This window comes from Podarcis erhardii (assembly GCF_964252035.2).
Source record: "Podarcis erhardii genome assembly, chromosome: 15".
Classification (NCBI taxonomy): domain Eukaryota; kingdom Metazoa; phylum Chordata; class Lepidosauria; order Squamata; family Lacertidae; genus Podarcis; species Podarcis erhardii.
Genome location: NC_138505.1, coordinates 14,873,931 through 14,975,579, shown reverse-complemented (window position 1 = coordinate 14,975,579; position 101,649 = coordinate 14,873,931). Strand labels below are relative to the sequence as shown.

Here is a 101,649-nt window from a genome sequence, read left to right as displayed (position 1 = left end):
CAGACGCAAAGCCACCAGCATGTGGAAGATCCCAAGATGAATCACTGGCATCTTTTGATAGGGCTGGGGAAGACACTCACTCTGTAAACTTGTAAAGTCTCTACGCTACCGGTCAGTGTAGACCATGGGTAGGCAAACTAAGGCCTGGGGGCCAGATCCGGCCCAATCACCTTCTCAATCTGGCTCGTGGACGGTCTGGGAATCAGTGTGTTTTTACATGAGTAGAATGTGCCCTTTTATTTAAGATGCATCTCTGGGTTATTTGTAGGGCATAAGAATTTGTTCATCCCCCCCCCCAATATAGTCAGCCCCCAACAAGGTCTGAGGGACAGTGGACTGGCCCCTTGCTGAAAAAGTTTGCTGACCCCTGGTGTAGACAGCACTGAGCCAAATGGACCAATGGTTGGACTCAGGGCTCGTGCATGCTTCCGCTTGTCCAGCTGCTTTCACCCACAAAAACCTGCTCTTTACAGCTGAATCGGAGCAAACATCAGACAGGTGTTTCTATGAGTTGACATTGCACATATAAGTGAAGATAATGTACAAAAACGTATCATATTGGGATAAAATGCTTTGCAGAAATGAGTGCATTACGCAACACTGCATACAAAAAATGTGTATATCAGGAGAAATTTGAACCCAGCTGCTGAGGAATTTTATGAGAACTTGAAAAATATATACTGTATATGTTGTGAACTGATGTGGAATTGTGGAGTATCGAACTTAAGAGTGGAAGCAGAAACCAAAACTGATGTATTTGCCCATCCCGACTCAAAGAGCAGAGGTTTAAAGTGCGTTGTCCAAAATGCCAGTATTTTATTATGCTAGCTCATGCTGCTAAGCTATTTCAGCCAGCTTCCATCCAGGTTGCTTAAGTTTCCTCTTCAGGTAGTTTGGGCAGAGGCACCAATATAATTTTTCTCTTTTCCCTTGGGGGGAAAAGATACAGAGAAAGGGAGAAGCTCATTATCTGGATCAGTCAGAAGAATTATGCAGAGACAGAAATTAATTTAAGCAGTGGCTTCAATTAATATACACATGAGTGTAGGCTCCATTTAAGACAAGGAGACGTTCTGAGTAAGCATGCAAAGGATTGCATTGCAAATTGATATTTCCTCCTTCCCCGTAGGTATTGAATTAAAACTTAAATAGTATCATATTGTTTGGTGACTTTTCATTATATTCTCTCTGTTTTCGTCTGTTATTGTTAGCTGGTCTGGGCTCCCTTTTGGAAGGATAAGCTTGAGTGCAAACATTGAAATGAAATGGAATTTGATTGTGCGCTGGGTCTTTCAGTGACCATGATAGATAGTGTTCATACTCCTGCCCTTGGGGATTAATATTCAAAGATGGACAATTCAGAACTGCAACAAAATGTTGCAGAGTGGAGTCCCCTTGTTCAGAGTTCCAGCCAGCCAGTTTCCCATGCCTCTTTACATGCTACTTCATTCCATTCCCCCTCTTCCCTTGTATTCTATCCACACACATCCCCAAAATATGCTCTCACTGAGCATGCTTAGTCATCATTTGGGGTCCCCTGCACCACTTTAGGATGGTTTCCCCTCCCCTCCTTTAACAAAAAATGTACCACAACTGTGGGATTCCCCCTAGCCTGCTGTTACCTTCCTCTTATGAATGGGAACTTCCATTTTGGCTACATTAAAAGGGTGTTGCTGGATCATGCCAAAGGCCAATCTGCTCCAGCATCCTGTTCTCATAGTGGCCAATTAGATGCCCCATAGAGGAAGCCCACAAGCGGCACATAATGCAGCGGCACTCTTCCCACTTATGACCCCCACTCTTACAGTGGAGGGAAAACATAACCATTGTGGCTAATAGCCACTGATTGCCTAATATCCACTGTGAATTTGTCTAATCATCTTTTAAAGCCACTCAATTGATGGTCATCACTGCCTCTGGTGGGAGCAGATTCCCAAGTTCCATCATAAATAGAAGGAAAAATACAAACGAAGATTAGCAAACCACACCTCCCTGTTAGACAGTCTCTCTTTAACCGTGGGAGCAAATTCCACAGTTGTGTGAAGAATAACTTTCTTTTGTCTGTCCTGATTCTGCAGAAGGACCTATGCTTAGAGGACTGAGTTCACACAGTTAGTCAATAGGATATTGCCATCCTGCCCTGCTACGTCTCATCCAGTGTGTGTAGTTGCTGAGCTAGACAGAGCGTGAGCCTGACCCAACAGGGTCATTTTAGGTAGTTTAGGAAATTGTAATGAGGAAGGGAAATTTTGAAATGCAATTAAACATTGACCCTCCCTGCTGAAAAGGAAGACAGCAGGTGAAACCACAGAGAGCAGGCAAGCTAGTGGAAATCCACCTATTGCTCATGGCCAGGCCTGTTTGTCAACATTCACATTGACTCCCTCTATTGTACTGACACACCAAGAAGAGGAGATGGCAGCGAACCAGCAGCAGGTCAATGCATTAACCACAGGTTTAAAACGTGCGGCATTTTAATTAGAACTCTCTCACTTTCTCCTTTACTCCCTGTGAATATGTGCATTAACAGCCTCTTAATCGGTTTCAGGCGGCTGATTAAGCAGGCAAAAAGCAATTTTAATTCCACCTTCCCTCCTCCCGCCATCTGGGTAAACAGTGTGGGAAATATGCAAAGATTAGGGGCCCAATCCACTGAGCAGTTGCCCCCTTGAAATGAATGAGGAGCTCAGGGATTTGCACTGGGATGCTGAACATATACTGGGATGCTGACCATCTGAATGACAGTCATCTGAGAAATGGAGGAGGGTTACAAGGGTATATAACCTGCCAATTTTAAACTTTTAATTGGATTTTTAAATAAATTATACGACTAAACTCAAGCAAAAAGGCAAAAAAGAAAACTAAACTCTGCTCCCCTGGTTAACCAAAAACAAAACAAAACTAGACATTACCGCTTTACTATATCTGTGTACAAAAGCATACAGACAATGCAAGTAAATTGTCTGGAGGTGAAAAGTTGGAGCACAGTCAATTTAAGACTATGTACAGCTAACACACACACACACACACACACACACACACACACACAGTCTATTGGACCATTTCTATTTTTCTCCCTTTTCCATGCATAGAGATCTCATGCCTGGCCATTAGCCATGCTGGCTGGAGCTGATGAGAGCTGTAGCCCACAATATCTGGAAGAGACTATGTTGGCTACCCCTGGAGCAGGCAAAATTACAGCAGATGAACCAGCAATCTGACCTGAGATGAGGTAGCTTTCTGGTGGCTTGGAGGTTCAGAGGTTTAGTCTAGATGTCTCAGAGGTCCATGCGTGGCTACTAGCCATGACAGTAATGCTCTATCTCTACTGTCAGAGGCTTCTGAATGCCTGTTGTTGGGAATCGCAGGTGGGCAGAGTGCTGTTTCCCCATCTCCAGCTTGCAGGCTTCCCAGGGCATCTGGCTGGCATTTGGTGAGAACACGATGATGGACTAGATGGGCCTTTGGCCTCATCCAGCAGGGCTCTTGTGTTTTTGGGGTAAGGGAGGAAAAATAGGGTAGCATACGCTTTTGACAGCAAGCAACTGTGTTCCACTACATTACCAAAGTTAATATACAGAAACCAAACTGATTCAGAAGTGTCCTTTTCTGCCTACAAGCCACCCTCAACTTTGGCATTATCCCCCCCTCCCGAAAAAGCAGCTTTCCCTATTCTCTGATGCTATGGATTTTATGCCACCCCATGAAAATCCTTCCAGTGCTCCCTGTGAAGAGTGATGGAGCATATTTCCTGGACCACTCTCACCCCAAATGTTGGTACACAAGAGCATTCCCATCACATATGTAGTTGGCACCCCCTCCATAAAGGAAGAAAATGTTCTAAGACACATAAAGAACAGTTTCCTCAGGGTGGGGGTGTATCACTTGTGCAATAGTTTTAAAGTTAGCTCCCTGACATTGGCAGATACAGTTTTATGGGCATGCCTATTCCATATTTAGTTTCAAGCATCCTCCTGTGTAATTAACCCATTAGCTTTCCTTTTTGTTGTTAAGGATTTGTTTTTATTGTAAGACAGACATCTGGTTTCACGTTTATTAATGTGGTAATTAGTTATAACTGGGGTGGGGGAATCCAGTCCCCCAACAGCTGGGGCATGGGAGGTTGTTCAAATTATAAAGCTGACAAATTTAATCAGAGAAAAGGAAGACAACATGATAAAAACATTCAAAAATGGAATATCTTTATTATGTACTAGTGGAACAAAATACAAGACGTTGAACCATATAGTCTATTAGGAATTTTGTAGAAATAGTATTATAATAAGTTTGCAAATTAATTATTAATAATTACGCAATTTTTTTTGTTCATAAGCACTGATTGTGAATTAAAGCAATAGATTGTATTATTATTATATTCCTTCTTTATATATGTATGTACATATGTATATTATTAGAAGTTGTTAATAAAAATAATTTCAAAAATGAAAGTGGAGAGGTTTGGATTTTGAAAAATATTAAATGGTTTATAAATGCTTTTATCTGCATAAGAATAAATAGAGGTTGAAAAAGCACCACTGTTGTGTACTATGCATGTTTACTTAGACGTGAGTCCCGTGGCGTTCAATGAGATTTACTCCCATGTAAGTGTGTGTAGAATTGCAGGCCCGGACTCTTAGATTCCACTATGCAGTAATTTTCCACCCTGTCCATTCTTAACTTGAAAGATTATAAGTTACCAACTCTAGATCCACAAAGCTGCAACTTCAGACACACCCAAATATTATTTACGGAGACGATCTTTCCACACCCAATATCCTGAGGGCTTTAAAAACATATCCCTTAATTGCATTTTATCTTCACAACAGCCCTGTGAGGGTGGTCTAGCCCAGAAATGGACTTTCCCCCAAAGGCCACCCACTGAGTTGCATAACTATGAGGATCTGAATGTGAGTTTCCCACTTCTGAATCCAACACAGTTCTATAGCATCGGGGCTTAAACTGATAATAACACAGTACGGTACTGAATCCAGGAACTCCAGTTTAATTCCCCACTTCTGCAAAAGTTCAAGGTGCTTCTGTACCTGTGCCTCTGACAATGGAAGGAGGATATAGGTGGGCTGGGTGGCTTTGTGGTAACCCAGCTGCGGGGTTTTCACTGCAAAATGTGTGTGGGGGGGTTGCTGCAAAACGCTTGCAAAACTCTGGCACAGGTTTAGAGCAGATCCCAGATTTAGGGGTTCGTAGTTAATGGGGCCCCCAAGGCTGCCTCAAATGGGCTAGCGTGGGACTTCCTGGCCTCTATGTCAACCATGGGGCTCTCTCAGTACATCAACAGTCCAACAAACCTAGCTGGGCATGTACTTAACCCTTGAGTGGAATGGTAACACCTGTGAGTCTGTTGCCGTTCCCTGTTGAGGACGTTTGTGCTGAATGTAGCTACTCCTATTCTGCAAGGACAGAACCTTGATGGAACCTGATGGATTCCTGAATGCTCCAGGGGATTTTCCGGCAGACATAGCTGGCACTCCTGCCGAGGCACTTGTGTCACCGCCGAATGAATGGTGAGCTGTGAGCCATTGACACAGATCACCTTGGTGTTCCAGTAACCTGCCGTGTGATGAAACAGGGTCAGCGGCTAGAGCACAGGTTGCATGACTCAGGGCCCATTTACGCTTCCGTTTGTCATAGAATCATCAAATTGTAGAGTTGGAAGGGACCCTGAGGGTCATCTAGTTCAACCCTCTGCAACACAGGAATCTTTCACCCAATGTGGGGTTCAAACCCACAACTCTGAGATGAAGACTCTCAAGCTCTACCAACTGAGCTATCCTAGCGTGATTTCCAGTCATGGGTCCGAGAGGGTTGGTTTTTTTTGTCCCACCGCTTTCCCCAGGAAAACCGGCTGTTTACTGCCTAATTGGAACAAATGTCCATCGGGTTTTCTGCAGATTGACATTTGTTCCAATTCAGCAGTAAACAACGGGTTTTCCTGGCAAAAGCAGTGGGACAAAACAAACACCCCCCCCCAACCCTCTCGAACAGATCTGTAACTTGACATCACGTGAAATCATAGGAGAAGTGGAAGTGTGGAAGGGCCCCTGGTCTGAACCTGACTTAACATGGGTGAGGCTGCCTCATTGTACAGTGGTACCTCAGGTTAAGTACTTAATTCATTCCGGAGGTCCGTTCTTAACCTGAAACTGTTCTTAACCTGAAGCACCACTTTAGCTAATGGGGCCTCCTGCTGCCACTGCGCCGCCAGAGCACAATTTCTGTTCTCATCCGGAAGCAAAGTTCTTAACCTGAGGTACTATTTCTGGGTTAGTGGAGTCTTTAACCTGAAGCGTATGTAACCCGAGGTACCACTGTATCCGCTTTTGGGTTTTCAGAGCTCCCTTCCTTCCTGGACAGGCAGCAGGTGTCTGGTGCAGGGCACCTGTGTTAAGGGAACAATTAGAAAGAGCAGTATCAGGGATGTTGTCTACCCAGAATAGTGCATTCTGATTGGACTCCGAATTTCATGTTTGTGGGAGTTCATAGAATTGTAGAGTTGGAAGGGACCATGAGGGTTCAACCCCCTACAATGCAGGAATCTTTTGCCCAACATGGCGCTCAAACCAACAACCCAGGATGTGATTACTTGGGCGGGGGGGGGGGGGGTGCCACGCTTTTTCAAGGATATTGTTTTGGTTGTTACTGCTTAACATATCACAGCCCCTGAGCATGTGCAGAGGAACTTTGACTACAGCTGAAGAAGGCAACTTAAAACCCCATGAAAGCAGGAAAATAAATACCTCTTGAATTTCCAAGCTGCTGGTATTTCTACAGGACACACTGGAAGCTATATAGCTCAGGATTTTCCACTCTTTCTGGCTGCAGCTATCCAGGATCACAGAGACGGGTCTTTCCCATCACAGGCTGCTTGATAATTTTCTATTTTGAGATTCCTGAGCTTGAATTTGGGTTTTTCTGCAACCCAAAAAGCCCCTGCGGTCAGCGCTGAACTATCGTCCTTTCCTCTGGAGGAAAGTTTGGGATTGTAAGTACAGTGGTACCTCTAGTTACGTACTTAATTTGTTCTGGAGGTCTGTTCTGAACCTGAAACTGTTCTTAACCTGAAGCGCCACTTTAGCTAATGGGGCCTCTTGCTGCCGCTGCGCCGCCGCTGCATGACTTCTGTTCTCATCATGAAGCAAGGTTCTTAACCCGAGGTACTATTTCTGGGTTAGCGGAGTCTGTAACCTGAAGCGTATGTAACCCAAGGTACCACTGTACTGTAGCCTTCTTCGGCTGCAGTGAAAATCAAAGTTCCTTTGCACACGCTCAGGAGCTCTTGGGTCACAACAAGCCCAGGGGTTTCGCTTCCTTAAAAGACTGTTGCAATATGCAATTTAAAAAAGAAAAAAGCAGAAAAGCGACGAGGGGAGGAGTCTGAGAGAAGGGCGGGACTTGCGGCTCAGAGCAGCCGCCTTGGATTGGCTGGTGGTCTCGGGGAGGCGGGGCTTTGTGGTGGGTGGCAATTGCAGGCTAGTGGAGCTCGCTCCTTCTTTGCTCGTCAGTTGCCGCAGGAAAAGGAGCAGTCGGCGCCGCCCAGCTGCGAGCCCGGGGTGAGTAAACGGCTTCGCATTGGGAGCGGAGAATGAGGAAACTGCCTTTAAAAATACGGAGTGTTCAGGGGTGGGAGGGAGACCTGGTTAAAAGCTGCGTCCCTGAGCCGCAAGATCTTTAAGGGGGCTCTGCATTTGTTATGGGGATCCAGATCATTGTGGGCTCTTGGGTGGGGATCCATCCCATTGACAACGCCCAGAAGAGATGCGGGGGTTCAGGTTTTGCCCAACTTCTGCTGCTGGTGTTGTAGGGAGAGGAGGATTTGCAGTATTTGGGGAAGGCACTCTGCACATGTTCAGAGGTCCCAGGGTTGCAGTTCCTACCTGGTGAAAATCTAACCGGGGGATCTCTTCCTTCTACCCGACTCTGTTCACCCCCGACCCTTCTTCCGCCTTGATCGTTCCACATTCTACAGCACAGACCCAATCGCGAAGTATGAACACCGTTTTTTAAAAGAGATATACTGGGCGGGGTGGAAAGTTTTTGGGGGTGCTGTTTTGGGTTAGCTGCTCCTGAGTCGTTAGAGGTGCCTTCACTTCCTTGCTTCTTACCCCTTGGAGATGTCAAGAGTTGGCGGGTTTGAGATCATTCTAGATTAATTAGAACGGGATGTGTGTGTGTGTGTGGTTTTTTTGCGGCGGGCGCTGCGCGCAATGGTTAGGGAGCCACGCGGCGGGGCGGGCGCGGGGTGTCTAAGGAGGATACAGAGCTTGGCTCCGGGATCTCCCAGCTTCCCCTCCGGGGATCCAACATTCAGCGTGTGCCATAAGAACGAGAGTTTACTGGAAGGAGTGCGGAGAGCGGCTGGTGGGGTTTGCTTACTTCCTAGCCCCTCCCTGAGCAACCGGGGGGGGGGTGCGAAGCAGAGAACTTCACTTTGCATCCGGCAGCTTTTTGCCAACAACCTTTACCAGCCTCTGCTCCTGTGTCTATAGCAGCAGTAGCAGCAGCAGCAACTACAACAACTGGATCTAAGGAGGGTCGCAGAAAACTTGCAAAAAGGTCCACCAGTGATACTATCCTGTACATATCTATCCGGAAGGAAGACCCGTTGAGTCCAGTGGGCCTTATTTTTACATGAGGACGACCCCAGTCTTATTCCTGACAGATGCTGCTCAGATCTCCCTGGTAATCCTGATAACAGCATGCAAATTCAACAGCCCCTTCCCGCTTTATTTATTTTTTGCTATTTCTCTTTTAGCAGACGGGGAGCTTCTATTTGACAATCCTGACTCATAGCCTCTGATAACGCCCCCCCTCCAACCCGGAATTTATTGCCTCTTCCCCACACCCCAGCCATTTTGGGCAGTGGTCCCTGCCATTGCAACATCTTGTTTCTGCTAAGTTAAACATGCTGTGCAAAGAAGTGTCTCATTCTCAGTGTGCTGCCTGTCAAACTTTATTAGGTGACCCAAGATGTATCTCTCCTTCTTCCCTCTCCCTGTTGTCTCTTTCTAAACTACACAGCACTAAATTGAGGGTGGAGGCAGCCTGAGGGCCACATTTGGCCCTTGGTCTAATTTCATGCAGGTGGCAGTGGGGGAAAATTGGATGGGGTGGTAAAAGGGCGAGAGGAAAAGAGATGATGGCAAAAGAGAGAGAGGGGTATCCTTCCCATTTTTCTTGGTGCCAACTCCACCCTCATGTGCCCCTGGCAAGTTTTCTCCTTGCCCAGAATGTTGCCCTCATTAGAAAAAAAAAGTTTCTTCACCTCTGTCAAAAATGCTTTAGTCCAGCCTTTGTCAACTGTGTGCCCTCCAGATGTTTTTTACTGGTCCAAACCATATGGGTGGCATCAGGCTGGCAAAAGCTGCTTTAGCTATTCCTTGTATCCCTAGTGTGCTGACCCCATTTTATTCATTTCGTTCACCCTTACCTGCACTTAGATGCTCATCCAGCTCATGTGAACAATTTCCCCTCCTCATTTATTCCTATCCTTGACTGCCTTGCTTTCTTTTATTGCTTTTTTTTTACGATAGCATACTGTTTTTAATATTGGGTTGTGTTCAACTAAGTTCTTCCCAGAGAATCGAATGGGCCCAAGTTACTCATCCTCATTAACTTCAGTGGGTCTCCTCTGAGTAGGAATAGCATTGGATGCAGCCCATTGCCTTGTTTGCAAGTAGCCCAGGGGATATTTATTCTGGGATGGCCTTGGAAGCAAATGAAATAAGTAGAAGGCATAAGAACAGCTCAGGCTGGGCTTTGCTGGGTACGTTGGAAACCCTGGCACTTTGCATTTTAGAAAGGGACACTTGATCATGTAATGTCAGCTGTTTTGTTTTAACGGTGATAATTCTGGAATAATACAGGGGCAGAAGACAGATCTCTTAAAAAAAAAAAGTGAAAAACAACAACCAATCTCTCTCTCTCTCTCTTAAATATAAATTAAAAACTGGCCAGATGGCAAGCAGACATGTCTGTTCCCATCTGTCTTGGCCCAGCTTTCCTCACCTCTCTGTATTTAAGGAATGGAACCTGGCAGCTACATTTGTGTGTGTGTGTGTGTGTGTGTGTGAAATAAATCTTGGACCTTTCACAACAAGGGTGTGGTGGTCAGGAGGGTGTCTCTGAGCTTCCAGGCCTGGCAGAGTAACTATAAACTCTCGGGTTTAGAAGCTGGCGTCATTGTAGTGCTTTCTCTCTCTCTCTCCCCACCACCAGACCCCCCAGAGATTCATCTTCTGGGCTATATAAAGCCCTCTGCAAGTGTTCACCCTTCTTTCACCCCCCTCCCCAAGTTGCCCCCAATATATAGCCCTTTCCCTTGCTGCCCAGCTATTAAAGACCCATCCGAATTGAATGGCATTGATTTCACAGAACAGGTGAGCACACGTGAAACTTGCATCAGGATCTTAGATTGGACAATACCTTGGTGGAGGGCGGGGAGCTGCTTTGTAACTTTAGAAACCCGCTCCCCTCTGCTGGAGCTATCTTTGGATGCTACTTGGGCTGTGGGAAGTCTGAAATGGATACAGAGGGGTCGGTGGGTGGGCTAACTGGGCATGGCACATAAATGACATAGTGCCGGGGGAGGGGGGCAGAGGAAGCTGGATGGAAGCCTTCTCTTTGTAAGCGTTTTCAGTCGCTAGGCAAATATCCGGGAACAATTCTCGTTGGTTTTGTGAGGTGTTAACCCGCTCTCTTCAGTGTTTTGCTCTGCCTGCATCCTTGCCAGGGGAAAATTCCCGTGGGTTCCCATGCTTCTCTCCCTGTGCATATGTCTTTATGTACTCATATGGGAGTCCTCCTGTGCTTCGAATGGGGACAGTGGTAAAAGCAGGAAACATGGGTGGTTGGCATGTTTGGACCTGTGGACACATTTGGAGGGAGTGTGCCCTGCTCTCCCCATCTCCTTACCTGCTGACAGACAAACACCCCCCCCACCCCCGTCACTTTCCCTTGGTACCTGGATAAACATCAGGTGTGGTAAAATGAAAGTGGAGTCTCTAGAATTTTTACATGGGATCTCCTAAAAAAACAAAGTTTTTACTGCACAGGTTGGTTTAAGGTGCTGGTCCTCATGAAACTTCAGGGTTGTTTTTTTCATGGGGGGGGAGAAAAACAAATTGCAGGAGGACACACCTGTGTAAATGGGGGTGAGCGGTGATTTGATGGTGGTTTTTAACAGTTGTGTTCTGCTTGCAAGTGTTCAGACTGCTTTAGCCACCCCCTGTTGTTCACCTCCCTAACGCTTGGGTACTTTGAGATGGACTGCATCTGAGTATGGAGGTTCTCTTTGATAGTTCCTGTTGGAATAGGTCACCCAATTCTTTTAGATGTCCAGTATCCTGTTTCTAACCCCTGGTTGGCCAAATACCTCCAGGAAGTCCATCTAAGCAGAGCATGGAGACAGCAGCCTTCTGCCGTTCATGTGTCCCACGTCCTCTGTTGGTCAGCAGTATAAAGACCATGGGAGGGTTTATTTAGCTGTCATGACTGAAAGCAAGCAGAAAAGCGGCTTGGATCAGAAAGAAACAGTCTGCAGGGAAGGAGTTGAGCACATTTTGCTGCAGTTTCACAGCCTCCCAATTTTGCTTTTCACAGACAGCAGCATCCAAGTGAAGATACCTGGGTAGCAGGATGGCGCCTGATGTCTCCACCATCATGCCTGGGGATCCTTGGTTCTTGCCTGTTTTCACACACTAACAACACAACCTGTAAAATTCTATCCGTGATATTTTATCTGCGCAAACGGAGCAAATTTCAGAAATCAAAAAGTTGTAATAAAAAATATGACTTTCGAGCTGTCTGGTCCCCAAATGGCAACTAGACATTCCATTTTGGTGACTGTAGCCTTAAACCCTGGTTTAAGGAGCCATGTATCTGAGTTTCTAACACTGATTCACAGGACCCTAAAGTTGAAGGAGGCCACATACAGCCCATTCCCCTGCTTGGGGCAGGAAATCCAGGCGAAGGGCACCCCATGAGAGCTTGGTCAAGCCTCTGCTGGAAGACTTCCACTGACATAACACACAGAAAGTAGATATGGATTTCCTGGCAGATTTCTAGGCAGTTAGTGGTAAGACTAGGAAGCTACCATATTATATTATTATTATTATTATTATTATTATTATTATTATTAATTTATTTATTTGTCAGTGGCTTTTTACCTTCAAAAAAGCCTAATAATAATTTTATTATTTATACCCTGCCCATCTGACTGGGTTTCCCCAGCCACTCTAGGCAGTTTACAGCACATATAAAAACATAGTAAAGTGTCAAACATTAAAAACTTCCCGATACAGGGCTGCCTTTAGATGTCTTCTAAAAGCTGTGTAGTTCTTTATCTCCTTGACATCTGATGACATCTTGATACAACAAATGAAAAAACTAAAACCAGAATTTTTTAAAAAATGCTGTATAATAAAAAATATCTAAAATGCTAATCCAATAACATAGTAATAAAGGATCAGTAATAAAGAGTATTCTGACCGCCCTTTACAAGTGTATTGTGCAACATTTCATTGATGCAATGATAGTGGATTTATACAGGCCACATCATTCCACTGTTGTCTGCAAGGGCACACTTTGAGCTATAGTGCAACAAGGGGCTCATCCACACTGCCTCTTGTCCTGCTGCTTTCATCCTGGGGGAAAGTGCTCTTTAGCACTCAATCAGAGCAAACAGCAATTCAAGTTTGCTCTGGTTTAGCACTGAAGAGCAGGTTTTCCCTAAGGAGTGAGGGGAAAACCACTCAGACCTATGACTAGAAAGGGTGGGTAAAGCATGAAACAGCTTGGACTTGTGCTTTCTAATCATGGACTGAGCGGAAGTGTGGCCCAGCCCCAAAGTGGGACAATGGGGCCTCCTCCCCTCTGGTACATTTGCGGTACAAAAAGTTACAGAATTTCAGCAGGAAATTATGGGACATTCCCTGATTGGAAAGCTGCTCTGCAACTTTGGCGGGTGCAAATTGTCCTGAAAGTGGAATCGCGGGTAACTTCCACCATGAGCGCAAACGATCACTAATGCACAGTAAAAAGGAGAGCCCCGCCCCCAAAGTTCAACCCAAATCTCCTTTCTAACTTCAGCCCATTTTAAATCTAGTCCTGCTGCACCCTGGGGATGAAGTCTTTGCCTTCTTTTTATATGGCAGCCTTTCAGGTCTTTGAAGAACGTCAGGCCATCATTTCTCCAGGCTAAAACAACCCCATAGCAGGTGTCTGCCTATCTCATTCTTGTTCTCCCTCTGTGCAGCTGCTCTGACACCTCGAGGTGCATCTTCAAACTGCTCGAAAAGTGCTTTCATGATCACTTGCAAGCCTTTGTCGCTGCTGCTGTTGCCACCTGCGCTCGCTTCCTTTGTACTGCATTTATTCAGCACCATTAATTGGTGCACAGCTCACTGTAACATAAGCAGCAAAGGCCGGGTCCCTGCCCTGAGCTGTTTCCAATCCATAGGAGCTGACTCCTAGGGCTTGAGGTCTCTTCGCCCTCCCCATAAGTTGATGAGTGTTGCCATTAAAAAGGTGTCTGTGCACTGCGTCATGCGATTGATCATGTAGCGTGCAGTTTACCTCCTCCCCCCCCATATTTTACTCATTTTGGCACCCCGTTCCAATATTATTATTTTTTGTAATAAATTTTTATTAGTTTTCAATTACAGTCCAATAATTGCCTCATTATAACAATACCAATTTACACTACAATCATTAATACCAATCATTCAATTAGCGAATTATATAATTTAGTTAGAGTGAGGGCCCCCACATTCTAGATTTGATGGTTTTCTTTATTTCTGCGTTCCAAAATCTTATTAGATTTCATTACATTCCGGTCATAATAATAATCCCTTATTCAACCACTGCAATATTAATAACTTCTGTTCGTGTCGACACATGAAATGATTTATAAAACTTCAAGTGAGGAACTCAAACTATATCCTTGTTCTTCTTGTGGGTGGCAATTATATTGTCCTTGGTATTTCTTCCTGTCCTTGCAAGATGTTACCTCTTTCTTTCCCCTGATTGTTGCTGTTATCTGTTGTGCCTTGGCCGGAGGTGATACCCCATGGGCAATTTTAGATTGGCTGATATCACAATCTAAAATTCATTGATGGGGAGAGAACCAAAGGAGGGAAGGATGGGGGAGGCAAAAGATTACAAGGGATGAAAGTGCGTGTCCTTTTTGGTGAAAATGTGGAACGTTCATCCCAATCGGTTTGCAGGGAGGTTATATGGCGTGCGACCTGTTTCCTGAGCATTCGTTCAGATTTTTGGGGAGTTTAGATGACGTTTCATCAAGCAAGGGTTGATGCATTTTCTCTGCAAAAAGTTGGATTTCTGTGGCATGGGGATGGACAGTGTGTTGGTTGTGCAAGAGCTCCAAATCAACTTGTGCCACCTGAATTTGGCGGTATACGATTGAACACCACCTGGAAGCAGCACCCTTGGTGAGTGCAGTGCCCAAATAGCTTGGAATGGGAAGCCACGACTGCACCACTGTCTTAATAACGGCTCAGTGTCCCAATCTTGTGCATGTCTAATCAGAAGTTAGTCTTTGGTCAGAGAACTGCAACTTGAGAGGGATTCAGTTTGCACAGAGAATCTTAGGAAGCAGTGCCAGCTAAGCTGATTGCAAACCAGTGTGGCCTGGGGGTTAGAGTGTGTCTGAATAGGATTTGGAAGACCCAGGTTCAAATTGACCTGTCTCTTTCATCCTCACCTATGGTTGTTGCAAAGATAAGAGGCAGATAAGTTAGCCAGTACCCTGCCCTGATATCTTTGGAGACGAGGGTGGGATATAGGTGTACTCGGTGCTTGGGATGAATTAGTTTGGTCTAACGAAGTTTGCTGAATTAAAAAATAATAATCCGTGAAATACACCTGAAAGTTCCCACAATTGCCAGGTGAACTAAACATGAATTAAGTTCTTCTTTTTGCAGTAGAACTTGGGACAATTTCTAGTTCAAGTTCATTCTCTTATTGTGTTTTTTCAGGTTTTAGTCTCTTCAGCCTTTAAGGTGAAAGGGCATAACTGCTGGCAATAAATAAATAAATAAAATAAGTGAAACGATTCACATTTCCGCTACACGGACGTTTCCTTAGTCTTCAGTCCTTTTTACACTTTAGCTCAGCAACTTGTAGCATTATGAATGCCATGGAGAAAATTGCCGAGGATGATTGGGACGAACTTGAATTGAACTGTAAACCTGAAATGGTCCGTTTTCTAAAGGGACAAATGTGAACTGGAATTTGTTCCTTGTCTCATGGTCTATGTTCCCATCTGCCCTAGACAACATGGGCAAAGATCAAGGAAGTTGGAAGCCCAACAGCATCGGGAGAGCCACAGGTTCCTTATCTCTGGTTTAAAGAATTGGTTGGTGGTTTGTGGTTGCTCTTGAGAGGAGCCAGAGTTGCTCCTTTGAGAAATGTGACTTACCTGGACTTACACAGCCACCTAGTGGAATCTTGGAAGAACGTGGGGTCGGTTGCACAGGCAGGGAACCCCTTAGAAATGTCTTGCAAATTCCCCATACACTCTTTTTGTGGGTTTGCAAAATTTAAATCGGGTGGAGGGCGGGAGGGGGTGGGGGCAGGATAAATGGGAAACCTTGTTAGCCCCTGGATATTTTTGGCTTTTTAAAGGTGGATGTTCACATCCTCTGCCTGACCTAGGCCCCATCTGCACTATACATTTAAGGATGAATCATGGCGCCCCCCCCCCCAAAAAAAACCAGCCAGGACTTTCCCCTCAGAGAATCCTGGGAGTTGCAGTTTGTCAAGGGAGCTGCCATATGAGGCCCCCATTCCCCTCACAGAGCTACAATTCCTAGAGTGGTTTAACAATTAATCCCTCTTCACAGGGGACTCTGGGAATTATAGCTCTGTGAGGGGAGTCTCCTACCAACTCTCGGCATCTTCAAGAAACTACAGTTCCCAAGGTTCTTTGGCAGAAGCCATGGCTGTTTCAAGTGGTATCGTACACTTTAAATCTATGATGCAGATGAAGCCCTAGGTATGTAGAAAATCGCTTGATACCAAGCCCTGCACTGGCCTTTCCCAACCTGGTGCTCCTCAGATGCTGTTGGTCTACATCTCCCATCATTCTTGACAGTTGCTGATTGGGGCTGATAGGCCTTGTAGTCCAAAGCGCCCGGTGGGCATCTGGTTGGAGAAGCCTGGTCCACGCCAACTGCCAGCAGCTCTCCTGGATTTGAGTCGGGACTGCTCCTGCCAACCTAGCAGTTCGAAAGCACGTCAAAGTGCAATTAGATAAATAGGTACCGCTCTGGCGGGAAGGTAAATGGCGTTTCCGTGCGCTGCTCTGGTTCGCCAGAAGCGGCTTCGTCATGCTGGCCACATGACCCGGCTCCCTCTGTACGCCGGCTCCCTCGGCCAATAAAGCGAGATCAGCACCGCAACCCCAGAGTCGACCACGACTAGACCTAATAGTCAGGGGTCCCTTTACCTTTACCTTACCCGGAGATACCAGGAATTGAACCCGATACCTTCTGCCTGCAAAGCAGGTGCTCTAACCAATGAACTCTGATCCATCTAACCTCTTTGGAGGAAAACCTCAAATCTGCCGCTGCTGTTGCTTCAAGCTATGCTGCTTTTTCTGGGTTGGTGACCTGGGCGGAGGTGCTTTTGAGCCCAGAGGCATGGCTGTTTGTGTGTGGCATTTGGCGGGGCATGAGAACAAGTGGCGATTGTCCAAAGCAGCGCATCGGAGCTGTGGGCCCAGCTTCTTTCAGCCGCTGGCGTATTGTTCTCTGTTGTGTACCCTCCGCTTGCAAAGAGAGAGAGAGAGAGAGAGAGAGAGAGAGAGAGAGAGAGAGAGAAAGCTGCCTGGATTGCTTTTCTGCGGTTGTTGCAAATGAGGCCCGTTTCCCCTTTTAAATCCTTCCCTTCCTGGCTTGTCCGTTAAACAGTTGCTCGTGATAACCTGCTCTGTCAGCAGTGCGCCGAGCCAATGCTCTTGAGGCTTTGGTGTGCACCAGCGCCCTGCCAGGCGCTCAGACAAAAGGCCGCTTTATCCATCAGCCCACCCCTGACAGAGCAGCCACCTGTTTCGAGTCGGCCGCAGAACGCTCTCGCTTGTTCAGACCCGGCCAGGCCACATGGACTGGGGTGTCTTTGCTTTTTAATGCCTCAGGGAGCAGAGCCCCTGCCAAATGGCGCTGGGATCAGCCGTTTTAGTTGTTATTTATTTCAAAAACAGGTACAGTGGTACGTCAGGTTACATACGCTTCAGGTTACAGACTCCACTAACCCAGAAATAGTGCTTCAGGTTAAGAACTTTGCTTCAGGATGAGAACAGAAATCGTGCTTCAGCGGCGCGGCGGCAGCAGGAGGCACCATTTGTTAAAGTGGTGCTTCAGGTTAAGAACAGTTTCAGGTTAAGAACGGGCCTCCGGAATGAATTAAGTACTTAACCCGAGGTACCACTGTATGCTGCTTAATTGCCACCTCTGCCTCTAAGTGGTGCTCGAAAAACTGAACAAACACAGTGAAGAGAAAATCTGTTTTAAAATGAGCAGCAAAAGTATTGCTCTGAATATCAGTTACTGGGAATTCAAAACTGGGAGAACGCTGTTGGCCCTCAGGTCCTGTGTAGTGGGGCTCCCAATGGGCAATGGGCTGGCCACTGTAAGAATGGGATGATGGACCCCCTTCCACAAACATCTAAAAGGGGTATAATGTGTTAATCAGGCAAAGGCCTGGTGCCTAATGGTGTATATTGTTGTTGTTGTTGTTGTTGTTGGCCTTTGGTCTGATCCAGCAGCCAGGCTCTTCATGGGGACATTGCTGCTCCTTTTCCTCACTCTATGCCTGGGGAGGGGGTCAGATGAATAGGAAGTGCCTGCTGCCTGGTCACCCCAGCCCTTCCTGAAGGCATTCTGGGAAGGAGAGGGAGATGACTTGGACGGGCCCAAGGCAGCAAGAAGTGCTTCCAATCCCAAACAACACAGGTTTCAGATTTGGTCCTTATGAGGTGAGCAAAGAGAGCTCTTAGTTCAGGGATGAGGAACAACAGGCCTAGAGAATGGATGTGGCCCTCCAAGCCTCCCTATGTGGTCCTCAGGACTCTCCCCCGGCCATGCTCCTCACCAGCTGTGCTTTTTGCTTGGGCTGAGTGTAGTCTGATAATGCTTGCCTGGAGGGAGGATAGAGAGGGGTTGAGTGTAGAATCTGTGGGGGGAACCTTCAGCCCTACAGAAACTCCTAAACTACAACTCCCATCATCCTTGGCCATTGGCCATGCTTGCGATGGCTGATGGGAATAGTAGCTCAGCAATACCTGGAGGGCCAAAGATTCCCAACACCTGGTGTAGAAACTAGCCTGCTGCACAAAGGTAAAATGTGTGCTCATTGCTCCGCCCACTTTTGCTTCTGGCCCCGCCCACCACAGAAATAGGGTTTTCAGAAGGGAATGTGGTCCTCTGGGTGAATAGGATTCCCCATCAGGGATTGAACCTGGGACCTTCTGCATGCAAAGCAGATGCTCTACCATTGAGCTGTAGTCCTTCCCTCTATGGTTGGGCTTAAATTCCAATTGGACGATTGTTAAAACAGAATTCTTAACTTAATCACTCTTTTCTTCTTCCTTAGCAGAAGTGCAGACAGATTCTGGTTATGAAGGAAGGAATTTATCCAGCCTGAGGTGGCTCTGGGATTTCCCTCTTGTATTGACTTCTTGAAGTTCTGCTGGAATCTCCTGTGGTTCTGCGTTGGAGAACTTCTCAGGTGCACAGCTGCCGGGGAATCATTCGTAAGGTCACATCCTGCCAGCAGAATCAACTTACCTCTAGGTAATTTATTAGTGGCTCATGTCCAACTGAAAGCCGATCCCATTGTGGCTGATAACCTCCTGTCTTGCAAGGACTCTTCAGCTTTTAACCGGCCTGGTTTTGACTTGATGATGATTGTTTTGAATCTGAAGTGCCAGCACTGAACGGCCCTTCTTCTTCCCCCCTCCCCTCCTTTACAGCAGTCGACAAAGATGTCCACCACCAAAGTGCCCATCTACCTGAAAAGAGGAAGCAGGAGGGGCAAGAAGGAGAAACTGCGAGACATCCTCTCTTCAGACATGATCAGCCCACCGCTAGGGGACTTCCGGCACACGATTCATATTGGCAGCGGTGGGGAGAACGACATGTTTGGTGACATCTCATTTCTCCAAGGGAAGTTCCACCTCCTGCCTAGGACAGAGGGCAACGTGAGTCCAGGTGGCACCAGCCAGTACATGGTGCCCTTCGAGTTCTCGAGGACCGCTACCATCTCGGGTTATGAGCCGCCGCCTTCGGACATCCCCTCCCCTCTCCTCAAAAACGCCATCTCCCTGCCGGTCATCGGTGGCTTGCAGGCGCTGACCCTGCCTTCTGCTCAAGCCCCACCCAAACCGCCACGCCTGCACCTCGACGACAAAGCCCAAGCTGCTCCCCAGACCAATGACCTTGCGCTGAGTCCTCCCTGCGCTGTGTCTGCTAGGACTTTGGAACCCCTTGGCACCGCCAACGGCAAGTGCCCGGCCTCTGTGAATGGGTTCTCAGGGGAAGAAAACAAAGACAAGGCTTTCATGTCCCACGCGGGCTCCCTGCTCTCCCTTCACGTGGACTTGGGGCCGTCAATTTTGGACGACGTCCTGCAGGTGATGGAGAAGCACCAGACGGCAGATGTGGGTGCACCGTTGCAGGATTCCGGCAGACAGGAAATCCTGACGTAATGAGAAAGGCGGCCGGCGGAGGGGGACCTGTGACTTTGAAAGCACAGCCTTTTTGTACATAAGAGAGTGTTTTGCTGTTAAATTGGGTGGCTGGGGGTGCGTGTGGAGGCGTAGATGTGCGCACACACACCTGTGTGAGATCCTTTGGTGCAGCTTCACTAGTAATATAATTCCTCCCAGCTTTCAAAGAGCATCTTGCAGAATGCAGGCTTTCCTCCTTACAATGCAGCACTCCGTTTCGACAAAAGCTGAGATGGGTCCCTGTCTTGTGTGCTCTTGGCAGGCTCTACACACAAAAACACACCCTGCTACTGAAACTTGTATTGGAAGCAAAGCAATAAATTAATAAGCATCTGTTAAGTTACCCTCGTGAACAAATGTTATGGGTGTGGATTCTGAAAAGCTGATGGGTAATTGATGGGTTGGGGAAGGAAACCTCAACAGCGAAGAGGTGTGTGTAGTTGTACATTCTTTGCAGCGGGAGTGGCGGGGACGATGTTGCACTGCTCATTGAAGGGAAGGATGGCATGGTGCTCTGAGCAGTCATCAGAGATTGTCCTGTGCTGGAGGGAGGAGGAAGCTGTGTTTCGAGCGTTGGAATGTAAACAGGAGTCAGGATATCTCATTTAAGTTCTTAAACTGGTAATATGGCCATGTTAATGAATAGTTAAGGGAGACATTCCTGTGCTGGAATTTCATGGGAAAAGATTCTGAGTCATACAGGTTGGCTGTGGCTGGTGCAGTTTAGGGAGCTGCCTTATAACACATCACACTATCTAGATCAGGATCATCTGCTCTGATGGATGGCAGGGTCCTAGGCAGAGAAGGTGCCTTTCCTATCACTTGCTACCTGATCCTTTTAACTAGAAACGCCAAGATCTGAACCTTAGTCCATAGTTCATACTATTTCCATTTCCCTGGTGTGTGTTTCTCCTTCTCTGATGGAAGGAAGATGGGGTGTTAAATTGGTTTATTTACCAGGCAGCACTCCTCGGTGGTGACTCAGCAGCCAACAGCATAGAGCGGACTGTGGTTTAGCTGTGGAGCACCTGTTTAGCATGCAGAAGCCCCAGGTTCAACACCTGGCATCTCCAGGTAGGCATGGGAAGGACCTCTACTTGAAACTGCCAGAAGCCACTGCCCGTCGGTGGGCTAGTTAAACCCATGTTTTGATTCAGGAGAAGACAGCTCCCTGTGTCCCTATTGGAATCCACTCTTTATTCAGCACCATGAGGACTGGAATCTTACTTTCTTTTTAGCAGAAGGGCTGCAGGTCAGTGGCAGAGCACATGTTCTGCAAGCAAAAGATCCTTGGTTCAATCAATCCCTGGCATCTCCAGGTAGCACAGGAGAGAGACCATCGCCTGAACTTCAAGAAAGTTACTGCTTGTCCGTGTGGATAATAGTGAGTGAGATGGACCAATGGTATAAGGCAGCTTCCTGGATTCCTGTTACAGTATTTGGTTATATTGTTCAGAAGAGAGGGTTGCCTCGTGGCTGTGGCTCTCCTCTTTTGGCCCTTCCTGTGCTTGGTTTTTCCTGCACCATCCTGGCTGCTTCTGTAGTCGGCTGTCCAGCAAAGCAGACAAAGCCCCATTTCAGCATCTTCAGGGGAAGAATAAATAGAGGCTTGTTAAACTAACAAACTGTGGCCTGGCATTGTCCCCAGGCAACTGGCTGTTTGGCAGCCGTTTCTCATCCGGCCCATCTGTCGCTGCAAAGGCCGCTTCGCAAGGGGACCCCATCAGGATGCTAGGGTGCTGTCAGTCCCACGGCACATGACAAAAGGTGACACTCGAATAGGGGCAGGCTTCGCCAAGAAAGCCATTTTCAGCGTCCCAAGCGACTTTTGGGCAGAGATTGCTGCTGCAGCTTCTTTGGAGCATCTTTGGCCTTAAGCCAAGTTTAAAAATCTCTCCTTGATAGCATGGCTTCCTTGAGGACTGACTCCTCGCCAGATGCGTACTGGGTTTGTTCCAAGAATTGGATACTCCAATCTGTGGTGTTTCACTGTGGGCTCTCCAGAATTCACTAGAAAGCTGTGTTGTATTTAAACAAATTCAAAAGGGGCCCTGAATTCAAATATTGTGAATCTTTATTTTTATGTCCCCCAAAGCTATTTATGATACAGCACCAGAAACTTATATCAGGGAGGGGTGGGGAGCCTTGGGCCCAGGGGCCAAATGTGGCCCTCAGAGTTCTCTGTCTGGCCCTCAGGGCCTTCCCAGGACTGGTGCTGCTTTGCACATTTCCTCTGTTTTTGCTTGACTGAAGTGTGTCTTTGAACACTGATGATGCTTCCTGCTTGCCTAGCCAGAGAATGTGGTGTAGAAACTGCAAAGGTAACGTTTCGATTAGTTGCTCTGGCCACTTTTGCTTCTGGCCCTGCATACCTTGAGCACGTGGCCCCTGGAAGGCTGCCCAAAAGGGAATGTGGCCCTCAGGCTGAAATAAGGTTCCCCATCTGTGCTGTGTATGAACTGTTAAAAAGGAAGCAGATGGATGTTGTTGGTGGTGGGGAGACAAACAGCATGAAAGGAGGAGGGAATCCTAGAACTAGAGCTGGAAGGGACCACAAGGGTCATCCAGACCAACCCCTTGCAATGCAGGAATCTTTCACCCAATGTGGAGCTTGAACCCATTACCCTGATTTTACCCATGACAACTGAGCTATCCGCAGGGGAGAGGCAAGGCTGATGGGTAAAGCTAATAAGTACATGTGTGCTTAGTGGCTGCTTTCCAATGAATATTGGAGGATTCAGGACAGACAGAACTTTATGCAGTGCATAGTTAAACTATGGAACTCACTCCCACAGGAGACAGTGATGGCGACCATCGCAAGTAACTTAGGAGGACTGGACCAATTCATCATGAGATCAATGGCTTCTAGTCACAATGGCTGTGTTCCGCCTCCACTGTTAGAGGCAGTGTGCTTCTGAATATCTAGTAGTTGGGAATTGGGCAAAAGATTCTTGCATAGCAGGGGGTTGGACTAGATGACCTCTGTGGTCCCTTCCAACTCTACAGTTCTATGATTCTATGAATCACAGGTAGGGGGAGTGCTACTGCACTCGGGTCCTGCTTGGCAGCTTCCCACCAGTATCTGGCTGGCCACTGTGAGAGTAGGATGCTGGACTACATGGGCCTTTGGCCCGATCCAAAAGGCTGTTTTTATGCTTTAGGATGTGCTATGGAAGATCCAGGTTGGTTTGTTTTTTTGAGTTTTACAGTGCGAGGGAGAAACCCTTTGGAAGCACAATTCTGGGGTTTGGGGAGCTTCAGTTTCCCATTGCAAATGGCTCTCTTGAAGTAGCTCTTTGCAGCTTTAATGAAAAAGCATAGGTACCCATATGTGGGAGAAAATCGCCACAGGGATGAGAGTTAATGCCACCTCTGCCAGCACTGCAGTCCTGATCAGATTTGGGCTCCCCTGCAACTGATATTAAACTTATTTAAAAATAGCACGAAAGCCCATTGTGGATTATTTCTCTCTCTCTCTCTCTCTCTCTCTCTCTGTGTGTGTGTGTGTGTGTGTGTGTTGAGGGGGTGGGGTTCACAGAAAAATTGGGTTTTGAAGAAGTGAAGCAATGTGTGTGCCTTGGTGGTGATGGAAACACTGCAAACATGGCTTGTTTGCCAAATATAACCCAAGTGTAGTGTTTTGTTTTCTACCCTGAAAGCAGAACGTTCTCTAACTGGGGGAGACTGGAGACAGAAGCTCTTTGCAGCTTTGATTCTATTCATTATATCCACACCCCTCTCTCCAGCTCCCAGAGTGAAGCCCCCATCTTTTCTCTTTTTCTTTTTGCAAAATTACTGCCTCTCACGCTTTCCGATTCTCCTTTTGCAAGCTTTTTGTTTGTCCCCCCCCCCAACGGCCTGCAAGCCGATTGTTCGCGAGAACAAATGGGAGGTAAATTTCTGGAACCAGCAAGACTGCCTTGTGTGCAAAAGCCAGCCTGTTACAACCAGGCAGCATCTGTTGCTCTCTCCCTCTCTCCCTTTCCGTAACCCTCCTATGGTCTCTGTGGCCATGGAGATGGCAAAGCAGTCATGACGGACCAGTGCCTTCGTTGCCATGGGTTTCCCCCTCACCAAAGTCAAGCGCACAAATGGATTTGAACCCAAGGTGAACCCTGGACCTTCCATTCTCCTCGCCTCCTCCAGTTTCTCAGTATAGTCTCTGAATGCAGTAAATTGAGGGTTTTTGCAGTAGCGGGAGAGTGGGTACGGACAGGGGACTCTTTAACACTGATGCTGAAGGAACATGGCAGAGAAATTTGATTCATTTTGCTTTCGATGGTCGATCTACCTAACTTTCACCTTTTCACCCCTTGCTTTTTCCTGTAAGACCTATTGCAGTTGTTAAGAGTCGTCAACAGGCTCATCACAGCTATCTGCCAATCACCCATTCCCACCACCCTTTTGAGTAATACCCCTCCCCACCTTCTCACTATATAGAAGGGTCTGGAAACTTCTGTTTCAGTGTATCTGAAGAAGTGTGCATGCACACGAAAGCTCATACCAAGAACTGACTTAGTTGGTCTTTAAGGTGCTACTGGAAGGAATTTGTTTTGTTTTGACTATGGCAGACCAACACGGCTACCTATCTGTAACTACCTAACTTGGTCAGAAATGAAGCCATCCGTCAAAATTTGCACAGTTCTGAATTTTGCAATGCAATTCTCCCAGCCCCAGTAACGTGTGCACAAATGCATATCCTAAAGTGTGTACATAAATGCATATCTCAGTGAAAACGACATAATAATATATTGTGCGTGGGGAAAATTGCTTTGCAAAAATGTGTTTATTGCTCAAAATTGCAAACAAAAATTCATGTAAGCAGAAATTTGCGCAACAGTGCTGATGAAATTTCACGAGGACTTGCAGGGGAAATCACAAATGGATTTGGAGAAGGTTGGAAAAATGAGAAACAAAGAGAAACCGAAACGGTGAATGAAGTTTCTTGAAAGGCCCCTTTTGTCTCCAGTATCCTGGAGAGCAACTAGGGCAGCCAAACACTGGATTGCAATGAACCAATTGTTCAACCTAGTCTAAAACAACAGCTTGTGTTCATCTTCTACCACTTCCCTAGTAGATCAGTGGATCACTGTGGCAGAACACCTACCTTGCATGCAGAAGGCCCCAACTTCAATCCCAGGAAGAAGACCACTAGAAAAGCCCAGCTGGTCCAAGCCAATAGTCCATGTGGTCCAGCATCTTGCTCTCACAGCTGTCAGCCAGATGCTTGTTAAGCATCCTGAGTTAAGCAAGAATCAGGTGGTGGGGAAGACACATCTCTGCCTAAGGGCCACTGCCAGTCAGAGAAGGCAGTACAGTAGGTGGGAGTGTGGTCCTCCAGATATCTCTATCCAGACCTCAGGACTATCCAAGCCAACCACCCCTCACCAGCTCTGCTCTGTGATTTAGCCTGCCTGGGATAGAAACGTAGAGTTGGAAGGGACCCTGAGGATCTTCTAAGTCTAACCCCATGCAATGCAGGAATATGCAGCTGACCCATACGGGGGTCAAACCTAGAACCCTGGCGTTAACAGCACCACACTCTAACCAACTGAGCTATCCAGGCTGACATGTCTTTGAAGTGTTCTGATATCTCTTGCTTGCCTGCATGGGTTGGGGGCGGGGCATGTCAGGCCACACCCACCACTGGTACGTGAGCTGAAAAACATCTCTCCACCTCATGCAATACAGGGCTAGGTGGAAAAATCATTTGCCCTAATCTAAAACAGAGGCAAATGGGGGTGGAGCAACAAATGTATATTTTACCTTTTGTATGGTAGGCTAGCATTTACATTCCCCTCGCTATCTTCCATACAGACAGGGGTGCAAACTTGGAAAAGAACTGGGTGGCAGGTAAGCCCCGCCCCACACAATCGATCACTTGATGTGGTGCACACACACGATTTGAATGGCAATGCCCATTAATTTTGCACCCCCCGGCCCCCTGAAATACTTTACTTTGGGGGTGCAAAGGGACCTCATCCCCCTAGGAGTTTTCTCCTATGCATACAGGCAAGCCTGGGGGACCACATCCAGCTCCCAAGCCTGAGGTTCCCCACCCTTGCTCTTTAACACTGCGCCCAAGGGTGCCCCAGAGTTCTTTGCAATATGCAAAGTGTTTCCCTCCCCAGACACATATATATGTGTACAGTGGTACCTCGGGTTAAGTACTTAATTCGTTCCAGAGGTCCGTACTTAACCTGCAACAGTTCTTAACCTGAAGCACCACTTTAGCTAATGGGGCCTCCTGCTGTTGCTGCGCCGCCGGAGCACGATTTCTGTTCTCATCCTGAAGCAAAGTTCTTAACCTGAAGCATTATTTCTGGGTTAGCGGCGTCTGTAACCTGAAGCGTATGTAACCCGAGGTACCACTGTATATGGTCCCATCCAGGAAAGGGAAAGTCCTTGTCGAAAGAGTTCTGCTCCAAGATGGAAAGACTTGGGTTGAAGCCGTCCTCCTGAGCCTTTCAGTACCAGAAGAATCTTCTTTGGAATAAGTCCAGTTTGCAAGTGACTCTTCTTTCCTTTGCATCTTCTCACCCTCTTCCTTCCTCTTTCCCCACTGCCCAGGGGCAGGAGTGACTCATTGGCAGAGTTGTGGACCAGGCCTTTGTCCCGGGTTCAGATGTTCTCCAGCAGCTTGCTAGGGCTTCCTTTGTTTGGTTCTGACTCCTTGGCAACCCCGTGGCCCTGTCTCAGAGCCCCTCCCTTCCGGCCCTTACTCCTTTCTCTCTCTGCATTCCCTTGCAAAATCAGCAGTGCCTGCCTGTGGCGTCCTTAAACTTTCTCAAAATGCAAAAGCACGATTTCCAACCCTCCAAGCTGTTGCGAAAGAAGGAACTGTGTCCATACACACGCGATGGGGGTGGTGGCGAGAGATGTTGCTTCATGGGGTGGAGCAAGCAGCAACGGGTGAGTTGTGGGGGACGACAGAAAGTTGGAAGGGAGGTCATCCAGTCCAGGGCCGTGGAAACTTTTACAGCCCATGGGGTTAGAACAACTAATACGTTTTCTCCTGGGTCAGAATAGGTAGCAATCAGGGATGATGGGAGTTGGAGTCTGACCACATCTGGAGGAACAGAAATCAGGTTCCCCATTCCTATTCTAGTCCAGTATCCTGAGATGTCACTCCTTTTCCTTAAGACCCTAATGCTAAAATTCTGAAACTTCAGATTAAGCTGTGAGACCTGTCAAGCCTCTCTTGGGATCACTTGGGGGCGATGTGACTTTATCCAGTAAGCTCCAGAGCAGCATTCGCTAGCCTGGCTCCCTCCTGATGTTGTTGGACTACAACTCCCATCAGCTGGGGTCTAGTCCCTTTTGAATCTTCTCCCTCGCATTTTGGCCCGATAAAGTTTTGCAATAATTATTGCTGGAAAAGGGCAGTTACAAGGAGAGTTCCACAGCTGAGATGTCCCAGCTGCATCTGTTTCATCACTGGCAACTTCCTTCGTTTCTTCGCTCATCTCTAGATGTTTGTTTTTCTACAGCTTGATCCCAGATGTGTCTGCTCAAGACGAAAGTGCCAGACCACTGTGCCTATTAAGACCTTTTACTTGCTGGCAACTGGGCTCATGTGCATTAATTGAAAATGCATATTGGAAGCATATGGGGGAAGTTTTCTTTTTCAGTCTTGAGGGCTGCTTTCCGGGCAACTTTCTGGCAGCCACATGCTGGCAAAAGAGGCAAAAGAGGGCAGAGCAATGAATGTTAACATCCACCTTTGTGCAGTAGGCTAGTTTCTACTCTCACACACCCCTCTCTGTCCTCTATGCAGTCAAGCAAGAAGCATTATCAGAGTCCTAGGGCTCATTCCAGCCATCAAAAACAATAAATAAGGGTGTTGGGCATTAACACTGGGGAGAGTTTCGAGAATCAGATATAGAGACCAGGACGGTCACATTTGGCCCCCAGGCCTGAGGTTCCCCAGCCATATAGATAAATTAATAGTAGATCTGGCAGCAATGGCTGGTCCTAATAGCTGAATGGAACCTCCAGTTCAGAACCAGTCTACCTCCAAATTTGAACTGGAGACAAGGGGCTGGGACTAAATGAAGCTTTCCTAGCAGGGCTCTTAAGTTATTTGCAGTGACAACGGCTTGATTATGTCTAAAGGAAGTTTATAAGAAAAACAAAGCAGAATGTCAGAGGAGGGGGGAATGTTGATTTCTCATTCTTTTCCTATGAAATATGCCAAGAAAGTGTCTAGATGCAGCTGGCCAGCAGAAACCCCATGGCACGAAATATATCCCTACTGGAGGAATCCACTCGTACCAAAAGAATGTTGTTTTTACCCAACAGACATTTCTCAGGAAACATTAAGTGCTAGATTATGCACTTTGTTTCCTTTCTGAGTGCTTAGGCCTTTCCTTTAGTTAGCAGATAAACAATATTATTTATTTATTTATTATTATTATTAGTTGCTTGTTACATTAAAGAGATTGTATCCTTTTGAAATTAAGGGGCATGACTAACTGAAATCCCTTGATTGCCGTGGATCTACTCCAAGTATGACTAACATTGAATACAACCCAAGATCTCTCAGAGACTTGCAACATATTTAACAGCAGAAGTATACGTAAAAATGCATCATAATAAAATCACATTTACACAAAAACACATGCCGTTCATAAAAACTGCAACCCCCAATAACAGCAGCAAAAAGCGTCTGTTTTCATCCTAGTCATTTCAAAGCCTGGGAAAAGGGTAAAGATTCCAAAATATCAAGACAATTTTCAGCTATCTAAAATACATTCATTAAAATCAATGCAGTAAAACAGGAGTAGCCAACATGGTGCTCCCAAATATTGATGGACAACAGCTCCCACCATCCCTGACCACCATCCATGGTTGCTGGGGTTGCTGGGAGGTGTAGTCCAAAAATATATGGAGGGCACCATGTTGGCTATCCCTGAAGTAAACTAATAATGCAACTAAACATGCAACAGTAGGTACTAATGGGCCTCAAAGGCCTTCATGACTAAAAAAGTTTTCAGCAAGTAGAGGAAACACATCACCATTGGCACTTGCCTGTTTTCAGTGAGGTGATTCCATAGCATGGGTGCCATCACAAAAAAGACCCTTCCCTCTAGTTTCTGCAAAGAAGGCTTCTGCAAGCTGTGGTAGGATTGCTTACATATTGCATTGTTGCAGGCACATTCAAAGTTCCTAGTTTCCTCTAAAAAATATGGAAACCATTGTTTCCCCCTCATAGAACCACACTTCCCAGTCCCTTAGTAGCTTCAAGTTCCCTGGATCCTTTGTAATAAGCCCCGTATTGTGTGGAACAGAACTTGAGCTTCATCCAACCCATTATTTTTTTTTGCTGTTTTGTTATGTGTTTATGATGTTGTAGGGGACTGTTTTGCAGACTGAAATATTATTAATAAATACCTTATTAATAAAGGAATCCTGGTCAACATGTCTCTCTCTCTCTCGTTTAAAATATTATTAACAAGCGTTAACGCATCAACACATAATTTTAACAAATTGACCCTTACGCCAAGGTGGGGTTTATTGTTTTTGTTTGTTGCTATGTTATGTATTTATGAGTTTATATATTTTAAATTTATCACTCTGTATTCCTCTGATGAAAGGCAGTAAAGAAATTTGATAAATACGATATGAACAAAACATTAAATGTAATTGTACAGATTAATATCTGGCCCAAGACAGCTACTATCTTGCATTTTAGTTGAATTATTTATTTTAGTTCCCTCGTCAACTAACATGGTTTTCCCGCCAAATCTTTCCAGATTCACGCATGCGTCCTCGACTGCTGACTCTTTGACCGCGAAATTTATTTCCCCTACGAGGGAGGATTTTCCCGTTGCGCCTGCGCAATATAGATAAATAGTCACCGTTGGTGGCGTCACTAGCAAGTCTTTCTTGTCTTCTCTACGCGTGCGCCTTCATGATATTTGACAGCAGGGCCGGCGGGAAGAGCGTGGGAGGATTCAGGTTTTTTTTTTTAATTACGCATGCGCGGAAGATGGTGGCAGCGGGGCGCATGCGCCATGCCGTGGAACTGAGTGAGATGCTTATGGAAGTCGCCCTGGTGAGCTCGAACGGCCGGTGGTGCATGCGCACTTAAGTACTCCGCGGCCCCAGGCGGCAGAGGGGAAGATGGCGGCGGTGGTACAGAATGTGGTGAAGCTGTGAGTGCAACTCTCGTTCTTCCCCCCCCCTTCCCCTCCCCTGTTTGGTTCTAATGGTACAGCCCGAATCTCCGAGAAATGCTCGCAGGAGGGTCGTAGGAGAGACCATTCTGTTATCGGGGTGGACTTGGGGGCGGAATAGGAGGCGAGGGGGAAGCTGTTGGCTCTTTTTATTGTTCAGGACTGAAGTTTTTATAAATAAAAAATTAAACTCCCTTTCTGTGGGTGGAGGCTGGATGAGGAGAGGGGAGAGTGCCTTCGTCTCAGAGTTTTAAAAGTGGATGGAAAAGAGGACACTTCGCCTTGAAATATCCCAAATTTTGGGTGGGGGGATTGGAATGAGAAAAATAAAAGGCTGCTCAAAAAATAAAAAAACAGAGGGAGGCGAAGTAGAGCCCCCACGGGGGAGGAGAAAAGAGCAGGACGACCCCCCCCCACTTTCCATAAAGTCCCAAAAGAAAATGGGGAATGATGAGAAAAATGGCCCTTCTACCTCATGCCCCCCCGTGGAGCTCTGAAAGAGGCCGGGAGAAAGACAGCCTCCTTCCCTTGAAACAGTAATTGTGAAAGATAAACGGGGTGTGGGGAAAAGGGGGAAATACCCATTCAGGAAAACAGATACAATTTGTTTCTTCAGAGGGGGGAATACACCAGGTGGTCCCTCAAAAAAGTGTGTGTAGGGTGGAGGTGGAGTGGATTTTTAAGAGGAGTGTGTGTCAAGAGAGACTATCTTATACCCCTAAAAAAAGTCTTAAACGGAGTGTGGGGGGGGGGAGCAGGAAAAAAATCACTCTTGAAAAGTAGGATTCCAGTCATGGGGGTAAGAATGAGTTTCTCCCCACTTTCTATCGGAACCCAGAAGAAAATTGAGGCAGGGGAGTGAAATGGATTTAAGACGAGAACGTAATATATAGATCTACCACCCACTCAATTCAGATCTCCAGAAATAAAACGTGATGGGGGCACAATTAAAACACAACACAGCCACCTTCTCTTCCTCTTCTTTATATGGGAGATGAAGGGCGGCAAGAGATTCTGGCTAGCAAAGAGGTAGGGTGGCTAGAGAAGCTAGGGCTAGGGATGGGCAACCTGTGACCCTGCTGGACTACGACTCCCATCATCCCTGACCATGCTTGGCTGGGGCTGATGTGTCCGATAACATCTGGAGGGCAAAAGGTACCTCGTCCTTGTGCTAGAGAAAAACAGATTCCCCCCCATGCAATGTCAGGGGCAAGTTCCAGGGGGTGGAATAACAAGTGAAGAGATGAAAGTTGCTTGCCCAGTAGGAGGAGAGGCTGGAGTGAAGAGCACAAAGACCCACCTTCTTGCAAGAGTTTAAAAGAAGTTTTCAGGTAGGGGAGAGAATGATTTGAATTCCTGCCCCAAAGAGGCAGGATGGAAAGAGGAACTATGACCCATAATGGTCAGGACTCCTAATGGGAGGTGGGCAGAAGTGCAAATCGATGGATCATTGCTCCATTGCTCTCGAATGGAGAAAAAGTGATGGGCCTGCTTTCCACATAAGAAAAGCTAAGCTTCTGAGCTGGTGTAGAATTTTAAGATGGCAACTACAGTACGTGGCTGGTATTGGATATCAAGAAGTAATGGATGTAGGGTGGACCCAGGTTCCAGGTGTGGTGCCTTCTGGATGTTGCTCTGGACTCCAGCTCTCATCAGCCCCAGCCAGCATAGCCAATGGTCAGGGATGGTAGGAATTGTCCCCAGAGGGGCACCATGTTGGCAACCCCTGGCATACGGTATGTTGGTACCTGAAGATTCTATATGATACATCCTTGCAATTATGTTGTTGTTGGCATCCATCTATCTTGAGAGACAAAGGAGTGCGCCTCTGAGAATAAAGTCAGACTGCTGCATTGGCAGCACCAAAGTTACCTCTCTCAGCGCTAGCCTGGGCAGTGTGTATGGAGGTCCTGGGCTGCCCAGATGACAATCCTCCCCCCTCCTTGGCCTCACTGATGTGGTCCAAAGGAAAGCAGAGCAATTTTTTTGGCCCTAGCTTGGCTGCAGGAGCTGCTGAAATGAGGCATAGAAAGTGCCCTCCAACAGTCTTAGGGACTCCACTGTGGATTTGTGTAGGGTTTACTCCTTAGCTCTTTTCTTCTGAAGATATCCCGCAAGGCAGTGGAGGTTTTGGATCAGAGTTTTCCTTCTCCTAGGTGGGCTACCTTTCCAGGTTGATGAGCCACAACTGCTCCTCACTTACCTCTGCAGCTCCTGCAGAAACCACCTTCTTGACCATTGGGCCCACTATTGGTCTTCTTGACTCAATCTGCCAGAGCCTGTCTTCGCATGCAGGGGATGTTCCCATCGGCTACCCTCACATAGTTCAGCTGGTCAGTCGAAGCTGTTTCCCGGGTTGTGGCAATTTTCTGTCCTGATTTGCATCCTCTGAATTTCACATAGCTGCTTCAACTGATAATAGAGCACCAAGAGGATTATAAAACATTGTAAACAAGGTGGACTTGCAATTTAATTACCTAATTTTCTCTTTCATCCCTCCACTCCCCCCAACAAGCTTTTTTTCCTCCGGCAGCAAAGATATTAAATTCTTTTCCCCCAAAGCAAGCTGATGCCCACCAGTTTCTATTCCCTTCCCTCAGCTACTTTATGTGGCGAGATTGAAACACTAAAATTACTGTAATTATAGGCTGCTCAATTAAGGAAACTTCATTGCTGCCACACCACAGATTTTTAAAGAACAAGAATATAAATGCAAGCGATGTATTTTTTTCCTCCCTTTCCGCTTCACTCTGAGAACTCTCCATCTGAGTCTTCACTAATGGGATTATTGAATAGAATTGGGCATTTTCCTTCTTCTGTGATTGTAATAGATTGAAAATGAGATGTGGTAATATAAAAAGCTATCTCTACAGATGCCTCTCGTTTTTGTTCCAGGAAGGGAAGCTTAAAACCAGTTTTGTAATCAGAATTTTGATCCTGACACCTTAAAATTAAAGTACAGTGGTACCTCGGGTTACATACGCTTCAGGTTACAGACTCTGCTAACCCAGAAATAGTACCTTGGGTTAAGAACTTTGCTTCAGGATGAGAACAGAAATCGCACGGCGGTGGCGGGAGGCCTCATTAGCTAAAGTGGTGCTTCAGGTTAAGAACAGTTTCAGGTTAAGAACAGACCTCCGGAACGAATTAAGTTCTTAACCCGAGGTACCACTGTACTTTCTGCACCCCAGTTCAACATCGTTGCAATTATTAGCTGTGGGAAGGTCCAGCTTCCTAGATTTCTCTTTGTGTGATGTAGTCAATCAGTTGGTAGAGCATGAGACTCTTAATCTCAGGGTTGTGGGTCCGAGCCCCACCTTGGGTGAAAGATTCCTGCATTGCAAGGGGCTGGGCTAGATGACTCCTGGGGTCACTTCCAATTCTACAATTCTATAGTTCTGTGAACCTAGACTCTTGGTGAACTATCTAGTTGGGAAAGACTTCCTCTAATACAGGAGTAGGCAGAAGGTATAGTTGGATGCACTGGTAGATTTTGAGGTGATCTGCACTGGTAGATCTTGAGGCAAGTGTTTCTGACGCCCAAGGATTTAGCAATAGCAACGCAAAAAAAGTTTCCCCACAATTAGATTGAGGACATGAAGAAAGCTTGAGTGAAAACCATAACAACATAAAAATAGCTTGGATGCTGGATCACACTAAAGGCCCATCTAGTCCAGCATCGTGTTCTCACAGCGGCAAACCAGATGCATATGGGAAGCCTGCGAGCTGAGTATTCAGAGGTAGAACGCCTCTGACAGTGGAAGAAGAACATAGCCAACATGGTTAGTTACTGCTGATAGCCTTATATTCCATAAATTGGTCTAATTTTGTAAAGTCATCCATATTAGTGGCAGCAAATTCCATCGGTTAGCTAAGTGGTGTGCAAAGAAGTACTGTCTTGCATCCGTCTTGAGTCTTCCCACATTCAGCTTCATTGGGAAACAGTGTTTTTACTTACGTTCCTCTCATCAGTTTTATCCTCTTTTAAATTCGCCCAGGAGTGGATCAGTTCTGGTCCGGAAAGCAAATTTATGGGCTGAGCATATGTTCAAGAGGCACCTTGCTCCTTAATTGCAAATGGCTGGTTTGTGCATCCTGAGGTCCTTTAAGAACAAAGTGGATCTATCAAGCCTGAAGTTGGCACACCCATGTTCTAACGCATTCTTGCTTTTGTCTCCCACCAGCCTTGGCGAACAATATTATAAGGACGCGATGGAGCAGTGCCACAACTACAATGCCCGGCTGTGTGCTGAGAGAAGTGTCCGATTGCCATTTCTGGACTCGCAGACTGGAGTGGCGCAGAGTAATTGCTACATCTGGATGGAGAAGCGGCACAGGGGGCCAGGTGGGATACACATAGGAAGTTGTGAAAACTTGAAGTTTAGGGGCACTGAGTTTTTCTTATTTGGACTTCCTGTTTGCACTTTGCCGCTTTCAGGTCCAAATTTAAATTCAAGTTCAAAGTCCCGATCAAAGCGTCAAGTTCAAATTCCAAGTCCAATTTTAGTAGGTCTTATGCTTTGATCTTTTCCGAATTTTCAAATTCTTATTCACGGATAGCTGTTTTAATCCGTCGTTTCACAGGAAAAAGGCCAGTGCTCTCCGGTAACTGCTGCGCAGCTTCCCTCCGCAGAGGTAGCGATCGACTCCAGCACAGCGCTGCACCCCCGCTCCGCTCCGGAGCTCTTTTCAGAGCTCCTCTGACAGTTTGGGGGGGCGCAAAAACGTGCCCACTGAGTCCCACGGCCCCAGGCTTCTCCCGCCTGTGGGTTTTTTAAGGGTCCTCCGCTTCGCTGTAGCGGTGGACCCGGTTTCTGCGGAGTTTCTCCCTCTGTTTCAGAGGGAATCCGCCATTACCGATGGCGCCGCCTCCGGAAGTCTGCAGTTTGTAACACTTTGGGGTCCGGCAGCGATTTTGCTTGTTTTTGATAAGGCACTGCACCTGTTCTTTGACAGCTCACCTGAGAAGTGGGTGGGTGGGGAGAGGTAGGTCTCTTCTTTTTCCTTCATGGAAATATCTTTACTCATTTCAGGGGGCCTATCTGCATACACTGCATTTATTGTCCTTTATTTATTGGCCCATATCAACTGTGCGGATTAGTGGCAGACTAGGATGGACGTGGGTGACGCTGTGGTCTAAACCACAGAGCCTAGGACTTGTCGATCAGAAGGTCAGCGGTTTGAATCCCTGCAACGGGGTGAGCTCCTGTTGCTCGGTCCCTGCTCCTGCCAACCTAGCAGTTCGAAAGCACATCAAAGTACAAGTAGATAAATAGGTACTGCTCCGGCGGGAAGGTAAACGGCGTTTCCGTGTGCTGCTCTGGTTCGCCAGAAGTGGCTTCGTCATGCTGGCCACATGACCCAGAAGCTGTACACCGGCTCCCTCGACCAATAAAGCGAGATGAGCGCCACAACCCCAGAGTCGTCCACGACTGGACCTAATGGTCAGGGGTCCCTTTAGCTTTACCTAGGATGGATTGTAAGGAGTGGATATGTTCATTCCTGAAGTGAGGGTTGTTGGGGAAGTGCTCAAGGCTAGAGCTTTGAAAAGTCTGCATTGAACTGATAATCTTACTCTTTTTCTTCCTTTTCTGTCCTGGTTTGCTTTTTTTATCGGAAGGTTTGGCATCTGGCCAGCTCTATTCCTACCCGGCTCGGCGCTGGCGGAAAAAACGTCGCGCTCATCCTCCTGAGGATCCAAGGCTTTCCTTCCCTTCCATTAAACCAGGTACATATTTTCCTTTCTCTCTGAGCTGCTGCTGGGACTTCACTTGGGATCAAATTAGTTTTTCCTAGGGATTGGGGATGGGTTTGTACATCATAGCAAGTTGATTAGAGAGAACCTCTTCTGCCAGGGAGAGTTGCATCACCGACACAACTGTGCTTTCAGGAGCATCATTATCAGCATCTCTAACCTTCCAGGTAAATTCCTGTTTTGATTTTAGTAACCCTTGGAAGTCTTTGAGCCCTATATTATTCAAAGGCTACCCCTTTCCCCATTTATCCCATCACATCTCTAATGCAGGGGTGGCTAACGAGTGGCCCACCAGAGCTTGTGGAATTAAACCTTTCATCAGCCCCAGTCAGCATAGCCAATGGCCACAGATGATGGAAGCTGTAGTTCAGTGACATCTGGAGGACCACAGGGTACCCACTGCTGTTCTATTACCACATGAGAACTTATTAAAGTCTTGATATACTGTCTTGATGAGCTGTTTTGGCTTGCATTCTGTTGTTGGACTCCAACATTTCTCAGCTCCATTCAGCATAGCCAATGGTCAGGGGTGATGGGAATTATAGTTCGGGAACACCTGAAGGGCCACAAGTTCCACATCCCAAATCAAGGCAAACCTTAAAGTTATCTTAATGGGTCAGGAATAAGAATTGCAATTACACTCCTGACATGCTGACTTTTCACGAGATTCACACTTGGTAGCACATTTACATTGGATTTTAGATTTCTCCAGGAATGCTCACATTTTGGCAAAACACAGGGGAAGATGAAATTTGTCCTAAGCTGGTAGGCAGAGCAATGGAGCCTCTTCAGCTTGGGAATTTCTTCCCTTCCCTTTCTTTTGCTGTGGCTGGTTCCAAGATTCCACAGCTGGAGGGCCACCGGTGATAACAGTTGCTTGTATTGGCTGTTAAGGTTTCTGCTTGGGCCAAGTATCTTGTAGCCAGGGCCAGATGAAATAGGAGGGCCTTTACATGCATGAATCAAGGTTTTTGTCATGCATGAATCAAGGTTTTTGTCTGGCCTTGCTGGCCGAGCCAGAAATTGTAGTTGCTGCCACCCCACCAAAAGCTGGCCTGAGGTTGTTGGGGATGGGATGAGAGACTGAGCATTTGGCGGCCACTTTCCAAAAGTGCACAGAGTGCCTTTGAGCAGCAGAGCCCAATACTCCACACTCTGCCCCATCCTTTCCAATGCATATGTGCACAGTTCTGACTAGTCGGACCAATGGGATCACTTGGTAACAACCTTAATACTATACCCTTTGATCTTCATGAAAAAGACACACCAATCACATAGCCTGATTCTATGTGAGCCATCCACATAGTGAGTTGTGTCCTCTCATTTGCCTAAGGGGTGGTGGTAGCAATGGCATGCCTTCACTCAAATGTGTTCTTTCATCTCTCTGCCTTTTGCTTGTTATTCTTTCTCTTAGTTGCCTTAAAAAACCCCTCTGTATCCACTTTCTCCCTGCCATGCATAATTTTATATTTTTCTACCATGTTGCCTTTTATTCACCTTATTGGTCAACTAAAGAGCCCGAAATGTTGCAACCTTTCCTCACAGGGGAGGTGTTTAAAAGGCTTTGTTCCACAGTGGGCTCTGCTTCCTTAACTGTGGTTCACAATACCTCCTCCAGTGCGTTCTTTCCTTCCACCATGTATTGGAGCCTCCAGTCCTTCTCCTTTGGTGACGTGGGTGGCAGTTTTAGCAACGACCAGCAGAGGCCCTTGGTTGGCTCCTGGTTTGGAGAGTTCCCTACCTGGTGAGATCGAGAGTGTCTTGCTCCTTACTGACTTCCCGGAGAAATTTAAAGTCGTTCCTGTTTACCCAAGCATTTGATGGCTGACAGATACTGACCATGGCAACCTTGAAATTAGGTACTGTGAGCATATGTGATTGCATTAAAATGTCTTTAGATGTTTTAAAATTGTTTTAAACGTGTTCTTTTATTTTAAATAGTATAGTTTAAACATTTGGTGTTTATCACCCTGGGCTTCTCTGGGAGGAGGGGCAGGATACAAATTTAAGTACATAACCAAAAAATTACACAGCCAACCCTCTGGATGTTACTTCTGTAGACACTGAGCAGACCCTAAAGAAAGAGGGTTTGATCTCTCAGGATGGCAGCAGCCTGGAGGCCCTTTTGAGGACGGACTCTCTTGAGAAGCGCAGTCTGCCCGATCCCCGTACTGACGAAGACAGCCTCGGCGAGTTTCCTGTTGCCAATAGTCGCGCGCGGAAGGTAATGGCAGGCAGAGGGTAGCATTGACTCTGTTTCGAAAGGGGGCTCCATGGTAACATATGAATGGCTCCTCGCATCTTCTTCCTACCTCTCCTCTGCTGTCCTTGCCTTTAACTACAGAATGGATAGAAATCTTGCACCATGGAGACCTAGTTTTTGTACCCACAAAAACAGAAGTTTGCTACATGAATAAATTGTTCAGATTTTTTAAAAAAGTGCACAAACGGTTGCTGAGGTTTGAGCACTTAAATCCAGTTTACACCAGAACAAGGAGCTGTGTGGAGCTTTAGGCTTCTAGCCCATGACTTCTGGAAGTACTGCTGATCCCACCACCCCTTGCTGTTTCACCAGCTTCTCCCCTCAGAGTAAGGGCTCAAAACCTGCTTCAAATGCAGAAGAGGGAGAGAGCTGAGAGCCTCTTTTTTGCGTCTGTGTAGTAGCTGAGGAGTGCACAGCCGTACCCCTGCTGGTAGTGTCCTTTCAGCTTGTCAGACTGCTTCTGTCTCAAAGATCCTCATTGCCAGAAAAATCATTTCATGGACCAGTGTTTTGTTCCACTGTGGTGCTAGGCATGCTTCTCTCAGCCCAGCCCAAGGTCTCTTCTGTTGTTCCCCTGCTCCAGTTTCTTCAGCTTTATTTGTTCCCAATTCCACCCTTTTACTACAAACTATTGGTTTGGATTGCAAGAGCTTCCTTTAAATTTTTTTTTTAAAAAATGAACCAGAGTGGAATTTAGTGTGAAATGAAAGCCAGTCTATTTTGCAAAAACCATGCTGGGATGGGGGTGGGGGGTGAAGCGAACAGGGAGGAGGTGGTGGTGCAATGACACTTTCTGGTTTTCATCAAGTTTTTTTGGCTTGGTGAGATACTGAATGTCATAATACACACTGGCTGCTTCCCAGGATCAACTCTAATAGCCTAGTAAGGCAGCTGAAGACGGAATGCTGTAGCTTGTCTTCCAGCATCCAGGAAGACAGGATGTGTGTGTGAGAGAGCAATAGAGAAAAGAGAGAAAGAGCACTTACTGATTTTGAAATGTGGGCATGAAATGCACTTTTTTGAGCCCATGCGTTTTCATAGAATCAAAGAACTGTAGAATTGGAAGGGACCCCCAAGGATCATCTAGTACAACCCCATGCAATGCAGGAATCACTGCTAAAGAATCCCTGACAGAGAGGTAGAATATAAATGTAGTGACAAATAAAATTATATATGACATGAAGAAAGCAGATATAGAAGACTTTCTCTTGTTAACACCATGACCCAGGGTCATCTGATAAAGCTGAAAGGTAGAATTGCAGAGTTGGAAGGGACCCTGATGGATCATCTAGTCCAACCCCCTGCAGTGCAGGAGTATACAGCAGCTGCATACGGGGATCGAACCTACAACCTTGGTGTTAACAGCTCCATGCTCTAACCAACTGGAAGATTCAGGACAGAGAGCAGGAAGTATTTATTTACAGAAAGCCTATGAAATCTGCCTCTGCAAGATGAGTAGGTGGCCCTAAATGGATAGTTTAGGAGATTCAACAAATTACTAAAAGATGAGGCTGTCAGTAACTACTAGTCATGATGGCTGTATGTCTAGATGATGAAGGGAAGCCCTACAGCTGTTGTTGGACTACAGCTCCCATAATCTTCCTTGTTCGAGGCTCATCTGAGTTGTAGTCCAGTGACATTTGAAGGACCACAGGTTTTCAGTCACTGGTTAGGCTCAGAGGTACCATGCCTCTTGGGTATCGTGTGCTGGGGAACAACAGTAAGAGTCCATGCCCAGCTTCTCAGTTCCCCATAGGTATCTGGTTGAAACAATGTGCTGGACTACATAGGGCACAGGTGAACCTTTGGCCCTCCAGATGTTGCTGAAATATAACTCATGGGGATGATGAGAGTTGTAGTTCAGCAACATCTGGAGGGCCAGAGGTTCCCCACATCTGGGAATAGGCTTTTGCTCTGATCCAACAGGGCTTCTCTTATGTCCTTAAGACAGTTTTTAATGTTACCTGAAAGCTCTGAAGTGAAAATGAAACTATTAGGTGGTCATTGCCATTGGTCTAACTAGAATGCATTTGAGGGGATGCTTCTTAGCCAGACTTCCAAGTCTTCTGTCCGCCCCCTTGTCTTTTTGAATCTCTTTGTTTTCTCTACAGTAGTCTTGCTTCTCTGTTCTAGCGGATCCTGGAACCTGACGATTTCTTGGATGATCTAGATGATGAGGACTATGAAGAAGACACGCCAAAACGCCGAGGCAAAGGCAAGGCGAAGGTACAGCTCACATACTGGGGCTTAGTAATGCTTGCTCAGTCTTGACTCAGCGTGCGCTTTGAGTCTGCATGGAGTGGAAAGGAGCACTGGGGCTCTATGGCAGTGGCAGGCAAGGAAATTCTATGGATGTCCCAAAATATGTTGGGTGCTGGAAAGGAATGAACACTCTATGGTTGTAGAGACTAGTGAGAATGGGATGGGGAAAACATGTGGTCTTCCAGATGTCTTTGTACTACGGTATCCATCATCCCATCCTTTCTGTGGCTGATGGGAACTGAAGTCCAGCAACATCTGGGAGGCCACAGCTTCTCCATCCCTGTCCAAGTATTTCTCAGTCTGCCTTTCTGTAGTTTTAAAAACCTTGTTGTCCCTGGGAAAAACATGCATGAACACTCTTTCCTGCCTCCAAGCCCCAAGGCTAAAAAGTTTAAATTGATATAACACCATAAACACAAGGTAATTGTAAGTACTAAAGAAAGGGATGATTTATCCTTGCAGGGGAAGGGGGGATTCTGGGGCTATAATTGCTTGGCACAGTATTGGTTGTCATATGAATAATAATGAAATGGAAGAAGAAATTTGAAAAAAAATCATTCAAAGCATGTGCCACTGTGGGGCAGTAGTGGATTGTCTTTTAAAATATTGCCAGCTGAGCTCATCGACTCTGCAGCACTTCATTAGTATGACTCCCTCTGCTTGGCTTTTTGATTTACTGAACTAACTGTCCTACCCTATTCTAGTGGTGAAAACATACTGAAAGACAAACAAAACAGTTTTAAAAGTTAAGACTTCAGCCCTGAAAATGTCAATTGCAACTGTTCCCTTAAAGCATCTTGGTGATGGCTGTGTTACTTGAGAAAGAGAATATGTGTGATTTTTTTCTCCTCTGAAGGTCATTGTATGTAAATAATGGAGCATCACATAAATGCATGGTGCACACCATGGCTGCAGTCTAGAGAAAACATTTAGCCGTTGTGGTGGGAAAGACATAAGTTTTTCTTCATGACGGATCTAAAGTTGAGCTGTTGGGGGTGGGGGAAGAGTTCAGTGTGGCACCTGTGATTATCTCCTGTCTCATAGATCTAAATAATGGTGGGGTCACTGTCTTCAGATCATACTATAATACTGTTCTTAGCCATGGATAAATCAGTTAATTTAATAGTCTCATAAAGGGCTTGAAAGTGTTTTTGAATTCCCTGGACCCACAAGAACTCCTGTCTAGCAGGAGTACTAGTAGTTGTTATTATTCCTTGCTAGATTATATGTTCATTGGTCTTCCCGCAGCGTGGTGCCCTCCAGATATTCTGGACTATATTTTCTATCACACCCGGCATTCCCCCAATGTACACTCTCTAGATGTTGTAGACTACAACTCCCAACACCCATTGGGAGTTTCAGTCCAGGATATGTGGTCTGAAGGGTGCTAGGTTGGGGAAGGCTGGCATACACCACCTAGCCTGTATCATGTCTCCCAGTGTGGCCAGGCACCTCTCTCTCTCTCTCTTTCTCTCTCTCTCTCTCTTTCTCTCCTCCAACCCCCAGCAACTGGCATTACTCAGATCCTTTTATGAATAACAGCTCATTTGCCATGAATTTGTTTATTCCCCTTGCTTCACCCTGTGGCACTGAATCTGCTTAACTTTCCTGCAGGCCTCCTTAACAGCTACTTGATTTGTTTCAGCTCCACTTTATGTCACCTCAAGGTTTTTTCGGTGAGGGGTTGTTGGGTGAGGCATTTTTTCCCTTGCTCATGACATCCTCCTCTCTGGCTTCCTAGGGCAAAGGAGTTGGGAGTGCCCGGAAAAAGCTGGATGCAGCCATTTTGGAAGACCGAGACAAACCGTATGCCTGTGACAGTGAGTAAGAAGGCGAGCCGTGCTGTGGGACACAGCTGTCGTGAGCAGAACACCTTTGCTTTTCCTAGATAGGAGGACGGTGTGGTGGGGAGGGTGGGGGAACGGAGGATGGAGAGGTCAAAGCTTCTTTGAAAGAGGGGCTGCGGAAGCTACTTGTCCTTGGTCCCTTGCTTTTTAATTGAGCTTCTTGGAGGCTATAACATTACTTGTCTAGTTTGGGAGCATTGGAGGTCTGGCACTATCTGGAGTCTCCTGTGGGTATGGGCAGTTGCTTCGATGAGATCTTAGGCTGATAAAATGATGCCTTTTATTTGCCCGGTGTGCAAATTTTCCTGTTTCACAGAGCGCTTTATTCTGGCTTGTGAAGAGTTCTGTGAAAGTGCACAAAATTACATACTTCTGCACCAGCTCAAGTCGGTCCAATAGGAGATAACTTTACCAATGTTCTCATCTCCTTTGGGACAGACTTGGCAGACTAACCCAGTCTTGTCCATGCAGGGTCTTAGCCTTGCCACCATTGGTCCTCTAAAATGGAGACATTGGGGATTGAGCCAGGGCTTCATGGATGCAAAGCAGGTGCTCAGCCATGGTGCTCCAGCCCTGCCTTCCTCTGGCATATCCCAAGACGTGTATAGACCTTGGTATCGCTTTACCAGTCCATTGGGGGCTGTGTTTGTGTGCAGACACCCAAGCTATGTGACCAGCCCTGCTGCGTGTGGCTGCCTTTGCCAGTTCCATATTGCATGACTTTTCTGTTCTTTAGAGCTGCTCCCTGTGTGCCAATCTGGAAATGAACGCCCGTGCAAACCTGGTTATTAACGTAAAAGGTGGGGGGCAATTGGCCAGAATTTTCAAAATTGCAAACAATGAGTTTTTGAAATTACTTTTCTTTCTCTTCTCCTTTTACTGTCCTGTAAGAATTTTATACTCCCCCTTTTTACTTTAAAATAACACCAGTAAGCATTTTTCTTTTCTCCCTTTTAATCGTTGTATATAGCTTTACTGTGTGCATGTTATGTGTGTGACCTATAGAGTGTTTTCACCTTTTCTCTCATTATTCTCTTTCTGTATTTCAGATAGTTACAAACAAAAGCATACCTCGAAACCTCCTGACCGAGGTAGTCCATTCTCTCTGTCTTGCTATTTATTTCCTCCTGACTTTGTTCTTCTGAAATGTTAGTTTTAAAAACTCTTCTTTTTTAAAAAAGCAGGTCTTTTGATGCAGGGCACAAAAAACCCCTTCCCTCATATGATAATGCAGTTCAGGTTTTTATTTAGTGTGTGTGACCTAATAGGGTTAGCACCCAGCTTTTTGGCCCGATTCTCTCCAAGTTGCTGTGGGAAAGGTGATAAATTTTTGTCCAGAAATTTGGATAAATACATATCTCCCTCAGTGGCTCATAGCAATTAAAATTCAATAAGCATTGTTACTGTAAGGTGCTGTGCATTGAGTTGGGAAGAAAGTACATAAGGATGTTTTGCAGTAGATTGGCAAGGGATTCTGACTCCCTATTGTCTAGCAGTAACAAATGAAAAAGCTTTCCCCTCCCTTCCAGCCCCAAATTAGGTTGCTGAAAAAGAAATGGGGAGCAGATTTTTATATCAATGGACTTGTGAGCTTCACTGTGCTACTAACCACACATTCCTGGACTCATCATGTGCTCATAAGTGGCACCTTGTTCTTTAAATCTTGAGAGTGCGTCTGCCCAGCTACTGTGCAGGTGCTCTGATTGGTGGACCTAGTAAAACCACCACCACCATCACCAAGTATATTCCTCAAGCCTGACTGCTCACCCCTGGCATACATGAACAAAAATAAATCTGTCTTTGCACTCAGGCTTATTTAATAGCACAATCCTGTCTATGTCCACTTAGAAGCAAGACCAGTTGAATTCATTACGACTTCCTCTTAGAGAAGTAGGGTTAGGATTGTGCCTGAAAGGAGAAGAGACACAAGGGGAAATGGGTAGAAGGGAGATGGATTTGCCTGACCTAGAATGAAGTGGTGAGTTGCTACCAGGCATTTAAATTCTTGTGGGACTGGGATGATGTTCCCTGCCTGGTATTTTTACTGAAAAGGAAGTGATGCAGTTATCTTAGGCTGGTGATGGGCCAGGATGTCCTTTGTCTTTGCCCTTGTAGTCATTTCAGATGTTTGGAGGTGGGAAGCAAGTGTCTTGAAACTGTTTCTTCTCTGGTGGATCTTCTCTTTGTCTGATCCCCTTCTTGGAAAAGTGGGGGGAGACTTCCACATGGTCTTGATCTCTGGCTAGTGACAGAGGCTAGAGTGGCCTTCTCTTCACTCCTGCAGCTGCAGAAATTTGTCCTTTGGTTCTGACCCAGAGGTCGGAAAGAGAGGTGGCTTTTTTTTTGTTTTTTTACTCTCAGTATGTGACTTTGAGTTCTTGCTTCCTGTTGTTCCCAGGGCAACAGGATCTGCCACACCAGGAGTATAGCCTTAAAGGCCACAAAAATTAGTAGCTCACAAATACTCACACATGCCCATGGTTCTTATTTCTGGCCTGAAAGGGTAGGTGGGTAGAAATAAGAGCCTTTTTTGTAAACTTGGCATGTTCTGATTTGCCCTGGGTGATCGGGCTATTTACAACTTTGCACTGCAGGAGGTTAAGTGCTGCAGAGTTGTGTCTAATATCTAGTTTCCTTGAGAAGATGCTGGATTTTGCTTGGGGGAATGGATGTTGGCTAGTGAAACTGTTGTGTATTTTTGCTTTCTCCTGTGACTTCTAGTTTGACTCGCTTGCATGAGTCACTCGGCAGTTTTGGAACTGCAGACCACCTTTTTGTGGTCTTTGCTTGCAGCACTCTGTCGTTGATCTGCAAGGGCTTTGGTGTATAGCAGGGATGAGGAACCTCTGGTCCTCAATATGGGTTGGGCTCCAACTCCCATCTGTCCCAGCCAGCATGGTCAGTGGTGATGGGAGTTGGAGTCCAGCAACATCTGGAGGTCCCCTCTCTCTGGCACATAGGCTGAGTTCTTCCTATCCTGGATAGCTGTTGAATATTATCCTCCACCCTACCTAGCTAGATGTGCTAGGCAGCCAAGTTATTCCTTCCAGAGCTAGATAATGTATTAACACAGTCCCAGGGTCCAAAAGGCCTTGGAATTTTATAAGCTCTGTTAATGATAGGCTAAGCCCTGAGTCTTCAGTTTTCTCTGCCCTTTGGACTCTTGCTCCTTCTTATAGCCACTTGAACCAAGGGCCAACGCCACCTTTGGCCACAGCCTCAACCAGTTATGTTTCAGTTTAATGTTTCATTCTTTTAAAAGCATTTAAGCATCATGGGAAAAGGTACCTCAAGTATTATTGCAGGCTTCTGAGAATGAATTTATATTTATATTTTGCCTTGATTTATTGTTTTTTTTAAAACTCCCAAAATAAATCTAGAGTAATTTTTGTGGTATTAAAGAAGCCTGTACCCAATAATGAGCTTTATACCATCATTTTTCCTCTAGTTGTATTTTGACACAGTGCACATACACAAAAACGTGCATGATCTACTATGTTATTCTTCTTCAGCTTTGGGTCTCTAGGTGTTGTTCGACTATTACTCCTTCCATCCCTGTGATCCTTAGATTAAGGGCAGTATAAAACAACAACAACAACAACAACAACAACAACAACAACAACAACAACAACACTGGGACAACAACAACAACAACAACACTGGGACCTGTAACTGTTCTCATAGAATTGTAGAGTGGGAAGGGACCCCAAGGGGGTTTTACCACCTCCCAAGGGAGTCTGTTCCCCTCTCAAACAGCTCTTACTGCCAGAAAGTTCTTCCTAATGTTTAGTCACAATCTCCTTGTAATTTAAATCCATTGGTTTGATGTTCCTGAACTAAGCCCCCCCCCCAATCATCCATGGTCATTGGTCATCCTTGCTGGGGCTGATGGGAAGGCTCTTACATTTGCTTGCCTTTGATTTGTCAAGCAGTGCAGCCTGATTTTACCCCTCCCTTCCCTTGGAATTAGCCAACCAGAGGAGGAAAGGGCAGGGTGGCAACTCAAACTGCTAACCTCAGGCACAGCCCTCATGTGGCAGAGCCCTCCGAGCTTGCTGAAGAAGTTGTGGAATGGCAGGATTGTGCTATTCTGGGAATGTTTGCTCACAACTCTGAGCAGAAAAGAAACCCACAAGGGTAACCCCTGTCCCCTGGCAATCCTGCCCAGCCCTTCATTTGAAGCCTAAGGAGAGACATTTCTTTTTCTTAAAGCGCTGAAACTCAGGAGTATCCAATGAAGCCGAATATTTGAGGTTTAAGGCCAGACAAAGGAAGTCCTTCACATACATAGTTGAACTACAGAATTTGCTCCCAGCAGAGGCAGCGATGGCCACCAACTTAGGTGACTTTATAAGAGGATTAGAGAAATTCATGGAAGGTCAGACTACTAGTGGCTATTAGCCACAATGAATTGTCAGCATCCTTCGTGAGTTGAGATGCAAGCTGGCTAGCCCCTAGCTGGATCATGCCCTTCCAGCCGTGACGATCCCCCGATTTCTAGTGCGACGTAAATCAGCGACTCAGACTTCAAAAGCCTGAGCACGCTATATTAGCAGAGCATACTGCGCAAACAGAACAGGCGTGAGGCTTGTGGAAACATACTAACAGCTAAAGATTTATTAAGCATAAATCAGGACAAAGAAAACATGTCGTCTCCCTTTCTTCTCCTCAGAGAGACAGTGAAAAGCAAAAGCTATACACAAACGAAAGTTCCCAGCATACTGTGCTGGGATGTAAACAGACATGTGACACGTAAGAATCCCGTGTCTCCTCCTTAAGGTGGAATGGAAATTCTCAACATGAATATGTTATCCCTCCTCTGTTGGAGGCAGTGTATGCCTTTAAATCCCATTTGCTGGGAATCATAAGGAGAACACGGGTGCACTCAGGCCCTGCTTAAAGGCTTCCCATAGGGATCTGGCTGGTCCCTGTTGGCCTGAATGGGCCTTTGGCCTGTCGCCAGGTTCTTACCTTCTTACATCTATGCAAGTCTGAAAAACTGATTTATTTTAATTTTATTGTTTTTATTAACGAAAACCGAGAGTCGGTTCTGCAAAGGAAAACATCGGAATGAAGCAAATTTGCAGAGTATATTCAGCCTTGCCTCCATTTTCTGGTGCCATGAGCAAGTGGGCTACAGGAATGAACATAGGACTTATTTATTTTTAACTGAGAATTGTTGGCTATCTCAAGTATCCCGACCCTTAATCCCAGATACGTGGGTCTGGACTGTTGGTGAGAGAAAAGCGCTCTTCTGCCCAGAAGCACGCAATGGATTATATTCATCTAAGTTCTCCTTGGAGTAGACACAATTGGAAATTAATGGCTCAGCTACTGTTGAGCATGACTGATACTGGATACAACTCACTATTTCATGAACAAGGTCCCCTTGCAGAGTGTGTGTGTGTGTGTGTGTGTGTGTGTGTGTGTGTGTGAGAGAGAGAGAGAGAGAGAGAGAGAGAAGAGCTACTTTGGAACCACAAAAGAGGACGGAGGTTGTTTTTTCTCCTGCCGCTGCTCCAAAGTGAGCTTTTTTTTGGTAAGCTATGTTGAGCCTCCTTGGAAGCAGCATGTAGCAACCACTGCCTCTGCGGAGGGAGCCTGCCAGCATAGGCTCCCTACTTAATCAGCTGTGTTTACACAGCCCTTAAGAGAGCCATTACTTTTTCCCTGCAAATTGGCTTTCCAGTCGCTGTGCAAAAGACTTGCTGGACTTAATGTGCTTTAGAAAACATTTGTCTCCCTCCCCGAAATCAGAACTTGATTAGACCTGGAGTGTTTATGGGAGATTGTGTGTTTGTGTATGTTCCCCAGCCCCAGCGGGTTTTTTTTCCAAGCAGTGCTCCTTGCTAGATATGGCTCACTTCCTTGTTTCTGTGTCTTAGGTACTTCTAAATCTGGAGCATGCTGTTTTGGTGGTTCAGCCTAGGCTGTTGAGCTGCGGGTATTAATCCCTTGCTCTCCTTTAGATATCCATAATGCAATTCTGAATCAGAGCCAGATCTTCAAACAAATTGCTCTTTTCTTTTTGCCAAGGACTTGAGGGTGGAAGGTGGAGGAATGGTGGGGTGGCATTTGGGGAAGAGTGGACTTGCAGCAAGGCTGAAGAGCTGTGTAGGGCAACTAAAAGCTGGCCACTAGAAATCTGCTCTTAGCTTTTCCCTTTCTGAAACCAGACAAACAGGGTTTCAGGTCGTTCTTTCATGAGGGCCAGAAACATGTGCTGTGCGTGTTAAGAGTCTTCGATTACTTGGAGTGCCAGACATACGCAATTGTGTACTATCCCCTTTGTTCATTGCTGTTTGGTTGGGGGGGTGTGGAGATGCTTTGAGAGCATTCTGAGTGCAGGTCGCAAAGGGTGTTACGACATGAACTTACCACTGTGTTCAGAAATCTGGTTCAGGTGCTGAGCAAAAGCAAATATTTTCCCCACCCTTGTTTTGAGATTTGTGCAGTTTCTTTTTCTGTGACAGATTGACACAGTAGCACATTGAGGGGATGGGCAGTGTGTGCTTTTTTTGGGGGGGGGGGGAAGAAGGGGATAAAGATAGGCTGAGAATGGGATAATTTCATTGCGAAGGGAAGGGGGAGGAAAGCAGCTCCTCTGGGCATGGGAAGCTCAAACCTGTGTCTTGTCTGCCTTAAAATTTTCTTCCTGTTCAGTCTGTGGGAAGCGTTACAAGAACCGTCCTGGGCTGAGTTACCATTATGCACACTCCCACCTGGCTGAGGAAGAGGGGGAAGACAAGGAAGACTCGCAGCCCCCCACGCCTGTATCACAGAGATCTGAGGAGCAGAAATGTAAGTGTCTTCTTCCTCTTTCTGGGGCTTTTCTAAACTTTAAGATCTCTTTATGTAACAGTTCTCCTCTACCCTAGCTTAAATTGGATCTCAAGATTTGTCCTGGAAAAAGGGATAGACCAAGTGCAAGTCCCACACTTAACTGTCGTGTTGTGATGTCGGGATTTATATGAGCCAATTGAAAGACTAAGGGAGTCAATTTCAGCCAGAATGGTGGCACGTGCTAGCAAGTGACCAAGCCTGTCGTGCCTTGAGCAGCTGCATGTGGAACCATCACAACCAGGACTGAAGGGCTGGACCAGGGGTCAGCAACCTTTTTCAGTCGTGGTCTGGTCCACCATCCCTCAGACCATGTGGTGGGCCGGACTATATTTTGAAGAAAAAAATGAACAAATTTCTATGCCCCACAAATAACCCAGAGATGCATTTTAAATAAAAGCACACATTCTACTCATGTAAAAACATGCTGATTCCTGGACCGTCCATGGGCCGGATTGAGAAGGCGATCCTTAGGTTGCCTACCCCTGGGCTGGACCTGCGTATGTCCGAGCCATAGGTAAGAGCCAGCTGTTCTCTTTAAGCAGGCTGTGAATACAGGGTGAGCATAAAATGATCAGGATGAGATGCTATAGCCTGTATCCTTTGAAAGAAGCTGGGCTGCAGTTTAAAAATAATAAACTCCCCCTAGGTCTGGGTAGAGTGGTGGGGGTGGGGCTCTGTTTTGACTCTGTCTTGTCATTGATTAAAACACCTTTTTCCAATAGCCAAGAAAGGTCCGGATGGCTTGGCCTTGCCCAACAATTACTGCGACTTCTGCCTTGGAGACTCCAAGATCAATAAGAAAACAGGACAACCTGAAGAGCTGGTTTCATGTTCTGACTGTGGACGATCAGGTATATGAACTGTGGGGAGCGGTAGGGCCAGATCCTGCCAAGAGCTTGGGTGCCCTGCTTAAGTTTTATGGGTTTGCTTGGCATGCCACTCCTGATCCTTCCCACCTGCACCTTCCCATGCTTGTTGGTTTTGGTCCCAAGAACAACCTTTTCAAAAAGAATCTAAACAAGAAAAATGAAGTAGGCTCAGGAGGCATGTTCTTACAGCTGCCTCCTGAAGCTGCAATATTTTTTTTAAAAAAACAAAACAGTTCTGTTGGTTTTTGTTTTTGTTTATAATAATTTTTTTTTACTGATTTTCCACATTTTTAACATCTTTACAGTAATCATTTTTCATCTCTTATTTATCAGGTTCTTTTGACCTCTCGGACTTCCCTCTGTGGGTTCTCTCCTTGTCCCATAATTAATTGCATCCTTTATGTTTTCCAAATAATTATATAAATCACAAGTAAAATGCAGTAAAATTTCACATTAAAGTATCTTCACATTCCTGTCAGTGACTTTAAAATTTTACAGTGATCTTTGAAATAAAGTAAGAATTTATTCCAGTCCTTTTTGAATACTTGATCTTCCTGGTTTCGGATCTTTCCTGTCAATTTTGCCGCCTCCGCATAGTCCATCAGTTTCGCCTGCCATTCCTCTTTCAATGGCACTTCTTTTTGCTTCCATTTCTGGGCTAGTAGTACTCTCGCTGCTGTTGTTGCATACAGAAATAATCACTTATCTTCTCTCAGTATCTCTTTACCCATAATACCTAATAAAAAGGTTTCTGGTTTTTTTTTAAAAAATTCCTTAAACATTTTCTTTAACTCATTGTAAATCATCTTCCAGAAGTCTTTATCACATAACCACCACATATGGTAAAAGGTACCCTCTATCCCCTTAAATTTCCAGCATAAATTTGAGCTCGTTTTACACATTTTTGCAATTTTACTCGGCGTCAAATACCAGCGATACATCATTTTCATAATATTTTCTTTCAACAAGTAGCATGCAGTAAATTTAATTTCTTCCTCCCATAGTTTTTCCCAATATGACATTTGAATATTATATCCAAAGTCTCTAGCCCGGTGTATTATAATAACTGCCTTAACCTCTTCATCCTTTGTATGCCATTCCAAAAGTAATTACAATATTCTGTTTGGTCTTATGTGAACATTGTGAGAATAAAATTCAGTAGCGCTTTCCCTCTTCCTGTCAAAACGCTTGCCAACCTGGTTTTCCTTGGAGAAAAGATGAGCAGCAAATGTGATGAAGAGGTGCAACGTCTTTGTTTGTTTATCCGCTTGCTGAGGTGCCCACACAACCTTCCTGTCTTAATGCCTGTCCCACTGTCTCTCCCCACCAGGGCACCCTTCATGCCTGCAGTTCACACCAGTTATGATGGCAGCGGTGAAGACCTACCGTTGGCAGTGTATTGAGTGCAAGTGCTGTAACATCTGTGGCACCTCTGAGAACGATGTGAGTACCCCTTCTTTCTCCTGCCCCTGCCCTTTGCATGACTGAATCCCTTCTCCCTGTGTCCTTTCCTCCTGAATGTCCCTCTTTATATTATATGCCTAAAAGGTCTCAACAATTTGCATCTGGAAATTTAAATGCATTACACCAATTCATGGAAAACTGTAACATTCTCATAGACACCCCCCCACCCCCAGTTACAGCCTCAGGAAGCACACTTCCAGCAGAACAAAATCCATTCATTAAAAGCCTGGTGGCAGGCGGGGTCATAGGCCAAAGTGGTTGGAGAAAACAATGTAAATTTTAACCTTTAAAAAAATTTTTTTTTACAGTAGACCGCTTTTACACGCACCCCTTGTTCCATCCTCTTTCTAGGCAAGTGACAAGTGTTTATTAGAGGTCAAGGCTACCTCCCAGCCAGGAAAAAGATTGCAAGGATAGCGCAAAGCAAAGTCAATTAGGGGCTTGGCCTGGGGGAGAGCTCTGAGGGCCAGATAGTACGATCTGGAGGGCCACATCCATTCCCCAGGCCTTTAGTTCCCCATGGTTGTCTTGAGTGCTGAAGTGTGGCAGTGGCGTGCATTCCTCTCTAAGCTCCTTGAAGCAAAGGTGGGATATAAATTGGATAGATTAAACTGCAACACCTTGATTTTTAGGGGTGCAGAGGACAGATTTTCTCCCTTTCTGAAAAGAAGTGGAATAATTTGCATTCTCCTTTGTTCTGCCTTTTCTTCCCTCCCCATCCTGCTTAGGACCAGCTGCTCTTCTGTGACGATTGTGACCGTGGCTACCATATGTACTGCCTCACTCCACCCATGTCAGAACCACCGGAAGGTGAGTACTTCTCTGCTTCCCTGTTTGCATCTTCCCACCTTTGTGTGATTTCGAGTTTCTCTTGGTTTTTGCATAGGGAATCCTGGAGGCCATAGTTCAATGATAAAGAGTGACTGCTTTGTAGACAAAAAGCCCTGGTTCAATTTCTGGTGTCTCCAGGTAGGACTGGGAGAGAGAGACCCCTGCCTGAAACCCTGGAAAGCTGCTGCCGATCAGTGTGGACATTGCTGAGCTCGGCGGATGAAGGTTCTGACTCTGTATAAGGCAGCATCGTATTTGGGGGCATAGAATAAAAGGCTGCTCTGCACAGCTTGCTCACCTGTTTTGTAATTAACTGGCCTGCAATTTAAATAGAGTAAAAGAAGAAGAAGAAAAGTTCCTTCTGGGCCTCATTCCGCTTAACAAATCAAATAGGATTTTTCTTTTTTTTAAAATGCTTTGGGATTTTAAACCTGCCTTAGCATGCCAATTATATAAAAGAAGAAAGTTTGCATGTAGCATGACATGGCAAAATGCTGGTGACTTGTAGCAGGCAGTTTGCCGACTCATTTCCTGAGCAGGCGCTGACTTGGGATTTTGAAAAGACGCTTCCAGCAACAGGCCCACAGCCAAAGGTAGCCTGTGTTAATCTTAAATCACCTGTTTAATCTTTACACCACTTCTTTTGAGTCGCAGGTCACAGCTCAGGCTTTTTCGAGGCCTAGTTGGAAAGGGCTTCCAGTCAAGGCCCACAGACTGCCTGCCTACTGTAAGACCAGGAGAAGGGGCTGTAGGTTTGGGGCAGAGCACACATTTCACACATGGAAGATTCTGGTTCTCATCCCTGACACCCCTGTTGCGGCGTCAAGTTCTGCTTGTTTACAGTGTGTGTCTAGTGTAGCTATAATGCATCCCACACACTGCAGAGAGGACAAGTCACATACCTGTAAACAAGGAGGTGAACAAAATGACACTCTGTGCACTGCTGTCTGCTGTGCTTAAGTTTAGTTTGCTTATAAGTCGCTTTTCCACTGTGACCTTGGTGGCTCACAATAAACATTAACTTCTTATTAGAACATACAACATTTGAAACAACTTTGTGTTTCAAAACATACATTAAATTCAAAAAGGGCAAAATCAGCAATTCAAAAAGCATAGAATAAATTTGATATTACGCTAAAATAACCAAGTACTTAGTGGAGACCCTTTCTCATTATGTCCCGTAGTTTACGATCAGGGAGACGGGCCCTTCTCAGAGTATCATTGAGTGAACTTTTGAAGAAAGGGTATCACTTTTGGAGTGAACAAGACTTGCTTGTGCAGCATCCCTCACCCAAATTTAACAGCAGCTCAAAGATGGGTAACCTGGCACCTCCCAGATGTTGCTGGGCTTCCACTGCAGTTCATCATAATTATTGGCCATGCTGGTTGGGGTTGTTGGGAGTTCATGTCCAACATCCCCCAGAGAGCCACTGCTGCAATAGGTGTCTTATCCCTCCCCCTGCCCTCTTTTCTGTTGCAGGAAGCTGGAGCTGTCACCTGTGTCTGGATTTGCTGAAGGAGAAAGCCTCCATCTATCAGAACCAGAACTCCTCCTGATGGGCGCTGGGGCAGCAGAGAAGAAAGGGAGCTTGAAAGAGGAACCGCCAGTTGTCCACTACCTTGCAGGGCTCTTTTTTCCCTTTCTTGGTTTAGTCTTTTTCCTATGCTGCCTCCCACTCTTGGTCAGTGTCTCCTTCACCAGTCGGATCCAGCCCCTGCCAGCTCTCTCCGTTGTCCTCTGCGCAGCGGTTTTTGGGTTTAGAACTTCTTCTTTCTCTCTCTCTCTCCCTGCTCTCCTGGGAGGGAGGATTCTCCATGCCCTTTCCTCACTTGCCTCCAGGCTGGCTGAGAAGCACCAAACAGATCATCATATCTACGGCCTTAATACTCAAGGACAAATATATATATATATATAGAAATATATTCCGACCGAACTGGGCTTGCTGGGAGGAGGCGACTCCTTCTCATCTCACTAACATTGTGCTATTGAATCAGCAGCTGATCTGCAGGCTTCTATGTCTCCGAAAGCAGAGCCAGCAATTTTAAAAACTTTTTTTTAAAAACACAAAACCACCACGAGCACTCTTGATACTACCCACAGGGCTTATAGGCTCCCTTCCAGCCCTTGACCACCTGTTCCTCCCTCTCCATAAGAAAGTGGTTTTGTCCCTTATATAATTACAAATGGATTCGGTTCTGGTCTGGAGCAGCCTCCTAGACCTGAGAGAACTCTGGGAAGGCATTGTCCAATGGAAAACCTACCTTTGGCCTTCAACAGTGTGGACCAGGACTTGGCTCAGGCAGGTGTGAAAACAAAGTCACTTCGTTTACCTCAGTCAGGGAAGATCTTTTGAGGCTTCCCCTTGTCCTGATGGAGGCTGGATCCTGACCCAAAGAACCCTCCTGTTGTTAACACAAAGCACCATTGCCTCCTTCCTTGTTTTCACACACACAAGGCTATATATATATATTTAACCAGGGGTTGTGTTGGGATGGGGGAATTGGGATTGGGGGAGCAGAGACAGGGTTCCAGCACTTTCCCCCACCTCTCTTTAGCAAGCCCTTAACCCATGGGGTGTTGACTACAGCCCCCCCCCAACAGCATTTCTGTCCCATGGTGGGTTTTAGTGTGTTTTTAATTCTCGGGGGAATGTTTCCAGTCCTGGTACCATTTTACATTTCCCCTTGTATCTTCCTCCCACCATATGGGCCTCTACAGAATATGCGAGTTGCTCAGAGGTGGTTGAATGGAGGGCTGGCAGCTCTTTCTTCCCTGGAGCAGGGCTTGTTGGCAGGAGTTGACCCTGGTCTCCCCGCTGTGCTGCGTGCCTCTCTGGGGACGTTGGCCACAGAGGTTGCCTGTGCGGGCCACTTCTTTTTTTCTTTCCCTAGCCTCACTTGATGCCTATTTGCTGAGTCCTGATTTCCCACATTATCTGCGCGTCTGCAGGTGGAGGACGAGCCCTTATACCTTTGGGCTGCTCTCCAAGGAGAAGTAAACAAGCTGGCATGCGGAAGCCTCCTCCCTTTCCAAGAACGGAAGCTCTCTTCTGCATCCATCCTGCCTTCCCCCTTGGTTGCCTTCTTCACCTCCCCACCCCCATTCTCTGGAGGAACCGGTCCTTAATAAGAAGTGACATTTTGAAAACCTTCCTTGGAAATTTCCACCTGTCTTCCCCCTAACCCCCTTTGTATGGCACCCCATTTGGGGAGGAGAGGTGTTTTTCTCTGGAATAGGGTTCTGTGTAATATACTAATGATGTGCCTGTTTTTTCTAAAAATTGACTTCATACCTACCTCCAAAGCCCCTTTCCCCAGTCATACATCCTCTTGCACTCCCCCCAAATGCATCCAGCCCTTCTCTGCCCGCATCTTTGCAGAGGCAATACATGAAGACTCAGGGGGACTGGCAAAGCAGAGGGGGCTGGTTCTTTTTAGAATAGCTTGCCTCACCGAGTTAACATCCATCCTGTGACTGGGCACTGCAGCCTCTTGCCTCACCTTTCCCTAAGGCAGGGGTGGGGAACTGATTCCCCCCAAGAGATTGTTGGGCTATGGCACCCATCATCATCTCTTGATCCACTGGCCTTGCCGGCTGCCGGAGCTGCTGGGAGTCGGACTCCACACTCCCAGCCCAAACTGCAGGAAGGGTGCCATCCTTGCCTTTGTTCTCACTACCCCGCTAGCTAAGGTGGGTCTTAGTGGGGCTGTATTTGGAAGGGGAAAGAGGCACTTGGGGAACCAAAACGGAAGCTTTCACCCACCCACCCCTGCCCTCATTCGCTATGCCCTGTGGACTAGAGGCTTTCAGGATTAAAAAGGTCCACAAAAAGTCCATTGAGTCTATAAGGGATGTCAAGAGAGGTGGAGTCATTGTGCACTTACAGCCCTGGATCCCCTTGGGGGCCGCAACCCCACACAGGGAAGCCATTTTGGTTTCTTTAACCTTGCACTTGATTTCTCTCCCATAGCTGGTTGGGATTGGGTAGGAGGGAACAGGTAGAGGCGGCCTGTTGGTGAAGGGGGGTGGGGAGGGCAAACCTTGCGTTGGGGGGAGTTGCTGTCCCAACCCCAGATGGGGGCATGTCCTCATTCAAAGCATCACACCCGTGTCTTAAAACTCACAACCCGAATAAACACCAAAATGGCTTGTTTGGACTAATTATTTTTATTGCAGTCTTTTGTCTGTGGGGGTGGGTTGAAAATAGCTTTTTTGCAGGGTTTTTTTTTTTTAATAAAAAAGCAGTGTTGCATTATGGAGATTTTATGCTCAGGTTAGATCTGTTGGTTTGAGGCAAGGGGAATTGGGAAGGGTATATAAGAACATGGTCCATGTTCTTCTTTTTTAAAAGTGGTTTTTGCTTCAGTGCTCTCTGCATCTTGGGGAGGGGTGGGCCTTGGGTTTTCAAACTCACATCCTTTCTATTCCTTGAGCACTCAGAAGCTGATCAGAATACCTCATCTCTCCCCCCTCTTTTTTGCCACAAGTTGATTCTGCAGCTCCTTGCACCTGGATTCCCTCCTGCCCAGCCATTACCAGTTTTACAATGAATTGGTGGCTATGTTTCTCCCTCTCCCCAGGCAATTAATTATGCAGATAATTTAATTTTTTAGGTTTGGAATTGGTTATGGTATGCTGAGGCTCTTCACCGCCCCCCACATTTTTTTTAAAATTGCAGCTGAAGCTAAAGTGTGTTTTACCTTTTTTGTTTTATTTTAAGGTATTGTAATAAGTATTAGCGAATAAATCATTTTTACACAGAAAGCGCTCTCCGATTTCTCTGTCCAACAATCATCTGGCGCTCTGGGATTTTTCTGGGTTTTGATGCAATTAGGGGAGTGGCAAAGTGTTAAGTTTCAGGAAGCAAAAGGATAGGAACAAATGAGAAGTTCTCTAAATGGAGAGAAGTATTGAATCGGAATTGTAGAGTTGAAAAGGACCAGAAAGTGGAGTCCCCCAAGGATTGGTATTGGGACCTGTCCTTTTTTTAACTTGTTCATAAACAATCTAAAATTAGGAGTGAGCAGTGAGGTGGTCAACTTTGCTAATGACGCTAACTTGTTCAGAGTTGTTAAAGAGATTTCAGAGCTCCAAAAGGGCTTCCTCATACTGAGTGAATGAGCAGTAAAATGACAAATGCAGTTCAGTGTAAACAAGGGTAAAGTGATTAATTTTGGGGCACCCCCCCAAATTCACATATACTTCCTTGGGGTCTGAACTGGCAGTGACAGACCAGGAATGAGACCTAGGTGCTTAATAGCTCAATGAAGGTGTTGACCCAGTGTTCAGCAGCCATGAAAAAGGCAAATTCCATCCTAGGGATCCTTAGGAAAGGAATTGAAAATAAAATCATTGACATCATAATGCCATTATATGAATCAGTGGTGCAGCCTCATTTGGAATGCTGTGCTCAGTTCTGGTTGCCTCACCAGTTGAGAAAGATTCAGAAAAGGGAAACCAAAATGATTGTGGGGATGGAGCAACTATGTTTTGAAGACTGCAGTTACCACCATCCCTGACCACTGGTCCTGCTGGCTAGGGAAGATGGGAGTTGTAGTCCCAAAGCAGCTAGAGACCCAAGTTTGGGAAACACTGATCTAGAGGTTCCCACAAATGGAAACCAATTTCCCCATGTGGGTGAAAATCTGTCCAGGGATTGAACCTGGGACATTTAGCTTGCAGGCAGCAACACTACAGCCCTTTCCATTTGCCATGGGTGCCTGTGCTATTTCAGCTTTAAAAATAGAAACCTCAAGGGAAGGGGAACCTGTGCTGATGTGCCTTGCAGGGAAAATGAGCACGGCCTACAGCTTGGGGTTCCCCTCTGCAAAATCCCGTGTTTTTCCTATATGTTGCAAGACTTTCCTGCAGCCACCAAGGGGCAGTGTAAGCCTTTCCCCCACTGTGTTGTCCAAACGTCTTAATCCAGGAGTAGCTTCTCTAGCTTTGCCAGAGTTGGACCATCATCTAAAAAAGGCATCCTGGATTAATTTGGCAGGACCATCTTTAACAAATATGTTTTATTTTTAATATTAAAGGGGTAAAGGGGACCCCTTACAATTAAGTCCAGTTGTGAACGACTCTGGGGTTGCAGCGCTCATCTCGCTTTACAGGCCGAGGGAACTGGCGTTTGTCTGCTTCCGCAGACAGTTTCCCCAGGTCACGTGGCCAGCATGACTAAGCCACTTCTGGCGAAACCAGAGCAGTGCACGGAAACTCTGTTTACCTTCCTGCTGGAGCGGTATCTATCTACTTGCACTGCGTGCTTTTGAACTGCTAGGTTGGCAGGAGCTGGGACAGAGCAATGGGAGCTCACCCCATCATGGGGATTTGAACTGCCGACCTTTCGATTGGCAAGCCTAAGCGGCTCAGTGGTTTAACCCACAGCCTAAATACAGCGCAGAAGACAGACACCATAATAAAGCAGGCCTTCCCCATCAGGCTGGCACAGGAGGGAAGGCATTTTCTAGGACAGTGTGTGTTGCAAAATGTACATGCAAAATCTCAAGACTTGCCAACACTTTTAGGCCCATGGGCACATTTGGATTTTTCAGGGAGTGCCATGGGTGCCACCTCCAATAGTCCATTCTCCCTGCTTCCTGGATCACCTCGTTCCTAAGACATAGAAGGAAAGAGTACGCCACACACACTCCTTATATTTCCCAGTCATCTGGGTGAAGGTTAGACACAATAGAATTAATCTGAGCCTTGAAAAGTACATAGAGTTGAAAGAGGAAGTGGGAATGAATGTCGCTTTTCCAACTTCCTCCTTCAGGTCTATGTACTTTACATGGGAGCTTCCCCACCTCTTGACTAAGGGGGTACTGGGAGGGGGAGAGGGCAGAGGCACCCCAAGCATCAGGGGAAGACCTCAAAGTTATCCTTGCGCCCACAGGTGCCACGTTGGAAATCCCTGCGTTATCTGAAGCCCAAGAAGCTTGCATTCCCTTCAAAATTGTACATTTATGCAGATTTAATGGATGCTCAGTGGATTAAGTAGCTCAAACTTCTTTCATTGGGCCATGGCCTTATTTGTAATCATGGGCGACATTAAGATTGCATGCTTTTGTTTTGTTTTGTTTTGAAAAGGTGAAGCAAGTTCATAGAATCGTTAAAAGCTGGAAATGGCGTTAGACGTTTATCTAGCCCAACTACCTGCTCTGAGCAGGATCTATAACTTACTCATTTCATTACATTACATTTATACCCCACCTGTCCTTCACAGAGCTCAAGGCGGCATACATGATTTCCCTCCCCCATCCCATTTTAATCCTCACAACAACCCTGTGAGGTAGGTTAGGCTGAAGGTGATAACTCTCCAGGCTCTGCTCAGATGCCCTCAGCAAAGGAGAGCCTGCCATCTTCCTGGGCAGCCCGCTCTGTTTCACTGCTGCACACCTCTTTCCATTACAAAGTTTCTCCTAATCTTTAGTCCAAAACAGCTTCCTTGCAATTTCCACCCATTGCTCCCAGTTCTGCCTTCTGGAGAGGCAAACAACAGTAAGTCTGTTCCATCTTCTGTACAACACGGACTTGCTGAAGACTATTGTGTCTCCTCTTCTCTTTTCCACCCAACAACTTCCACCATTCTACATAGGATTTGTAAAGCACACATTTTTATTGTCGTCCTAACAACAGAAACAATGAGCAAGGCAAACAAGAATCACGTGGATAGGGTTTTAGCTAGTGTTAGTGTAGCTTAGATCCATTCATTCCAATGGGTCTGATCTGAGAACTTAGTTGGATACACCTTTGGTTTTCTCTCTCTCTCTCATAAAGTCTCTGCCAATAAACCTATAAATTCCAAAATCTGAATAACGAAGGGATACTGATTCAATCTGCACTTTCCCTACAACTTACTCTGCTTCCTTTATTCCTTTTGCAAAGAATTTGTGGTGGCCTAGAAGTTGACAGAGGAACACTTTATTTTCTGGAACAAATTTTTTCGCAGACAGCCTACTTCTGAATACCAGATTCTGGGGGGTCTAGGTGGCTGAAGCCTTTATGTCCTGGTCTAGGATGGAGTGTCCCAGTGGTTCTTATGTTCTTAGGAGCAAAATGTCTTCTGAGCTTAAAAGTGTATATATATATTTAAGCATCCATTATGGGGGAGACCACCTCTGTGCCTCTGCAGTGCTGAATTCTGTAAACATACCCAGGCATATCATAGTTCCAAAATATAAATACCTAGCCCTGAAATTGGGAAGGATCTCTGTTCCATCTCCCTCTCTGTTTGCCCTTCCTTATTTTATGCACCACATCGGGGCCTCCGTGCCCCCTGCTCAATGGACCAGCGCCGCCTAGGAGTTGCTCCCTTCTCCCTCTAGCGTCGCCGACCCCCACGACACTGCAGCAGCATCCGGAAGGTGGTCCGGAACGACTTATTGCAGAGGGCATAGCACATGGGGTTGATGGTGCTGTTGACATAGCAAAGCCAGTACCCCAGTTTCCAAAGGCCTTTGGGGATGCATCCCTGGCAGAAAGTCGACACCAGCACCATGATGTTGTAGGGAGTCCAGGTGATGATGAAGGCCAAAAGGATGGCGCTGAGCGTCCGGGCTGCTTTCTTCTCCTTCATCAGAGAGAGTGTTTTCCTTTTGGAGACACGATTCTTCCTCCTCTTCCTCCTGAAGGCTTGGCTCTTGGCCGCTGCTGGAGTCTTCTCCATCAGGGGTGGCATTGCTGCTTTCTTGAGCTTGTTCTCCATGACCGGAGGTTGCCTTGGGATTCCAACGAGGACCTTTCCGCCCGCCCAGTTCCTACTGGACACTGCCTTGGGATCTCGGCACTGGCCTGGCCGTGGGGGCTGCAGGACAGTGTTGATCATGGGCAGGCGGATGACTGCTGAGCAGATGGTGTGGACTTCGAAGGGCTGTTCCTCGCCCTCGGATGACGTCAAGGAGTCGGCAGAGGCCTCCTCCACTTCCTCGTCCTCCGTGTTGTTCCAGCTGCCATTGCTGCTTTGGTCTACGAACAGACCCCCGGCCCTCTGCCCAGCAGGAAAGCAGCATGTCTGCAGAGGAAGGACAACCACGGCAGAGGAAGCTGCGACAGCATGGGATGGCTCTGAGCTGCTACTGCTGCTGCCCCCGCTGCCACTGTTTGGGAGTATTCTGGAGGCAGCCTGGGGTTTGTTCCCAAACTCTGAGCCCTGTAGTCCAGACAGTTCCTTGGCTCTCTTCTGGATCTCCTGGAAGATCTTCCAGTAGAGAGCCACCATTATGATGACGGGGAGGTAGAAGGCCGCAATGGCCGTTCCGAAGGTGATGATTGGCACAGAGAAGAACTGGATGTAGCAATCGTCCTCGGGGACTGTCCGCTTGCCGACAAAGTTCTGCCAGAACAAGATGGCGGGTGCCCACAGGATAATGGAGATCAGCCAAGCCAAGCCTATCATAACAGCGGCCCTCTTGGGTGTCCGCTTGGCTCTGTAGGTGAGTGGGCGGGTGATGGAGAAGTAGCGGTCGAAGCTGATGACCAACAGGTTCATGACAGACGCGTTGCTGGCAACGTAGTCTAGGGCCAGCCACAAATCGCAGGCCACACTGCCCATCGCCCACCGCCCCATGACAATGTAGGTGGTGTACAAGTTCATGGAGATGGCTCCAATGATGAGGTCGGCGCCAGCTAAGCTGAGCAAGAAGTAATTGTTAACGGTCTTCAGCTCCCGGTTGACCTTGAAAGAGATCATCACCAGAAGATTCCCCACCACAGTGACAAAGGAAATGATCCCCGTCGTCAAAATGATCAAGACCACCTCCCAAAGAGAGTGCCCACCTTCTGAAGGAGGCTTGGTGGGTTCCAGGGTGTCGTTTGGAGCTAGTGGGTTGCTTGAGATGTTCATGGTGTCACCGTGAAGTCTCTCCTGCCCACCATCTAGAAAAGGGTTCCAGGAAGACAGCCACATGGGTATGTGGAACAAGGTCCTTTTTTACTTCTGACGGCCACTTCAGATTAAAAGGAAGTGGCAGTTGCAGACTGTCTTTCAGCTCAAGGACTTCACCTGGAAGGAGAGGAATGGAGACAGAAGTAAGTAACATAACCCGATGCCTGCAAAGCCTACATTGGTGGTCCCAGATAGATCCCCGCTCCAACTCTGAGCCTTTTTTTTCTAGTCCTCTTAGAAAAACAGTTGCAAAGCAAAATGTGCAGGTATCCTCCTAAGTGAAATCTGTGAAATGAGACAACCTGCCTGTTCCACTTGTAAGACATTTTAGCCAATGAGTGAAGTCAGAGCTATGATTGATGCACTTCCTGTTTGGACCCCAGGCGATATAAATCCCTGATCTCCTAAAGAGCTCTTGTTTCAACCTCCCCCTTCAATGCACTTTTCTGGCTTCTGTCTTATTTTCTAAGTGGAAGCTCAACAGGTTAAGCCTTTTCTCATACAATTATGGGAAAAGCTTCTCCGTGGTAGAGCATGAGGCTCTTGACCTGGGGTGGGGAACACATTTTGCAGGGGGAAATCACACTGTGAAATTGCGCGAGATTGTGGCATCCAAAATGGCCACTATTCTCTAGTGATTAAAAAAGGATGCCCCAGTATTTCCGGGACACTTGTGGGGTATGCATTTGTCTCAATTTGCCTGCACGGTGCTTAAGTGGAGGTTAGGCAATGCCCTGTCTTTACTGAACATTTGCAAGAACATAAGAAGAGCCTGGCTGCTGGATCAGGCCAAAGCCCCATCTTGCCCAGCATCCTGTTTTCAGTTTCCAACCAGATGCTCGCAAGCAGGACCTGAGCATAGCAGAGAAATCTCCACTTGTGATTACGAGCAACTGGCACACTGCCTCCAATAACAGAGGTAGTGTATAGCCATTGTGGCTAATAGCCATTCATTCTGTTTGGCTTGTGGGAAGATTACATGACATGGATCATTCATCTTGATTTGCTTGCAGGGCTTTTACACATCTTACCAATCATTCGCTCATCCATCCATCCATCCATCATCTCCCCATCACATTTCCAACTGCAAAACGTCTGGTGTGTGTGTGTGTGTGTGTTTTAAGTGGGTTTGTTGCATCAAAGCACTTAAATGTACAAACCTTAAATTCCTCCTGCAAAACATTTATTAATTTTTACTTTCATAAAAGTAAAAAGGCAGCATTGCAATATCTAAGAATAAAACCAGCAAGAAGCATCCACTGTTAAATGCCGATGAGCTAAAAAGGAGAAAATTCATATTGCAAAGGAGGCCTGCGTTGAAAAGGGTGCCATTCCAGACCCTCCAAGTGTCCCTATTTTCCAGGAACAGTCCTGGATTTACAAAAGCTGTCCTGGTTTCTGATTTGATCCTGGAATGTCCCGCTTTTGCTTAGGGCATTCCTATTTTCATCAGGTAAATGTTGGAGAGTATGGCATTATTGGACCCCCGAACCAAGGAGATAAGTAACTATACATCTGAAGCACACCCCCAACCTTTAGAAGACATCTGAAGCAACCCAGTCAGATGGGTGAGGTATAAATAATAAAATTGTTGTTGTTGAGTAGGATGTCCCTATTTTCATCAGACAAATGTTGGAGGGTATGCCATTCTCAGAAGGCATCTGAAGGAAGAAAGGGATGGTTTCTGCCAAATCGCCTACTGGCAGTGAGTTCCACAGGGCAAGGCTTACCATCCTAAGGCTCTGGACCCTTGCAAAGGTGAGCCGAACCTCAGGGGTATGGGGAAACCCCTAGAAATGCCCCAACAGAGGATCTCAAGGCTCATGGTGGAGCATAAGGAATCAGGAAGGATTTTTAAGGTCTTTTGAGCCCCAGTTGTTTAGGCTTTGTGAATTAACCCAAGTACCTTGACCCAGTAGCAAATGGCGACAGTCTGCAGGTGATCTAAGAAAATAAATCTAGCGTACCTGAAGGCCTGCCATATGGGATATGGGGGAAACAGCTGCATCTACAATGTCCTCACCTCACCTCCTGTCCCTCCCTGGGCAGCTTGGAAGGTCTCCTTTGGTCTTTCTCCTCCTTCCTTTCTCCTTTCTTTCTCTCCCTCCTGTCCACCAAGGGGCAGCTGAGGGTGACGGCGGCAGTGGGGGGTTTCTCAAGCAGAAAGAGCCGGCCGCTGTTCCTTTCAAAACTGCTCCTTGTGGGGCTTCCCCCACTTCTTCTCTGTCTTCCCCTTGTGTCAATATTCCATAGTCACGAGTTCAAACAGAACCTCCTGGCACCACAGAGGCACCTTGGGAGAGAAGGAAGCCGAGGCCTGATTAAAATAGGGAGGCTTGTGGCTCAGGGGCAGGACCTGCTGGGTATGCAGGAGGTTCCAAGTTCAAGTTAAAAAAGAACTCGGGTAAGTGATAGAACAGGGGATGCGGGTGGTGCTGTGGGTTAAACCACAGAGCCCAAGCGGCCCAATCTCCAAGCGGTGTGAAATCCCAGGGACTTACTCAGGGTTTGTCCCTTCCTCTCCAGGGTTTCCCCCGTGCAATCTGAGACAGCGCCTGTGCGAAGCTAATTCCTCCTCTGCTCTCTTCATACCTTTCCTGGTTCTGGGAGACCAGCAGGGATGGGAGCTTGTCGCAGCAGGAGGGAGAGACATCCCTGCCTCTTGGCCACCCTCCTTGCTCTCGCCTGCTTCAGTTTCTGCTTCTGTTTCTTCTTCAGCTTCAGGCTCCTCCCTCTGACCTCCCCTTGCCGTCCCACCACCACTCCCCAGGCCCTGAGCCTTCTTCCCTCAGGGGTTCCCCAGCTCTTTCCTTTCCCACCATTCCTCTGCACCCAAGCAGTCTGTGAGACAGCCACACTTTTGCCATTTCCCCTAATATAACACACCGTTCTATGTTAACTTCACCAATGCATGCATTTCTGTGCCCATTGCTCTCCACTACGTGCATTTTTTGGTACAGAATTTTTGCTTGCAGAACTGCACCACCAAATTTGAAGCAGTGCTGTTTTCGAAGGATTGCATGCCTTGTTTTGGGAAGGGCAAAGCAGGGAGGCTTCCTTTTCAACATGAACCAGACTGAAATCCACCCCCCCCTTGCCCCCAATTCTCTAGACCCAGGTGCCAGGCTTACGGCACCAGCCTGCTTCATCCTCGTATTTTCGGGCCGTGATTTTTCTTGCCTGCTCCAAATGGTTTCTAAACCTCTACCAAGGCAGGGAGGAGAGGGGCTTGCCAAGTGAGGAGGCCAGGTGCGTGTGTCTTGCGGATCGGGCCAAGAGCGGAGCGTGGTCGAGAACGCTGCCTCTCTTAGGCATCCGTCCGTTGGCGGAAAATATTTACATTAGCTTTTGATGAATGGAGCTCTGGATGTCATCATGGAGGTGCTGATGGGGAAAGAGCTGCTCTTGCCACCCTCCTCCTCGGTCTGTACATCTTTGGGCGGCGAGGCTCAAGAGCGCTAAGCCATCTGGAATATCCTGTGCCTATGTAGGTGCTCCAAGCCAGAGGAGGCCTGCCTTCTATTTGTCAACAAGAGGCAATCTCTCGGGTGCCAGAATTGGGAGACGGAGGAATTTGACCCAGGGAGAGGGGTAAAACATCAGCGTGTTCTCCTGCCCAAACATTAGTTCTCTGGGACATTAGAAGGACAAAATTAACCCTGACAAACAGGATCGAAGCTCCAGGAAGTTTGGGAATTGTAGTATGACACAGGCAGCGGAAACCTGCCCTAAGCTGCGACTGCCGTTACAATTGGGAAAAGAAAACAGAAGGGCTGGAGAAGGGAAGACAGAGTTGAAAGGAGAATCAGGGGGCCTTCCTGACTTGCCCAGCCAGGGGCATAGCATGGGTTGCCGGTGCCCAGGGTGGGGCAAGTGTTGTGCCCTTGTGATGAATTGGGCAGCAGCTCGTCCCCTTGCTGGCCATTGTCTAATTAAGGGAGTGTCTCCTTGCAAACTGGCCCCAGCCTGGGAGTAGAGATAATGCAGAGAAACATGGAGCCAGGAACATTTTTGTCCCCATCTTCCGGACTTCTACATGATGGGCTCATCCACACTTCCCTTTATCCCGCAGTTTCTAGGCATGGGTATGAGAAGTTTTTCTTTCGCCCCACGACTCTCCCTGTGGGAAAGGCACTCTGTTTGTTTGTTTGTTTGTTTGTTTGTTTGTTTTTAATTTTGTTTTCATTACTTTTTGTGATAGAAAACAAACAAATAAGCAAGGAAAAGTACATGTAGCATCTCCACTTTCAATTCATAGCATCTTTTCTCACAGTTCATTTACATTCAGTATGAGACACTGGACTCAACTATACAGCTGCAAATGAAACGTTTTAAGTGTGTTGTAAAGTGCATTATACAAATGTGACACTAGATGGCGATGGTGAGCTATGGCAAATTCAATATATATTTCAAAACTTTTTAAAAAAAGCATTTTCACAACATTTTTAATATGTGTCTAGATTCTGCCACTATTGTCATAGACTTTTTGGGGGGGGAAGAGGTGGAGGGAGAGGGAGGGGGTTGTGGGGGGTGTTGATGACATTTTCATTCTATTGCATAGTGTTTGTGGCAGGGTTTTTGTGTCTACCACCCAGAGTGGCTGGGGAAATCCAGTCAGGTAGGCATGGTACAAATAATAAAGTTCTTCTCATCATTATTACCGCTGAATCGGAACAATGCCAATCCGTAACAAACCTGATTGACTTTTGTTCTGATTCAGTGGTAAACAATGGGCTTTCCTGGGGAAAGCAGTAGGACAAAAGGAAATACCTCTTGGACCCATGCCTAGGAATCATGGAATCATGGATGAGCCGTGGGACTAAAGAACCACCAGCGTAGCTAGCCGCTCGGGTGCCCAGTGCGGTGCACGCATCCTGCAGCCGGAGGTGGGGTGTGCTGCGTGGAGCCTCTCTGCCACCTCCCCCTCAGCTGTAAGGCGGCTGAGAGAGAGGCAGTGGGCAAACGCAAGCTCCACACTGCCGTTTCAGGCAGCGCCAAGCCTGCAGTCGCTCAAGCCACCACGTCACTCCCAGGAGAGACGCGTAGCTCGGGCATGCTGCAGGCCCCGTGGTAAGTGCCAGCCCCCACAGTGTGGCGCCCAGTGCCAGCCACATTTCATTGCATTTCTTGTCTGAACTTAAAAGTTTCATGAGCCCATTTTTTAATTATTATTTTTAAAAACTCATATTTTTGTCATTTTGTCACACCCCCCCTCAGTGATGACACCTGGGGCGGCCCACACCCACTACACCCCCTTCCTCCGCCACTGTATAGAACAAGAAGCTGAGAGGGAGTGCTGAGAGGGAGTGGGTTGTAAGTTCAAAAGTGGGCAGGTAGGTGGCTGGGTGGGGGCTGGCTAGGGGTAGAGGGAGGTTTGTTGGGCAGCCCTAATACAACAGCCTCAACTGGTGTGTGACTCACAATATCGGCGTGCATTTGTGGGAACGTTTTGCGTCTCACTTTCTTGAACCCTCTGGAATCTGCCAAAGCGTGTTCTTACTCACACTGTGTTTATGGAATAAAATCGCAGAGTGACACCCCTGCGCTGCCTGCCTTCCTCTCTTTCTCTGCCGCTGCTGTAAGTCAGCGTGCTGTTCTATTTTGGGGTTTGGTGCACGGAAAGGGCGGTGCGTTGCATGGATGCTCATGGGAGAGCGGGGAATGTGGCACCCGATTGGCTGCGGCCAGAGGTGGTGGCATTCCACAGCTCCACAGGCAGGGCGCTAATCATTACTTTCAGCGTCGCAAAGGTTCGTAATGTACATGGAAGCTGTGTGAAGTATTGCTCCAGTACAGTTCCAACAGTTGCTATTTTCAGGTGCGATTCAGTCACAAATTCCAGTTAGTGCAGGTTGCGCAATGATTCAAGTTGGTTTGGAGTTCTTGCGCAACAAACCAGCATGCCCTTCAACATTTCTCCGGTGAAAATCGGGACGTCCTAAGGAAAACATTCTGGAATCAAATCAGAAACCAGGGTGGCTTCTGTAAATTCGGGACTGTTGCTGGAAAATCGGGAGGGTCTGAGTTACCTCCCATTGGACATTTTGTGATAAGGGGAATGTAGACCCTCCAACATTTCTCTGATGAAAATAGGGATGTCCTATTCAATGATGATGATGATGATGCTCCACACAGGCACTCTGGGTAGCTTTCAACATATATAAAAACATAATAAAACAGTAAACTTTTTTTTTAAAAAAAATCCTTATATAGGACTACCCTCAGATGTCTTATATAGGTTGTATAGTTACTTATCTCCTTGGCTCAGGGGCTGCATAACTCCATACCCTACAACATTTATCTGATGAAAATAGGATTCCCCTAAGGAAAATGGGGACATTCCAGGATCAGCTCAGAAACCGGGACACTTGGAGGGTCTGGAATGGCACTGTTTTCAACTTAGGCCTCCTTTGCAATATGAATTTTCTTTTTTTAGCTCATCGGCATTTAACAATGCTTTTGTGGATGCTTCTCGCTGGTTTTATTCTTAGATATTGTAATGCTGCCTTGAAATGTTTTTACGAAAGCAAAAATTAATAAATGTTTTTGCGGGAGGAATTTAAGATTTGTACAATTAAAGTACATCAAAGCGTCAGGAATACACACGGGAAAGTGTGGGATAAACGATGACTTGATGGAACCTCACCTGACCTCTCTGCAAAAATGCTCAGTAAATAGCCGATGACGTGTAGCCACCCCACAGGCGTTGCCTGCAAACAAATTAGGAGGAATGCTCAATAAACAGGTCACCTGATGTGGCCTACGTCTGAGCATGAGCAGAGAGACTTTGTTGTAAAAGAGGAGTGGGGAAACTTTGTCCGTCTTTATTTTTGCAGGTGGATGACATAAATTGCTCCCTCCAGCACCAAGTAACAAAAACCTCCATGTCGAGACACAGTGTGGTGTAGTGGTTAGAGGGTTGGACTATGACCTGGGAGACTCAGATTCCAACACCTGCTCTGCCATGAAGCTCACTAGGTCAAGCACCTGTCTCTCAGCTTCACCTTAGTTGTAAGGATAAATGGGGAGTGGGGGGAAGAATAATCTCTGCCATTTTGAGCTCCTTGGGGGAATGGTGGGATGCAAATAAACCCTTAAAAAGGTAAAGGTAAAGGACCCCTGACAGTTAAGTCTAGTCACAGATGACTCTGGGGTTGCGGTGCTCATTTCGCTTTACAGGCCGAAGGAGCTGGCGTTTGTCCGCTCCGCAGACAGTTTTTCCAGGTCATGTGGCCAGCAGGACTAAGCCGCTTCTGGCGCAACAGGACACTGACACCAGAGCAGCGCACGGAAACGCCGTTTACCTTCTTGCCAGAGCGGTACCTATTTATCTACTTGCACTTTTGGGTGTTCTTTCAAACTGCTAAGTTGGCAGGAGCAACAGGAGCTCACCCTGTTGTGGGGATTCGAACCACCGACCTTCTGATCGGCAAACCCAAGAGGCTCAGTGGTTTAGACCACAGCGCCACCCTCATCCCTTAGCGTGACCTTAACTCCTGTTCTGTTCTTGCAGTGGATGAATGAACTTGAACGGTTTGTTTGCGTTTTGTAATTTTGACTATAGTATTAATAAACATGATCTGTTCTGTGCACATTGATGTTCAAAGGTTGTTGCCGTCTCAGCCTAACCTACCTTGCAGGGTCGTTGTGAGGGTAGGATATAAAGGGAGAAAACCATGTCTGCCACCTTGGAGGAAAGGTGGGCTTATCAAGTACAAATGTCCAGTTTCATAGCCAGCATCTGACTTTCCAAAAGCACCAGCCTGGCTGCAGTTAGAAACGAGTGGCGGTGCAGATAGACCTAGGATCTGATGCATTACATAATGGTGTCTTTTATATCTGCAGACGCATCCATTCTCAATTGATGCCCAGAGTCGGGGACCGTCTGCCTGCTTACCCTTATTTAATTTCTCTCCTTCTAAAAGCCTTAATTTGAAACAGAAGGCAGTTGTTTACAACCTTGCCAGGGGTCCAGCAAGGCCCCTGAAGGGAATCTAACGCAGGGACATACGGAGAGCCTGGCTGCTTCTGCTGGACCACACCAAAGGCCCGTCTAGTTCAGCATCCTTTCCTCCCAGTGGCCAGGTAGACGCTCCAATGGGAAGCTGGGAAGCAAAGCCAGTGGTCAAGGGTAGGGTAGGAGTAATGACAAACCTAGACGGCATCTTAAAAAGTAGAGACATCACCTTGCCAACAAAGGTCTGTATATTAAAAGCTATGGTTTTCCCAGTAGTGATGTATGGAAGTGAAAGCTGGACCATAAAGAAGGCTGATCGTCGAAGAACTGATGTTTTTGAATTATGGTGCTGGAGGAGACTCTTGAGAGTCCCATGGACTGCAAGAAGATCAAACCTATCCATTCTGAAGGAAATCAGTCCTGAGTGCTCACTGGAAGGACAGATCCTGAAGCTGAGGCTCCAATACTTTGCCACCTCATGAGAAGAGAAGACTCCCTGGAAAAGACCCTGATGTTGGGAAAGATTGAGGGCACAAGGAGAAGGGGACGACAGAGGACGAGATGGTTGGATAGTGTTCTCGAAGCTACAAACATGAGTCTGACCGAACTGCGGGAGGCAGTGGAAGACAGGAGTGCCTGGCATGCTCTGGTCCATGGGGTCACAAAGAGTCGGACACAACTAAATGACTAAACAACAACAACAAGGGTAGGAGTGCCTTGTTTCTAGAAGGAAAATTCAGGACACAAAAGTTGTTAAGCTTTTTTTTGGGGGGGGGGGATGAAAAATCGCACTAAAATGCTGATGGAATTTCATGAAGACTTAAAAACAAAAGATCAGAAACTGATGTAAAATAGTGGAGAAGTGAAATTAAGGCTGGAAAATTGAGAACCAGGAAAATCAAGTTGGACAGATTCACCTGTCCCTTGCGTGGGGTGGGGTGTCTTGACTTTTCCCACCTTTTTTTGCTGTGGGAAAGAGAAACCAGATCTTCCAAAAGCTATGTGAAAAGAATAAAACGTAGCACATGTGCATTGCAAAGCTTGCAGGAAACTTTTGAGGCTGCCTTCGCTGGCAGGTGGTTAATGTTACTGCTGGGGGCGGGGGGCGGACTGGGGAAGTGAGCCCCCACTCAGCTCTCTCCAGAGAAGTGGAACATTTGTCTCATATCTTCCCCATATAAGCTGTCCCCGTCTGCTTAAGCCACGTGCTTGCAATTCCACAGAACTTGTGAGAGCTTCTAAACACTGAAGTGTTTGGAACTTTTCATTCGAGCGCGCAGGATTGAGCCCCTGAACCTCTTTCCAGTGCCATGGCTTGGCCCAGAAAGACATTTGATTTGACTGATTATCTGTACACTGCTCCTCCAACAACGACACCGCGCTCAACGCAGCTCCAGATAATTACAAAGCACTGAAAATTAGCAAGCAACCTTTCTATCACAGTAACCGTACTGAGCACAATAGCACAGAATTAAACTGATGCGGGTGGCGCTGTGGTCTAAACCACTGAGCTCCTTGGGCTTGCCGATCGGAAGGTCAGCGGTTCGAATCCCCACCATGATGGGGTGAGCTCCCTTTGCTCGGTCCCAGCTCCTGCCAACCTAGCAGTTTGAAAGCATGCCAGTGCAAGTAGATAAATAGGTACCGCTGTGGCGGGAAGGTAAACGGCGTTTTCCATGCGCTGCTCTGGTTTCGCCAGAAGCGGCTTAGTCATGCTGGCCACATGACCTGGAAAAACTGCGGACAAACGTCGGCTCCCTCGGCCAGTAAAGCGAGATGAGCACTGCAACCCCAGAGTCGTTTGCGACTGGACTTAACTGTCAGGGTCCTTTACCTTTACCTTTTAAAGTGATTCAGTTAACATGGAATGTTTCTTGGGGTGGTATGTGGAGACAAATTATTATATGCATTTTCAGAAAACGAAAACTCAACGCTCCCTCGCAAGCAGCAGCACATTGTTACAGAAAGTAATGGTGACAGTGCCTCTGAGCATATAGTCACCTTGCTTTGGGGAGAGGGGGAATCCCATGTTTCTCTGTTCTGAGAATCCTTTACATTATAATGACACTTTTCCTTCTTGGACCGCAAGGGGGCGTACATGGTTCTCTTCCCCTTTCCCAATTTTATCCTCACAACAGCCCTGAAAGGTAGGCTTGGGCTGAGAGATACTGGCGGGTCCAAGGTCCCCAGTCGTCTTCCATGTCTCAGGCCAGGGATGCTGAGTTGCGCCCAACATTGGAGGGGCCCATTGCGCATGCATGACGTCACACGTACGATGTCCCCCAACCCTTCTTGAGCAGGGGCAATGGGTCCCTTAATCTGGAAAAGGTGAGGTACACATAAAACAGTCTTCTTGGTACTAATTCTGGGTTCTCTGTTCAAATGAGAACAGCACTGCTTTCTCATTCCAAGCAAAACCAATTTGCTTGGAAGTAAATCCTTCTGAAATGAATTGGAAATGCTTCTGAGTGAGCACGATTAACAAACAGGCCTTCTCTTGCCCGTGGTTCCTCATTGTAGCCCACAACTGTTTCTCTTCTGCCATCTGACTTACGCTTGCGATGCAAACCATCCCCTTCCAATCTCCAAGGGCACAGGATGGGCAGGAAGCATTTCTGTGTGTCTGTTGAGGAAATTCTTTCTGTTGTTAAACGGCAAGCAAAATTCTTTCCCACAATTTTTCATTTGATGGGTGAATGTCTCAGTTTTGGTTTCCCTCCACATTTCCACAGCGGTTTGTGAATGCTGTTTTTAAAGGGCTTATGAAAATTCAATTTAGGATGAATTTCTCCTGCTATGCACATTTCCTTTTTTTGGTATGCAATTTTGCCCATCATACACATTTTTCGTAAAGCAATTTCCTCTAATATAGTGCAATTTTTCTGCATGCTAATTTTTGGCTTTACATGCATAGACACACATTTTACCCCAGCGCTTCTATTTTGGTACATGTCACTTGGCCCGAGAACTGCATTGCCATATTCTGAGAACCGTCAACGTTTGCTGGGTTTGAATGAGGTAGGCTTGCCTTCAAATGCGAACAGAATCAAATTTGTCTTTCATTTCTAGGTGAAATGTGTTTATTTCTAATGAGCTTCTAGTCTATATTAAATCTAACACTCCATTCCAGAGAGGCAGCTGTGCTAGCCTATTCAGGCAAACAAACACAGAAAGAGCCTTGTGGCACAATAAAACTAGACTCTTTATTGCGGCTGAAAGCTTTATGCCACAGAATAACTGTGGATGTTTAGGTCTACAATCCACCAACCATCAGTGATTTGACACAGACAGATAATATCAAAAGAGCTCAGTGGGTAATGAGGCTGGTTTTTAGGCCTGAGAGTCACTGTCCTGGGTCAATTCGCCAGGATTTGTCCCCTTACATTGAACAAAAGCATTTCCCAGGCATTTGTAATTTCCCATTACGTTGGACAAAAGCATTTTCCAGGTAGTCAACAGTTTTGGTAGGAATCAGCCACATGCTGGCAAATTCAGGTTGCGCAATTCAGGCTGATTTGGAGCATTTGCACAACAAACTCCCCCCCCCCCGCAACTCCCTCCCAGACTTCTTTTTATAAGGAAAACGATAGGCAATGCACAATAAATTGTGGGATAGCCGTTGCTTTGATGCTACGCCATCTAACATGCCCACAAACAAATCAGAACAAGTGCTAGATAAATTGCCACGGTTGTCTTAGCCTCCCTGCAAACTTTGTGCAAACAAGACAGGATGAATGCTCATGAAAACAGATTGTCTGGAAATGGCCTCAGCTGTGCCTTAGATCGTGTCGATCTCTAAAGGCTACAAGGCAGTTGACATGAATGCCTCACTTACCTTCCTGAGCCCTGACTCAGATTCTCGGATCATAGCCCATCCAGGTGAGATGACTGCTGGCCTCTCTGGTTCCTTTGAGACTCACTGAAGACTTGCCTGGTCTCCAGCCGAGGGCTTTTGCTCTTTCTGGGAAGTCTGGTAGTGGGAGCAAACAGCAGACTGGAAGAAGAAGGGAAAAAAACACCCACCCAGCACTCCAATAAACCATCCTCCTCTCCTTCGCTCCCTCTGCTGGATACGAGACCAAGAGTGAGACTCCTGGCTTTGTGGGAGGATTTTAGAAGGTTGTTATGGATTTGACAAATACGAAATGGATTAGTAGCATAGGAAGCTGCCTTCAGCTGAGTCGGACCATTGGCCCATCTAGCTCCATATTGTCTGCACTGACTGGCAGCAGATCTCGTCAGGGTTTCAGGCAGAGAATCCAATCCTAACCCTATCTGGAGATGCTGGGGATGAACCTGGGGCATCAAGCATTTAAGCTCCATCGCTGGCCAATGGCACTTTCCAGCTTTTAAAAAAAAAAAATCCTTACTGTAAAAAAAAGAAAGAAAGCCACAAATATACCTCTGCTTTGGTAACTGGAAACAGAAATGCTGACTTTTGTTTAGAAGGCTGGGTGTGAGAAGGGGTGTAGCCATGGGTTTAGTGTATTTTTATTTATTTACTTGATTTGGGGGCAGCTGTCCCCCTGCCCCTGGCTACACCCATGGTTGCAGCTTTGTGGTTGAGCATCAGTCGGAACTGTGACGTGGGTGGCGCTGTGCGTTAAACCACAGAGCCCAGGGCTTGCCAATCAGAAGGTTGGCGGTTCGAATCCCCGCGACAGGTGAGCTCCCGTTGCTCAGTCCCTGCTCCTGCCCACCTAGCAGTTCGAAAGCACATCAAAGTGCAAGTAGATAAATAGGTACTGCTCCGGCGGGAAGGTAAACGGTGTTTCTGTGCGCTGCTCTGGTTCACCAGAAGCGGCTTAGTCATGCTGACTGCATGACCCGGAAGCTGTACGCCGGCTCCCTCAGCCAATGAAGCAAGATGAGCGCCGCAACCCCAGAGTCGGCCACGACTGGACCTAATGGTCAGGGGTCCCTTTACCTTTATCAGTCGGAACTGACACCGATGCTAACTTGAAGAACTAGACCTTGAAGAAATTGTGCTTGAGCTTGCTTTTCATAGAATCATAGAATTGTAGAGTTGGAAGGGACCCTGACAATCTATTATTATTATTATTATTATTATTATTATTATTATTATTATTATTTATTCCCCGCTCCAGTCACTCTGGGCAGCTTCCAACAGAACACTAAAATACAATCTAGTCCAACCCTGAGCAATGCACAAATATGCAGCTGTCCTATACTGGGATCGAACCTGCAACCCTGGTGTCATGAGCGCCACACTCTAACCAGCCCATTCCTTTCCCCTCAAGTGCCATGTTTATTTTTAGTTGAGAACAGTCTTAATGCTATCTCCCCCCCCCCCGCGAGCCTCTCTGAGAGCCTTTGGCTAAAGGGGCTATTGATTTAAATAAATTAAATAAATATGGCTAGGCTTTAGTAGGAATCATTACAGTCAAACCTTGGTTGTCGAATGCAATCTGTTCTGGAAGACCTTTCGACTTCCGAAATGTTCGACAACCAAGGCACAGCTTCCGATTGGTTGCAAAAGCTTCTTGCACTCAAGCGGAAGCCATGTCGGATGTTCAGCTTCTGAAAAACGCTCAAAATCCGGAGGATTTACTTCTGGGTTTTCCGTGTTCGGGAACTGAAACACATGATAATGGAGGTGTTTGGGAACCGAGGTATCAGATTGCTTAATCTTATTAATAGGAGGTGTTTGTTCGGTCTAGTGATATTTGTCTGGCTATTTACCTTTTGTTACATTTTGTAACTGCAGGTGTGTTATCCTGGAATGTTGCTGCCTAACATTTTATAGTGCAGAATTTATCTGATGTTGTGAGCTGCTTTGAGCATAGCTTGCCATGGAGAAGCAGCATTCAATTAAAATAATGCTTCTGGTGAATTCCTTGTAAACTAATATGCTTGCCTTGGTCTAGGCTTGTTTGTTGTTGTTGTTGTTTAGTCATTTAGTTGTGTCCGACTCTTTGTGACCCCATGGACCAGAGCATGCCAGGCACTCCTGTCTTCCACTGCCTCCCGCAGTTCGGTCAGACTCATGTTTGTAGCTTCGAGAACACTGTCCAACCATCTCGTCCTCTGTCGTCCCCTTCTCCTTGTGCCCTCAATCTTTCCCAACATCAGGGTCTTTTCCAGGGAGTCTTCTCATGAGGTGGCCAAAGTATTGGAGCCTCAGCTTCAGGATCTGTCCTTCCAGTGAGCACTCAGGGCTGATTTCCTTAAGAATGGATAGGTTTGATCTTCTTGCAGTCCATGGGACTCTCAAGAGTCTCCTCCAGCACCAGAATTCAAAAGCATCAATTCTTCAGCGATCAGCCTTCTTTATGGTCCAGCTCTCACTTTCATACATCACTACTGGTTGGTCTAGGCTAGTCTTCCCCTATGTCATACCCTCCAGCTGTACTGGGGCTGATGGGACTTGTAGTTCAAAATATCTGGAGAGCACCAGGTCAGCACAAGCCAGGATATGCTGAACAGGTGCGACAGAATATGTGCCTTGTCTGGTCTTTAACAGTTGTGTCAGTGTAAATTTCAGCCCACGTTCATTGCACTTCCTAAAACAGTACACAAACCAAAACTTGGACTTCTGCAGGTTTCATGATGCAGTTCTCCATCCAAAGACTGTGTACAAAAATATTTAGTTTTGTTTTCAAAGAAATGCTTTTAAAGAAACAAATACAGGTAAGGCTGGAACAATGGGAAACTGAGAGAAACCAAAATCGGCGGACTTATCAGTAATGTGCCAAACTGAACTAAAAACTGGGAAAATAAGAAACCGAGTGAAACTGAAATGGACATATGCGTCCATTCCTGAGGACAAATGGATCTGGCTTCAGCTTCTTTGGGGAAGACCTTAGCTTGGCAAAGCAAACCACGGTGCCCTGTGCATTTCCCATCTTCCAAACCATGGTTAGCTTAAGTGTACGGTGAGGTGTAGCATCGGTGACACTGAGACAGAGAAACAACAATAAAAAGTTAGGTGAGTGGATCTGCAGGCCAGAAGCCCATTTCCATAGTCACTGTACAAAGCAGAGCAGACAGGAAACAGCTGTGAGATTTAAAACATCTCTCCTTTGTACAGAGTAGTGCTGTATGTGGGAACTCGCTGGAACACGGGCCTAGATTAATGGGGTGAGCTTGCCATAGAACACAGCTGGGCCTTTCATGGGGAGAAAAAGGTCTTAGCCGTAGAGAAGGGCTGCAGAAAACAGCGGAGATGAGAGTGTTTTATTTTCTCCTACGTTTCTTTGCTCATTTCCCATTGGCAGGGCCTGTGTGCTCTATTCATATCCAGGAGCCTGGCTGGATGGAACCCCCAATTTGGCAGGCAGAAAAGCTCCGCTTTCTTTTATTTTCACCAAAGCAATTTTTCCTAGCCTTTCTGCCTTTGTAGAAAGTTATTGGTGGAAGAAAGAAGGGAGTTTTAAGGTTTGATTTCTCATGGTTAGGAATTGGGGGGGGGGGCAGCAGCTTGATTTTGCTTGCATTTTAATGAGGAATTATGCAATGCACACATTTCTGACCTGAAAGCACAACTATACTTCAAATTCCACACGTCTCTGAATTTTGCAACACATTTCTCCAACTCAACCATGTGTGCAAAAATGCACATATTAGGGGGACTGTGTGCATTAAAAAATGCACGCATGGGTAAAAAATCACACCCAAAAAGGTATTACGTTAGGAGAAGATTGCTTGGTATAAAAGTGCATATTAGTCAAAACTGCACACAGAAACATTATTGGGAGAAAATTGCACTAAAATGCTGACGAATCTTCATGAGCATTAAAAACAAAAATTGCAAATCACTGCAGCAATGTGAAGAACAGAATGTGAGATGGGGGGACGGGGAATGAGATACTGAGAAAAACTGAAATTGATTGAGCCATCCGTTCCCTACTCATGGTCCAGAGTAAAATATCTGAATGTTGCAGCACTTCCAGTCTCCTCTGAGGCTGAGAGATTTAGCCAATGGTTGGTGGAGACGTTTGAGAATGTAGCTTGATCTTCATTTTTCTGCAAACCAGCCTGATTATTGGGCTACTAGATTGGACTAGCCCAGTAGTCCAATAGAATTCTTCAGCTTCCTCCAGCCCCAGCATTGCCAGTGTGGTGTAGTGGTTTAGAGCGGTGGACTCGTAATCTGGTGAACTGGGTTCGCTTCCCCGCTCCTCCACATGCAGCTGCTGGGTGACCTTGGGCTAGTCACACTTCTCTGAAGTCTCTCAGCCTCACTCACCTCACAGAGTGTTTGTTGTGGGGGACAAAGGGAAAGGAGATTATTAGCCGCTTTGAGACTCCTTAAGGGGAGTGAAAGGCGGGATATCAAATCCAAACTCCTCCTCCTCCTCCTCCTCTTCTTCTTCTTGCCAATGTTCAGGGGTGATGGGAGTTGTAGAGTCTTAGAATTGTAGATTTGGGAGAGACCCAAAGGATCAGCTGGTTCAACCCCCTGCAATGCAGAAATCACTGCTAGCCCTGAATCTCCCAACATTCAGTGGTACCAAATGACCCAGCTGTGGTTTAGTATTACCAGGATGTGAGGAAACTGGTGGTTGTAGTCCAACAACAAGTGGAGGTCACAGGTTAAGATCGTAAGCATAGCCCACAACTGCTTCTGTTCATTGCAACTTAGGAATTAGTAAAGAATGTCCACCGTGGGGAGCTGGATGCTGACGGCCTGGCAGTTTTTATGCATCTGTGTTCCCTGGTAGGGAGGATGGTGGCAGAGGTCCCGAGTGGCACTGCCCAACCCCCTCTGGGTCCTGAGATATGCCCAACCCTGCCCACTGCTGGTGTCAGCTTTGAGATTTTAAAAAAAAATGTTTTAAAGTGGCTGCCCAGTTAAACTGCGTGCCCTTTTAATCTCTAAACAGGTTTCCTTTGGTTCTGCTGATTAATTGACTCAAATTTACAGCTCTGGAAATTAAGGTCTTGCCCCCACACTGCAAGCTTCAATCCCTTGCCTTCCCCCTTCAACCTTGCAGGTTTGTTGAGACAGCTTAGATTTTTCTGTTCACAGACCTTGACCACCTTTGCAGGACTACAGGTCAGCAAAGTTTGTGATGTTGTCATGACCATCACCTGTTTGACCAGCCCCTGCACGCAATAGAGCAGATGGGAGCCCTGATCCCTCAAACTGTGCATGGAGGTGGCTTGCCTTCACAGAGAAATGACAAAAAAGGACACCAAATGACATCTCTGTTTCCCCTGGGTCACTTTTGTGAGCACCAAGCATTGGCCCCAGGTACTTGAACTCCCTGCATTCATAGTGGGGCTAGGAACTTGCTGCTTTTTTGTTTAAAATTGTTTGATTTGAATTAATTTTATAATGAAATGATTTTAGAATGTTGTATTATTTTATTGTTGTTAGCTGCCCTGAGCCCGGCTTCGGCGGGGGAGGGCGGGATATAAGTAAATTGTTGTTGTTGTTGTTGTTGTTGTTGTTGTTGTTGTTGTTGTTATTGTTGTTGTTGTTGTTGTTGTTATTGTTATTATTCTTAAAACAAAAGCTAAGAACCCATGGGCGTCTTTGAACCTACTACAATAAAAGGCTCTGCTCATCTGTCTTGCTCAGCCACGCACAACTTGTACTATAGAGCGGTCGTTCAGTACCTTGCGGAGAGTAAAGACCCAGCTAAGGTCATTGATGGCAGGGGAGATGTGCTTTCTGAGCGTGCACAGAAAAACTGCATTGGAAAAAAGGAATTTGAGAAGGAAGTGCTGAAAAGGTTTTCAGCAAAGAAAACTTGTTCTAGTTTAATTAAACAAACAAACAAAAAGATGAAAAAAGGCATGTTCTTTGTAATTTTCCAAAATATACTTGACAACGACATGAAAGCTACTCCCTGATGTTAATTTTTTTATTTAGCTTCCCAGTTTTCAAATGACTGAATATTTTTACAGCTTTTCTGAGCACTTGGGGTGAAAATAAAGTAATTTAAAACAACTGCTGTTGAGACGTTTCATTCCGAATCTGCTAGACAGAGCCAGAGAGGGTGATGACAGGTGGGTGTCCTGACCCCCTAACATAAATGCTGGCTATGCCCATGTAAGAACATCTGGAATTTTGCACCCCAAATGCCGGTTTCTGCATCGTTTTGCCACAAGCAAAAAGGCTCGGCCTGATCTTCTGCCTGTGCCCAGAGAGAGATGTGCTGCAATTGATTTCTTTGTTTTATTTGGTCCATTCATGTCAATTTCTGACGCACCCTCGTCCCTCGTCCCTCCCTCCAGAGGATGCTCAAGGCATGGCGATTCCCAGCAGATGGCCAGCGGCTTCCTCTGCCCCCATCTTAGCACAGTCCAGGTTCCTGGGGCATCTCCTGGCCCAACTTCTGCAGCAAAACCTGCTCATGGTCCTTGGTAGGGAGATGTTGCTCTGGCACCTGTCTGTTGGGGGATAAAAAGGCAAGACATTGTCAGGGCATCTCAAGGCAGCTGCAGACTGCAGGGGCCATAGATTTGGACCAGGATCTCCTACTCCTCCCCACCCCTCCCTTTAAACTCAATTTTATTTTTGTTTTACTTTGCTTACATGGCAGCTTTCCCTCTGAAAGTCAGCCTTAAGTTGCATCATAAATGAGCAAATGTGAATTTTCTGCAAAGTTGTGTCAAATCTGTCTGCAGCCAGAATCTAATGAGCCGTTTTTGCCCCTTTTCATGCTGCTTCTGGGTATGTGGCGATGTGTGCTGTCATTGTCACACATGCCTTGACCGTGCATAAATGGGGAGTTGACTGTGTCAGTTTGCATTTCTTAGTGCAGAAAGGTTTGATCTGATGCGTGGAGATCTTTCCTATTCTGATTAATATAAGAGGATTCTAGAAGGGTCATGATTGTTTGGGTTATACCTTCTGGGAAGCTGGTTTGAACTGGTTCTCTTATCTCTTTCAATTAAGGTCATGCTGACTATAAATACAGGCCAGAAGGAGCCTGGGTTTTACTTTATCTTTCTATCTCTCTTCCTTCTGGTGTGGTGTTCTGTGCATAGTGTGCTTAGTGTTAAGTTTCAGTTGTGTTATAAGTTTTTGTAAGTGCTGCAACTGAGTTTCTTATGGACAGTGCCAATCCTGAATGTACTGGATTAGTGACCGTTACACTGCCTTCAGTAGCAGTACAGCTCTGCTGGATGAAATACAATTGCCTCTGGTCTATTTTTTGGAATCTCTGCAACTTGTGAAGGTTTTCCTTCACACATATGACAGCCTGTGCATGGCATGGTTTACTCCCTTCTGTAAGTCACTTGGAGGCGTATAAATAAATTTCTTTAACAAAAGTCAAATGTATTAGGAAATGTCCACTTTGGAATAAAGTATATATTTCGAAATGCATAAATTTTTTTGAGGAAACACACTCAAAAGCATGCATTTCTAAATACAAATTGTGCTTTTCATTATTACTTTTTTAAACGGTGGAGAAATGCGAAGATGGGATGTGCTGTGGACTCATGAATGGAGACTTGCGAAAGTTTCCTGACCCCCTGGCCATGCCTTCCCAGGAGGCCACAAACAGGGACTCACCCACTCTCAACTTCTTCGATGGTATCTGAGAGCGGCCTGTTGCGTGTCTCTGGCAGGAAGAAAGCAGCAATCCCAGACAGAATTGGGGCTGTCCCGTATATGAGAGGTGGGAGGTATGGAAAATATTCCCCGGTCATTTTTACCATCGGCGCCACTATGCCCCCCACACGAGCCAGGGTGCTTCCTAGCCCCATCCCGGTCTGTCTGCAAGTGTAGAAAACAACCTTTAAAGGAGAAACCATAAAATGGTAAAAAACAAAAGGTTGGTTTATCTTGGTTCTTTAAACAAGTAAACAAATCAGAAAAAGGGAACCAAGATCTGGGTGTCTTTTTTTTGGGGGGGGGATATTTTTTGTGGGACTTGATTATTCAGAGAAGCTGCTTTGGGGACTGAGCCACAAGTTGCTTGGCACTGCTTCTTTGGGCTGAATGTCTGAACAGGCACCAATGAGCATTAAAGGCTGTAATTTAGCAGCAGAACATCTGCTTTGTATGCCAAAGGTCTCAGATTCAATCCTTGACATCTCCAAGGAGGGTTAGGAAAGAGAGAGAGACCCCTACCTGAAACCCTAGAGCAGCTTTTCTCAACCTGTGGGTCCCCAGCATAGCTGTCAACTTTTCCCTTTTCTTGTGAGGAATCCTATTAGGAATAAGGGAATTTCCTTTTAAAAAAGGGAAAAGTTAACAGCTATGATCCCCAGATGTTGTTGAACTACAACTCCCATCACCCCTAGCTAGCAAAGCCAGAGCTCAAGGGATGATGGGAGTTGTAGTCCAACAACATCTGGGGACCCACCGGTTGAGAACCGCTGCCCTAGAGAGATATTTCTGGTCAGCATAAGGTGATACTGAGCTAGCTGGACCAATAGGCAGTGGCGTAGCATGGGGGGCACAGGGGCGGTTGCCCCAGGCACAAAATTGTTAGGGGTGTAAAATGTCAACACCCGGTGCTGCCTCAATCCAGCTGCATGCTGCCGTTGCTGGACTTTGTTGAAAACAGCTTCTCCATGCAAACCAGGAAGTGACCTCTCCAGACAATGGAGCAACTCTTCTTTTCTTTTCTTGGCAGCTATGATCCCCTGGGTGATGTGGATCGCAAGCATAGTTTGTCTGTTTCCCTCCCTTCCACCCACCCCTGATCGCTGGCAACCCACGCTACACCACTGCCAATAAGTCGTGCCATTTTAGGAGGGGTGAAGCTTAATTTTTGCAAATTTCTTCAGTGAGGGGCCTTAGAAATATGTTTTTGGGTGTGAAGAAGTCAAATCTGCTATGATTTTAGTGGTTGGACATTTAGTCCCTAAGACAGCCTCTTGTGCTCCTAAGTTATATGAGACAGCATTAAGTGAATGTTTGTGGTCTTTGATATCTCTGATCTCTCTTTCTCATATGCAAATAGGCACCTTTGTCATGGGGCATCCAAGTAACAAGCATATTCTTAATGAGCTTTGCTACTGCCCAGGCAATTATTTCTGCATGTTGGGAATGGCTTTGTGTTGCTAAATCAGGAGCCTGGATTCAGCACTGGTACTTGGTGAAAGCTGCGTGTTCAGATGATAAAAGAGATATCGTACTCTAGTGATGAGAAGCCCACTGGCTCCAATTTTTCTCAAATGTTGCTAGTTGTTCCATATAATCTAAAGGGGAGGTGACAGTCGGAGGCACAAACTTACCTGATCACGGTTGGGTAGAGCTCGCCTGTGTAGAGATAGAGGCAATTAAAGGATGAAGCCAAGCATCCTTTTCCAAGCACTGCCAGGGAGGTCCTCAAGGTGTATAGATCTTGTGTGGAAAAGAGAGTCAGGAGACACATATGGGGTTATGGTAAATTTTCCATCCCTTACACCTTGATGGTTATTTTACTTTTCCTAGCTACCAACAAGTCCAGGGAACTGCGGGAGGATCTGCAGCTAAATCACAGAAAGCGTGGTGGCTAGATAGTCACCAAGAGGAGACTCTACGATGTCATAGCCTCTAAACATTTGTTGCGGGAAGGAGAACAATAGAAAATGCAATTTATACTTCTTCCTGTCACTACACATTCTTTTTCTACTCTCAGATAATTCTATATTGGTTTGCAGCCTTAGGCTGAGATCCCGGGTTTACTTATCTGGGAATAAGTCCCATTGAATATAGTGGGAAATTTGAGTAAACAAGCTTAGGACTGCGCTGTGAATTCTGCTGATTTGAAATTATTTCTGAGTTGCTGAAACTCTCTAGATTAATACCCATTCTTTCATTGTATACTGTGTTAGTTTTGTGATGTTAGCCACCCTGAGCCCGGCTCTGGCCAGGGTGGGCGGGGTACGAATAAAGATTTATTTATTACTTATTATTTTTCCTACCTGCAATGTGGGAAGACATTTCTTTGCTGTCCTCCAGAGAGCAATCTCCATTTTGAACTGGACTATTGATATTTTTAACATTTAAGGATTATTGCCTGCCTATTTTTTTATCATGGCATCTCTTGAATCCTGGCAAGACTTCAATGTGAGTAAACCTCACATTTTAACTATTCCAGAAAGCTCTCCCATCTAATTGTTCCCATCAAGGAAGCATCTACCAGAGTCATTCTGATGCATTAACCAACAAGCAACCCTAACAAAGGAAAGCTATCCGGTGACTGTAGCAATATAAAAGAAGAGAGAGGATTTACCAGCTAAGTGAAATCGGCCGCCAAACCACCTCATGGGACTTGTTTTCAGAGCAACGGGTGCAAGTGGTGGCTATGCACAGTGCCAAGCAGCGATGACGTTCACCACTTCTGCTTGACATCAGCTTACCTTGGGGCACAAATATATTGGCCAGGATGGCTAAGCCAGCCAGGATGACAGAAGAGGCCTGTGTGGTTCTCCGTCCGATGTAGCTCATCCCGATGGCGGCCCCCAGCTTGGCCGGGATGTCGATGCAGCCAAATGCCACCTGGATCAGGTAGATGCTGAAGCCAAAGTTCTGGAGGTCCATGACGAGGCCGTAGTAAGCGAAACTAGTGGCAAACCTGGAAACGGGGTGTAAAAAGGAGATGGCACAGAAAGAAAGGCAAGGGATGTGCAGGTTCTGATTGTGGTGGGTAGCTGTGTCAGAAATAACGGCTTTTGGAGCTGAGAGCTGTGTGGATTTTGCTTGTTACCAATTTGACAGAATGCAACGAGATTCTAGCAGGACGTAATCTTGCATCATTCACACTGTTGATCACTCCATAGCCCTAAGATACAGCTGGCCCTGGAAAAGATGCTACAAGCACCAAATACAGTGGTACCTTGGTTGTTGAACTTAATCCGTTCCAGGAGTCCATTTGACTCCCGAAACAGTTGGAAAACCAAAGCACGGCTTCCGATTGGCTGCTGGAGCTTCCTGCACTCAATCGGAAGCAGCGGAAGCTGTGTCGGACGTTTGGCTTCTGAAAAACGTTTGCAAGCCTTAACACTCACTTCTGGGTTTGCGCCATTTGGGAGCCAAAACATCCGAGTACCAAGGCATTTGACTGTACCTTCTTTCTAAACTCTTCTTTTTTATATACGTGGCACAAATATATAATCTGATTTGGGGATAAACTTGTCTTCTAAAGGATCAAAGTGTTGGTTTAACTCTATGAGCCATAACATTTAATCCATTTAATCTACATAATTTTTCATAGGACTAAAGCAACTGTTCTGGAGTGGGTGTGGGGGAGGAGGAGATCATTTGTTTTGGTTTTAGACAATGTACACTTATGTCACAGTGGATATGAAACTGGAGAGAAAGTTTTGATACACAGTGGTGCCTCGCAAGACGAAAAGAATCCGTTCCGCGAGTCTCTTCGTCTAGCGGTTTTTTCGTCTTGCGAAGCAAGCCCATTGACGGCTTAGCGGATTAGCGCTATTAGCGGTTTAGCGGCTTTTAGCGGCTTATCGGCTTATCGGATAAGCGGCTTAGCGGCTTAGAAAAAGGGGGGGGAAGGAAAAAAACCCCGCAGGAACTCGCAAGACATTTTCGTCTTGCGAAGCAAGCCCATAGGAAATTCGTTTTGTGAAGCACCTCCAAAACGGAAAACTCTTTCGTCTAGCAAGTTTTCCGTCTTACGAGGCATTCGTCTTCGGGGCACCACTGTAAAATGCAGTAGAAAAAGGGGTTGAACAAAAGCACTCTGGAGGTGGGGGTGGGAAGTCAATATATGAAACAACGTAACTATTCAATTTGAAAACTTTTTTGGGGGGGAATTGGAAATTAAATAAATAAAATATATTGGAAGAAGGAAACTGGAGAGAAAGTGTGTGACAGCCATAGCTTAGTAAGCAGTTAGGTTAAAAATAATGTACTATTACTACTACTGTGGGGACACGGGTGGCGCTGTGGGTTAAACCACAGAGCCTAGGACTTGCCGATCAGAAGGTCGGCGGTTTGAATCCCCGTGATGGGGTGAGCTCCCATTGCTCTGTCCCTGCTCCTGCCAACCTAGCAGTTCAAAAGCATGTCAATGTGCAAGTAGATAAATAGGTACCGCTCTGGCGGGAAAGTAAACGGTGTTTCTGTGCCCTGCTCTGGTTCGCCATAAGCGGCTTAGTCATGCTGGCCACATGACTTGGAAGCTGTCTGTGGACAAACGCCGGCTCCCTCGGCCAGTAAAGCGAGATGAGCACCGCAACCACAAAGTCGGTCAGGGGTCCCTTTACCTTTAAAGCATTGCAGTCCTAAAATTTAGTAATTAGGAATTCAACCTCTTGATGATTTTAGTGTTGCATTTTGAAAAGAATCTTAAAACCAAGTTTCTAGCCCTGGTGACTGTATTTGAATTTTAGGAGCGGAGGGATGAAAAGTAACGGTCAAAGCGTACCAGACACTGGAAATACAGCAGGAGATCCGGCGCACGGTGGGTGTACGAACTAAGCTGACAGCTGTGTAGGATGATCGTGTCAGAGACAATTCTTTCTGCATGCTAGCTTTTAAGACCTACAGGAAGAAAAGGAGAACAAATGGTTGGTCTTACTCGTGACTGATGCAGAAGCTTTCCTGGACTGCCCCGATTTAAGGAAAGAATGAAGGCAAAGGCTGGCAGAGGCACTGGCAGCAGAGCCTAAAGGACCTCAGGAAGTCTGCCATTGGCCTTGGGTGACTGGCAACCTTCACCAGTCCTATCTCTTGAGTCACCAAACCTGCTTGGGATTGCCCGTGTGTCACATAGTGCAATACTCCCTAAGTAGTGGCTTGTAACCGCCAAACTCTAGGAGTACAGGGAATGATTCCCATTTGCAAAGGTGGATAATGTTGGGCTCACAGTTTTTTAAAATATGTGCACTCCAGTAAATACACATGTACTCAGCTGAAAAGGAGAGAAAGATAGAGTTTAGAACATGCCCAGAAATCCTGTGCTGGAGGCGTTTAAGTAGAATGTTGCCTATCTGTTAGGGTTGTTGCAAAGCTTCGGGTGGGGGGCAGGCAGGAATGGGTGGACCACTTTGAGCAGTGGGCCAAGCTGTGCACCCATCTGTCACCTGGCATCGTATGATATCAGGTTCCCACCTTGAACTGCAAAGGAACGCTCCTTCCCTTTTTAAATTGGCACCTTTCCTTGCTCAATTTAAGCTTCAGATGCAAAGGAATGCTCCATTGCCTTTGCAGCATGCATTTGGTGCTATTTGAAACAGTGGCTTTACCTGTCCTGTGCATGACATCATGCGATGTCAGGTGATGGACAGGTGAGTTTGTAAGCTCAGTGGCAGATGCCCTGCATGCAAAATGTCCCAGGTTCCTTCCCTGGCATTTCCTTCCCAGAGCCAGTGTGGTGTAGTGGTTAAGAGCAGTAGACTCATAATCTGGAGAACCGGGTTCGCGTCTCCGTTCCTCCACATGCAGCTGCTGGGTGCCAGTCAGTGTAGACAATATTGGCCTAGCTGGACCACTGAGCGTTTTCTATTGTTCGTTTAATTTCTTTCTGGTTCTAACTTGTTTTTTTGTTTTTTGTTTTTTGTTTTTTGTTTGTATTTCATTTTGTCAGGTCACTTTGAGACTTTATCTCTTGTATAAAGTGACCAATAGATGTGATATATAAATAATGCTGATACTAATGTTGGCAATGAAGTATTTTCATACGGTGTGTCGTCCCCGTCCCCCAATATGTTAATACAGTCATACCTTGGAAGTCAAATGGAATCCGTTCTGGAAGTCCGTTCGACTTTCAAAACGTTTGGAAACCAAAGCATGGCTTCTGATTGGCTTCCAAAAGTTGCTGCAGCCAATTGGAAGACCTGTCAGACTTTCGGCTTCCAAAAGAACATTCGAAAACCGGAACACTCACTTCTGGATTTTGATCATTCGGGGGCCAATTTGTTCTGGAGCCAAGGTGTTTGAGATCCAAGGTACAGCTGTATTGTGTTTCTGCTAAAGGTGCCCTCTAAATTGAGTCACATTCGAATATTTCAAAATTCAAAGATTCACATTAAAAAACGACAACAAATCCAGCCAACATAACAGACACGGATTCACAGAATGTGCGCATCCCTTGCTTGTGAATTTGGTTGCATCAACAACCTCGTCTTTGTACCTCTGTGCTGAGTTTCTCTCCCTCTTCCATTTTCCTGTTGATCTGCGCTACCCTCTTAAGAACTTTCACAGCCTGTTCCAGTCGGTTCGAGAGTATTAACCACCGTGCGGATTCTGCAAACCACCTAGGCAGGGTTAAAAAAAAAAGTCAAATCTCAAACTGTTGGAGACACAATCACAGTAGGACCAGTACCCCTGGGCAACTTCTGCTTTCTGCCTTAAGCATATCCAGCGCCGTGGTGCAAATATTTCTCTGGTGCCCCCTCCCCCGTTTCCGAGTTGTTGACCTTTCTTAAGGGGGGGGGGACTTCGGTCTGGCTCGTTTACATCGTGTGGTCCAACGCATGCTCGGCGCTGCATATAGGTAAGAGGCACCCGGATCGCAGCCCAGATGCCCTCCCGCGAATGAGCCATTTGGCCAAATGCTCGCATAGCAGCAATTCATGGCAAAAGTCATAGGAGCTGTTGGGTGAGACCCTGGCTGATCTCTAGGGTTTAAGGGTTTAATTAAGGGTGTTTTCTGCAAAGGGATGATGCGTGCTCACCAGGAGTAGACAAAGAAGGCGAGAAAGGGCACTGAAACAGCAAACTGGAGCCAGCGCCAGTCTGGGAGGGCGTAGGCCAGTCCAGGAAGGATGATTTGCCCGGTGGTTGCAGAATATCCCACCACAGTCCCAGCAATCGTGCGCACTTTGGTTGGTACCCACTCGAGGACTAAAGGAAACACAGAGAGAGCGAAGATCAGTCAATCATTATATAGCAACAAGGGCTGCATCTACACAGCTATAAAAAAACACCCTGAAAATGATCTGGAAAAAACGTTTTACAGCTCACAATGTAAAAATTCATTCAGTTCTAACTTCAGCTCTACAGCGCCCTCTGGTGTCACAGAGTTACAACACACATATATATTCCACTGGGATCCATACATCTCAGTGCTGTCTACTCTGAGTGGCAGAGTCTGCCCAGGGTTTCAGACAGGGAGCCTCTCCCACCTCTATCTGGAGATGCCATTGGCGAATGAACCTGGGGCCTTCTGCAGAGATGCTCTGCTACGGAGCTATGGTCCTTTTCATAAAAATAAAGTAAGATTCTAGTCTTTGTGTTTCTGGATAAAGGGCTGATCTAACTAGGAAGATAGGAATCATAGAATTATATGATTATTCTTTGCAGAAGTGCATTTTTATTAAAGTAGGGGTGCAGCAAGGGTTGCCAACTCTCTTCCTGCCCTCTGCTCCCCTGCTTTTAACAGTGACTGGTTCTGCAGATATTACAAGCCGAGAATGCTGCTTTTTCTTCATCCCATAGAAAACCTCCTCTGCTCCCTTCTGCACCTTGTCAAGCTGCTGTTAAGGAGCAGAAGAGCAGGCCAGGTTGTGTGTTTTTCCGGTCAGTTGGCAAATCTAGCACAGAGCAGATCAAATGAGATATTATTTTGCATTAATTATTCCCATATGACCAAACAAGCCTGGCATTTCTCTCCCCCCACAATCTGTCTCCAATGTTTCCACATCATGTGACCCACCCACCCTTTGCGCCTCTCCTCTCTGCATGTGATAAAGCAAATGAGAGCCAGGTATGCCAAACCAGGGGGATAAATATTTGTACAGCTCAGCAACATGCTGAGGGCAAAACACAGCTAATGGAGTCAGGAATGCAAGAGAATGCAAACATGAAAACACTCTTCCATATGCCACCATGCAAAAGCAAGCTCTCCCCTGCACCTCCCGCAGCTGCTTGGCAGGCAGAAATCCAGCAGGTCTAGCTTCAGCCACTGCTCCATTTCCACATTGGAGTAAAAGCTGCACCCGTCACATAGCGACCTGTCTTGCAGGTGTTAAAGGCAACAGCCTCTAAGTCTGTGAGCGGAAATGTTTGGAATTACAGAGCAAGGGGCAGTGTGATTCAGTGGGTAGAGACAACCATGAGGCTCAATGGGTGAACCTGATACAGTCTCCCCTCTCTCTAACCCTTCGGATTTTTGTAGGTCTGGGGGAAACAGGGAGAAGGATCTTCACATTTGGGCTTAAGGTAGAAATGGAACAATGTTGGGTGGCAGTGTTTTTCCAGGATAGTCATTGCTGAAATTCTTTAACAACTTTTCAAATGGTTAATTCTCTCACAAGAGAGCCAGCAGTGGTTAGACAAGTGTAAAAACAGGACCAGGGAGTTCTGGGTTCAAATCCCCACTCACCACTGAAGCTTACCAGGTGATACCCAGTTAGTTACCATCTCTTAGACTTTTCTCCTTCACAGGGTTGTTGTGAGGATAAAATGGGGAAAACCATGTATACCGATATGGGGAAGGCTCAGAATTCTATGTTCATTGTTTAGCTACTACCCCAAGCCAGGAGCCAGGTACAAAGTAGTATCTCCGTCATGCAGAATAAAGGAACAGGGTGTTTTTTGGAACGCAGGCTAAGTCCAGAACCAAGCTTCCAAGTTGTTTTACATAAAAATCCACTCCTGGTTTTCCTCCAAGCATACTCTTTCAGCAAACTAATTTTGGAGAAAAACACCTGCTGCTCTTTGTTTGAACTGCTGGGAATCAGAACCGCTGGTCGACCCACTGCAAACCACCCAGAGGCCTATTAATCGATCCCAATCTATCTTCTGCCCATCCCTGAATTGTGCACCAACTTGAGCACCTCAGAGGAAAGGCGGGGTGAATCTAAATGGTAGATACTGCAGGGTTTTGATGCTTCGTTCACAACAGGGGGCAGGGGCAGTGCTGAGGGAGAGAAAGAGCCAAGGTGATGGACACCAAAGCTCTATTTATGGGACCGCCTCTCCTGGTATGCCCCCCAGAGGACCTTAAGGTCCATTAATAATCATAGTTTAGAGGTCCCGGGCCCTAAGGAATTCAGATTATCCTCCGCCAGGGCCTTCTCAGTGATGGCTCTGACCTGGTGGAATGCTCTGTCCCATGAGACCAGGGCCCTGCAGGATTTAACCTCCTTCCACAGGGCCTGTAACACAGAGCTATTCCGCCTGGCTTTCAATTTGAATTTAGCCTGATCTTTTGTTCCCCTTCCTTCCCTCCCCCTCCCCTTTTTATGAAGATTACCCGCTCTGGGATCCCACAGCTAATTCTCCCCGGCCTCCTTGCTGGCCCAAATAGGATTAATTTAGCCAGCTAGCCCTGGTGATCACCTAATGTTTATTGGATGGATTTTCCCCTAAATTGATTTTAGAACTTTGAATTTATTGTTATTCACGCTTTTATACTGTTTTTTATGCTGTTTTTTTGTTGTATTACAATTAAGTGTTTTAAATTTGTTGTTCGCTGCCATGAGCCTGGTTTTCTAAACTGGGAAGGGCGGGGTATAAATAAAAATTTATTATCATTTATTATTATTTCTCATTGGTGTCTGAATCAAATGAAGCCATTGGTCCAGTGACTGGATTTTAGTGGTGGGATGGGTGAGGGCCAATGAGCTGAGACTGAATGCTTACAAGATGGAGGCCGTGTGGGTGAGTAGTGCCAAGACCAGGAATTAGATAGGAGGCCTGTTCTGGATGGCATTGCGCTACCCTTGAAGGCGCAGCCTCGTAGTCTGGGGTGGGGGGGTGGGGTGTGCTCCTGGTTTCAACATTGTCACTGGAGGACCTGTGGCTTTGATGGCTAGGAGTCCTAGGACCACCATTCATGAGCTTTGCTGGATATGCCACCTATGGCTGTTCCTGAACAGTCTGGCCACAGTGATAATCCCCAAGATAGACTACTGTAATGCATTCTGTGTGGACCCTCCCTTGAAGACACCCACTGCAGATTTTACAAAATGCAGAAGCTCGATTACTAGCACTTAGAGACATATAACACCAACTGCAATAACAGCTAGTTTGTTCCAGATTCAAGGTTCTTCCCAAACGCAGCCAGGTGATTCTAAGGAAGTCCGCAGAGTTCCCTGAGTCTCCTTCCTAGTGGCTTGGGTGAGGGTCTAAGCAGGTGTAGGAAACCTTTGGCCCTCCAAAGCTGCTGAACTACAACTCCCATCAGCCCCTGCAAGTATGGCCAGTGGCTGAGGATGATGGCAGTTTCTCTCAGTTCCTCATTTTTCCACGTTCATGCTCCACATTTACACATCACTTTGTGTGTGTGTTTGTATTTTAAGCCCTCGTGAAAATTCAGCAGCATTTCAGTATGCATTTCTCTTAACATACACAGTTTTGTACACACTTTTGACTGATACACATAGCTTTTAGGGTTCATTGTTGTGCACGTTGGTTGGAGAACTGCACCACAAAATTCGGAAGAGTGCTTGTTTAGAAGGATACTTTGGTTCATGTATTAGATTTTTAAAAAATGAAGATTTGGTAGGTTTTTTCATAATTAAAATAGAAACAAAATTGAATTTCTCCCCTTCTGTAATGGTGACCCATATTCAGTCAGTCTATGATCCAGTGATTAAAGCTAGTAGCACAGTGGGCTGGGGAATTTTAAGCCTGGGGCCAAATGTGGCTCTTCAGACCTCTCTATCTTACCCTCAGTCCTCTAGGCCACACCCCCTCTCCAGGCCACACCCCTCACTGTTCCCGCTTTGCACCCTGCTTGAATGTTTTTGCCTGGCTGTATTGTGCCTTTGAACTCTGGTAATACCTCTTTGCTTGCCTGGGTGAAGGATAAAGAGAGAGGTGTTTGTGTGTAGAAACCTCTGGTTTTTGTGTGGCTGGAATGCTGTCTGTTGTGCAAAGGTAAGAGACTCACCTGTTGCTTCACTGGTCCTCTGGTCCCTACCCCACACTGGCAGGCAGCACCTGGTAAGTGGCTCATGGAAGAACAAGACCCTCAGGCAGAATAAGGTTCCCTACCTCTGGTGCGGAGGAATCAAATCTACCTAGCTGATGCTGAACATCATAGCCTTAAAATCATGAAACAAGATTGAAAGGGCCCGATCCAACAATGCTGCTGCACTAGTGGAAACCTCTGCAACTGGACTCCCCTCCCCAAATCTGCTCGGGAGGATCAGGAGAACCCCAAGATGAGCACATTGGCAGAACAGGGTCAAGATTGTTCCACCTGGCAAACAGAAATGCTTCCTTTGATGGAACTAGCACAAAGTTGAATTCCATCCAAAGTGGCCTTAAAGTTGCATTTGAAAACGGAGGGATGCATTCAATGGAAGTCCTACTCAGAGTTCACCCACTGAAATGAATAGACATGACTAACTTAGGACCATTAATAGTAACGTGTCTACTCTGAATAAAGCTTAATTGGCATCAACCCACAAATTTGAACAAAATTCACAAGGTCCACAATCAAATTCTGAAATCTTATGAAATTTCAATTTTGTGCCATTCCATCTACCCTGTCCCAGCTAGGGAATACAGTGGTACCTTGGGTTACATACGCTTCAGGTTACAGACTCCGCTAACCCAGAAATAGTACCTCAGGTTAAGAAGAAGAAGAAGAAGAGTTTGGATTTGATATCCCGCCTTTCACTCCCTTTAAGGAGTCTCAAAGCGGCTAACATTCTCCTTTCCCTTCCTCCCCCACAACAAACACTCTGTGAGGTGAGTGGGGCTGAGAGACTTCACAGAAGTGTGACTGGCCCAAGGTCACCCAGCAGCTGCATGTGGAGGAGCGGAGACGCGAACCCGGTTCCCCAGATTAGGAGACTACCGCTCTTAACCACTACACCACACTGGCTCCCAACTTAAGAACTTTGCTTCAGGATGAGAACAGAAATCGTGCGGTGGTGGTGTGGCAGCGGCAGGAGGCCCCATTAGCTAAAGTGGTGCTTCAGGTTAAGAACAGTTTCAGGTTAAGAACGGACCTCCGGAACGAATTAAGTACGTAACCAGATGTACCACTGTAGATGAATTTGGCTGTTTCCATTCTGTGTGAGTTTGCATACATGCAATCACTTCCACTCTGGGTTTGTGTGCGTGTTTTAATAAATGCATTTACTTTTTCTTTTTGGAGCATTTCCTGTAAAATGCGCATTGTTTAGAACTAAAAATTCCTTTGGAAAGGTGCATCATTGAATTGATGGATGCTTTCCAGATAGGCACCCAAGAGCTTCGAATTTAAGAGCTGCTTAAATTCAGGCCGAACCAGTTTCTCTGCCATCCCTGGGACTCTGAGCTAATGGTGCTCAACAGGCCCCATCGGTCTGGGCCTTGCAACTCTTACCTAAGGACATGCAGTTCAGGATAATCCCAGAGTACGACATGCCGACCAGGAAGCGGAAGACGCAGTAAGCTGTGAGATTCGGGGAGAAAGCGGTACACAGTCCTGCAACGGCCATCTGTAGGTAGGACCAGCTTAAAACTGGCTTGCGCCCAAATCTGCAACACAGGACACTGCATGAATATATTGCCATTGCTACAGTACCAACAATCTGAATACTAACAGCAGGACTGGTCCCAGATTCTTTTTTATGGGGGAGGGGCAGAATCTAGCAAGGTGCCTCTCAAGCTGCAGGTTTCCCTGATGCTAGCAACTGATTTGGGAAACGGCCTGTCTACAGCCATGCTACCCTGAACACACCTGATCTTGTCTGATCTTGGAAGCTAAGCAGGGTCAGGCCTGGTTAGTACTTGGATGGGAAACGACCTGCCAGTTTGATTTCCCACAATGCCCCTTTGTGGGAATAGTGCTGCTGAGGCCACTGTTTCGTCAAGCCTAATTGAGACAGCAGTTCACGTTTTCATCTGTGCCCCCCTCCACCTGAGTTGTTTCACCCACCAGCCTGAGTTTCTCCACCCCTGAGCAGATATATTGAACAACCACAGATACCCACCTGTCAGCTAAGCTCCCAAAGACGAGAGCGCCCACCAGAACTCCCCCCATGTAAATGGACTGTGCCATCTGTCTCCGGGTCCGCAGGTTACACACCAGATCCCACTGCATGGATGGAATGGAAGAGCGTTGAAATACAGGCAAAGCAACCCTTTCACACAAGAAGAGGAATCGCAATCCACCTGCATCAAGTCGGCTAAATGCTGTAGGTATAACATCCCACCACTTGGGGGAGGTGTGGTTCAGTGTGTCGCCCCCTAGAGGAGAAGCTGGGTGGTGGGAGGTCTAAAGCAGGTCTGGGGAATCTGATGCCATCTATGATATTGTTGAATTCCCAACTCCCATCAGCCCCAGCCAGCATGGTCAGTGGTCAGGGATTATGGGAACTGTAGTCCAGCAATACCTAGAGGGCCTGACAAGCTTCCCACACCTGATCTAAGCTACTACACGACTTTTAGCAGACATCCAATGGCAGCCCTGTATCTGGAGGTTTTTAATGTTTGATGATATGTTTTTATGTGTTGGAAGCCGCTCAGAGTGTGGCTCAGCACAAACGCCGCTGCCCATCTGGATGCGGTCTGTGTGAGCGCAAAAGAATGTGATGCTGTCAGAGCTGCCCGAGGTCCCAGCTCACAAAGGACCAACGCCAGTTCTTGTTATATACAAAAGTCTTTATTGAAGTTCAGTTTCCATTTCAAAGCCGCGGCGCGCAGCTCTACGTCCTGAACTCTAGACCGCTGAAGCTCCATCTGAATCTCCTCCCCCCAGACACCAGTTCAAGACTCTAGCCTTGCTCCACCTCTTCCTCTGCTCTTTCCTCCTCTGGGTCCGCCTGTCCGCTGGGGTCTTGCCCTTTCTGGACTCTTCTGACGCTGAGTCCCCTGATTCTTCCCCCTGCCTCCGGCGGGCTTTAGGACCTGGTTCCCAATCCGGGCTTTCTGCTGTCCCGCGCGCCTGTACATTTGAACTTGGCGCGCGCGCCCAGCCGGCAACCTTTCTCCTGACCGTTACACTGCTCCTGTCACTGCTTCCCCCTTCGGGAGTGCTAGCTGGACTTGACTTCCCCTCCGTTCCCTCACTCTGCAATAGAGGCGTGGCCAGCCCTGACTCATCCTCTCTCCCTACTGGAGGAGACGCTGGCCCTGACACATGGGACTCTTCCCCCCCACTCTGCTCTGGTGGGGGAACTGGTCCTGATCTCCCGCTGCTGCTTTGGGAGTCCCCGCTGGCCCCTTGCTTCTGGTGTGTCCCCCCTGGGACCCCCCTTGCCCTGGCCATCGGCGCCCCCCTCTGGGAATCTTCTGAATCACTGGAGAAGCTCATGGAATCTCTCGGGCCACTGTCATACTCCCCTACGCTGCCCTCAGATTCCTCCCCTTCGCTCTCCGTTTCCTCTCTCCCCTGTGTCTCTGCTCCTGAGCCCCTGACAGATGCGAATATTGTCAAATGGAGAGCTAGCAGTGACAGTGCCAATCATCTGGGGGGGGGCAGGTGGGGCTGATGCTGAGCCCCCCCTCCCAGCAGCTGGTCAGCCCTCATAGCGCTGAGATTCTGTTTGAAAGGAGAGAACCTCACACAGAGTTGTGTGCTTGCAGGATTCTGCTGTACACTGGTACCTCAGGTTAAGTACTTAATTCGTTCCGGAGGTCCGTTCTTAACCTGAAACTGTTCTTAACCTGAAGCACCACTTTAGCTAATGGGGCCTCCTGCTGCTGCCACGCTGCCGGAGCACGATTTCTGTTCTCATCCTGAAGCAAAGTTCTTAACCCGAGGTACTATTTCTAGGCTAGTGGAGTCTGTAACCTGAAGCGTCTGTAACCTGAAGCGCCTGTAACCCGAGGTACCACTGTAGTTGATGATCTCTGGGTCTGCCGCAGGGGGTGCCAACTTGGCACTTGAGGGCACTACAGCACCTCTGAGGTCTTCTCTCTGTAGAAGCCCCCACCCCGCCTCTACAGTGGTGAGGACCGCTATCCATTTCTCTGTCAAAAAGCACAGAGAGCTAAAGGAGGAAGTTGAAAGAGTGACGCTTTTTCTCACTTCCGCTTTCAGCTCTATGTGTTTTTCAAAGCTCCAGTCAATTCTGCTGGATGGGACTTTTGCCCTGATCCTTTGGAAAAGCGAAGCAGGCAGGTGCTGATTTGGTGGAGCCGCCGGGGGGGGGGGCGGGGAGCAGTGATAAGAACAATCGATGCTTGTGGCACTTGCACAAAAATGTGCCCAAAAACCTAAAAAGGTTGTCAACCTCTGACCTCCCATGCTTCCCCCTCCTCTGGAATTTTCTGCATGCTATTACCTGATATCACATCCCCTTCCTCTTGCTTGTTGAATTAAGCTGTGAGAAAAATGGTGAACTGAAACACAGGGTTGCTGCTGCTTTAGTACATTTTACCTTTTTGCCACGTTAACCTTTTTTATATATATAAAAAGAATTGCTACATGAAAAACAGGCAGATGGCACGCACAGAAAACATCGGTGTGCATCAAATCAGTTGAAACATTAACCTTTCTATGCTGTGGCAGTCGATGTGGCTGTTCCTGGCAGCATGAAAGCAAGTGTCCTGCTGAAAGAGAGCAGTCATATACATCTGGCCTAGTAACCTACTTCCAACGCTGGACAGCCAAAGTGCCTATAGAAAGTCCACAAGCCAAACATGCAGGCAATAGCCCTCTTCCGCTGTTATTCCCTGGCCTCTGGTGATCAGAGGTAGACTGCTACTGACCTTGGCAGTTTCACTTTGCTCTTGTAGTTAGCAACTGATGGTGGCAGGATTTCAGTAGCCAAGCAAAATAAGATATAAAGCGTGATGGTGATTGTATTTGCTACCTATACCAAATACGCCCCTCCCCCTTTTAAAAGCAGCCCAGCCCTCAGCCCTCCAATCTTAAGTACAGTTCTCCATATTTCCATGCCAGGTTGCATTTTTTAAAAAAATAGTCCTCCTGAATATTCATCAGCAATTTGGTGCGAATTATTGATTCACGTATACAAATCTTTCTGTGAAATTTTGCCTAGTAAACACTTTTTTGCAAAACAATGTTCCCTAAGATAACACATTTTTACATGCAATCTTCACAAGTATGTATAATTTTATATGCAACTTACTCCAGTATATATGTATTTGTGTGCAGGCAGCATGTCTGGAGAATTTCAATGTAAAATTCAGAGACACGCGCCTTTGCAAGGATGGCGGCTGTGAATCAGTTTGCACGTTGCTCTGGGACGTGCAAAGTTGGCACGCTCAATTATAAATACGAACAGAACTGGCTTTCTCCCCCGTGCCTACACTGGGGTCCCTGATTAGGAGCCTGTGAGGGCCAGCTGCTCCTCCATGCCCTTGCCACGCCCTGTCTGCTTGGGCCCAGGCTGATGAGGAACAGGCTTGCAGCCTTGAACCGGGGGAAGAGAGACGAGAGGTCTGTTCTGAGGTTTGGCACACTCCCCAAAAAGGCCATTAGCCACTTTCAGCGCCCAAATTTTCCTCACCAGCGCAATGGGCTAGGACGTGGATAGGCAAACTAAGGCCCGGGGGCCAGATCTGGCCCAATCACCTTCTCACGGATGGTCTGGGAATCAACGTGTTTTTACATTAGTAGAATGTGCGCTTTTATTCAAAATGCATCTCTGGGTTTTTTGTGGGGCATAGGAATTCGTTCATTCCCCCTTTTTCTTTTCAAAATATAGTCTGGCCCCCCACAAGGTCTGAGGGACAGTGGACCAGCCCCCTGCTGAAAAGGTTTGCTGACCTCTGGGCTAGGAGATAGTTAAATTCTCTCTGCCACGGATCCTGATAATTAGCAGCTAGTTCTAGTGGGAGAAAAAACCTGCCCATTAAATGCAAAGACACATTCAATGCCATGTCCGCCTTGGTCCTCGGATGTCTCCAATTAGCAGAGACTGAGCTGGGGGGGGGCTGTGGCCCTAAGGACTACAATCAAAGCCCCAGACATCATGGGGCTGCAGGAGGATGTGGTGCAAGTCATTTATCAAATGCTTGCCTTGCAAGTTATCCTCTATGAAACATCACTGCATGTGGAACCCATGTGGAATGCCGTGGCAGCCTGACCCCCACCCGACCTGCCGCCCAGGCCCTCTCACCTCCATGATAATAGTGTTGACAAAAACGCTGTTGTCATAGATCCACCCATCATAGCACGGCTCCGTGTCCACCTGTGTCACATTGTGGCTGTCGTCGGCGCTGGAATTGAGGAGGTGCCAGCGGGGGGTCACAAACCGGCGACACTTCTCCGGTTTCCCGGCCACGTCTCTCGGGATGTAGATCCACAGTAGGTCCTCCTCCATCCCTGACTTTTGAGTAGTTCTGTTTGCATGGCCAGGGTTGGTGGCGTTGCTGATCAGCCGGATCCGGCAGTGGTGGTCCGGGATGGCGGCGGAGAAGTTCTGCAGCAGGTTGTGGCTGGCGACCAGCAAGACAGGAGTGACCAGCAAGGCCACCTGCAGGACCTGGAAGCGGCCCATGCCCCCGATCTTCTCAAGTAGGTCGGCAAACGCCATGGTGGAAGAGGGAGGAACGTTTGGAGGGGGACGACTGAGTGGCTGGGCTCAGGAGCGATCTTTTGTGGCCGGGATCTCCGGAACGCATGCCAGCCCCAGGCAAACCCTTCCCACCCTCGCTGGAAGAAGTTTCCTCTCGCTAATTCAGGGTCAGGATCTTTCTCAAGGCAAAGCTGTGACGGCCCCCATCTTGGCCGCAGCTGAAAACATCGCAGGCCGGCCTGGCGGGGGAAATAAAAAACACATTTCCAGCAACCTGTTTTGTGAACTCAAGTCATCCCTGCAAGACTGTTCCGCACACAGGCTGTAAACTGCATGGGGTGTTTATGAGTCCCTTTTTTTCTCCTGTGTGTGTGTGTGTGTGTGTGTGCCATAGCCTTGAAGGGGGGAACCAATGGGGCTAGGTTTCAGAAAAGGGGGGTTGTTCTCTTCTCCATGGGATTATGCAAGCCCTAATCACTTTACTTGGGTCAAAGTTCTAATGAGGCTTTGAAGGATTAGTCCAAAAGGGATAGGAAGGAGGAGAAAATGAAGGCATTCAGTAAATGTGGGGCAGGGTGTTGCATGGAACAAGTATTAGTTTTTTGGGGGGGGGAGGCGTGTGGAGAAAGGAAAGAGGGGGAGCTGGCTGTGTTCTCTTGGCTACAGGAAGCATCGTTTTTTGTTTCTTGTTCCGTGCTCATAATCTTAAAAAGCGGACTGCTGGAGATCGCCTGCCCTGGAATGACAAAGGCAGGAGATGGTTGTTCTCATCAGGCAGTGGTAGAGCATCTCTGTTGCAGCAGGCAGAAGGTCCGGAGTTCGATCCCCAGCATCTCTGGGTAGCACTGGGGGAGATTCCCTGTCCAAAAACCCGGAGGGCTGCTGCCAGTCAGTATGGACAATAGGGAGCTCCATGGACCATTGGCTCTGACTCAGCAGAAGGACATTTCCGATATTCCCCCATTAGGCTCTGATTGGTGTTTGTGCAAGCTTTTGAGCTACACAGAGTGCTTTATGATTTTGCCCCTTTGCAGCCCAGGTGAGGCAGCTGCCTGCACCAGTGTCACAAAGGGCCCACGTGGGGAACAGTGCCAAATTCTTCTTGCACGTGACTCAGTGAAATAAAGGGGGGCTGCACAAATAAGGGAAGTTCATTAGCATGTGAGGCCTTCAAATCTGGTGTGGCCACATCAATTTAAGGGGAGTGTGTGTGTGTAGATACCAGCCAGAAACTAGCCCAGGGGGTAATGTAGCCCCCAGGCTAAAAATGCTTCTGCAACCTTGATTTAATCCCTATCTTTTTATTTGCTGGCTGAAAACACTGTACAAAGAACAGAGTTGTGATTATTAACAACCTGTCCGCTTTTTTGAAGGGGGGGGGGAAGGTTTCTAGCTTTCGTGGCCGAGATGCTAATGTGTGAAAAATGTGTTCTTGACAGACGCAGCCCAAAGCAGCCAAATACTGTGGTAAAATTATGCAGCAGGGCAGTGTGCTTCATAATTTCTGCCTTCAGGGAGCACCAGCTGCATTGACTTCACCCCAAGTGTTGAAGTGTGGTGTTCCACTGTGTGTGGCAAAGGATTCTGGGACATGTTCTGGGGTGTGCACTCAACACAAAGGGTACCTTGCCCAGGCTGGTTGAAGCTTCCTGTTGACTCAAGTGAGTGAAGAACAAATCCCCCCAGTACATTTAATGCTGCCTTGCAATGTGTGCTGCAGGGCAAGATTGCCCTGTCCAATGAACCTTGTTCACCATTTCCAGCCATTGTCTAGAGCAGGGCCAGCGGTGGAGCAAGCCGATCAGGCACCTGGGGCAGCGTGCATGCCCTGCACCCATGGACGGGGCCAGCCACCCTTGGGGTGGGGCGAGCTAGGGCAGGACGCTCCGCCCTAAGGCTGAGGGGGAAGCAGTGGGCAGACCTTCTGGGGCAGTGGGGAGCCTGTGGGCACCCAAGCCACCATGTCACTCCCAGGAGAGACGCGTAGCTCAGGCACACTGCAGGCCCCACGTTGAGTGCCGCCCAGCATTTTGTCACCTCCCTCAGTGGTGACACGTTGGGTGACCCACCCCCACCGCACCCCCCTTCCTCCAACCCTGAGCAGGGCTGTGGGCCCTCGAGGCCAGAGGTCAAATGTGGCCCCCGGGAGTTCTCTGCCCAGCCCTTTGGACTCCTCCCAGGCCACACCCCCTTGCTGGCCCTCCTTCAGGGTTTTTGCTTGCCAGGATGTGTCCTTCAAGTCTGACCGTGTGTCTGCTTGCCTGGATGGGGAAAGGAGAGGGGTCTGCACAACCTCCTGGTTTCTGCCTGGCTGGGAAGTTGCCCATTGTAACACATTATTTTTGCCTCCCTCATGTGCCTGCTGCTATTATAAAAAGGAACCCCCCCCCCCATTTATTTCACCTCGAGCTCCTTGCAGGAGAGTTAAATCATAGAGGAATCATAGAATTGTAGAGTTGGAGGGGGCCCCCATGGTTC

General features: G+C 46.8%; 4 protein-coding genes and 1 long non-coding RNA gene across 9 annotated transcripts; 2 read left to right on the top strand and 3 right to left on the bottom strand.

Annotated features, from left to right (window-relative positions):
- Nucleotides 1-7,466: 7,466 nt before the first annotated feature.
- CDC42EP2 (CDC42 effector protein 2) lies at nucleotides 7,467-20,101 on the top strand. 2 transcript variants are annotated; one of them, XM_081842356.1, is made up of 3 exons: nucleotides 7,467-7,568; nucleotides 18,631-18,827; nucleotides 19,007-20,101. In XM_081842356.1, exon 3 carries the CDS (start codon nucleotides 19,019-19,021, stop codon nucleotides 19,739-19,741), a length of 723 nt encoding a protein of 240 aa, XP_081698482.1. In that variant the 5' UTR covers nucleotides 7,467-7,568; nucleotides 18,631-18,827; nucleotides 19,007-19,018; the 3' UTR covers nucleotides 19,742-20,101. The 2 variants fall into 2 exon arrangements, with proteins under 2 accessions (XP_081698482.1, XP_081698483.1); XM_081842357.1 differs by having other exon boundaries at nucleotides 7,511-7,568; nucleotides 18,628-20,101.
- Nucleotides 20,102-20,514: 413 nt separating this feature from the next.
- Nucleotides 20,515-24,500, bottom strand: LOC309330641. The gene is made up of 2 exons (XR_014151525.1): nucleotides 24,362-24,500; nucleotides 20,515-24,053 (listed from the first exon to the last, which is right to left on the bottom strand). It is a non-coding gene; the product is annotated as an uncharacterized lncRNA (long non-coding RNA).
- Nucleotides 24,501-29,699: 5,199 nt separating this feature from the next.
- On the top strand, nucleotides 29,700-56,839 carry DPF2 (double PHD fingers 2). Of its 3 annotated transcripts, none has more exons than XM_081842353.1 (12): nucleotides 29,700-29,919; nucleotides 34,125-34,285; nucleotides 35,561-35,668; nucleotides 37,756-37,919; nucleotides 40,092-40,184; nucleotides 41,962-42,040; nucleotides 43,117-43,158; nucleotides 48,731-48,868; nucleotides 49,633-49,761; nucleotides 51,110-51,222; nucleotides 51,972-52,053; nucleotides 53,555-56,839. In XM_081842353.1, the coding sequence occupies exons 1-12, from the start codon at nucleotides 29,888-29,890 to the stop codon at nucleotides 53,629-53,631; spliced, it is 1,218 nt and encodes a 405-aa protein (XP_081698479.1). In that variant the 5' UTR covers nucleotides 29,700-29,887; the 3' UTR covers nucleotides 53,632-56,839. The 3 variants fall into 3 exon arrangements, with proteins under 3 accessions (XP_081698479.1, XP_081698480.1, XP_081698481.1); XM_081842355.1 differs by lacking the exon at nucleotides 29,700-29,919 and adding an exon at nucleotides 32,107-32,273; XM_081842354.1 differs by lacking the exon at nucleotides 43,117-43,158 and having other exon boundaries at nucleotides 29,703-29,919.
- Nucleotides 56,840-59,391: 2,552 nt separating this feature from the next.
- CHRM1 (cholinergic receptor muscarinic 1) lies at nucleotides 59,392-73,850 on the bottom strand. The gene is made up of 2 exons (XM_081842352.1): nucleotides 73,754-73,850; nucleotides 59,392-62,078 (listed from the first exon to the last, which is right to left on the bottom strand). Exon 2 carries the CDS (start codon nucleotides 61,980-61,982, stop codon nucleotides 60,399-60,401), a length of 1,584 nt encoding a protein of 527 aa, XP_081698478.1. The 5' UTR covers nucleotides 61,983-62,078; nucleotides 73,754-73,850; the 3' UTR covers nucleotides 59,392-60,398.
- Nucleotides 73,851-79,795: 5,945 nt separating this feature from the next.
- Nucleotides 79,796-99,518, bottom strand: LOC309330632 (solute carrier family 22 member 6-A-like). 2 transcript variants are annotated; one of them, XM_081842342.1, is made up of 10 exons: nucleotides 98,773-99,517; nucleotides 94,675-94,778; nucleotides 94,065-94,219; nucleotides 88,474-88,642; nucleotides 87,930-88,053; nucleotides 86,223-86,338; nucleotides 84,193-84,407; nucleotides 83,083-83,191; nucleotides 81,410-81,613; nucleotides 79,796-80,280 (listed from the first exon to the last, which is right to left on the bottom strand). In XM_081842342.1, exons 1-10 carry the CDS (start codon nucleotides 99,187-99,189, stop codon nucleotides 80,184-80,186), a joined length of 1,710 nt encoding a protein of 569 aa, XP_081698468.1. In that variant the 5' UTR covers nucleotides 99,190-99,517; the 3' UTR covers nucleotides 79,796-80,183. The 2 variants fall into 2 exon arrangements, with proteins under 2 accessions (XP_081698468.1, XP_081698469.1); XM_081842343.1 differs by lacking the exon at nucleotides 79,796-80,280 and having other exon boundaries at nucleotides 81,464-81,633; nucleotides 98,773-99,518.
- Nucleotides 99,519-101,649: the final 2,131 nt, after the last annotated feature.

What these genes read in the sequence shown, in the direction of transcription:
- CDC42EP2 (XM_081842356.1), top strand. Translation starts at nt 19,019, where the DNA reads ATGTCCACCACCAAAGTGCCCATCTACCTGAAAAGAGGAAGCAGGAGG.
- DPF2 (XM_081842353.1), top strand. Translation starts at nt 29,888, where the DNA reads ATGGCGGCGGTGGTACAGAATGTGGTGAAGCT. An exon ending in CAAACCGTATGCCTGTGACA is followed by an intron (nt 42,041 to 43,116) that starts GTGAGTAAGAAG and finishes TCTGTATTTCAG; the next exon opens with ATAGTTACAAACAAAAGCAT. An exon ending in GTGGCACCTCTGAGAACGAT is followed by an intron (nt 51,223 to 51,971) that starts GTGAGTACCCCT and finishes CATCCTGCTTAG; the next exon opens with GACCAGCTGCTCTTCTGTGA.
- CHRM1 (XM_081842352.1), bottom strand. Translation starts at nt 61,982, where the DNA reads ATGTGGCTGTCTTCCTGGAACCCTTTTCTAGATGGTGGGCAGGAGAGA.
- LOC309330632 (XM_081842342.1), bottom strand. Translation starts at nt 99,189, where the DNA reads ATGGCGTTTGCCGACCTACTTGAGAAGATCGGGGGCATGGGCCGCTTC. An exon ending in CCTGAACTGCATGTCCTTAG is followed by an intron (nt 88,643 to 94,064) that starts GTAAGAGTTGCA and finishes TGTTTCCTTTAG; the next exon opens with TCCTCGAGTGGGTACCAACC. An exon ending in GAGAGAAACTCAGCACAGAG is followed by an intron (nt 86,339 to 87,929) that starts GTACAAAGACGA and finishes TTCTTCCTGTAG; the next exon opens with GTCTTAAAAGCTAGCATGCA.